This window comes from Myxocyprinus asiaticus, chromosome 14 (genome assembly GCF_019703515.2).
Source record: "Myxocyprinus asiaticus isolate MX2 ecotype Aquarium Trade chromosome 14, UBuf_Myxa_2, whole genome shotgun sequence".
Taxonomy (NCBI): Eukaryota; Metazoa; Chordata; class Actinopteri; order Cypriniformes; family Catostomidae; genus Myxocyprinus; species Myxocyprinus asiaticus.
This window is the reverse complement of record NC_059357.1, coordinates 39218394-39362572: the sequence shown is the minus strand read 5'-3', so window position 1 is coordinate 39362572 and position 144179 is coordinate 39218394. Positions and strand designations below refer to the sequence as shown.

Below are 144179 nucleotides of genomic sequence, written 5' to 3'. Positions count from 1 at the left end.
AATGCTTTAAATAATTATTCTTTTTTTCACATAAATCTACACTCCATACCCCATAATGACAAAGCAAAAACCAGATTTTTAATAACTTTACAAATTTATTAAAAAGAAAAAACTTAAATATCACACTGACATAAGAATTCAGACCCTTTGCTATGACACTTGAAATTTAGCTCAGGTGCATCCTATTTATCTGGATCATCTGGAGTCCACCTGTGTAAAATTCCATTGACTGGACATGATTTGGAAAGGCACACACAGGTCTGTACAGTATAAGTAACCTGTCTTCACCTGTCTCACAGCTGAAAATGCATATCAGAGCAAAAACCAAGCCATAAGTTCAAAGGAACTGCCTGCAGAGCTCAAAGACAGGATTGTATTGAGGTACAGATCTGGGGAAGGCTACCAAAAAAAATTAAAAAAAAAAAAAAAAAAAAAAAAAAATCAGCTGCATTGAAGGTTCCCCAGAGCACAGTGGCCTCCATAATTCTTAAATGGAAGAAGTTTGGAACAACCAGGAGCTCTTCCTAGAGCTGGTCACTTGGCCAAACTGAGCAATCTGGGGAGAAGGGCCATGGTAAGAGAGTTGTCCAAGAACCTAATGGTCACTCTGGTTGAGCTGGGAGAAACTTGCAGAAGGACAACCATCGCTGCAACACTCCACCTATCTGGGCTTTATGTTAGAGAGGCCAGACAAAATCCTCTCCTCAGTGTGACAAAAAAAAAAAAAAAAAAAAAAAAGCACCTAAAGGACTCTCAGACTGTGAGAAACAAAATTCTTTGGTCTGATGAAATGAAAATTGAACAGTTTGGCCTCAATTCCAAGCGTCATGTCTGGAGGAAACCAGGCACCGCTCATCACCTGCACAATACAATCCCAACAGTGAAGCATGGTGGTGGTAGCATCATGCTGTGGTGGTATTTTTCAGCGGCAGGGACTAGGGGACTGGTCAGGGTTGAAGGAAAGCTGAACACAGCAAAATACAGAGATATCCTTAATGAAAACCTGGTCCAAAGTTCTCAGGACCTCAGACTGGCCGAAGGTTCACCTTCCAACAGGACAATGACACTAAGCACACAGCCAAGACAATGCAAGGTGGCTTAGGGACAACTCTGTGAATGTTCTTGAGTGGCCCAGCCAGAGCCTGGACTTGAACCCAATTGAACATCTCTGGAAAGACCTAAAAGTTAAATTGCTGTGGGCCTAAAAGTCCATTTTTTTATAATTCCAGTCATTTTAATTTATTGGACTAGTGTCATTTTTCATGTCTCCACAGCTGCACGTCAAACAACTTTGACAAAATAAGTTCTAAATCATCAGATTTTTTTTCTCTCCATACAATTAAGTTTTTCCTATTACATTTTCTCTATAACATGTATTCATTTGTGGTAATGTGTTATTTTAACACTGATAGCAGAGGTCTTTTATGTGCACGTTCACTTATTTTCTACCCTGTTATGCCATAATACTGTGAACTTTAATTGAAGATATATGTTATTAAATGACAGTAATAATTAATGACACTGGAGGTGAAATCAGCTATTCAGCTAAATTATTTAGAGCTAATTGAAATGCAAAACTTATTTTATTAGTGTTTATTAATGTTCTATTAATGTTGAAATGTTAATCATATGTGGTCAAGCATAATGTGTCCACTCTGTTATGGGAAGATTTAGGGAGAGTTAATGCAATATATAATAGTTAACCAATATATTAATGTTTTGTATACACTGTAAATACTAATAGTTATCTCAAATTGTTAAAAAAAATAAATAAATAGTTTACTCAACTTAAACTTAATTTTTTACTATTCTTACTAGTTTTAAGTTACCGTTACTCTCTAAATCCTTAAGTTGTCATTAATAATACAATTAAACGTACTTTGAATGTCAAATTATGGAATCATAACTCAAATATAAACGTTCTTTAAACTTTGGCATCAAGTACTACTAACTCAAAATTATCAAGTACAAAATTGCACCTGTGTTAAAAACCCATAAGCCCTTGCGCTTGAATTAATTATGTATGTTTGGTCAAAACAAGCTAACTTTTTTGGAAAAGTAATAATTGTTATTTAAAAATGTATATAGTTTTAAATCTTATGACTATTTTTGTTGTTTTGTTGTACCTGGTTGATATTTGTGATTTGTGTGTGTCACGTTTTTGTGTGTTTTTGTTCATGTCTTTTATTTTGAAAACTAAGTTCCTTGTTCCTGTCATGTGATTTCCTGTTCCTGGATGAATGATTACTCATTTTTAGTAAATCGTTGTCATGTAAACATACCCTGAATAGGAAAACAATTTAACTATACGCAGAAAAGCACATAATAATACTGCCACGCTTCCATCAGACACTCAGCCTCATTCCACTCTCTGCTCCCTCTCACCAGAGTTTTAATCACACGCACCTGGACACAATCATCTAGGCAATCACAGACTCCATATATACTCACCTGGGTAGGGTTGCACCAGCTGTGCGTAAGTTCTCACGTAAGTTAGGAGGTAAAGTTCACACTAAGGGCTTAGTTAGTTTGTAACTAAGTCAGAGCTTAATTTGGTTGCACCACGTGTTCTTAAGGCAAGACTTAACTAGTAGGTCGTAAGCTCTCCGTAAAGTGATGAGTAGTCGCATAACATGACGTTTATCTGTATTTATCCAATAAGCAGCCTTCAAATTTATACATAGAAGTGTTAAAAAGCCATGAACTTCAATTTGATCTTGTTAGGGTTGATGTTCAAACCTTGTTTGCTCACGTAACTGTTATCTGTAATAAATTATATTTGCATTGAAATATGATATGTAATAAAAGTAGATTTGATAAATAGTATATTTGCCCTGTGTAAATAACAATATTATAGGAACTGTATCTAAAATAAATGAGGGGTGATAAATAAATACTACTACAACAGGCTGGAAAAACAGACATTTATTCATTTTAATATCCTATATACAGTTGTGCTCAAAAGTTTGCATACCCTTGGAGAATTGGTAATATATATACCAATTTTTAAAGAAAACATGAGTGAGCAGGCAAAAAAATATTCCAGTCAACTGGACTCAAGATGGCCCCGGGTATAGCTGCTGCGTTGCGAGCTCCGACACAACATTGTAGTGTTTTGTTTTTTTTGTTTACAATTCTTATGTTTTTTGTCTTGGATGTTGTCTGCCTTATTGTCTACGACAGACAAACACTTTTGGACATTGGTTCTGCAATTACACACCGTAAACCGGACTTCAAATTCCTCAATGCCGACCCGCTGTTTACAAACACACCAACTGAGCCCTTTGTCTGGGTTGCCTGGCCACGGAAAAGCAAAAGGAAAAGGGGAAACAGAGCCGGCGTTCTCATCAGAGTAAGACGTCGTGCAAATCGACCCCCGCTACCCAGTATTCTACTGGCAAATGTTCAGTCTCTGGACAACAAGCTCTGCGAGCTGAGAGCGCGGATCTCTTTCCAATGAGAGATGAGGGACTGCTGCATTATCTGCCTTACAGAAACTTGGATGTCTGCGGAAATTCCAGACTCAGCCATTGAACCTGCGGGGTTCTCCGTGCACTGAGCGGACAGAGTGAAAGACCTCTCAGGTAAAAGCAGAGGTGGTGGTATATGTTTTATGATCAACAAATCCTGGTATGATCAGAGGAACGTACATTCTATCAAGTCTTTCTGCTCTCCTGATCTGGAATTTCTCATGCTTCTGTGTTGACCATTCTGGATACTGAAAGAATTCACAGCGGTCATTATCACTGCTGTGTACATCCCGCCACAAGCCGACACAGACCGGGCATTCAAGGAACTGTACGGGATTATAAGCAAGCAGGAAACCGCGCACCCTGAGGCCGCATTCATTGTGACCGAGGACTTTAATAAAGCCAGTTTCAAATCAGTCGCACCAAAATACCACCAACACATTAGTTTTAACACACGAGGGGACCGGGTTTTGGACCATTGCTACTCTCCCTTCCGGGATGGCTACAAATCCCTCCCCTGCCCACCCGCTTACAGCAGAAACTGAAACAGGAAGCACCCACCCTCAGAACGATCCAGTGCTGGTCGGACCAATCAGATTCTACGCTACAAGACTGTTTTAATCACACGGACTGGGAGATGTTCTGGTCCACCTCTGATGACGACATCGAGCTTTATGCTGATAGCGTAACGTGTTTCATCAGAAAGTGCGTAGAGGATGTTGTTCCGACCAGAACAATATGGATCTACCCTAACCAGAAACCTTGGATCAATAGCGATGTTCGCGCGGCACTTGATGTGTGGACCTCTGCTTTTAATTCCGGGAACGCGGAGGAGCATAAACAAGCCAGTTATGCTAGAACAGCAAAACGTCAGAACAGGAACAAGATTGAAGGACAGTTCAACACCACCAACTCTAGAAGCATGTGGCAGGGAATTAATATCATTACGGATTTTAAAGGGAATAAAAACTCCGCCATGAACACTGCTGCCTCTCTCCCGGATGAGCGAAATACTTTTTATTCTTGTTTTGAGGGAAATAACACCGGCGGAAGCTACAGAGGTTAGTTCACTCTCCGTCTCTGTAGCGGATGTTACACGATCCTTCCGACGGGTGAATATCCGCAAAGCCGTGTTTCCAGACGGCATTCCGGGCCACGTCATCAGAGTGTGCGCGAACAAACTGGCTGGTGTTTTTATGGACATTTTCAACCTTTCCCTCTCTTTGTCTGTAGTCCCCACATGCTTTAAAATGTCCACCATTGTGCCTGCTCCAAAGCAATCCAAAATCACTTGCTAAAATGACTGGCATCCTGTTGCTCTGACCCCCATCATCAGCAAATGTTTTGAGAGACTAATCAGAGATTACATCTGCTCTGTATTGCCACTCTCTCTTGACCCGCTGCAGTTTGCTTACTGCAACAACCTCTCCACTGATGATGCCATTGCATCTACAATACACACTGCTCTCTCCCACCTGGAAAAAAGGAACACTTATGTGAGAAAGCTGTTTGTAGACTACAGCTTAGCATTCAACACCATAGTGCCCTCCAAGCTAGATGAGAAACTCCGGGCTCTGGGCTTAAACAGCTCGCTGTGCAGCTGGATCCTGGACTTCCTGTCAAGCAGACGCCAGGTGGTTAGAATGGGCAGCAACATCTCCTCATCACTGACCCTCAACACTGGAGCTCTGCAGGGCTGTGTTCTCAGCCCACTCCTGTATTCCCTGTTCACACATGACTGTGTGGCAACACACAGCTCCAATGCCATCATTAAGTTTGCTGATGACACGACGGTGGTAGGTCTGATCACTGACAATGATGAAACAGCCTACAGAGAGGAGGTACACACTCTGACATACTGGTGTCAGGAGCACAACATCTCCCTCAACGTCAGTAAGACAAAGGAGCTTGTGGTGGACTTCAGGAGAAGAGACAGAGAACACAGTCCCATCACCATCAATGGAGCACCAGTGGAGAGAGTCAGCAGCTTCAAGTTCCTGGGTGTCCACATCACTGAGGAACTCACATGGTCCATCCACACTGAGGCCATTGTGAAGAAGGCTCATCAGCACCTCTTCTTCCTGAGATGGCTGAGGAAGTTTGGAATGAACCGCCACATCCTCACATGGTTCTACACTAGCACTGTAGAGAGCATCCTGACTGGCTGCATCTCCGCCTGGTATGGCAATAGCACCGCCCACAGCCGCAAAGCCCTGCAAAGGGTGGTGTGAACTGCCAGACACATCATCGGAGATGAGCTTCCCTCCCTCCAGGACATATATACCAGGCAGTGTGTGAAAAAGCTCGGAGGATCATCAGAGACTCCAGCCACCCGGGCCATGGGCTGTTCTCACTGCTACCATTAGGCAGGTGGTATCGCAGCATCAGGACCCGCACCAGCCGACTTCATGACAGCTTCTTTCCCCAAGCAATCAGACTTTTGAACTCTTGATCTCCCACGATCAAAATACATCAGCACTGCACTTTATTACTCTTATATCTCACACCGGACTGTAATAAATTATATTATTATTATATTATATTCTCTCTTAACAACACACTGGCAACTTACTATCAACCGACAGCCTGAATGTCAATACAGTACAATACAACCTACTGTACATTTTATATATACTATATATACTTTTTTTATTGTATAATGTGTATTCTATATTGTGTGTATTGTATACTGTACATTGTATGTTATTATTTGTATATTGTGTTATGTGTAATTATGTGTATATTAGATTTTAAATTGTCTTGTGTAAATCTGATGTTTATTGTAAATTGGTATATGTCTCATCACTGTCACGACTACTATGTTGCTCAGAACTGCACCCAAGAATTTCACACACTATTGCACGTGTATATGGTTGTGTGACAATAAAAGTGATTTGATTTGATTTTGACTTGATTCAACTGTAGGTTATAACAGAATAGCACAATCATAAAACAAAACATGGCAACAAAGAAAAAAATGAAATGACCCCTGTTCAAAAGTCTGTATACCCTTAGTTCTTAATACTGTGCATTGCCCCCTTTAACATCAATGACAGCGTGAAGTCTTTTGTAATAGTTGTCTATGAGGCCCCAAATTCTTGCAGGTGGTATAGCTGCCCATTCGTCATGGCAAAATGCCTCCAGGTCATGCAAAGTCTTTGATCGTCTTGCATGAACCACACGTTTGAGATCTCCCCAGAGTGGCTGGATGATATTAAGGTCAGGAGACTGTGATGGCCACTCCAGAACCTTCACCTATTTCTGCTGTAACCACTGGAGGGTCAGCTTGGCCTTGTGCTTAGGGTCATTGTCATGCTGGAAAGTCCAAGAGCATCCCATACGCAGCTTTCGTGCAGAAGAATGCAAATTGTCTGCCAGTATTTTCTGATAACATGCTGCATTCATCTTGCCATCAATTTTCACAAGATTTCCCGTGCCTTTAGAGCTCACACACACCCAAAACATCAGTGAGCCACCACCATGCTTCACAGTGGGGATGGTATTCTTTTCACTATAGGCCTTGTTGACCCCTCTCCAAACATAGCACTTATGGTTGTGACCATATAGCTCTATTTTGGTCTCGTCACTCCAAATTACAGTGTGTCAGAAGCTATGAGGCGTATCAAGATGTTGTCGGGCATATTGTACCCGGGCTTTTTTCTGGCATTGGCGCAGTAAAGACTTCTTTCTGGCAACTCGACCATGCAGCTCATTTTTGTTCAAGTATCGTCATATTGTGCTACTTGAAACAACCACACCGTCTTTTTCCAGAGCAGCCTGTATTTCTCCTGAGGTTATCTGTGGTTTTTCTTTGTATCCCGAACAATTCTTCTGGCAGTTGTGGATGAAATCTTTCTTGGTCTACCTGACCTTGGCTTGGTATCAAGAGATCCCCGAATTTTCCACTTCTTAATAAGTGATTGAACAGTACTAACTGGCATTTTCAAGGCTTTGGATATCTTTTTATATCCTTTTCCATCTTTATAAAGTTCCATTACCTTGTTACGCAGGTCTTTTGATAGTTCTTTTCTGCTCCCCATGGCACAGTATCTAGCCTGCTCAGTGCATCCACGTGAGAGCTAACAAACTGATTGACTATTTATACACAGACACTAATTGCAATTTAAAAAGTCACAGGTGTGGGAAATTAACCTTTAATTGTCATTTAAACCTGTGTGTGTCACCTTGTGTGTCTGTAACAAGGCCAAACATTCAAGGGTATGTAAACTTTTGATCAGGGCCATTTGGGTTATTTCTGTTATCATTATGATTTAAAAGGGAGCCAGACAACTATGTGATAATAAATGGCTTCATATGATCACTATCCTTAAATAAAAGACAGTTTTGTTGCATGATCAGTCATATTTTCAAAATCAATGCCAAGATTTCACCATTTCTGCCAGGGTATGCAAATTTTGAGCACAACTGTATATTTTTGATGTGTTGAAACTTGACATCGGGTGACACACCCTGAAAACTGCACCGTTAGATCAGTTTAATGCTGGAAAGCAACTTAAAAGTATGTTTTTTCCTCTCTCGTAAATGTAAATGAGTGTAAATGTCAACATCATGATGTATGTTGAAAGGTTTGTAGCCTGTCATGCAAAACATGAGCTCATTGATGTCATAAAATATCAGTCTGCTTTTTTATTCCAACCGTTATACCTGGTCGGAGTCTTCCATAAATATTTAGTTTATACGTAGGGTTACGTCCTACCTAAGATTAATGGTGCAACACTCAAATATTTAGTAGTGCGTAAATTGTGACTTTCAAATTTACGCCACAACTAGGCTAAGTTTGAACTTACGCACAGCTGGTGAACCAGCCCCTGGTGCTTACCTTCAGTGTCTAGTCTCAACAAGGACAGCAAAGACTGTGCTGCTCTTCTGCAGTGTTCTTTAGTCATCAGAGATTCTCAACTCAAGATCCTCTTCTAGTACGGTATTCTATTCCTCTGTGTGTTCGTTCATCCATTGTTATATTTTGCTCTACTTCTGTGTTGAAGATCGTCTATTACTGTTCCTTACTGATCTGTTCATCTGCTGTCACCTGCAAGTGTTCATTGTATTTTACTCACCCTTTGATCTTCTGCCATCCTCAATAAAATTCCCAGCATTTGGGTTCATTATATTCATCGGTGCATATGCATCCTGACAAGTACACAAATAACCATTCATTTATTTAGGCTATACTGTTATCGTGAACATTATTACACTCATATTAGCTAGCTTAACAGTTTATTGCATATTATGAATTCGTTTATTAAAGTAATTATAAAGTATTAACGATTTTCATAGTAGCCTAATAAAAGGAACATTAATGACACCTATTAATTGAAATACATATTTAACATAAAGTTAGTAGTGTCTTACTAAAGTAATATTGTAGTAGTAACCATGGTAATTGTGTGGTAACTATGTTTTAACTAAATACCATGGTTAAACTATAGTTACTGTAGTGAAACCATGGTTAATTTTTGTAAGGGTTAACAAAACAGAAGTCTAATAATTTTCTGTTTAGGCTCACAAATGTAAAAAAAAATAATAATAATAATGACTTATGACTAAAATTATATTCGAAATTACCCATTTTATCCAATGAAATCGCAAAAAATAAAAATAAAAATCTATTTAATAGAAGTATTGGTTTTGGTATCAACGGTATTGGACTTGAAATGATTGGTATCAGATTGAAAAGAAAATAAGTGGTATCGCCCATCCCTTGAAGTCACCATGAGGGTGGTTAGTGTTACCTCTGGTGAACTTGGAGCCTGTTCAATTTAAGCCGTTCTTCTCTACTCAATTGTACTTTACAAAAGTACAGCACTAAGAAGTACTGAGGAGAATCCAATGTGCCATGTGGCTAACTTACCGTCCAGTCATAATTTCCCTTATACTGTAAAATACGTGCTATAACTCAATTTAAATAATTAAATTAAAACAATTATACTTTAATCACAGATGTATTAGGTTAACTTGTAACTAGTTAAATTTACTTAAAAAATTAAGTTCAGTTTACTTCAGCCAAATAAGTACATGTACAATCTCCTGTACTAAATGATCCCATAATTCAAAAATATCCTCCAGGTATCTGCAATAAAAAGAAAATCAAAATGTGATGCTTTCAAAATGGTCTTAGAAGCACCATATTTACATAGCATGTGCAACCACATCAGTATGTAAATGTACTCGTACTCTGAAATATGACATGATGAAACCAATACCAAGTACGAGTAATTACCCCCCAGTATTGGCCTGATACAAGTACTACCAAGTAGTATTGGTGCATCTCTACAATAAACTAAATTCAAGGTATGTGCTTAGGAAAGGTAGCAAAGGTAGCGCAGTTGCATTAAATGTGAAAATGTTAATGGACCATTACCTGTTTCAAGAACTGTATACCATTACCTAATACAATTTGCTTTGGTTTATTACAGTTCTGTTAAAATCTAAAATTATCTCATAATTTTACAGGCTTCTGAGGACAGGGAATGCAAAAAGATGGTTTTCTAACTGTCAACTGTTTCTACCTCAAAGTTTCTAAAATAATCATTAATTAAATGTTTAAGAAACCACAATCATTAAGTGAAATATGAATCAGAATTGTTACATTTCTGATGTACTCTAACAATTTACTTGAATGTGTTATGCATGCTATCTTTGATTTCTAATGCTTCTGTGTCATTATATACAATCTAATGATAAATAATAAATTAATGTTAAAATTAAAATCCATCAAACTCAATTTTAGCAACATTTTTAATTATCCAAACATCACAACATTCCAAAGCTATTACATATTTTAATGGGACATAAATTGTTTTTGCATTAAGCAACAGAACATTCTAATTTATCCATTATCTAAATGAAAGCTTAAATTGCTTAAACATGAAAAGTTTTTAAGGTAATTCTTTAAAAGGTGACTACTGTTTTGCTCATATGGAGAGAGTTAGCCTGCTGTTTGAGGGAGCTGTGAGGTCATACAAGTTCGTCCAGCAAGCAGCTGTTAGTGATGACCTTGATCAATTTTAAAAACACAACAGACATCAATGTGTATCTTTATTGTTTAACCTTTAAATGCATGGGTGTTTCACTAAACATGACATACCTAATGATGTGTTTATATCCATACCGTATATCCGTCAATGGGGTCCAAAACTTTCAAGCTCAAAAAAGGACATAAAGGCAGGTTCTGTTTCTCCCAAACCCGATTGTATCACTTCGGAGGACATGGATTAAACCACTTGAGTCATTTGAATTACTTTTATGCTGCCTTTCTGTCCTTTTTGGAGCTTGAAAGTTTCAATTTAAGCTTTATTTATTCAGTAAAGAGTTTTAAGCCATGAACCAAACCAACCAGCTCCAAGATGAATCACAACATTACAACCTTTGATTCGAAACAAGTCATGAACAGTATATTAAAAAAAATATATATTAAAAAAATTACAAAAATGTACAAGACTGTGTACTTAACATCTTCTATAAGGCAAGGAACTACTGATTCCATTAAAGTATTGCAAATGATGAAATCAAATAAAAAATGTCCCTACAATAAAAAAAAAATGATAACTTACAGTCAAGTTTATTGCAAAATGTTTGCATATATACAAATGTAAATTGTTTCAATTACATCATTCACAAGGCTTAATGGGCATGGCCAGTCACTACTGAGCTCTTTTGCCATAATAAGTGACCTGCCTGATTGGTGGATATTTCTCTTCAGGATCATGGTAGTGTAGTTCTTAACTGACATTTCAGCAATTAAGCATGATTTAAAAATAAATAAATAAATAAATTTGATTGTGATGAATGTGATGGAATATAGCGTGATAGAAGGTCGCTTAAGTACTCTGGAGCTAGACCATTTAAAGCTTTGTAAGTAGTTATCAGAATTGTAAAATTAAGTGCAGTTACACTTTATATTAGGTGGCCTTAACTACTATGTACTAACATTAAATACATACAAGACTATGTATTTACTGTGTAACTATATGTTGTTCTGCAAAATTCCCACATTCCCACAATACGGTTAGGTTTATGAGTAAGGGTAGGGTTAGGGTTAGGATTAGGGGTTAGAGTTAGGTTTTGGGGTAAGGGTTAGGAGTAAAGTTAACAGTGTAACTACAAATGTAATTAAATGCAAGTACTTTAAATGTAGTTACAATGCAACAACATGTATGTACATAATAAGTACATTGTATCAAATGGTTAAGTACATAGTTGTTAAGGCAACCTAATATAAAGTGGGTCCATGTGTGCAAATACAAGTACAATTAAAGTTGCAAGCAGCCATGAACGGGCCCTCGCACCCTGTTGCATGTTGGGGCTGCTGTGCCAGGGGAACGGCATTCAATTTTTGTAGCACTTTTTATGTTATAATGAATTTCATTCTTCAGGTCATGTATTTGTATGTAATTTTGAGAGGACAGGATACTGACATATAGCCTGACAGAATCTTGCAACACGTTTTTCTCAGGCAGTTTAGTAGGCCTACTTCAGCTGCGTCTGACTGGAAAGTTCATTTTTCCTAAGGTAAGTGGTAAGTTTTTAGTGAAAACTCAAAAGCTTTGCAATTTAGCATTGCCAAGGCCTTTAGATTAGACTGACCGAATATGATGTCGATCCGATGAAATCTCTAGGAGGAGTTCGTTAAAGTACGAGGCCTGGAAATGGCAAAAACTGAGCAAAAATTGGAGAGAAAAATCAAAATGGCTGACTTCATGTTGAGTTTAGGGCATGGGTCCAAGAGACTTATTTGTAGGTCTTGGCATGTTACACATGTGTACCGGGTTCCGTACATGTTTCGAAACGTAGCGCGAGGCGCACAATGTTGAAACTTTGTAGGTGGTGCTATCGAGCCATTTTGCCACACCTTATTCTGAAACCCATATCAGATGTAAATTTTTGCCACTTCTGGCGCATGTCCAAAGTTTTGTGAGTTTTCGAATATGTTTAGGCCCTCAAAAATGTGATTCACAGAATAATAATAAACAAAGCAGATACAATAGGGTCAAAGATGAGACACAACAGAAAACTTTGAAACTCGGCTCAAGTTTTTCTGTTCTTATGCTGAACATTCTGTCCCCCTCACTTCTGAAATGATTGCTACGCCCCATTTTAAGTGTCACTCTCCATTGATATAACCACTAATTTTACAGAGAGTGAGAGAAAGAATTGCTGGAAATGGCAGCTCATAATATGCAGAATCACAACACCTAAGACATTTCATAGCAATGATGGGTATAAAAATAGCATATATTAAACCACTAGTCAATTCAATTGTTCAGCAAAACATGCTAAATGCTAGGCTTACAGAGTTGTGTGGCGCCATGTTCGGACGTGTGAACGGCGAGCTCTGCACACTTTGTTAGTTTTAATACTTTTTGTGTCATAAACCAGTGAGATTCCATACACCCTGATTCTTAATTGTTCTAGGAAGACAATATGTCAAAGAATTCAAAATTCTCGGGCTCGTGCTCAAGCTGAAGCCCCTGAGCAGCAGGCCATAAGACCAGTAGTCAATTTGGATGGTGAAGTGAAGGAAATTTGGCGTCAATTGATGAACGTGTCGGCAATGCTGAAGAAGGTCATTGCTGACTTGGAGGATCTTGCTGTAATACGTTGATCGATCACTGCCATGGAGACGAAATTCACTGAGATGGTTACAAGTGTGGCGGATGTTGAGAATTGTTGGAATTCCTGAGTACGAAGAAGGCCAAGACATGGTGAAATTCCTAGATGGGCTCTTCCTGTGTCTGCTCAACATAACTGGTCATAAGATAGAAATCGAGCAAGCTCACAGAGTTCCAGCTCAGAGATCCGTGGAGGGAGAAAGGCCCTGATCAATTCTGGCCAAATTTCTGAAATCATCTGATAAAGATCTTGTGTTACGCGAGGCGAGGAGTAAAGGAAGGCTTTCTTGGAAGAACTGCAGCGTTTTCTTGTTCCCAGACTTTGCAATTTCAAGAAATGCAAGAAACTCTTACATCAATGGAAGGTTGCTTTTGCACCAATGTTCCCGGCCAGATTGAGAATAGATATTAAGGATGGCCGCAAAATATCTACATGATATTTGGTCTTTTTTGTTCTGGGGGATGTTTGGGGTTTGATTGTTGCACTAATGTTGGAATGTGGTCGTTATAATTTTATATTTGACACACAATTTTTTTTTTCTAAAATGTCAAAATGTCAGATGTTAATATGAGCAGATTGTCTGTCCCCACGTGGAATGTGAATGGGTTGGGGCACCCCATAAAAAGAAGGAAGGTTATTTATTTTCTTAAATGTAAGAAATATGATATAGTGTTACTTAAAGAAACACATCTTTCCCTGCAGGAAGCTGAAAAATTTGGGAAGATATGGGGTGGACATGTTTTTTTAGTGCTGGATTAAGTAAGAGCATCTACAATTCAAATGTCTCAAACAGAGTAAAGATAAATTAGGAAGAGTCATTATTGTTTTAGCGGAAATTCAGGGGCAAAGGTTGATTTTGGCTGATATTTATGCACCTAATGCTGATGATAAGGGCATTTTTATAGATCTTGAAGGGATGTTGCAAGCCGCTGGCACCCCTCACGATATAATATTGGGAGAAGACTTACATTTTTCTATGGATTCAGTCCTTGATCATAGTGAAGCAAAAGTGTGTAAGCCTCCCAGAGCAACAGCGACACTTCACAGGATGTGTAAAACTCTTGGTTTTATAGATATTTGGAGACTTTTGAACCCATGATAAAGGCTGAAATCAGTGTGTATATGGAAACCAACTGGTCCTCAGTAACCTCTGTGGGCATGGCTTGGGAGGCACTTAAGGCAGTTCTTAAGGGTCGGATCATACAGTATGCCTCATTCATCAAAAAATCCAAAGCATGGGAACTTGTGGAGCTGGAAGGGAATATTAAAAGCACAGAATATCGTCTGATGGCCCAGAGAATTGACCCGATTGAAATACAGATAAAATACTATTTTGTTGCGGAAGGTGTTTTGGCTATTCAGGGCAATATTTTGAGTCAGGGGACAAAGCAGGGGAAGCTTTTGGCTAGATATATAAAGCAGAGAGAGACTTTTTCTACCATTCCCTCAGTGAAATCTGCTGGTGGTGAAATATTTATGTCAGCCATTGATATTAATAATGCTTTTAAAGAATTCTATCTTGAGATCTATAGTTCCACGTCTTCTTCTACTGATGAAGACATTAGAAACTTTGTGGAACTATTAGAACTCCCTAAACTGACGATTGAGCAAAAAAATTCTCTTGATTCTGAGATAACCTTGGAGGAACTTGGTGAGGTAATTAAGGCCTTGCCTACAGGCAAGTCTCCGGGGCCAGATGGCTTTGCCGCTGAATTGTTTTAGATCTTATGCTACAGAACTGGCTCCACTTTTGTTAGAAGTTTATACGGAATCATTAAATAATGGAAAGCTTCCGCCAACCATGACACAAGCATGGATCAGTCTGATTCTTAAAAAGGACAAAGATCCAAGTGAGTTTAAGTGTTACCGTCCAATTTCCCTGATCCAGCTAGACATAAAAATATTGTCAAAAATTCTGGCAAACCAATTAAGTAAAGTTATGACATCTCTTATACAAATAGATCAGGTGACGTTTATTCAGGGCCACAGCTCTTCTGATAACATTAGGCATTTCAGCAATATTATGTGGTCAGTTGTGAATGCTCACACTCCGGTCGCTGCCATCTCACTTGACACCGAACAGGCGTTTGATATGGTAGAATGGGACTATCTTTTTAGGATTTTGGAAATATACGGGTTCGGGAATACTTATATTGGATGGATTAAGTTACTTTATAGACTGAATGTGAATAGGGGTACCCGGCAGGGTTGTCCTCTTTCCCCATTATTGTTCTGCCTTGCCCTAGAACCATTAGCAGCCGCGATAAGAAGGGAAGATGATTTTCCAGGGGTGGTGGTGGGAGGTGTGGCGCATAAGCTTTTGCTTTACGCAGATAATATTTTATTATTTGTCTCTGACCCCATTAGATCTATGCCTTGCCTCCATAGAATTATTAATTCCTTTTCTATGTTCTCAGGATACAGTCAGTTGATCTAAATCCGAAGCTTTGGCTCTGACAGCGTACTGCCCAGTAATGGCTTTCCAGCCGGGTGCCATCCAGTGGCCCAAACAGGGCATTAAGTATTTGTGCATTTTATTCCTAGCAAATTTGTCTGATTTAGTTAGAGTAAATTTGGCCCCTTTATAAAAAGGTTTTTGAGCAATGTGGGCAGGTGGGCTACATTACATTTATCTGTGATTGGGAAGGTTAATGTTATTAAAATGAATTGTATTCCAAAATGTATCTACCTGCTACGGTCTCTTCCTGTAGATGTCCCCCTCTCTTATTTTAAGCAATTTGATAGCATAGCAATTGCCTTCATTTGGAATGGTAAGCATCCTAGATTACATTTTAATAAGTTACATAGGCCGATTGACAAAGGTGGGCTAGGCCTACCCAAGATTTTGTTTTAGTATTATGCATTCGGTCTCAGACATTTGGCTCATTGGTCGCTTCCACCTGCAAGAGCCCTCCCTGGTTTTGTATTGAACAGGAAGTTCTTGCCCCTATTTTGCCATTACAAAGCCTTTCTATCAAACTAATCGGAGAAGTTAAGTTACACCCCGTTAAAGTTAATCGGTTAAGAACATCAAACAATGTCTAAAATATCCTATATTTATTTCAATTTCGGTTAAAAAGAGCCCTCGTTCTCCCCCGTCTCACCTGCACTTACACACGCTCACACACACACCCATAGAGACTCGAGTCGTGACCAACAAACAGAGCCGCACCCCCACGACTTGATCAATACAACAGTTTCTATTATCCAAAATAAATTGTAATATGTGTAACTTTTAATGTTTCAATGTATTTCACCCTAATCAGCCTCACATAGCTATTGTGAAAAGCATCGTTGCGCAACCCCTCCCCCTCTCTTTCGCTCTCACACAATCTCTCTCGGGAGCAAAGTCTGTGCACCCCCGTGACTCAGTGGGATTGTAAACAAATGTTTAGCAATGGAAAAGCTTTACAAGAATGGTGACACTTGCTGCTGCTGCTAAGAAGTATACTTAAACTTACACTTTGGCAATTTGAAGTGATGTTATTCCTGACAAGAGCCACTTTAAACACAGGTAATTCCAAACACATCTCTCTCAGTTTCTCTCTTTCTCTCGCTCACACACACACACACACACACACACACACACACGCATGCACGCACGCACGCACGCACGCACTACCTTGTTACTCCAATGCTGAAAAGCAGCGCATCCTCCATTGCTAGTTCTAAAGTGATGAACTAGCAACGAAGGCTTGAGCTATATCAAAGCTAGATACACTTCATCAATACAAAAGTTCCTATTTTATCTGAAATATCTGTGGGAAGCACCCTAGCAGCCCCTCACACACACACTCATACACGTGGACACACATACATTATAAGCTTTACGCACACACTTACTCATGAGTGCATCTCAGTGGGGTTGAAAACAGTTGTTAAGGTTTACAACAGAAATATGCCTACACTCGCTGCTGCTGAGAAGTGCTGAAACTTGCATCTTGGCTATTTTTAAGTGATGTTTCTTCTGACGAGAGCTGCAACAAATAAAGTTAATCCCAGAGGCAATCTCTCTCAGTGATTTTTTCGAACAAGCAATGAAGGCTCGGACTGTATTAAAGCGAGACGCTGAATCTGTGGCGGAAGAAAATAGTTCCACTCACAAGTGTGTTTTAGGGACAAAACCAGAAGATAGATAGACAGACAGACAGACAGACAGACAGACAGACAGATAGATAGATATTTTTTTCAGCTGATGAACATTTCTTTATCCAGTGTTAACGTAATGAAATGAGCGTGCATCCAATCAACAGCATCAAAACACCAGGTAGCCCCGCAATTGCTGCGATTCCCTGTGAATGCCCCCTTTTTTCACTCAAGCGAGTGCGCATCCACAGGAAAAATGATGCTATTCTTGTCAGAAGATATGTGGCCTGTAGAGGGCATATAATTTTATAGATGATTCTGCTGATGCGCTACACAGTTTCCTTTTGATGTGTCCAGGGAGTGCAGAGTTGTCAAAACCTTTATCTCCATGTAATTTGGTTGTTTATGTTTGTGGGAGAGGTAACTGCAAAACTAAGTTTACAATAATGAAAACATCCTCGTGATTAAGGCGATATGTTTTTGAAAGGTCAATGTCAACATTATAATATTTATAATATTATAATATTATATTATTTAAATACATCGACTAAGCTGTAATTCAGGCAATAACTCTTTAAAAGGTCTAAGTCATAATAATATTCTAATATATTGAATTGAATGTGAATTGATGACAGCAGCCACGCTTCGAATCGTTTGTGGGTCACTCTTAGGGATTAAGAAGTCCTCAGGACGACTTCTAAGTTGTCGTTGGTTTATGAGCTACTTTTAGCGTTAAAATGCTTCATGAATTACTCTTAGATGAACATTTTCTCCTAAAGTCCTAAAATTAGGAGTGGCATGCCCCTAATTTTTAAGAATTGCTCCTGAAGGAACACCACCTGCAACATAACCCAGCCAAGACTGAACTCCTTGTCTTTCCAGCCAACGCTGCTGTTGAACACAACATCACAATGCAGCTGGGTGCGACTACAGTAACGCCTTCCAAAACACTTAGAAATCTAGGGGTAACTATCGATAACAAACTAAATTTCACAGACCACATCTCAAAGACCATAAGATCATGTAGATTTACACTCTACAATATCAGGAAGATAAGACCCTTCCTCTCTGAACATGCCACACAAGTTCTTGTTCAGTCACTTGTCATAACTAGACTGGACTACTGTAACACTCTCATTGCAGGCCTCCCTGCATGTGCAATTAGACCTCTGCAAATGATCCAGAATGCAGCAGCATGTTACACCACTCCTTGTCTCTCTCTTCACTGGCTGCCAGTTGATCCACATATCAAATTCAAGGCTCTGATGCTGGCATACAGAACAGTCACTGGGTCTGCTCCAGCATACCTAAAATCATTTATGCAGAGCTACACACCCACTAGAAGTCTCCTTGTTGTTCCAACACAAAGAGGCACCAAAACACTTTCCTAGACTTTCAGCTTCATCATACCACGTTGGTGGAATGACCTTCCCAACTCCATCCGTGAAGCTGATTCACTTTCTCTCTTCAAAAAGCGGCTAAAAACATATTTTCCATAAGCACTTAACCAGTCAAAAAAAAAAAAAAAGAATAAAAAAAAAAAAAGAGTGTGGATGTATAATGAAACTGCTGGTCTAAAGTCTGTTTAAGGCATGCATTCTTCCCAATCATCTCAAATCCCTCTCATACAACATGTAATCTTGTTCAGTTTCTCACCTAATAAATTAATAATGCATGGCTTAAGAGATTTAGTGCTGTTCTAAAGAAATATAACTCTCTTTCATGCATGATAACTGAAGGTCATTATCTTTGCTAGGAAGCAGATTTTTGGAAATGCAGTGAAAGATGCAGGTGCTGCTGGAACAGAGAGAGTGCTGCTTTCCATTCAAATCATAAAGTCTTTCCTACTTGGAAAAGTGCAATAGGATGCCATTTGAAATTGGATTTCCAACTTGGAAGCTTGTGCTGAAATCTAGAACTCTTGCTGAGATGGGTGCTGAAAAGTACTGCAATGATCCGGGCCAACCTCTCTTACAATAACAACAACATCTCCAAAGTCTCAAAATATAAAATATTTATAATAATGTTGAAGCGTTAAAGAGTTAGTTCACCAAAAAATTCGAATTATGTCATCATTTACTCACCCTCATGTCATTTTGACACTGTATGTGTTTCTTCTGTGAAACACAAAACTTAATGTTTAGCAGATTGTAAAGGCTGATCTTTTCCATACAATAGAAGTGAATGGAAACTACGTAGGGCAATCAGGCACCAAAAATGTCAAAAAATAAAAAAGTATAGTTGAAGTGATCCATTTGACTCATACACTATATTCTATATTATTTTCCTCTAAAGCCATACGATAGCTTTGTGTAAGCTGTCTCATTCACTTTTACTTACATTCAAATATGGCACACGAGTTGTATGAACCATTTTATTATGCTTTTATGCTGCTTTTTTGTAAATTTGCTTGGGTTCTAAAATGCAGGATTATTTATTATTACAGAAAATAATCCTTTTCTTTGAAATATCAGTGGTAAAATTATTCAGTGCATGCCATGGCACCATTATTATGACTGATGACAAGATTGGTCTGCCAAGCCAAAGACACACATTTCACACTGTTTTTCTTCTGTCTCCTGAGGCTGTCATGGGAGGAGCGAAGACACCATTCTAATGCAATGAATCTTCTGTTGACTTACATGAGATGTTTTACACAGAACCCAAGAAAACTGACATGACAAAAATTGTTTGCCATGTCAAATTATTAAATTACACCAGAGGCCTAAAATGTATTATGTGCTGCTAGCTCTCTGTTTTCTCTGTTCCCTAATAACCAGGACATGACACTTATTTAATGCCTTTAATATGTTCACATGTGAGGATATATTAATGTATAATGGCTGGCTAAAGCCAAAGGGTATGCTTAATTTTTCTGCAGCCTAAACTCATAACAAATATGTGACTGTGAAAACATTTTTGCAAAATGACATTACACAATTTATTATACGTATTGCGGCAGTTCTGAGGTAAAATGTCCACTGTGTGGCACTAAAAGCGAGTTAAATGTTCTCCCAAACAGATGAGGTTTTTAAGGTTAATGCTCTATGAAGTTTTAAATCAACAAAACATACTTCCCTAACCTAAACTTAACCCATAGTGTCATAAAAGCAAATGTGAGATAAAAACACAATTGCTAAAGCAACAATGCCCTTTTGTGGTGCTTCAACAACACTTTCAGGTCACATGCTCTTCAGGACTCGTACCTTGATCCTTTGCATAGCAAGTGCAACACTCTATCAGTTGAGCTACCGCACAACTTGCTCACACTTTTAAATGTGAGCTTGTAAATATATTTAATTTTGTTATGCAAACATTTAATTGTATCGACTTACAAGTCAAGCGCTATAGTAAACATGTTTTGATATTATAAGATAGCATTGTGTAAGAAACAGATTTTAGATTTGTTTATGAACTGATAATTTGCCATTGTGCTCATGATTTGTTTGAAAGTGAATTAAAGTTATTGTAGCATCTCAAGTGTGTAGTTCACCAGGAAACTGCCGCAATATGTACCTCATTGAACCACATTGTTTTGACCGTAAACCTGTATAGATGCATTTAACGCATGCACACTACTACTACTACTTATAGGTAAACTTTAGTACTGTCAACATCTGCAGATGACAGGTACAGCCCTCTACTGGAGCCAGACTTGGAAGAGGAGCTCGTAGGCGAGCAACTGGTGGCCGGGCTTTGACCCATGGGGCCCAGCAAAATGCGGCCATCTCCTTGTGGGCCCAACACCTGCAAGGAGAGAAATAGGGGAGCGGTGCGATACCCAACGGGTGGCAAACAAAGGCGAACTGGACCTTGGTTACAGAAATTATCTTTTGGAACAAGGGATGTGGAGTTTAGCCCAGAAGACAAGAGGGTTGCATAAATGTGACTTCATGTTGCAGGGGAGAAGGCTTTGACTGTGATCTGTGCCTATGCCCCAAACTGCAGTTCAGAGTATTCTGCATTCTTGGAGACCTTGAGTGTGGTCCTAAAAGCATGCCATCTCGGGACTCCATAGTTATACTGGGCAACCTTAATGCCCATGTTGGCAACAGTGGAGAAATCTGTAGTGGAGTGATTGGGAGGAACGGACTGCGTGATCTGAACCTGAAAGGACCCTGTTTAATGCTTCCATCATGGAAGCGGCTGCCAGGAGCTGTGGCTGGAAGGTTGTTGGTGCCTGTCGGGGCAGCAACCCAAGAATGCACTGGTGAACATCAGCGTTGAAGGAAGCCTCCAGGCTTAAGAAGGAGGCCTTTCAGGGTTGGTTAGCATGATGGACTCCTGATTCAGCTGACAGCAACCGGCAAGACATAAGGACCGCAGCCGTGGTGGTTATGGAAGCAAAAACCTGGTTGTAGGATGAGTTTTTGGAGGCTTTAAAGAAGGACTTTTGGTCAGCCTCAAAGAGGTTCCTGAAAACCATAAGATGGCTCAGGCGTATGAAGCATAGTTTTGTGAAGGCTGTTTTTATCTGGGGTGGAGAACTGCTGACCTTGCCTAGTGAAATAGTCGAGCAGTGGAACGAACACTTTGAGGTACTTCTAAACCTGATTGAGGTGGTCAAGAAGCTCAGAAGTGGCAAGGCACCAGGTGTGGACGAGATTCGCCCTGAGATGCTGAAGGCCCTGGATGTTGTTGGGCTGTCATGGCTGGCAGGACTTTTCAGCATTGCATTTAGGTTGGGGACAGTACCTAGGGATTGGAAGACAGGTGTGGTGGTTCCCATTTTTACAAAGGAGAAGCGTAGAGTATGTTCCAATTATCGAGGGATCACACTTGCCTGGGAAAGCTTATACCAGGGTACTGGAAAGGAGACTTTAGCCAATTGTTGAACCTCAGATTGAGGAGAAATAATGCAGATTTCACCCCGGTTGTGGAACAGCGGATCAGCTATTTACCTTAGCGCAGGTCCTGGAGTAGGCATGGGAATATACCCATCCAGTCTACATGTGTTTTGTGGTCTTGGAGAAAGCTTATTACTGACAACCGAAATTAGCTTTCTTCGCAGACTAGCTGAGCTTACCCTAAGGAATAGTGTGCGAAGCTTGGACATCTGGGAAGGACTCAGAGTAGAGCAGTTGCTCCTCCGTGTTGAATGGAGCCAGTTGCGGTGTTTAGGGAATCTGATCAGGATGCCTCCGCTTCCTGTGTCTCCAAAGAAGTCCCCAAAGAAGATCTAAAACATGCTGGAGGGATTATATCTCTTGGCTAACCTGGGAACACCTTGAAATCCCCCAGTACAAGCTGGAAGATCTGGCCAGGGAAAAGGACGACTTGGCTGCTTTGCTTAGTCTGTTGTCACCGCGATCCTCACCTGGAATAACATCAGAAGATGGACAGATGGGCTGCACGCAGACCCTGCTGATCATGAAATGTATGTCACAAAGGACTGCCCCACACAGAGGAATTTGCATTTTGCAAAGTTCACAGAACTTAAAACAGAGACAAAATTTGCGTAGGGAAATTTGTTTGCCACCAGTCCATTGAGCCAAATTGCTCAATGAGCGATTCCCATTGAAATGACTGTATTTCACCTGTGAAATTTCACCATGCAAGGGCTTTCTAATGATGAAAACTATCAAAAAATGCCAAGACAGACCAAGACAGGGAGAACAGAAGAGCTATTAACATACATGGAACTAATAAGTCACTTGGATACAATCAGGGAAGGATAAATGATCACAGACAAGACAAGAACAGAATAAATAAGAACTTTATAATAAAAGCCAAACAAAAACAGAAAACATTAGAGAATTAAAAGATCCAAAAACACTAGGGGCAGCTCCCGACACTTACACAAACAACTAACACTGTGTCCTAGCCAGACCCAAAGCAATAAGATTCCAGAAATAAGCAATTTCTCTCCACACTTCAGAACATTCAGAACATTCAGGCGGAACAGTCTGTTTATTGAATTTAAATCCTTTTCTCACTTAAAGGAATAGTTTACAGAAGAAAGAAACTCAGATACATCTTGGATGGCCTGAGGGTGAGTAAATTATCAACAAATTTTCATTTTTGTGTGAACTATTTCTTTAAGCTGTGTTTGGACATATGCTTTCTGCAGTAATCCCCGAAGGTATAAATACGCAATAATACATATTCAGAGAGTAAAATTACTTAATTCAGTCTATTTAAGTTGTTTATGTTCACGTGGTACTTCTGTTGTCATTTTGGTGAGCCTCACGTGACAGGAAATCGGAGAATGTAGGAGGCAGTCGGTATGTCTGTCACCTCTCCTCTATTCTGAATCAGTGTGTGTGTGTATGTGACAACTTCCAACTGAAGAGAGTAAGATCTCTGCAAAACAGTCAGTAGGTGTGACATCCTTAGCCAAAATGTCATTATTTTTAACTAGATTATACTGGCTTTAATACTGTTATGGGAAGGATTTTAGACCAATGAGAGTTCACAGCAGACGGGGCTGTCCGGTACAACACCACATAAATAGAAACCTTTATTAAACCTGAAATTAAAACTTTGTCTCTCTGTCTTTTACATAATAACATTTACTTGTGTTTTTTGTCTTGAAACTACCAAAAAGAGATAGAACACATTGATTTATTGATATTATTTATGTTTATTTTTTCATTTGTGTGCCCTGCATGTCATTCCCAAATATCTCAATAATACATTTTTCATTTAAATATTTAAAAAAATTTCATGTTTGTAATATTAGAATTCAAGAAACATTTGATCAGTTATTGCATATTTAATATCTCCAGGCAACCTGTAAAGACATAATAGTTACATATAAATAACAGCCAGCTTTCATCTTTTGTATATGTTATTGAGAATGACAGGGTTGATACATAAGCCCAGTCGTCTATGTATGACCTTTATTAGAGAGTTTAGACATGGCCAGTGGCAACACTGTGTCTGTTTCTGAGGAACAGAGAGGGGCAGCTATTCTGAAGCATGTGTGCTGTTCTCCTTGCAGTCCATTCAACAGCACAGCCAGCAGCACAGCACAGAACACCCTGCTGTGTAAGGTAGAGAAAGAGGCAGCTTTCAGTAATGTTTGACACAATATATATTTAAAATCTTTTCTTCCATAAAAATTGTAATTACAAAAGTAATTATTAAATTATTTATTAAATAAAATGTTATTAAAATAATCATTTGTAACTGTGTTTATTGATAAACATTATTAAACAGCTTATTAACAGGAGCAATGCATGTATTATGATGAATTTATTAAACAAGTTATTGCAAATTATATGTTTTGTTTCTTTTCTTTTTGTAACATTCATAATAATCATGAAGAAAATTGTAAAAGAGGTAGTGAGGCAGGAGATGAGGAATGTTAGAAAATCAAGACCAGTTATGAATAAAATATTTTGTGTGAGTTAATTTGTTCATTACGTATGGCAATGTGACACTAACTTCTGATTGGATGAGCTGTGGAATGTCTAAAATCCCATAAACTGTGGTGAGTGGCTTATTGCTTTTATAAAATCGTGGCAACAATAGGATAAATTATTCCATTCTATTCTATTCTATTCTATTAAGATTGAAGGGGGGGCATACATGAAAATGTCGAGAATTTCAGTTATAGCCCTGATAAAAATATATTCATTTTTGTATCAGAACACCATTAAACTATTTACTGTCTAAATTATATTTATTTTGTGCTTTCCTGACAGAGGTTTCAAGCTCCATTTGCTCTTGTTTGACTTTGGAAATTGTTTGAGTGTCAAAAAAAATTGTAAGTATCTTCATTAACAAAGTTGTTAGAAATGCAGTGATATCAGCCGGTATAGCAGCTGCTTCTTTAGTTTCTAACTATCCATATGTTTTCACTTACCAACCATTTGTAGATGGTAACTCAAGTGATACTCAAGTGACCATTTAAGGTCTCCATTATGACTGTGGTGTGTTTTTTTCCACCATAACATATCTTATTTCAGGTAACCCTAAACAACGTTGGTTTTTGCAAGTTTTTGTATTACATTGATTTATTTTGAGTGTAGGACAGCAAATAGAGAGGTTAAAAATGTAGTTTAGTTGTTGTTGTTTTTTATCCAACATTCATCATGAGCATTTTTGTAAGCAAAGTTTTGAGGCAGTTCAGGGTAACATACAGTAACAACTTAGTGCATTAATACAGAATGTGTGATCACAGGGTAAGATTATCTCCATTTTACAACAGCTTCGAATGCGGTTTATCCAAAGAGCATTTTGAATTGAACTATGTGTTTTATAATAGCCACCTGTGAGCACACACCATTTAATTTATTTTTTTTTTTTTTGTGGATTTTTCCCCTTTTTTTCTCCCAAATTGGAATGGCCAATTCCCAATGTGCTTTTAAGTCCTCGTAGTCACGTTGTGATTCACCTCAATCCGGGTGGCAGAGGACGAATCCCAGTTGCCTCTGTGTCTGAGATCGTCAACCCGCGCATCTTATCACATGGCTTGTTGAGCGCGTTGCCACAGAGACAAAGCGCGTGTGGAGGCTTCACGCCACCCACCGTGGTATCCACGCTCAACTCACCATGCACCCCACAGAGAACGAACCACATTATAGCGACCACGAGGAGGTTACCCCATGTGACTCTACCCTCCCGACCTGGCTGGAGTCACTCAGCACGCCCTGGGATTCGAACTAGCGAACTCCAGGGGTGGTAGCCAGCGTCTTTACCACTGAGCTACTACACCATTTATATTTTATATAAATGCACCAAGTTGCTATGTTGCTTTTCAACCATTAATATTAACAAAAAAAAATAAAATACAATTATATTCAGTCAGAAAGCAGCAAGAAAGAGTGGAAAAAAACAAAATACCGTCACTCACCATACACTGCCAATAGCAGCTGGTTCTTTATTTTTCAGTAATTCATATGTTTTTATTTATTTCTAATTTGTGCATGGTAACTAAAGTGATACTCAAGTGACAATTTGGTCTCCACTACCATGTTTTTCTCACCACTGATACACATTTTATTACAGGAAGCCCTAAACAATGTTATTTAAAATAAATAAATAAATAAATAAGTTGTTTTACTGTGTATTACATTGCTCTATATATTTCTAGTATGAGATAAAGGACAACAAATAATGAGGTTAAAAGTGTACACAGTGGATATTACACTCACTTAATCTTTTTAAATGTCTGAAATAATATCAAGAGAGCAATCACTGTTTTTCCAAATGCCTAATTCCCTCACGACATGTGTCTGCTAATGTGATTCTCTGTTGACTATCTCATTTATCCCTCTCATGACAGTTTTGTTATCGATAAGTAAGATCTCTTGCAGTGTGAAGCACTCGTTTAATCTAAATCTTTTTTTTTTTTTTTTTTTTCAGAAAAGAGAATAAATGGAGAACAATTGTATGTGCTTAAACTGGAGAAACTGGAGAGCAAAACTCTGTTTAGCTCTGTTCAAAAAACCTTGTAAGCTTGCCTACATACACAGCATTTAAATGTGCACTCAGTAACTTTTGTCTTTGTGTCATCTTGGACTTACACTGACACCTAGTGTCTTGGATGCAGCATCATTTCAAATCAATAGTTTTCAGTTTCAGATGCCATTGTAGAAATGTAGTATTCACAGTCAGCATGATTATTTTAATCAATGAGTGAAAGTGTCAAATAACAGGATGGTTACTGAGATTCAGCGAATAGTATTCAGCTGGTCATGTGATTCTAACATGGCAGCCCCCATGTGCGGACCCTCTCCATGTAGACTAAAACAGCTTTTATAAAGTTACTGATATGACTGGAGTCTTCAGTTTAATGTGAGTGCTCATGATTTCCTACATATATTGCAAAATTACAACTCATGTCTTTAGGAGTTAAACTTTTTTCATGAGGAAACATTTACTGAGTTCACCTTTAGAAGTGCACATGATGACATGAAGTTCACCAGCAGTGGCTCTTCCAAGAGCAATCACCAATAGACATGTAGAGACAGCGCTCAGTGTCACTCACACAAACACTAAACACCATCAGGGTAATACATGTGAAATTAAAATAATGCAATAAACATTAACCAAATTACATAATATATAACACAGAACACCCCAATGTACATAACTGATATTAAAAATAAGAAGAAACATAACTATTCCCATAAAATATATTGAAATGTAATGGGTCATGCAGGGAATTCTGGGAATGCTGATTACTATTTTTTTTACTGTTATTTTAACAATAATTTCCTTAAAAAATACTCTCTTATTAAACATATTATAAATGTAACCGTTAATTATATAGGAAAATCATACTTTTTACATCTAAAAATGTTTTACATTTTACAGCATTTTACTGTAAAATTACATGTATTGTCTTTTTAAATATATTAAAAAATGTTAACGTCTATTTTACGGTAACTACTCGTTAACCAATTTATGCATTTTTTACAGTCTTTTACCGTTAAAATTATGGAAATTTTATACAGTGTACATTATGACAGGTATGGTCTTATTGAGCACTATTCATTTGTACATGTTATTCCAAATAACAAAAGTAAAAAGTCTTTGTAGTCTCATCAAAATATAATAACTTGCAGTGCTTCCCACATACACCCTGTCTATATTGAATGTGAGCAACGCGTCGCATCAAAAGCCTAACACGATGCATTTTTGATGGAAAAAATCAAGTCCCGCCCTACATTATTCTCACTGAATTTAATTTAGTTCCATTTCCTAAAACAACCTACACTTGCAGATTACCTTAAGCAGGCATAAGTGGCCTGTGGTGGGCTTCGGAAATGAAACCCTCCTCCTCCCCAGTACCACATGTCCAGTACTGCTTCAATTGCATTGTATGTATGTTTACTTGTGCAGCTGCATGTTTTATATGCTCAATAAAGAATGTCTTATGTATGTCTTATTGTGCAGAACCATTTCAGCATGTATTTCAGGGCTACTCAGTCTGGCAGACTCCGGTCCGGATCCAGACCGAAGGACATTTCAATCCAGCCTGAGCTTTAGTCTTTGTGCTAGTTATCTCACACCTGGCTAAGTGATTGCGTAAGCATACGTGTATACGTGCGCTTTATTCCCGCTCTGCGCACGTTGCCTCTCTCCCCGTTATAGACATGAGGTGCCGCATAAAACCTAATTTACTGTACGTACGAGTTGCAGGTGTGGTTATTTTAACATAAAAAACATTAACATCAAAAAGGTTAACGTGACGCCTTTAGACTATAAAGTTTTTTTCCCTGTCTAAATTTAGATTTATTAATCAGCATGTTACGAGCCTTTCATAATAAACATACAGATTTTTTGTTCTAATTTTGTGAAAATTAGATGTCATCATGGATGGAAAAGAAAGCCTATTTTTACTTATTATGCAAACAGTATTTTAATTCTTCACTGTTGTTATGTAAATTGTTTGTTTGTTATTAATATATTCTCACTTTAAAGAAAATATAAAAATGGTCCATTCAGACTTTTACATTTTTATAAATGTTCTCTCAGGGGATATCCCTGAACCCCCATACAGTGTTTTTATCTGTCAAAAGGCCTCCTGTGTCCTGAACATACACTACCGGTCAAAAGTTTTGAAACACTTGACTGAAATGTTTCTCATGATCTTAAAAATCTTTTGATCTGAAGGTACAGTATATGCTTAAATGTTTGAAATTAGTTTTGTAGACTAAAATATAATTGTGCCAACATATTAATTTCTTTCATTATAAAATTAAAATGTAATAAAAATAAAACGTTTTTGAAATTGATGACTTGGACCAAATAATAAAGAAAAGCAGCCAGTAAGTGCCCAACATAGATGGGAACTCCTTCAATTCTGTTTAAAAAGCATCCCAGGGTGATACCTCAAGAAGTTGGTTGAGAAAATGTCGAGTACATTTTGGTGACTACTTTGAAGATGCTAAAATATAACACAGTTTTGATTTATTTTGGATTTTGTTTAGTCACAACATAATTCCCATAGTTCCATTTATGTTATTCCATAGTTTTGATGACTTTACTATTATTCTAAAATGTGAAAAAAATGATAATAAAGAATGAGTAAGTGTTTCAAAACTTTTGACCGGTAGTGTTTATAAATATTTAAACATAAAAACTGTACTGCTGTCATTCAGCTTCAAAATGAACTGTTGATCTTATATTTTAATATTCATATCCAAGTGCCCTCGACTGATAAAGTCTTAATGAAACAGTTTAATCTTTTGGTAGAAAAGATCTATCAGACCCCACTACTTTGGCTGTCTCCGGGCCCCCAATGTATATATATGTGTGTGGGGGGGGCAGGTTTAAGTGGTTTACGAGGACTTTTTTTTTAGGTTACAAACTGGTAATTACAAGGGTATTATGCTATAAATGTGGTTTATGAGGACATCTCTAGTGTCCCCATAATTCAAATCACTTAAAAAACATACTAAATTATGTTTTTTTGAAAATGTAAAAATGCAGAAAGTGTTTTCTGTAAGGGTTAGGTTTAGGGGTAGGGTTAGGTTTAGGGGATAGAATCTATAGTTCATACAGTATAAAAATCATTATGTCTGTGGAGAGTCCTCATAATGATAGCTGCACCAACGTGTGTGTGTGTGTGTGTGTGTGTGTGTGTTGGGCGCTTCGTTCAGGAGCGGGTTTGGTTATTAGCAATTATTAATCATTATCAAAGATAATTATTAATTATTAAAATCAATAGAACATTGTTTAGAATCAATGTCAGCTTTTTAAATATTCAATTATCAAATTCAATAGAATAGTAATTATTATCAAAGAAAACCATCAATTATCAAATTCAATAGAATATTAATTATTAAAATCAATAGACCATTGATTAGAATTAACACTAGCTTATTGATACTTCAGATCAACAATCATCAAAGATAACTATCAACTATCAAAATCAACAGAATATTAATAAAGATTAATATCGCCGTGGCACCACCCAGGAATCAGGGAATAATAATCAGACAGTATAGCAGTCTCAATATAGGATTGTTCTCTTAGAAAGTCGACGTCCGGAGAACATCGACATTCAAAAGGAAAACAATGAAGGTTTGAATCTGAGCACTGACATCCCCTGCCAGCCCTTGACACAAGTGCATGCAGAACAATACCAAAACACTTCTCTTTAAAGTATAACAAAGTTTATTAATGTAGTAATATCAATTAATAATCAATACAATGCAGTCTATAAACTTCCGACTTCCAACTACAAACTAAACAGTAACATGATTAGGTATGGTAACAAATAAGCCTATAATACAGGTGCATCTCAATAAATTAGAATGTCGTGGAAAACGTCATTTATTTCAGTAATTCAACTCAAATTGTGAAACTCGTGTATTAAATAAATTCAATGCACACAGACTGAAGTAGTTTAGTCTTTGGTTCTTTTAATTGTGATGATTTTAGCTCACATTTAACAAAAACCCACCAATTCACTATCTCAAAAAATTACAATATGGTGACATGCCAATCAGCTAATCAACTCAAAACACCTGCAAAAGTTTCCTGAGCCTTCAAAATGGTCTCTCAGTTTGGTTCACTAGGCTACACAATCATGGGGAAGACTGCTGATCTGACAGTTGTCCAGAAGACAATCATTGACACCCTTCACAAGGAGGGTAAGCCACAAACATCCATTGCCAAAGAAGCTGGCTGTTCACAGAGTGCTGTATCCAAGCATGTTAACAGAAAGTTGAGTGGAAGGAAAAAGTGTGGAAGAAAAAGATGCACAACCAACCGAGAGAACCGCAGCCTTATGAGGATTGTCAAGCAAAATCGATTCAAGAATTTGGGTGAACTTCACAAGGAATGGACTTAGGCTGGGGTCAAGGCATCAAGAGCCACCACACACAGACGTGTCAAGGAATTTGGCTACAGTTGTCGTATTCCTCTTGTTAAGCCACTCCTGAACCACAAACAACATCAGAGGCGTCTTACCTGGGCTAAGGAGAAGAAGAACTGGACTGTTGCCCAGTGGTCCTAAGTCCTCTTTTCAGATGAGAGCAAGTTTTGTATTTCATTTGGAAACCAAGGTCCTAGAGTCTGGAGGAAGGGTGGAGAAGCTCATAGCCCAAGTTGCTTGAAGTCCAGTGTTAAGTTTCCACAGTCTGTGATGATTTGGGGTGCAATGTCATCTGCTGGTGTTGGTCCATTGTGTTTTTTGAAAACCAAAGTCACTGCACCCGTTTACCAAGAAATTTTGGAGCACTTCATGCTTCCTTCTGCTGACCAGCTTTTTAAAGATGCTGATTTCATTTTCCAGCAGGATTTGGCACCTGCCCACACTGCCAAAAGCACCAAAAGTTGGTTAAATGACCATGGTGTTGGTGTGCTTAACTGGCCAGCAAACTCACCAGACTTGAACCCCATAGAGAATCTATGGGGTATTGTCAAGAGGAAAATGAGAAACAAGAGACCAAAAAATGCAGATGAGCTGAAGGCCACTGTCAAAGAAACCTGGGCTTCCATACCACCTCGGCAGTGCCACAAACTGATCACCTCCATGCCACGCCAAATTGAGGCAGTAATTAAAGCAAAAGGAGCCCCTACCAAGTATTGAGTACATATACAGTAAATGAACATACTTTCCAGAAGGCCAACAATTCACTAAAAATGTTTTTTTTTATTGGTCTTATGATGTATTCTAATTTTTTGAGATAGTGAATTGGTGGGTTTTTGTTAAATGTGAGCCAAAATTATCACAATTAAAAGAACCAAAGACATAAACTACTTCAGTCTGTGTGCATTGAATTTATTTAATACACGAGTTTCACAATTTGAGTTGAATTACTGAAATAAATGAACTTTTCCACGACATTCTAATTTATTGAGATGCACCTGTACATGAGAGGAAGGTATGTACGTGTGTGTGTGTGTGTGTGTGTGTGTGTGTGTGTGTAAGGAGGGAAGGAGGACATAACATGGTGGATGTGGCTCTTCTGGAGAGTATGTCATGCGAATGTGGGCGGAGAGACTGGTTAATGGCATCTGCCCGTTTAACGCGTGTCTCTGCTGGTCATTAACTTGGGGACAAAGCTGAGCTCTATCGCCAAGTTATCTACTCGCCAAATGTGTGTGCGGGTATGTTTGTGAGGGGTTGTGTGTGTGTGCGGTTAGTATGAGAGAGAGAACAACTGTCCAACAGCTTGAAACAACCACACCGTCTTTTTCCAGAGCAGCCTGTATTTCTCCTGAGGTTGCCTGTGGGTTTTTCTTTGTATCCCGAACAATTCTTCTGGCAGTTGTGGCTGAAATCTTTCTTGGTCTACCTGACCTTGGCTTGGTATCAAGAGATCCCCGAATTTTCCACTTCTTAATAAGTGATTGAACAGTACTGACTGGCATTTTCAAGGCTTTGGATATCTTTTTATATCCTTTTCCATCTTTATAAAGTTCCATTACCTTGTTACGCAGGTCTTTTGACAGTTCTTTTCTGCTCCCCATGGCTCAGTATCTAGCCTGCTCAGTGCATCCACGTGAGAGCTAACAAACTCATTTACTATTTATATACAGACACTAATTGCAATTTAAAAAGCCACAGGTGTGGGAAATTAACCTTTAATTGCCATTTAAACCTGTGTGTGTCACCTTGTGTGTCTGTAACAAGACCAAACATTCAAGAGTATGTAAACTTTTGATCAGGGCCATTTGGGTGATTTCTGTTATCATTATGATTTCAAAAGGAGCCAAACAACTATGTGATAATAAATGGCTTCATATGATCACTATCCTTAAGTAAAAGACAAATTGGCATGATCAGTCCTATTTTCAAAATCAATGCCAAAATTTCACAATTTCTGCCAGTGTATGCAAACTTTTGAGCACAACTGTATATATATATATATATATATATAACATACAACATTAAAACCACTGACAGGTGAAGTGAATAACATTTATTATCTCATTACAATGGCACCTGTCAAAGGGTGGGATATATTAAGCAGCAAGTGAACAGTCAGTTCTTGAATTTCATGTGTTGGAAGCAGGGAAAATGGGCAAGCGTAAAGATCTGAGCGACTTTAACAAGGGTCAAATTGTGATGGCTAGACAACTGGGTAAGAGGATTTCTAGAATGGCAGGTCTTGTGGGGTGTTCCTGGTATGCAGTGGTTGGTACCTAACAAAAGTGGTCCAAGGAAGAACAACCAGTGGACTGGCAACAGGGTCATGGGCGCCCAAGGCTCACTGATGCACGTGGGGAGCGAAGGCTAACCCATCAGGTCCGTTCTATCAGAAGAGCTACTGTAGCACAAATTGCTGAAAAACGTAATGCTGGCCATGATAAGGGGGCCTGGGTAGCTCTGTGGTAAAATACGCTGGCTACCACCCCTGGAGTTCGCTAGTTCGAATCCCAGGGCATGCTGAGTGACTCCAGCCAGGTCTCCTAAGCAACCAAATTGGCCCGGTTGCTAGGGAGGGTAGAGTCACATGGGGTAACCTCCTCGTGGTCGCTATAATGTGGTTTGTTCTCGGTGGGGCGCGTGGTGAATTGAGCGTGGTTGCCGAGGTGGATGGAGTGAAGCCTCCACACGCACTATGTCTCCGTGGCAACGCGCTCAACAAGCCACGTGATAAGATGCGCGGGTTGACTGTCTCAGACGTGGAGGCAACTGGGATTCGTCCTCCACCACCTGGACTGAAGCGAATCACTATGCGACCACGAGGACTTAGAGCGCATTGGGAATTGGGCATTCCAAATTGGGAGAAAAAGGGGAAAAATTCCAAAAAAATAAAAATGCTGGCCATGATAGAAAGGTGTCAGAACACACAGTGCATCGCAGCTTGCTGCATATGTGGCTGCGTAGCCGCAGATGATAAGACTGCCCATGCTGACCCGTCCACCGCCGAAAGCGCCTACAATGGGCACGTGAGCGTCAGAACTGGACCATGGAGAAATGGAAGAAGGTGGCCTGGTCTGATGAATCACATTTTCTTTTAGATCATGTGGAAGAAGGCAGGCCAGCGGAGGCAGTGTGATGCTCTGGGCAATGTTCTGCTGGGAAACCTTGGGTCCTGGCATTCATGTGGATGTTACTTTGACACATACCACCTACTTAAAGATTGTTACAGACTACATACACCCCTTCATGGCAACAGAATTCCGTGATGGCAGTGGCCTCTTTCAGCAGGATAATGCGCCCTGCCACACAGCAAAAAATGTTCAGGAATGGATTGAGGAACTTGACAAAGTGTTCAAGGTGTTGACTTGGCCACCAAATTCCCCAGGTCTCAATCTGATTGAGTATCTATGGGATGTGCTGGACCAACAAGTCCGATCCATGGAGGCCCCACCTCACAACTTGCAGGACTTAAAGGATCTGCTGCTAACATCTTGGTGCCAGATACCATAGGACACCTTCAGAGGTCTTGTGGAGTCCATGCCTCGATGGGTCAGAGCTGTTTTGGCGGCACGAGTGGGACCTACATGATATTAAGCAGGTGGTTTTAATGTTGTGACTCATCGGTGTATATATATTTACAAAGTACTATTTCTGCTAACATGGCAAGTTATAAAAACTATTTTAAAAAGATACATAATTTCCTAGCAATATAACTACTGACACCATGTAAGCTACATATTATTATCCAGACCTTTGCTGGGAAGGAAATGTAGAGACTGGACCTCTTGGAACTTTAATTGAATAACTCTGATGTATTTCATGCACAATACTGCATGTCTGTGTATGTTCGTAGCAGTAGCAAGTCTTCATACTTGCTCTGCAGTGGCAACAGTGAAAGCAAATCTTGTTCACCAAGACCAAATCTAGTAACTTGTCATATCCATTATAATGCTTTGTCCAGAGAATTGTCATGACTGCACAATTATTATTTATAATCACCTTTTCGGACCATTGTCAAATCTTCAGTAAACACTGCAAGTGTAGTTATGGTCACAGGGACAGAGGTGTACATCTAATTTAACAGAGCTGAGTGATTGCTATAATTGGCGATCTCACAATTCATTTTGGATTTCAAATCAAGTGATTTTGTGTGTAAATTTCAAGTTCATTTCAATTTGAATGTAATTGTAAGAGTTGCGCAAACTGCCGGCATCTGAAACTTTATCCACTGGTAACTTTTTATTGCTTAACATACTATTTGATCTCATATTTCATAATATCCATTTTGTTTAATTGCTATACTGTCGAATATATTCTCAACCCAATTTTTTCCCCCCTCTTAGGGCAAACCTTCCCAGGCATACTGTATACTGTTAAGATGTGTTTTGAGAAGATGGGTGGTGGTCCAGACTTAAATCTTGGATAGATGCCCTGATGTCCGTGCCCTAATGGAATCTGTCTTACCTTGCTCAGGCACAATAAAACTTAAAAAGATTAAAGAGACCTCTGTAAAGCATCAACCCAAATCTGGCTGAAATAGATAAGCCAGTGTCTTTATCCAACTTCAAATATAACTTTTTAACAATCAAAAAAAGGAAAATTTTATGGAGTGCAGAGCATGCAAGGACTTTTTATTCCTATTTGTGAACTGCATCACATGAAAAAGCATCACATTCTCATGAAACATGAATAGAACAATTGTTTTTTGCTTATATAATTTAATTCATTATGTGATTTATGAGAATTGAATGTAACAATTTATTTTAAAAAATGGTTTTACGAAGGATTACGCAGATTTTTTTTTAATTGGGCTCATTGACTAAACTATTCTCTCTGATGAAATGGCTGGACAGGAGATAGCACAAGAACAAATGTCTGACCAAACCTTTTAAGCTGTCATTTATCAGAACAATTTGTCAGATCGCTTCGTTTAGGAATTATTTGGTTTTGTCTAACCAGAGTGAATATAAATATCATTTGTTGAAGAGTATTGTTCATGGAAATGTGAAGTGTGTGAATTAATAATGAAAAGGACACACAGCAAAGATCACTACTGCCCTCTCTTGCTGGTAAAGCCTCTTTACTGGATGAGACTTAGGGTTGCCACCTTGGCCTTGTAAAATTCCTGGACACCTAATCAGTGAACGAAAAACTTACTGCTGGCCATCATACAAGAAAAAAAAACATATTATTTATGATTATTTACTTCTTGTTTGATATGGAAATGACTGCATTAATAGCAGATAATTTAATCAAACAATAACTGAAAAAAATGATAGCCCATTTTTAAGATACGCATTTCAATTTCTTAACAAAATTCCATCAAAATGAATTGTGTAATTTTTAACAAAATTAAATAAAACTTAAAATATTTACATATTTTTTTTATTATTTTGTAAAATATTATTCAATTCAATTTGATGGAATTTTGTTAAGCAATTGAAATGTGTAGACAAAATTGTGTGCGTGTGTGTGTGTGTGCGCGCGGGTTTGGGTGGTTTACGAGGACATTTTTTAGGTTACAAACTGGTAATTACAAGGGTATTATGCTATAAATGTGGTTTATGAGGACATTTCTAGTGTCCCCATAATTAAAATCACTTAAAAAACATAGTAAACTAAGTTTTTTTGAAAATGTAAAAAGTTTTTTGTGAGGGTTAGGGTTAGGGGATAGAATCTATAGTTCGTGCTGTATAAAAATCATTATGTCTATGGAGAGTCCTCATAATGATAGCTGCACCAACATGTGTGTGTGTGTGTGTGTGTGTGTGTGTGTGTGTGTGTGTGTGTGTGTGTGTTTGTACAGGTTTAACATACTGTTTAATTATTCTGGCCCTTCACAGTTGTCTTGAGTTTATGGTTCACACTGAAAACGTAAATATTTTAAAATGTATAAATATGTATGTATAAAGTATAAAGTTATGGATAAAGTTTAAAAAAACAACAACAACAACAAAAAAAAAAACATTTGTACATCAAACCAAAGGAAATCAAATAAATGTACATAAACCTTTGCTCAAAAATTTATTTCTAGATTTACGCATTTCAATTTCATAACAAATTTCCATCAAATTGAACTGAGTAATCTTTAACAAAATTAAGTAAAAACAATATTTAAATTTTTACTAATTTAATTTTGTTAAAGATCTCAAAATTCAATGGACATTTGTTATGAAATTTAAATGCGTAAATATTAAACATAACTTTGGACATGTTTTCAATAATTATAGTAAGTAGACTAAAGTTTAAAAGACTTCACACAAGAGTGAAAAATCTCAATCTCAAACCAGTTCACTAAAATTAATCAGACTTTCTTATGATTCATATGAGAATGAGTTTAATTCTCCTCCTTGCAAAGGAAAATATTGAAATTCTGGGACATTTTGCATCCCAGAATGGAATTTAATTTTTCCAGGACAGATGGCCAAAAACCAGGACGATCCTGGAAAATCCTGGACAGGTGGCAACTCTAATGGAACTATTCTGTTCAGATTGATCTTGCAATTTTTTTGGTTGCTTAAAATCAGTTACACTGTTAAAAATATACTATACATGATTAATGTACAGCTGCAGGTTTCTTGCAAGCAAGTGTATGTGCTTTGAGCCTATTCAGAGAAAAACATCAAAAATACATTACACTGTCATTGAAAAATAGGTTGGCTTACAGTAGACTGTTTAATGAGTATCTGAAGGGTAAAATAAGTAATATTAATGACTAAGCATTAAAAGATTACAGAGAATGCTTGAAATGAGGATAATATAAAAGAAACATCAGCAAAGCAACTTTAACCTAATTAATGAAGAGGTTAACCAAGAACATTGTGGGTTGCATAAGCATTACATTACAATACGTATTTGGTCTTTAAATGTATACATTTTAATGCAACAATTGTGTCTTCCTGTGCTAAAATGTACAAGTGAATACACTCACTGATCACTTTATAAAGAACACTATGGTCCTAATAAAGTGCACGACGTGGTCTTCTGCTGTTGTAGCCCATCCGTCTCTAGGTTCGATATGTTGTGCATTCTGAAATGCTATTCTGCTCACTACAATTGTACAGAGGGGTTATCTGAGTTACCGTAGCCTTTCTGTCAGCACGAACCAGTCTGGCCATTCTCCGTTGACCTGTCTCATCAACAAGATGTTTCAATCTGCAGAACTGCCGCTCACTGGATGTTTTTTTGTTCTGAGTAAACTCTAGAGACTGTTGTGCGTGAAAATCCCAGGAGATCAACAGTTACAGAAATACTCAAACCAGCCCGTCTGGCACCAACAATCATGCCACGCTAGAAATCACTGAGATCACATTTTTTTACCCATTCTGATGGTTGATGTGAACATTAACTGAAGCTCTTGACCCGTATATGCATGATTTTATGCACTGCACTGCTGCTACAAGATTGGCTGATTAGATAATCGCATGAATAAGTAGGTGTATGGGTGTTCCTAATAAGGTGAGTGTATATATCAGTGAAGACAGAGATAATAACAATTTAGTAACCATGGAATTTAACTGCATAATGTTAAATAAAACCAAAATACACCTGCATGTACACTATGTTCAAATTGTGTGTTGCACACTGTTTATAGTACCATGCCTTCTTTTAGTACCAAAAAAGAAGATCGAGACAGAAAGAGTAAGAGCGATGGGAGGCTGCTAAAGGGAGAGTTTCTTTGCAAAGCTGGATTCAAATCACCAGCAAGCAATCAGGCAAATCAGGATGAAAATATATAGCAAAAGAAATTCATTTTTCCTCAAAATAATTTGCCATAGGAGGAAGTAAAGTATAACTTTGTGTTTGAAAGTAAAGCATATTTTAAGTAAAACTAATTAATATTAGTTTACAGAATAAAATATATATATATTTATATAATTATTAATACATATATATATATATATATATATATATATATATATATATATATATATATATATATATATATATATATACAGTACATTATTCAAAGTGAGTTATATATTTAGCATAATATATAAAATACTATTCTATTTAACAAGTGAAAAAAAATATTCTTCAATTTTAGATGATGCATAACCACAAGGCTCCAGGTCCAAGTGATGAGAGGGAGTCTTCTGAGCATCAGGAGCAGGTACTGGTGAGAGGATTTTCTAAAGGAACATAATACTAAGAGTTTGATAAGGAGGATAAGGAGTAAGATAGACATGGAAATCATTGAATGGAACACTAGTTATATGCAGCAACAACAACAGTAGTAGCATTAGCATGAAGTCTAACTATTAACAATATGACATTGAAAAGTTTTTAAATGATTCTCTGTAACTGTATTTAGGGGGTGGAAAAAGCAGACATGCAAGGCACACATTGACTCACTGTATGACATAACAGCCAAAGAGGGTTAGAGACTGACCTGAGGGCCCCCGAGCCAGTGGTACAAAATCAGGACCAGTCCCAAGGTGCAAATCATCCCCCACACCGAGTTTTGGAGCATGCACGGGAGAGTCGGGGGAGACATGTTGTGCGCACCTCACCAAACCAGTTTATTGTCTCACTGACTTCATACACAGTATTCACTGTCCTGAAAAAGAGACAGAAAATAGCTTTTTATAAGAGCAATTACACAGTTTCAGTTTTACAGTGTTGAAGGCACAACAAATGTCATAATAGTTGCCTCTTCCCATTAAAAAAAAAATGCATCCATGCTATTCAAAATGATCCACAGCTATCTTAAGCACACTCTGAAAAGTGGTAGCCTTGAGCTATTTTTGCTTGATCTAACTCTTATAATTAGTTTTGTTGGAATAATCTATTGTATTCAGGTTGTTTCTGTGATGTTAAATAACAGTTTTGAGTTGATTAAAACCACATGAATCAGATTTTTAGGTTAACATTTTTTGTCTGTGCATAAGTTCTAAATCAACACTCATAATGAGCTTTAACCAAGATAACACCCATCAAAACAGCTTTGATCCTGTGAGGACAGAGGAATCTAAAAAACACATGTTATTAATTCACCATCAGGGACCCGGTCCAGAAAGCATCTCTCCAAGATCCTCCCTCTTATCAACAATTCTAATTCCTCCATGCCTCATGATGTTTATAAAGGGGACTCCACAATTTGACCCACATCTTCACAGCTAGAAACGTCCAGCCGGTAAGAAGTGTGCTTGTCCTTGTGTTTTCTGTCTTATAATCATGTAATGAAAATGTATAGCCCTACTTACTGCAGTGCATGCTTTTTTTAATGTGTGTTTTTTGTGGGTGCCACTGGCTTTTTACGTAAAATTTTTATATGAAAAACATCCAGGATGATCTTACAATTATTTCATGGTGTCGAGAGTGTTTAGAGGATGTTTAATTACAATAAATGAACTATAAATGATTATAGTACAATTGCTGTTAACGATTGACAGACTTTTGCTTTGGGAACTCTCTGATTGAAGTTAAAACTTTTAAACTTGAAAGTTGTCATATGATAGTACTATGCCTTCATCACTATTATTAATGACTATTCTATTAATAAGATTTGTTGCAAATTGTTACAAAATAGTACTATTTAGACAATTAAATTAATACAATTGTTTTTACACTCTCAAAATAGACTTACTGTAATTGTTCCATTTAACATTCCCTTGATAAATTTGAAAGCTTAATTTAATAAGAGTTGAGATCTATTAAAAAATTGCTAGTATGTCAGAGTTATGAAAAATCCTCTGTGCTCACTAAAGTAATTTGAATCTGTATTCTACACCTCTAACATGGTCAATTACAGCAGACTTTTCCATTGACTGACACACGTTATCAAATCAAGTGTCCATTGGTCACATTTACCTGGTTGAATTCCCCAGAGCTGAAGGAGAAAAACACAATTGATTAACAGTGTTAATTCCAGGTGGCCTTCTTATCTTTAGCATTCAAACACCCACTGGAGAGGCTTTAGCCTGAAGGCAGAAAGAGAGAGAGAGAGCAGGTTAGGGACACGCTGAAGGGCCACAAGAGCCCTGCTGAGGCCCTCTGGAGCAATAGTACAGTCAACAACACGACAAGAACACATAAAGCTTACTTTCCCTGCAGACTTCACAGGGCGGTGCTTCCCATAAGATCTGCTATAAAGAAGACAGATGAAGCACAGCAGTTCTTCAGTCCTTCTTACTCTATGTTTGAAGTGCAGTAACTTAAAACATTTGCAGTTTTGACTGCAATTTAGATAAATTCAGTGTTATAAACTCTAAATTCTGACTGGACGAGCCACGTTTAAAGCATTGTAAAATGCAGATTAATTTGCTTCATTGCTTGGCAGACATCAAAGTTTCATGTATTATTTCTAATTCATTGGGCAAAATATATCAGCCATAAATTTAAACTATGCAGCAAAAGATGACCTTTCTGCAAATACATTTTCATGTAAGACATTTTTTTTAATAGTATTGCTACAAGTGCAATTGACCCGCATAGTGAAGCCTGCACTTATATATCTATGCTGAGGAAACAGGGCAGGTCTTATGTCTATTTGTACAGACCCTGATGGAAGTCCCTCTTGACAGGTGTTTCTGCACAGATGTGACTCTGTGTACTGTGTTTGTGTAGTGGGTGCACTCACTAACAGGTAAACATCCTCAGGGGGGAAACCTTTTACCTGTTTTTCGTAGCTGATGTATTGTTAGATCACTACATGTGACATGATCCACAAATTGTCCTCAGCTTGGAAAATTGTATAGCTCAAAGTTTGCTCTTTAATAGCATGTGAGACTTAATGGAGTTCTCAGTTATGTGTCGTTTAACCCTCCTATGGTATTGAAAAATGGCAACTCCCTTTGGTATTTGGATTAATTTTTGACCGGAAGGGTCAGATGTGTAACCCTTTTTTTTTTTGATGATGATGATGATAATGATACAATTTCTTCTTCGCTGAAATTATGTATTTCTTTTTATCTTATTTTACCATTAATTTGCATATACAAATAAGCTAATTTTTGAAAATAAAAAATAAATAAAAATCAGAACCTACACTTCTATAAGTTGAATCATGACGAAAATATGAGAATCTAACATAAATTGGAGGCAGATTGCTGCCATCTGGTAAACAAAATATAAATAAGAAGACTTGAAAACCATGTAACTGCCAGTAAATGGCTGTAGCCACCTACTCTGTGGTCTGATGGCATGTTGTAACCTAATTTTATTTTTTAGCACAAGATATGCATTTGGATAGATATTTAGACATGATCAAACTATTATTTGTCAAAGTTTAGCATTTTAAATTGGCTTGAAGTGTCAGTTTTTGCAGTTAATGCCATTATGCTTGCAATCAAACCTGACCATGGCATTACAAAGGGAAGACACAAAATAAGCATTTTTCTACCAATTATTTATTTCAAACATAAAAATGTAATAACTCAAAGTAAATGCATAATAATATCAAGAAAAGGAACATCAAGAAACAGAGCCCTGGTTCTGTGCGTGCGTGCATGCGTGAGTGTGTGTGTGCATGAGTGGGCGGGTTTGGGTGGTTTACGAGGAAATGTTTAGGTTACAAACTGGTAATTACAAGGGTATTATACTATAAATGTGGTTTATGAGGACATTTCTAGTGTCCCCGTAATTCAAATCGCTTAAAAAACATACTACACGATGTGAAAAGGATGTTTGAAAATGTAAAAATGCAGAAAGTGTTTTTTGTAAGGGTTAGGTTTAGGGGTAGGGATAGGGTTAGGGGATAGAATCTATAGTTCGTCCAGTATAAAAATCATTATGTCTATGGAGAGTCCTCATAAGGATAGCCGCACCAACATGTGTGTGTGTGTGTGTGTGTGTGTGTGTGTGTGTGTGTTCTGCATTGTGAGTGTGTTCTGCATTGTGAGTGTGTTATCATCTCACCCCTTCATTTCTGAGTGTGTGTGTATTTAGTATTAGACATTTTTTTTTTTTTTTTAACAAATGTAAAAAAAGGTTTCTGTGTTATTGTCTCACCAGTTCATGTTTGTGTGTGTGTGTAAGTGTGTTTGTGTGTGAGTGGGTGTATATGTATTTTACTGAGGTTGTTTTAGAGTCACCCTGTAATTTCTGTCAGTTTTTTTCTGCATTGATGGTATTTGACAGATCAAATAAAATTGCTCTGTTTTTTGGTCTTTCCCATTCATTTTCCTTCAGAACCATGTAAGACTATGAGACTGATCTCATGAAAATTACGTGACTGTGGTGATTTTTTATTTTTTTATTTTTTTATTTTTTATGATTAGCACTTTTTATTGATTCACACATTTGAAACAGAAAAGCAAAACATATATTCATAGAATCATCTATAACCCCCATTATTACCTTTGCCCCCTCCCAATCCCACCACGACCCTCAACAAATATCCCTGTGGGGTATATATATATATATATATATATATATATACAGTATATGTATGTGAATGCATAGCAATAAAACAAAATCTTGGGTAGGCCTAGCCTACCTATGTCAGTCAGCCAAAGTAACTTACTGAAGTGTAATCTGGGATGTTTACCATTCCAAATGAAAGACTTCGCTATGCTATCAAATTGCTTGAAATAAGAGAGGGGGACATCTATACGGAGAGATTGTAGCAGGTAGTTGAATTTTGGAATACAATTCATTTTAATAACATTAAATGTAATGAAGCCCACCTGCTCACATCGCTCGAAAATCTTTTTATTAAATGGTCAAAATTAAATCTAACTAAATCACACACATTTTTTGGGAATAAAATACCCAAATACTTAATACCCTGTTTGGGCCACTGGAAGGCGCCTGGCTGAAAAGCCGTTACTGGGTAGTACACTGTCAGAGACAAAGCTTTGGATTTAGACCAATTGACTCTGTATCCTGAGAACTTAGGAAAGGAATTAATAATTCTGTGGAGGCAAGGCACAGATCTAGTAGGGTCGGAGACAAATTATAAAATATAATCTGCGTAAAGCAAAAGTTTATGCGCCACAACTCCTGCCACCACCCCTGGAAAATCATCCTCCTTTCTTTGAACCGCCGCTACCGGGTGTCTATAAAGTAACTTAATCCACCCAATAAAAGTATTCCCGAACCCATACATTTCCAAAATCCTAAAAAGATGATCCGATTCTACCATATCAAATGCCTTTTCGGCATCAAGCAAGATGGCAGCGACCAGAGTCTGATCGTTCGCCACTGACCACATGACATTAATGAAACACCTAATGTTATCAGAAGAGTTACAGCCCTGAATAAACCCCACCTGATCAATATGTATGAGAGATGTCATAACTTTACTTCATCGGTTAGCCAAAATTTTTGACAATATTTGAACATCTAGTTGGATCAGGGAAATTGGATGGTAACTCTTACACTCGCTTGGATCTTTGTCCTTTTTAAGAATCAGACTGATTCTTGTGTCATGGTTGTGTCATGGTTGGCGGAAGCTTTCCATTCTTTAATGATTCCATATAAACTTCTAGCAAAAGTGGAGCCAGTTTTGTAGCATAAGATCTAAAAAATTCAGTGGCAAAGCCGTCTGGCCCCGTAGGCAAGGCCTTAATTACCTCGCCAAGCTCCTCCAAGGTTATCTCAGAATCAAGAGAATTTTTTCACCAGTTTAGGAAGTTCTAATGGTTCCATAAAGTTTCTAATATCCTCTTCAGTAGATGAAGATGTGGAGCTATAAAGATCAAGATAGTATTCTTTAAAAGCATTGTAAATATCAATGGCCGAAGTAAATATTTCTCAACCAGCAGATTTCACTAAGGGAATGGTAGAAAAAGACTCTCTCTGTTTTATATATCTAGGCAGAAGCTACCCTGCTTTGTCCCCCGACTCAAAGTATGACTGTCTTGCCCTGAATAGCCAAAACTCTACCTTCCATGACAAAATAGTATTATATCTGTATTTCAATTGAGTCAATTCTCTGAGGCCATTAGACGACATTCGGTGCTTCAGCTCTGCCTCGGCACTTTTAATATTCCAATTCCACAAGTTCTTGTGCTTTGGATTTTTTGAATGCAACATACTGTATGATCCGGCCCCTAAGAATGGCCTTAAGTGCCTCCCAAGCCACGCCCACAGAGGATACTGAGGACCAGTTGGTCTCCATATAGACATTGATTTCAGCCTTTAGCATTTGCTGGAATTCAGGATTTTGCAAAAGGGATACATTAAAGCACCAACTATTTGATTTCCTTTTCTCCATATGTGGCAACACCTCTAAACACACCAGGGCGTGATCTGATCCACAACAAAATGAAATGAGGGACTTATATATATATATATATATATAATCTATTCAAGAATAAATCTTATAGACTGATGAAAAAAATGTATAGTCCCTACCAGATGGGTTCAAAAGTCTCCAAATTTCTGTAAGACCAAGATTTTTACACATCCTGTGAAGCATCAGTGTTGCTCTAGGGGGCTTGCACACTTTTGCTTCACTATGATCACAGACTGAGTCCATCAAAAGATTAAAGTCTACTCCCAATATTATATCATGAGGGGTGCCAGTGGCTTGCAACATCCCTTCAAGATCTATAAAAAAGCCCTGATCATCAACATTAGGTGCATAAATATTAGCCAAAATAAGACTTTGTCCCTGAATTTCAGCTAAAACAATAATGACTCTTCCTAATTTATCTTTACTCTGTTTGAGACATTTGAATTGTACATGTTTACTTATCAGTGTAATGACTCCCCTGCTCTTACTCAAGACAGCACTATAAAAAAAAATGCCCACCCCATAACTTTCCAAATTGTTCAGCTTCCTGCAGAGAAAGGTGCATTTCTTGAAAAAGCACTATATCATATTTCTTACACTTAAGAAGAGAAATAACCTTCCTTCTTTTTATGGGGTGCCCCAGCCCATTCACTTTCCACGTGGAGAGAGACAATCCACTCATATTAACATTTTGACATATAAGAATTAATAGATTGTGTCAAAAACGAAATTATAAAGACCACATTCCAACATTAGTGCAAACATTAGAACCCACAAACAGAAAAAAGAAAAATGTGCACATTAAACCTGTGCACGACAGTGCCAACTGGCACCCATCCCTCCAAACTCAAACAGTGCATGTATGCCTACGAGAGCCCCCATGACAACTTTGCCATCGGATTACTCAAGTCCGGTGTTTTTATAAAAATTTTGTGAGACAGAATTGCTCGGCAAAAGATAATCTATAATACAAACTCCAGCCAATAGGCGGAATAAACACAAAGAGCATGTAGATTCATCCATAAAACTGTCCTGAAGGTGTGTTACTCTACAAAATAAACTCCAACCGCTAGGCAGAAAAAGCACACAAAAAAGCGCTCAGTTCCCTCAAACACTCAAGCGAATGTTCAGTGAGCCAATCCACTCAGCTGCAATGTGGGTACCACAAGATGACTTACTCACTCCATTGACTTTATGAGGCACATCGCTTGCTGTGGGCAGGTGAATGTTTTACGGCCATCCTTAGCATCTATTCTCAATTTGACCAGGAATATCAGTGCAAAAGCGACCTTCCATTGATGTAAAAGTTTCTTGCATTCCTTGAATCGATCACGTTTCTTTCTTGTCGAATTCGCAAAGTCTGGGAATAAGAAATGCTGTGGTTCCTCCAAGAATGCCTTCCTTTACTCCTCGCCTCACGTAACACAAGATCTTTATCGGAAGATCTCAGAAATTTGGCCAGAATTGATTGGGGCCTGCCTCCCTCCGCAGATCACCGAACAGGAACCCTGTGAGCTCGCTCGATTTCCAGCTTATGGCCTGCTATGTCGAGCAGATTCGGAAAGAGCCCTGTCCAGGAATTTCACCATATTCTGTCCCTTTTCGCCCTCTGGAATTCCAACGATATGGATGTTATTCTGCCGGCTACGGTTTTTATGTCCTCCAACTTCTCCCAGATATGCTCCAAATCCACCTTGGTCGCTAGCGGATTACCAGATAATTCCCTCTCCGATGACTCCAGGTAATCAATCCATTTCTCGATATCCCCCACTCTTGTAACCACATCAGTAAACTTTGCCTCCATGGCAGTGAACGATCGACGTATCACAGCAAGATCCTCTAAGTCAGCAATGACCTTCGTCAGCATTGCCGACATGTTCAACATCTCTCGCCGCATTTCTCACACTTGGGTGTCAGCTTGAGCACGTAAGTGTCTTTTAATGTCTCCAGAACCCGAGGATTTTGATTTCTTGACATATTGTCCTCCTAGAACAGTTATGGAAAAGAGTGTATCGAATCTCACTGGTTTATATCATTAAAAGTGTTAAAACTAGCAAAGTGCGCAGAGCTTGCCATTCACACGTCCGATCCTCGCATGGCATCACGTGACCTGTGGTGACATTTTTGAAAAAATTATATTTATTTGGCTTCCTACATGTAAAATTTTAGTTACATTTTCTCCAAAACAGATGAGGTTTTTAAGGTTAATTTAAGGTTAGTTATTAAAGATAGTGTCGTAAAAAGCAAATGTGAGCTGAAAAACACATCTGCTGAAGCAACCACATAATTTTGTGGTGCCCATTTTGACACTTTCTGCTCATGTGTCAACTTGTGTGCTCTTCAGGACTTGTACCCCAGTCCTTTACATTGCAAGTGCAATGTTCTATCAGTTGAGCTACCACACAATTTGATCACATGTGAAGAAGCTTGTAAATGTAGTTGGTTATGTAATGCAAATGTTAAAATGTATTGCCCAGAGCATGTATTGCCTATAGTAAAAGTGTTTTAATGTCATAAGATAGCATTGTGTGAGGAGCGGGCGAAAAGTAAATGTTTGTGAACTCATGATCTGCCCTTTTACTTGTGTTTTGTGTGAAAGTGAATAAAAGCCATTGTTGTTATTGCAGCTCTAGTGTTCATTTCACCAGGAAAGTGCTGCGATACGTACAACAAGCCACGTCAAAATGATTTTGCAAAAATATAGGTATAGTAACTAGGCCTGTTAATTTAACACATTAATTCAGTGTGATGAATTATATAAAAAATAACACTTTAAAACAATTGGCACAATTTTCAAGTCCTGGAGAGTTGTAAGGAATATGTCTACCATCGGAGCAATTCAACTTTTCACCAGGGGGCAGTCAGCAAAACTCCAGCTGTTCAGACAACAAACCATACTGAGGCTTGCTTGGCACTAGTGACAGCAAAACATGATGATACCATCTTGCGTTCAAAAACAGCAAGGATCTCGAGACGTGTTTTTTTAAGTTTCAAACTACAGTACGTTTAACTTGACACAATGACCTAAACACATTGTGTTTATGACACGACGCAACCAAAGTGAGAGGATACAAAAGCGTCTGTCTGACTCAGGTGTACATTGACATGTCCCTTATAATAAATCTCGGACAGGTTAATGAATTCAGTTGCAAAATGGATTGCTATGAACTGTATGCCAATGATAGGCTTAAGTTCAATAATATGGAAAAAAAACAATATATTGCCTTCTAAAGCTAATTTTTGTATTGTCTTTTCTACAGTATGCTTGACTCGTCTGCCACAATAATGTAGTGCATTTTAATTATTTGAATTATATTTGTAATATAAAGTATATTATATTTATACATATTTAAATATAATAATTTAATCTTTATTTATTGAATTATTGTTCTTTAGGAGGCTTTTGATTAATTAATTGGCATGTCATGTAATTACTTCAATTAAAAATTTTTATCTGTTGACAGCAATAATAGTAACATGACTCTATGAGAGACCAGGTTGGAAAAACAACTTTATATATCCTGTCAGAGCGATACACGCTGCAAGGATCCTGTTAATGTTAAAAGCTTCAAATCAATATTGTATGAGTCCTTTGCTCCCAACCCAACAGTGTTCACCCTAAAAATAAAACCTACGATATTTGCATGTTAATAGTTTGAAGTAACCTGTCATTTTCACTGTCTCCTCTAGAATCTCATTCACTGGTTTCATCATGGAGAACCGACTACGCTATGACCCAAGATTTAGCTACATCCTCAGAAGCAGCCTGCCCTCCTCTAACCTCACAACCAACTCGGTCAATGCCACACACACCATTAGTGTGTTTGATGGGTGTGAAGAAATGGTGAGCGGTATCATATTCGACTTTACTATGCAATCTTTCAATGTGATCATAGGAATACCAGCCAACATTCTGGTCATTGCAAACCTAATAAATACCAGGAATGATCCTTTAACTTCTGACATCTTCTTGGGCTGCCTGGCCTTCATGGATGCCTACTTTGGCTTTATGACGATCATAGCGTTCCTCAATCTCTACCACTGGAGAAGTGCACTGGGTTGGATGGCTCTGAAGTTCTCTTATGGTGTGAAGGACACCAGTGGGCCGCTCTTTCTCTCTTGCGTCTGTCTGGATCGCTTCATAGCTGTTCTCTGCCCCATCGCATTTGGGCAGTTGAAGGACAGAAAATACAGGGTCGGCCTCTCCATTGTGGTTTTTCTGCTTACCTTTGCCTATGCTTCAGCCAAAACCGTCGGTGGCCTCCGCAACTTTGAGAAGGTTTTCACCGGCGAGGTCTTGTTCGCTTTCACCTGGATGGTGGTGTGTAACGCTGCCATTCTCTGGGCCCTGAAACGCTCCAGAGGCTCTGGAACAGATGAGATGCATCCTATGAAAAGAAAGGCGTTCAAGATGGTTCTGTCTATTCTGGTCATAATCGTGTCTAACTATCTGCCTCCAGTTGCTCTGTTCCCCTTTGAGGACCATTATCCGCATAAGGTATTCACCTGCTATGTGCAACCAGTGGGATTTGCCTTTGTAAACATCAGCAGTACTATCCAGCCCTTAGCTTACTTGAGTCGCCTAGAGAAAGTTCCTTTCTTGCCTGAATCTTATATCGAGAAGTTATGCTGCAAAAAGAAAGACAAGCCCTCAAACAAATGATGATGAAATTATTAGGCTACATCCATCTGTGTCTGAGATATACTATTAAAAATATTAAACAAACTATTTAAAAATGTGGTAACGTAATTTCCATAGTTCCTCAATTTTCAAAATATCCCTGTAAATATAGATGCTTAAATCTATGAATTGAACTTGGGTCATTCCCAGTTCGGTTACTTTCCGGCTTTGAAATTATTTAAACATGAAATACAATTTTATGATTACAGAATCTTTATGTTTCATATTTAAGGGGACATGTTAAAGACTTTATAAGTCACACAAGTCAAGCTAAATGACTTATAAATTTCAGATCTCCATCTGTTAAATGAGCAGGGTCAGGGTAATAACTGAGTGGCCATTCAGAGGGTAACATTAGCCACTACATAGTCTGTGAATGATATCTAGCTTACTTATTGATCAAATTATACTGTTGATTTTATTTCTGTAAAGTATATTGACAATTAAAAAAAAAAAAAAAGAAGTAGAAGAAGAATTTTTTCAAAATCTTTCCATATCAGAGTGGATATGTTAGTCAAAAATGTCACAAAATAAAGGGAAAACTTTTTTGCTGAATGGCTGATGTCACCTTCAGTGTGTGTGATGTCATTTAATAACATATATCTTCCATTACAGGTCACAGTATCATGACATAACAGGGTGGATAATAAATCAAGTGACATAGAAAAAACCTCCACTATCAGTTTTAAAATTATACATTTACCACAAATGAATTTAAATGTCTTTAATCTTTTTAGCAAGCCTATTTTAATTGTAATAACTGAAATTAAGCCTTATATATCCCATAAATTGTACTGGGGACTTAAAAGTCACCGAATTACAGGAATGACCCACTTGTTTGATATTTGTAATAAATACTGTAATTATTGTAGGCCTACTAAAGTTTTAAGACTTTCCAGTTGTGCATTTTGATGAATAGGCCTATACATTGTTTAGTATTGTCCTAGCATTAATATGTGACTGAATGATATATGAGAATATGGCAAATATGAATTAAATCTTTTGAGAATTCTGTTAAGCAAATAAAACGTGCATTCACTTGAAGAGTTGTAGCGTCACTGTGTGTTACTGACAAAAATGGCAATAATCACAATGGGAAGTTGAACTATTTGTGAAGGACCCAAAAAAAATGTATCTGTTTATTAAATATACTTTGAAACATTTGTCATTTATTCAAAAATTAAAAATAATACAATTTAATATAATTTAATAAAAAACGATAAAATCTCATTATACATTTCACATCAACTTTGTAAATGTTAGAAGCTTTTTGAACAGGTGCACGAGATAACGGCTGAATTAGGAATCTCATACAACCGTACTACTCTTACTTCTGTTGTTTATATTGCAAAAGTTGTAATTATGCGATTCTGAATTTATTCATCTTTCTTACTGTCGCCAAACAAGAAGTACACATAGAGAAGCGCGCACAGAGAGAGCCTGATAGGATGTTTTCTGAGGTAAATGGGACACTTTAACTTCACCACAAATTGTAACTTCTAAATTTTTGATATTTTTTAAATAACATATGCAAGTAAAATCATTAAAAACATTTAGATATAAGTTACAAACAGGCAAGATGGAATTAAATGAAATTGCGATATTTTGAAAATCTTGCCATTGCAATTTGAATTGCAATATGATTAACATAAAAAATACAAATAAAAAACTACTAAGTGAATTACTACTGCTAATAGAAAAACTGTTCAAGAAAGGGTGTTCACATTGTCACAGTGTTATCATCTTCACATTTAATCTTTTCACTGTGTTTTTGTCCACTCTGTAATTGGGTCTCAGGCTCTCAGCCCACGTTTCATCATTATTTTTTGGAACCCAGTAATAAGTTAAGTTAAAAACAACAACAATAATAATCATTATTATTATTATTATGATTATGAAATAAAACAAGACCATATTTATGTAATATTTTCTTAACCTGCATGCAGCATAGCTATGCAGGCCTTTATTTTGGCAGAAGCTTTTACTTAGGCAGAACACTGAAGGAAGACATTTCTGTTTTTGGTTGAGGTGGCATGGCCTTGTAATGCAGAGAAATGCCCTTATTATGAGGTTACTTTAGATTTGTGTAGTTACTTTTAGTGGCTAAGCATATTTAGAACTTCAAAAATGTGCAATTAGTGAAACTTAAGCACTGTAAATATAACATGCTCAGCTCATTAGCCTTGCACATGCTGTGCACAAACAGTTACCGCAGTGAGCAGTACGAACAGACTATTCGTTTATTTGATTAAACTGCAGCCCTTGCGGGTTGATAATCACACTTCTTCATTTTGCCCATGACATAATTTAAATTCTAACCATTTTCTAATTAAAATGTTATCTATATTGCTTATCAAAACTTCAGTTCTTCTGCAAGTATATTAGTTACTACAAAACATGTCAACGGTAATGTGCGAAGGACTGTGGAACTGTAGTTTATCTGTCTCCTTTATAGCAGATCTTATGGGAAGCACCGCCCTATGAAGTCTGCAGGGAAAGTAAGCTTTATGTGTTCTTGTCGTGTTGTTGACTGTACTATTGCTCCAGAGGGCCTCAGCAGGGCTCTTGTGGCCCTTCAGCGTGTCCCTAACCTGCTCTCTCTCTCTCTTTCTGCCTTCAGGCTAAAGCCTCTCCAGTGGGTGTTTGAATGCTAAAGATAAGAAGGCCACCTGGAATTGACACTGTTAATCAATTGTGTTTTTCTCCTTCAGCTCTGGGGAATTCAACCAGGTAAATGTGACCAATGGACACTTGATTTGATAAAGTGTGTCAAGTGTGAGAAGTCTGCTGTGATTAACCTTGTTAATGATGTATAATTTAGATTCAAATAGCTTTGATAAGCAAAAATGAAAACCAACAGTATCTATGAAAATCTCTAGTCAGTTTTCATGAATCTGATTTTGATCTTTAGGGTGGGCAACTGGTTGTCTGTTCATTGGGGTAGGGGAGTGAGAAGTTTGTAGGGCAGGGCACAAGGAAAATCTAGGAGGGACATGCCCCCTATTAAACCCAACCATTGGTTCTGGTCTGTTATGTAGGCAGAGTGTGAGCAGAAATATTCCCAGACGAAACATGAAGCGCTATATATTCTATATATACACTGATCAGCCACAACATTAAAACCACTGACAGGTGAAGTGAATAACATTTATTATCTCGTTACAATAGCACTTGTCAAGGGGTGGAATATATTAGGCAGCAAGTGAACAGTCAGTTCTTGAATTTGTTGGAAGCAGGGAAAATGGGCAAGCATAAGGATCTGAGCGACTTTAACAAGGGTCAAATTGTGATGGCAAGACAACTGGGTCAGAACATCTGCAAAATGGCAGGTCTTGTGGGGTGTTCCCGGTATGCAGTGGTTAGTACCTACCAAAAATGGTCCAAGGAAGAACAACCAGTGAACCGGTGACAGGGTCATGGGCACCCAAGGCTCATTTATGCACGTGGGGAGCGAAGGCTAGCCCAACTGGTCCGATCCCACAGAAGAGCTACTGTAGCACAAATTGCTGAAAAACTTAATGCTGGCCATGATAGAAAGGTGTCAGAACACACAATGCATCGCAGCTTGCTGCGTATGAGGCTGCGTAACCGCAGACCAGTCAGAGTGCCCATGCTGACCCCTGTCCAATGCTGAAAGTGCCTGCAATGGGCACGTGAGTGTCAGAACTGGACCATGGAGCAATGGAAGAAGGTGGCCTGATCTGATGAATCACGTTTCTTTTAGATCATGTGGACGGCCGGGTGCGTGTGTATCATTTACATGGGGAAAAGATGGCAGCAGGATGCACTGTGGGAAGAAGGCAGGCCGGCAGAGGCAGTGTGATACTCTGGGCAATGTTCTTTTCGGAAACCTTGGGTCCTGGCATTCATGTGGGTTACTTTGACACGTACCACCTACTTAATGATTGTTGCAGACTACATACACCCCTTCATGGCAACGGTATTCCCTGATGGCAGTGGCCTCATTCAGCAGAATAATGCACCCTGCCACACAGCAAAAAATGTTCAGGAATGGTTTGAGGAACATGACAAAGTGTTCAAGGTGTTGACTTGACCTCCAGATTCCCCAGGTCTCAGTCTGATTGAGCATCTATGGGATGTGCTGGACCAACAAGTCCGATCCATGGAGGCCCCACCTCGCAACTTACAGGACTTAAAGGATCTGCTGCTAACGTCTTGGTGCCAAATGCCACAGGAAACCTTCAGAGGTCTTGTGGAGTCCATGCCTCGACGGGTCAGAGCTGTTTTGAGGGCACGAGGGGGACCTACATGATATTAGGCAGGTGGTTTTAATGTAGTGGCTGATCGGTGTATAGAAACAGGTCAAAGTAGACGAGATCACAACATCATTCAGCTGTGAACCCACAAAGTGATAATTTAACAGTAACATTGTTGTCATTTAATCACTGATGTCAATGAAATATGCCAGGAACTCAACATATGTTAAGAAGTACAGATTTCATAAAACAAAGAGTTTTTTTACCAGTGTATTGAAATTGAGTTCATTATTTGAAGCTCTTCTTTATGCTGCATGTTACTTCCATCTGGTGGTCAGAAAGATGAAGCATGCCTACAAAGAAGTTTTCTTCAATTTCAGCAGTAGGTTTAATGTCTGGTTTTACAAAGTATGCTTTGACAAACTGCTTTGAAAATGGTTTCATACTGATTGTATATATTGGAATGACAAAGAATCATTAAGACAGAATAAAGGCAGTACAAATCAGAGCACATACATTTTAAGAAGCATAAGCTTATTTCAGTGCATTACAGAACTCAACATTGTAAGACAAGGTCATGGTCGTAATAAGATGGAGACAGTCTTTACAGACACAAATTAAGAGACTTTCGCAGCTACTTTGCACTGACAACACCTTCGGAACCCCCTGAATGACATTTTATTTAATAGTCCTATTAACAAGTTAAATGCATTGCATTACCCTAATGGATATTTCACAGACTGTAATAAACAAGCCCATACATAATCTGCACCTTAAAAATAAAGTTAGATTCAATTCTGGCCAGTATGCAATTTCCAATTTTAAATTATTACTTCCGGTAAAGCATAATTTAGTGTGTAATTTAACAGCAACCTTCTTAAATGAAATTATTTTCATAAACATAAACCCTCCTCATTAACGGATACCAACACAGGCTTGGATAAGATTCTTAAAGGATGTTTACTTTGTGTGTAGAAATACGGTAACAACTTCTCTGTAAAGGTGTGATTGAAAGTGTATAAAATCTCTTGACATGCTGGGTTTGAGAAAATCACCTCCCCTTCATCCCAGTTCAGCTGGACTTTGACTCTCTGCAGTTTTCCATTCTCGTTAAGAGCTGTCGGGGGTGATGCCATGGCCCTGTATTTCCCATCACGTAGACAGATGGTCCAGAAGCCATTCTCTGGTCTCGCAGACACTTCCTGATCTCTCTTCACATTCTCGCTGGCCAAGCCCAGGATCCAGTCCTCATTTTCACCAACCTCGATCTCCCAGCAGTGGCTTGCTGCACTAAAGGCAGTGAATCCCAGAACCTCAGCACTCAAGTGGAAACGTTCAGGGTTGTCAGGGAGACCTTGGTTTGGGAAGCTATAGTGGAGACTGGTGAGGTCATCGGAGAGTGTTAGACAAGGGTGAGCTGTGTTTGGGTCCAGAATTATAGGATCTGAGAATGGGGGGGGGGGGGTAGAGAAGAAAGAACTTAAAATATGTGTATGTGTAGCATTTATGTAATTGGCTAAAACATTTCTAAAAGATGTAGAGACCTTTTAGGCCATGCGTTTTTCACTAAATAAGCAAGACGCAGTGCAACGGTCCACCTGAGCAGAACGCAGGTGTCTCAAAACTGGTTTTTAACAGCATCTAAAAATGTGGCCTGTGAAAGATGCTAAAGACACAGCAAAACATGGCACAGTAGTCAACAACATCCATCTAGCGCATGTTTACATAGGCAAACAATTACAGCATGGGTGGATGCAAAAACATTTTTGATGCTGACGGCCCTTATTCACATGGCACAGCACTAGTTGAAGTTTCTCAAAGTTACCTCTCAAAAAAGTAGCTTAGTCTTTTGCTTCAATTGATTGTAGGTAAATATCCACTTCGTCACTGTTTGTTCTCTATGTTCTTAAGTATCCCGCCACTGTTGTACTGAGTGAGAAACCGTTCAAATGATTCAGTGAATGTCTGAACGAACTGGACTGAATCGAACTGTGGTGCATTTCCCGTACAACTATGTAACTCACCGCTTAACCACCTAGTACGATGCATCGGTGGAAAAATTAACTAGCTAGTCATGACTGTTTCCCGAATCCGTAGTAACTATTTTGCAAATCCATTATTAGAACCACGTTGGTTCAACAATGAAGAGCTGTCGTTAATGATGTTATGCATGGGGTGGAGTAATAACTTCTGAGGATATCAAATTATAATAGCTCATTAACACGTACACCAGAAAGCTGTTTAATGCACGAAAGTTTCTGAAGACACAAAATGTCGAGCACTGTGTAATGCAACAGATACATTGTGCTGCAATAGTGGGGTTTTGCTTTACATCAGACTCCAGGGTTCCCATGACGCACTTGGGCACATATGCACATGCACACTCTTCAAAAACATATAAGAACATCACTTACCGGTATGCGTTAACATTAGCTGTGTTCTTTGACAGAAACCTCGTGTTATAAGCGCTTTGCCTTAACAGCCTTTAATCCCTTAAATGGCTGCATCCATGACTATGTGGCATTTAAGAATGCTGCTTTCTGCAAAACCCCGAAGTAAGTCGTTTTCTTAAGTGCATGTTGTCAAAGTCTTGACAGAAAGATCTGGCTGAATTCCTTTTAATGGTCTTTAAGAAGTCTATTAATAAGGGTGTTTTGCCACCCTCAATGACACAAGGCCTAATAACTTTAATTCCAAATCCTGACAAAGACCCATTATTAATCAATACCTGCTCATCAATAATGATGGTAAGATTATTGCATCCGTATTTTCAGAAAGGCTGAAAACAGGATTAGATTCAGTTATTGATGAATTAGAGTTGGGGTTTATAAAAGGAAGACATATTTGCAATAACATTCGACTTATATTAGATCTTAAAGATTATAGTGAAGCTATTAATGAAAATAGTTTTATCTTATTTATCGATTTTTACAAGGTCTTTGACACAACTGAACATGATTTTATTTTTAAGACCCTTGAATTTTTGGGATTTGGGGACTATTTTCAAAAAGTTTTTAAAATCTAACATAATAACTGTAAAATTGGCTAATGGAACTACCCATAGATTTGAAATTAAAAGAGGAATTCGGCAGGGCTGTCCAATTAGTTCATTACTATTTTTGCTGGTTTCACAAGTATTTTGCTGGTTTCATTTGAAAAAAGAAAGAAAAAATTCTTGGCTGTTAAGAGATATCTCACTTAATGGTCGTGTGTTGTTAGTTAATGCTGAGGGCTTATCTGGATTGGTCTACACTGCACAAGTGCTGGATGTACCACCTACTGTACACTCTTTAAGATGATTTTCTCCAAACTTTTTTAATTTATCTGGAAGAACAAACCACATTATATTAAAAAAGAGATTATTTGTAGGTCAAAGACTGAAGGAGGACTGAACGTTTTGGATTTTAAGACTTCAAATATGATATTTAAATTAAAATGGTTGCAAAATTATACAAAAATAAAATAAAATAAAAAATACATGGTATATAGTACCAAATCTGATATTTCAAAAAGTGGTATAGAGTTTTTATTGATATGTGATTTTGATATTAACAAGATACTTAAAAAAAAACTTGCAAGTTTCCAAAAACAGGTATTACTTTCATGGCCACTTGTGTACAATAATAATTTCTCTCCCCATAAATATACAAATTGGAACAATAAATATACAATAAATATTTTTTTTAATGAAAATGTATTTAAAAGGGAATTATTTGAGTTAAGCAGTTGATTAAAAATGAGGGTGTTTTATATAGTTATCAATATTTATAATTTCTCAGTTGAACCCAGTCAATACTTAATGGTGTTGCATGCCATTCCCAGGGAAATTTTAAGGCTTTTACAATGTGGTAATAATTTTTCATTAGAAACAGCTGAAGAGTTTACTTCCTGCATTAGGTTACACGGCAAGGATTTTTCAAGTTATGGCTGTAATACTATTTTTTTTTTTATGTTACCTTATGCAAACAAAAGATATTCTTGCTGTTACAGCTAAATATAATTTTCTGTTTAAAAAAACAGTTTGTTTGGAGTAAAATATGGATGACCCCTTACAAGTATTGTATTACAAATAAGGTGAAGGATGTTTCATAAGATTGTACATCGAGTATACCCAGTTAAGACACTGGTGGTACAGCACTTTAAAGTTAATGTGGAAGATAATTGTTTTTGGTAAAAGTGCCCCTGAGTCTATTAATCATTTATTTATTTTTACATGTAATGTCTCATATAAACCCCTGTCATGTATTGTTATATGTACTCTTGTTTGTACAATTTGCATTGTTCTAATAAAAAAAATGTCTGTAGCCTAGAAAAAGGCCCCTCAACTTGGTGGCCACCATGTTGAAATCACATGACCACCTGAATTCTTCTCGCTTTCTCGGTAACCCCCATATTATCAGACACTTTTGATTTTGGCTTTTTCTTTGTCATTTACAATTAACTAGATTGGAAGTAGTTTGGTAATTTCCCTTATATTTAAAACTTATTGAGCTTTAATGATAATTCAGTTAGAACAAAGAGTGTTAATGATTTTCCTTAAAAGAATAGTTCACCCAAAAATGAATATTCTCTCATCACCTTCAGGCCATCCCAGATGTGTATGACTTTCTTTCTCCTGCAGAACACAAATGAAGATTTTTAGAAGAATATCTCAGCTCTGTAGGTCCATACAATCCAAGTGAATGGGTGCCGATTTTGATGCTCCAAAAATCACATAAAGGCAGCATAAAAGTAATCCATAAGACTCCAGTGGTTAAATACATGTCTAGTGATATGACAGGTGTGGGTGAGGTGTGGGTTTTGCTAGAAATTCTCCTCCCTGCCCAGCAGGGGGCGTAGGCATGAAGAATGTGAATCACCAAAAACAAAAGAAGAAGAATGTGAAAGTTAAAGTGGAGATTGATTGAGCAGGAAGGAGAATTCAAAGTAAAGATTGACTAAAATATTGATCTGTTTCTCATCCACACCTATTAAATCGCTCCTGAAGACATTGACTTAACCAGGGCTGGCCCATCCTACAGGTGATACAGGCGACCGCCTAGGGCCCCGACGTGCCTGGGGGTGCCCCGTGAATACGTGCAAAATAAATGAACAAGTCATAAGATTAAGAAACATTGATGAATTTTATTTTTAATTTCTCCCCACTCCAATGGCTGATCATTTAACATTCAAATCACAATGATTGTGAAAACTAAAAACAACGTATTAAGTACAAAATAAGCTCTGAATAATCACAAAAAGACAAATAACTTACATTTACAAGTAAAATAACAACAGTGTATCAAAATCAGCAACAAGTAAAGCTAAGCAGTACACACTAATCTGCATAATTTATTCATAAAGCAAAGCATTGCTGGAAACTGGAGCGCGGCTTCTTTTCACAGTATTGTTAGACACAGTTCACACACCTTGCTGAATAATGCGCACGCTTGACAGAAACACAGGAAATAAGTTATGAAAAATATTGCTTTGTGACTATTTGAGACTTTGAGGCTTATTTTGTGTAAAGGATAGCAGAAACAGCATTTGTCAAATCATTAGGGCTCTTCACGTTTTCTTAAGAATAATCTGCTGGGGAAGGAATTAAAACACTGCCTATATAAAGGCGCAAAAATATGAGCAATTCATCTGGAAAATAAAGATCTCTGCTCTCTAAGAGGTGTGTTTATTCTTTACATTTGTTTACAAATATATATTTCGAGGTGTTGTGTTTAATTTTATTTATACATAATTATACATTATACATTGCTGTAGTTACCTGATTTTCACTGATGTTTGAACTTTTATTCACTTTTGCACACATTCTGGATAACTTTTTGTTTTCATTGATTTTGTTGCTCTAAATAAACATTTACACATGGTTACATGGGTTGAAATGGAATTTCAAGCATTGTCAGCTGTGTCCTACACTATCAAAAATCTCTCAAACTATTTTAAACAGCATTTTCTTATTTTGTGTTACTTGAATGGGTAACACTTACACTTGTATTTGTTAACATTAGTTAATTAACATGAACTAACAATGACCAGTACTTAATATTCTTGGTTAATGTTCATTTCTAAATATAATAGTCCATTTTTAACATAAACAATTGTATAAGTTAACATTAGTTAATACAATATGAACTAACATGAACAAACAATAAACAGTTGTACTTTTATAAATTGACATTAGACTAGATTAATAAATGCTGGAAATCTTTATTATAAATTGTTAATGATACCTAATGCAAACATAATTATAAAATGTAACCAATAATTATCATACTTGCAGTTTCCATTACCTTATATTAATTGAGACATTGGTTTATTTGTACTTCAAGAAACAAGTTGAAAGGTGATCAAAATAAGATGATAAAATGATGACTTGTCACAGCACCTAAAATACACATATTCCTTTATGCATCTTCATGATGGGAAAAAAAGCTATTGGACATGTGGTCACACATTATATTAGGTGGCCTTCACTACTATGTAATAACATTAAATACATACAAGACTATGTATTTACTGTGTAACTACATATTGTTCCGCAGAATTCCCACATTTGCTGCTACTGAGGTTGAGGTACGGGTAGGTTTAGGATTAGGGGTTAGAGTTAGGTTTTGGGGTAAGGGTTGGGTTAGGGGTAAAGTTAACAGTGTAACTACAAATGTAATTAAATGCAAGTACTTTAAATGTAATTACAGTGCAACAACATGTATGTACATAATAAGTACATTGTATCAAATGTCTAAGTACATAGTACCTAATATAAAGTGGGTCCGGACATGTTATTTGTCATCTGACCGAGCTATACAGTATAGTGCTTCTTTTTTAGTGCTTTCTATAAAAAAAAAAAATCTGCTCATCACATTTGCAGTTGATCTGTGGATGTTTTAAAGTTATGACAGTTTTCACACCAGGGGGTGATTTCACCTAGGGCCCCACAAACCCACGGGCCGGCCCTGAATTTTACCCCTGCAGTCATATGGATTACTTTTATGTTGACCTATGTGATTTCTAGAGCATCAACATTTTTGCACCCATTCACTTGCATTGTATGGACAAAAAGAGCTGAGAATTTCTTCTAAAAATCTTCATTTGTGTCCTGCAGAAAAAAGGAAGTCATACATATCTGGGATGGCTTGAGGGCGAGTAAAAGATGAGAGACTTTTCATTTTTGGGTGAACTATTCCTTTAAATTATTCTCACTTTAATCATGTAATTGCTATTAAAAATGTCTTTCTTGGGCAAAGTTTCATTATCATTTACTTGGATTTTGTCCGAGTATTGAAATCACTCATGTGGCCATATCCACGCAAAGTTTGGGCTATTCCAGTTCTGACAAGTCTTCATAGGGCTTCTAAAGATTACATCTCTACAGTTGTACATACATAAAAAGGGTTTTGTAATGTGGAGTCTAAAAGGAGCAGCAGGGTGAAGATCTAAGTGCAGCTTTTATTGAAGAAAGGAGAAATACAAAGTAAAAGACTCCAGAAGACATAAACAAGAACTCAACCCAGACTACCACAAACAGACTAACAAAGGACAAGTACCAACACAGAAACAGAGAACATTAGGACATTATATACACAGCTAAAGACCAACCAGGAAGGGAAACAAGAAAAGAGACAAGACAAGAACCAGAACTTCAAAATAAAAGTCACAACCACGTAGCGACATTTAATGGCTGCTCGTGGAAAGTCCATTAGCAGATTAAAAAAATGGCATACCTAGTCTAAAACAGTTATTTTCTAGACTACTTACTCAAAAGCATAATTTTTTTGATGAGTAAAATTAACCCGTCAACATGGTCCGGTGAAAGACGGGACTTGACTCACCTGAGGCCATTATCCTGCGCTTGAAAAAGCCTGCTCAGTGGAAAAATAACGTACAAGCATGCACAGATTTAAAGAAGACTCAAATGTGAAAACATCCATAAGGACTTACAAACGTTTGGAAAGCCGATTCCCGCACCACCGAAGTGATTTCATAACTACTTTGCTGAGTTTGCTTGTGAGAGGACATTTTTCCTGCGCGTGCAGCGAGTGAGAGAGGGAAGAAGCACGCGCAGCCTAAGGTGAAATTAAACTCTGTATCTGCTCCAGATATCCTCTTTTTAAAATAATATTTGTATTATTAATTCTATTTAAAATATGTAACATTAATATGACAGTAATTTAAGTGCAGCCTCTGTAAAAATATAAAGCCAAACGTAAATGTGCAACTGGCCCCTGATGTATTTATTTAATTTTAATTTATTATTTATTAGTCATATCAGTGCAAAATCGGCCACATAGTCACAAAATCGGTCTGTTTTCATTCCAGCTCAAAAATTAGCTATATCGGTCACCATATTGGTAATCAGTGAATTTTCCCTCTCTAAAATCGGTATCGGTCTCAAAAATCACATATCGGGTAGCTCAGTGGTAAAAGAAGCTGGCAACCACCCCTGGAGTTCGCTAGTTCGCAAGTTCAAATCCCAGGGTGTGCTGAGTGATTCAAGCCAGGTCTCCTAAGCAGCCAAATTGGCCCGGTTGCTATAGGGTGGGTAGAGTCACATGGGGTAACCTCCTTGTGATCGCTATAATGTGGTTCGTTCTCGGTGGGGCGCGTGGTGAGTTGAGCGCAGATGCCGCGGTGGATGGCGTGAAGCCTCCACACGTGCTATGTCTCCGTGGCAACGTGCTCAACAAGCCACGTGATAAGATATGCGGGTTGATGGTCTCAGACGCGGAGGCAACTGGGATTCATCCTCCGCCACCCGGATTGAAGCGAATCACTACGTCACCACGAGGACCTAAAAGCGCACTGGGAATTGGGCATTCCAAATTGGGTGAAAAAGGGGAAGAAAAAAAAATCCCATATCGGTCGGGCTCTAATGTCTACCCAAACACATGAAAATGTACTTGTACAATTTGCATTCAAACACCTATGAATTTGATTGGGTTATTATTATTTCTTCATTTTTAGTTTCTATATGGAACATCAGCGTCCCTCTGCACATTAAAGACGTTCTTACTGTAAGGTGCAACTTCCTGCATCTTCTCCCAGACCTTGTACTTCAGGTTGCCAAGATACTTGGGCTCATCCAATAAAAATCGAGACAAACATTCTGGATCCTCCAATGTGCTCCATGTTCTGTGGAGAGAAAAAAAAAAATCAAGTTCTATTTAGAATGAACAGGCTTCTTGAAAAGAAAAACAACAAAGAAAGCAAAGGAAATAAAATAATGAAGGGTAAGTCATAAATTTACATACCCATCTACGGTAGCTTTGAAGTTCTGTAAAAGATGAACACAATAAATGAATTAACAAAGTATCAAATTAATGTTATTCCGACAGATCACAATATTCTTACCTGCAACAAAGTCAAATCATCAGCGTTTATTCTTCGCTCAGTTGTGCCGAGCATGTCTGTAAGAGATGATATCCTCCGTGCAATATCATCATCTCTGTTCTTCATGGCCTCCACTCTACGCTCTACCTCCTCCTTGAGGGCTGATAACCTGCACTCTTCCTCCTCATACAGAAACTGGTGGAGCTTGAGAAACTCCTCCTTCATTTGTCTCTCAACTCGCTGGGCCTGAATCTAAAAAACATAATTAATAATAAAGAAACATATTGGTGCTTATAACAATAGTCACATCTATTGTTGTGATTAAATATAATATTTACCTTTATGTGCTCCAAAGTTAAGGCTGACGACCGTCTTGCTTTACTGAATACTTCCAGCTTATGTTGCAATACTTTCATGGCAGCAGAGAGTTTATCCTGCAAGGAAAATATCTTTCTTAAAAGTAAAACCAAGGAACTATTGTTTGGTTTTGCTTCAAGATTTTGTCCCATGACAAGTTGTAATGATTAGTAAGAGATGGCGAAATCGTTGTACAAAAATGTATGAATCTTACTTCCATAGAGAAAAATAAACTAACAATGTTTTTCAGATTTTTCCAAAGTCTTCTTTTTTAAAGCTACACTGCAGAAGTTTTTGGTTAAAAATTAACAAAAGGTGAGCAAGTTTTTGAGTGAGTACATAAAAAAATCTGTGTTCAAAAATGTGTTCTTGCCTTGACGCATTTTACTAAGGTAAGCCTACAATAATTTTACGATTTACAGTATATTTTGAGCTGTCGGATTGGATTTGGCGGGAAATTGCAGGCTTACGCCATTCATCCTTGTGTGATTACGTCATGTCTGTAAGCACAACTGACATAAGAAACAAGTCAGTGTTCCTCCGCAAGTTATTTGCAATGTTAGGTTTCATCCACAGATTTTGATAGAGAGCCCAAAAGTTTCGTAGTCCAGCTTTAAAGGTGCATTAAGTACGTTTTGTTTTTTTTGTTGTTTTTTTTATCTCCTTTTCTCCCAATTTGGAATGCCCATTTCCCACTACTTACTAGGTCCTCGTGGTGGTGCGGTTACTCACCTCAATCTGGGTGGCGGAGGACAAGTCTCAGTTGCCTCCGCTTCTGAGACAGTCAATCCGAGCATCTTATCACGTGGCTCATTGTGCATGACACCGCGGAGACTCACAGCATGTGGAGGCTCATGCTATTCTCTGCGATCCACGCACAACTTACCACGTGCCCCATTGAGAGCGAGAACCACTAATCGCAACCACGAGGAGGTTACCCCATGTAGCTCTACCCTCCCTAGCAACTGGGCCAATTTGGTTGCTAAGGAGACCTGGCTGGAGTCACTCAGCACACCCTGGATTCGAACTAGCGACTCCAGGGGTGGTAGTCAGCGTCAATATTCGCTGAGCTACCCAGGCCCCCCCACTAAGTACATTTTTGTTTATTAAAAAAGTTTTACACATAAACACCTGAATATAATTTTTTAGAAATATGTTTAAAATTATGTACACTCATGAGATGAAGATTAATGTCCTCATGGCGCCGATAATGGATAAACAGTGCAACATCAAACGGCAATCGCAAGTAGCCTACACGTGTCAAAGTTCATTGGATTAAATCCAAGAATTTCCATAATAAGGATGTGTGTAGTATGAGATGGGGAAAAAACACAGAAAAGTAATAACAGAGGATAAAAAAAAAAAAAACTTCCACTATCCAGGTCGATGGGGGTCAGTATAGAGTCTAAAACAACAAGTAATACTGGGACCGCTGGGATGAGTAAGAGCCAGCCAAAATCTTACTGTGTGCACCTTTAAAATAAAGTGTTGAATAGGAGACTAGGTAAAATCTGATGCCTGTATTGTATCGATTTGGAATGTATTGTTGATTGGATGGTCTCTGTGAGAATGAAAGTCAGATACGATATCAGATTTCACCATCTCGTACGAATTATGAGTTGTCATGAAATTACTGAATATTGGGCGACCCAACATAGTACCAGTTTTTTTTACTGTCTAAAAATACATTTACATTGTGGTTTTCATGCACTACTAGGACATGTCACGCAACCTGTCTATGTTGGTAGGATGGATTGGAGGAATTCGCACCAAAATAACGAAGAGTTTGATTGGACACATGACCTTTGATGTAAACAACAAAAAACATAGGAAGTGTTTTTGCCTCGTTTTAAAAAGTTGATTAATTTAGCATATTTATTTTGCCATACTAACCTAGTATGATCAAACAGTTAGTTGCATGTAATTATTTGCATTTAGTATTGTTTTTTAGCAACAGTCATGACCCACCAGTTCAGAACCAATGAAGCGCTATAAACTGTTGAAGCCTCTCTTTTCCAATATAAACTTCCCTGTCCAGCTTACTTCACACTCTCTCTCTCTACCCTAATCTAACCATGTCAGTACCTTCAGAAGAGTTTTGGATCAAACTGAATACATTTTCCCAGAAAACAATGGGACACATATGCCACACTGGGAGCTTGAATAAGAAGAATGCAGAAGGTGTTGTTTGAAAGCCTGCCATGATCTTTTGGCTGAACAGACTGAGATAATGTCAAAGCAGACTTGATAAACTGCATTGTTATGCCTTGCTGCTGTAAATCTTCTCAAAGCCTGAGAACAGCAGAAAGTATTGAGAGCAAACACAATGTATCACAGATTCAAAAACACAATGTGGCATTGTCAACTCTACCTTACAATCCAGAGCCGCCTCTTCTATGGGAGAGCAGTTGTGACCCTTGTGTATTTTTGAGGCATGGCATACAACACAGATTGGTTCTTGATCTACCAAACAGAAAAGTTTTAGCTTTTCAGCATGTCTCCAGCACAACGTGTTCGATCCAGATGCATTGCCCTGGCCTCTTCCCAGCAAGAAAGCTTCACACAGGTTTTTGAGGGCCCGGTTGGAGGGAAGGCTTTTCTTGGAGGCTCTTCTCCTGCAGACGGGGCAGGTGCGAGAACCTGCGCTATCCCAGAAGTGCTCCAGACAGCTCCTGCAAAAACTGTGGCTGCATGGCAGAAGAACTGGATCCTTGAAAATTTCACAGCACACAGGACAGGAGAGGTCCTCTTCTGGGAGATTTGCAGACATATCCTCGAGCAGGTACGTCTTTTCTCAGGTTCTCAGGAGGAAGTTTGTTCTCTATTAGACATCTCTTTGGGATGTCAGCTGAACCTCTTGTTTAGTTTACAGGTGTTCTCACTCAGCTGGTTTCATGGAGCACAGAGTTGATAATGTGTCTGTCTTGACATGTAACAGTAGAGTAGGAGGAGTCTAAGCACACTGAACAAGTCAAACTAGAAGTGAAATGCTCTGAATGATGTAGAGACTAATTGGTCAGCATCCTTCAGGACGATCCTGAAGCCTGATTGTAAAAGTCAATACTCTACAGAAATATTTAGTAATGTTATTATATGTATATATTACCCAAAATTCTAAAGAAATAAGAAATTCGATTTTACATAAAGAAAATTAAGCCTATTAGGACCACTTAGATTTTTTGAATGACAATATTTTTGTGACAATTAAACACATATCCTCCCACAATTAAAATTATTACTGTACTAAAAAGAACAAACAAACAATTTTATTTACAAATTTATAAAAATTATGATATATTATTTAAATTGCAAATAGTTTATTAATTATGGTAGTATTTGATGTACTGTCTTTAATTTATGCTGATTGCATGCTGATTGCTGACCCATGCTGAGTTTTACAAGAAAATTGAAAATAATGGGATTTACAAAAAAACATCTGGATGCATTACAGTAATGTGAATTCGCTGGGGATATGTGCTTAATTAGCATGAAGATAATGCCAAAATATATAGCTAACACACCCAAAGTTTAATGTTTACTGTTCATGCACTGCTTGTTTAAAATTTTGTTTTTTGCACTTTGTCATCCAAAGTGAGTTTGGACAGCAAAGCATATGCTTTTATTATTATGTTATTAATGTATTATTATAACAAGGGTCAGAAATTATCCAAGGCTCAGGGCAAATATGCCTCATATTAAAATAGTGGGAGCGAAAATGCACTTTTAGTGAATACTTTTGATATATTATAATATTCTAATATAGGTCTGTCTAGTGGGTTTAGCATGGATTTAGTGCATCTGCAGACACTGTAACCATGTGATCTTGCAATATTTACTTTCTTAAAGGCAAGTGTTGGTAGCTAACTAATATAGTGATATAAAATTGTATCTGATTAACAACCATAATAGTTTTGAAGAATGTATTAAATTAATTTTTTAAATTTATGTAAGTATTTGACCGAAATGAATGAGACCCTGTGTGGTTTTATATGGTTAGATAAAATATGGCCTCATAAAGATAAAAAAAGGCCCTGAAAATCATTTCTAGGATGGAAAAAAAAATGTCAACTTGTATAGCAAAAAAAAAAAAAGTTAAAGGGATAGTTCACCCAAAAATCATTCTCTTATCATTTACTCACCCTCGTGCCATCCCAGATGTGTATAACTTTCTTTCTTCTGTTGAACACAGATGAAGATTTTTAGAAGAATATTTCAGCTCTGTAGGTCCATACAATGCAAGTGAATGGTGACCAAAATGTTTAAACTCCAAAAAGCACATAAAGGAAACATAAAAATAATCCATAAAACTCCAGTGGTTAAATCCATGTCTTCATAAGTGATATGATAGGTGTGGGTGAGAAACAGATCAATATTTATGTCCTTTTTTACTATAAATCTCCACTTTCACATTGACATTCTTCTTTTGTTTTTGGCGATTCGCATTCTTTGTGCATATCGCCACCTACTGGGCAGGGGGAAGAATGTATTGTAAAAAAAAATACTTAAATATTGATCTGCTTCTCATCCACACCTATCATATCAATTCTGAAGACATGGATTTAACCACTGAAGTCGGATTAATTAAGTTTATATTGCGTTAATGTGATTTGGTACCCAATCACTTGCATTGTATGGACCTACAGAGCTGAAATATTCTTCTAAAAATTTTTGTTTGTGTTCAGCTGAAGAAAGAAAGTCGTACACATCTGGGATGGCATGAGGGTGAGTAAATAATGAGTGAATTTTAATTTTTGGTTGAACTATCCCTTTAAATGTCTGACAATTGCTGGAACAGAACTAGTTCTGCTATTTTTAAAGGCTACTTTGAATTTGAATGTCCAAATTTTACTATTTTGTTATAGTTTAAGAAAAAGTTCCTTGTCAGATTAAGAACTACATTCAGCAGATGTTTTTGAGACATTTTATAATTTAGAGTTATGTGAAAGTGATCTTTTTAAGACATTTATTAGCTGTTTGTGCATTAATTATAATGTTATGCTTTCCAGATGATGTAGTCTTTCACAGACATCTTGAAGACACATTCGTGCTCCATTCCTTTGGTGGTTATAGTTACTTCTAAGAATATCACTGTACTACTATGGTACATGTCCAAAAAAAAAACCATTGTAGTACTAGTACCATACTTTTTGGTAGCCTACTTTGTTATTGAAAGATGTGTTCCAAAACTCTTTAGGAGAATCCATCTCAGTTCCTTGATGCAATATTTTTCAGATATGTCTTTAATTGCAATTGGTCCTCAGAGAGTCGCCTATCATATCTGTCCAAATCACCCAAGTAGGTATAACTGCAGGCCGGAGACCTCCAAATGGGGGCGGAATCGCTAAAAGAGGGTGGGGATACTCCAAAACGGGTGGGCTTACTCCAAAAGGGGGTTGTGCCAACTCCAAAAGGGGGCATCACTTCCACTCACGATTAAGGTTAGGGAAAGAGTAGGGTAAGAGGCTCCGTATATTTACAATGGTGATTTGGAGCTCATGTCCCTTTTTGGAGCAATGCCTGCAGCTATAGCCTTCTTAAATCACAAAGCATCTTGTGAAAGTGCTTTAATGAATGAAAACCTGTCTTTTTGTACAAAATTAGTTAACACAGTTAATGTCACAAATTTGCTTCTTTGATTACTGATCACGAAATTGTGTGGAATCTTTTTTTTTTTTTTTTTTACCCAATTTGGAATGCTCAATTCCCAATGCGCTTTTAAGTCCTTGTGGTCGCGTAGTGATTTGCCTCAATCCGGGTGGTGGAGGAAGAATCCCAGCTGCCTCTGCGTCTGAGACCGTCAATCCGCGCATCTTATCACGTGGCTTGTCGAGCGCGTTGCCACAGAGACATAGCGCGTGTGGAGGCTTCACGCCATCCACTGCTGCATCCACGCTCAACTTACCAATGCGCCCCACCGAGAACGAACCACATTATAGGGACCACAAGGAGGTTACCCAATGTAACTCTACCCTCCCTAGCAACCGGGCCAATTTGGATGCTTAGGAGACCTGGCTGGAGTCACTCAGCACACCCTGGGATTTGAACTAGTGAACTCCAGGGGTGGTAGCCAGCGTATTTTACCCAGGCCCCCATTGCATGGAATCTAAAATATTTATTATATTATGTCATTGTAAGCATGTAATCACTAGCACGTAAGCAACAGCGAGAGAGGAGCAGGCTGTTTTAATTATATGACGTTTTTCGTACCTGCATTCCAATCTACATCTTGATGTAATCTTTCCTCATGATCACGCAGCACGTTTTCATCAGCTGAATGGGAGGCTAAACACTATTAAAGTGTGACGAGACTCTCGCTGCGCATGCAAGCCATTCACGCATTACAAGCCGATCAACTATTCAGCCCTTTTCAGTAAATCGCACCTGCAAAATCTTAACTTTATTTCTAGGTTTAATTTATATTTTGAATAGACTTTTTGAACCATACGATGTGGGTTTATTTTTTCTCTTTTAGTGTGACCATGGTTTAAGGAGGGTGCACCTGTATGCTGGGTTGGAAATCTCAAGGATTAATAGTGGTGTTTTCCTTATTACATCACATGTTGTTCTGAAAGCAAAAAGAAACAAATGAAACATGGAATGTAGGCTGCCATCTGCAGCCTGACCAAAGCAAAAGCAAAGCGGGAGCATTTACTCACACGATTAACCGAACGTGAAGCGCTGCCGGCTCGTGATGCATGAATGGCTTGCACGTGCTGCATGAGTCTGTTGGGTATAATGCAGTCTCGTCATATTTTAACTTTTTGTTTAGCCTCCCATTAAGTTCATGAAAACACGCTGTGTGATCATGAGGAAGGATTACATCAAGATTGGAATGCAGGTGCAGAATTTATATAAATAAAATAGTCTACTCCTCTCTCGCCTTTGCTGGTGTGCCAGTGATTACCCCTCTGCATGCCGATGCTGGAAACTATAATCTAAATAACTATATATAGTTTACAGTTGTTATATATATATATATATATATATATATATAAAACTATAAGTATAAAACTACTGTTTGAATGATGCAGCATCCAGGCCACTAGGTGTCAGTGTAAGCCAGTGTAAGCCAATGTAACCCACTTCGACATACTTCAAAATGTGTACAAAGAGTGCACTTTTAAATTCATGAAAAAATTTTAGTTCAGCTTTTTACTTGAATTGTTTTTCTGATAATGTAATTTGTAATTAATAGTGTGATTTTTCCCAATTTAAGCAAGCAGACTTTGGGACTCCACTGTATCTTCACAGAAATTTGCAAGCGTCAGAGTCATACACTGGTTAGTACAACCCATCTGTCCTTGTTTATAGGTGGGAAGTATGTTCCCCATGCCATCTTGGTGGATCTGGAGCCTGGCACAATGGATTCAGTTCACTCTGGACCCTTTGGACAGATATTTAGACCTGATAAGTTTGTGTTTAGTAAGCAAATTATCAATATTTTGTACATTATTTTCATCCTAAACTGGTACAAAATTGTTTTGCTTTGAAATTAGTGTAATTCATATATATATATAAAAATAAATTATATTGCATTTATATTGGTATTTTGGTAGGTCAGAGTGGTGCTGGAAACAACTGGATCTGATGGATTCCGTACTGGATGTTGTTCGCAAGGAAGCAGAAAGCTGCAACTGCCTGCAGGGCTTCCAGCTCACTCACTCCCTGTGTGGAGGAACCGGATCAGTCATGGGCACTCTCCTCATCAGCACGATCTGTAAAGAGTACCCTGACCGTATCATGAACACCATCAGCATGGTGCCCTCACCCAAGGTGTCCGACACTGTGGTGGAGCCCTACAATGCCACCCTGTCCGTCCACCAGCTAGTGGAGAACACAGACGAAACCTAATGCATCGACAACGAGGCTCTCTACAATATCTGCTTCCGCACACTCAAACTCACCACACCTACTTACGGCGGCCTCAACCATCTCGTCTCAGCCACCATGAGCACCATGACCACCTGCCTCCGCTTCCCCAGCCATCTCAACGCTGACCTCCACAAACTGGCTGTGAACATGTTGCCTTTCCCCCATCTGCACTTCTTCATACCAGGCTTCGCTCCACTCACCAGCAGGGGCAGCCAGCAGTACCGTTCCGTGCCTGAGCTCACACAGCAGATATTTGATGCCAAGAACATGATGGCGGCCTGCGACCCCCTTCACGGCCATTATCTAACCATGGCTGCCATGTTCTGTGGACGAATGTCCATGAAGGAAGTGGATGAGCAGATGCTCAACATCCAGAACAAGAACAGTAGCTACTTTGTCGAGTGGATCCCCAACAACGTCAAGACTGCCATTTGCGACATTCCACCCCGCAGGCTCAAAATGGCCGCCACCTTCATCGGCAACAGCACCACCATCCAGGAGCTGTTCAAACGCATCTCCGAGCAGTTCACCGCCATGTTCCGCCACAAAGCTTTTCTGCACTGGTACACCGGAGAAGGTATGGATAAGATGGAGTTCACCGAAGCCGAAAGCAACATGAAAGACCTGGTGTCGGAGTGCCAGCAGTTCCAGGACACCACTGCCAAAGAGGGCGAGTTTGAAGAGGAGGGCGAGGAGGAGGTCGCATAAATCACACCAACCTGCCGAAAAAGTGATCCACTCCAATTGCTCCCCACATTTCATCCTTCTCATCAGCAAACCAATGCTTTACAGAACAGATAAATGGTTTTTCACATTCTCAGTATCCATTATCAACAATCATGCTCCCTGCAAATTTTTTATTTTTTTTACTTTTGTGTTTCTGAATGTTGTGATTGCATGCATCAAATCCCCCTCACGTCCAAGTGAAATGCAAGTGATTTAACTGTGAAGCCTTCAGATTTCAGAACGATGTATCTAATGTCAATACCAATCTGAATAAAGGCAAATTCTACATCTGACATGCTTTCTTGATTTTATTTTTCAATACTTAGAAGTCACGTGTATTTGCATAAGTTTCATTTACTTTATTGTAAAATTAAGTGTTTTTGATCTTACTTTGTATAAAATTGAGCGTGTTTACATGCATGTTCTTACACGATTATGTTTAATAGGCAACAACGAGCCCGTATACATGCACACCAATACAGTGATAACTACCAAAAATGATCTTATTCGAAAAGACGAAAGCGCATTTACGTGAAAACTGCGTTTATGTGAGACTTTAAATCAACTGATTATTCTCAGCGTTTGACGTCAGACTTTGCACAACACTTGTATAAATTGGATAAACCGGTCGGAATACCAGTAAAGGTGTTTACATGCAACGCGAAATCGGAGTAATGAGTAAAAGTCTATCTGTGTTGATCGGTTTATGACCTTACACTGATAAAGAAAAGCTGTTTAATGCATTTAGTGACCACAAATGTTGTCGGCTTATAAAGCATAATCTGTGTAAGAACGTTCATGTAAATGCGCTCGTAATTTTGCCTGTGTGTTCTCAGAAACATTTTAACATAAACCGATCAACTCAGGTAGATTTTTGGCCATTGACCTGATTTCACGTAGCATGTAAACACCTTTACCAGCATTCTAACCAAGTACGTATTCTTATCCAATGTGCTCATGACTGTTTAAGTTTTGACATCAACAGCAGATAATAATCCGATGATTTCAAGTCTCATATAAACACTGTTTTCTTGCGTTGTCTGATTTTTTGAATAAGATCATTTTTGGTAGTTATCAGCAAAGGCATAACCACTATTTTTAAGTAACCTGCTTTCGTCAGGTAACTGTTTATTTAGCAGAGACTTGCCACTTCTATTAAAATGAATGGGAGAACTGGAACGTCAACGGGTGTAGAAAATGAACTCTCGCCTACAGGTAAAAGAGCCAATCACCTTAGATACAGACATAGCCTGTCAAACCACTCCAGAATGCGCATGTGCATTAGCTGAACTAGACAAATTGCAAATATATATATATATATATATATATATATATATATATATATATATATATATATATATATATATATTTATTTTTTTATTTTATTTTTGAGTAATCTGAGGTAAAGAAGCACAATTAATGACACCAGTGTTGTCAGATTTTACTGCTGATTTGAAATATGTTCTTAGATCGTAATCTTGACCAACCGCTTTGGAGATTTCGGTCTTTCCTCATTCAAGTAGATAGGAGCTGCACTTGTATTCAGCTTGTTTACATAGAAAATAGCTGCCCAGCCTGCCTGAGAACATTCCAAAGATGGCTGTTGAGTGGACTGACTTGCTAAAAAGACTTTGCAGGTAGCATTGTTCTCTTGTGCATCCAGACGCACACTCTACTTGCTCCACACCTCGTGCTCCTTTCCAGTTAAATCATAAAAATAGATGTGTTCCCCAGTTATGACATACATCCACTGATCTATTTACGCATTCTTCATTTATTAAGTTATATATGGATGGATTGGAACCCAGAACTCCTTAAACAACGAGACCAATCAGTCTGGATAAGATTTCACTGATCCTTATATTTATCCTCTGACTCTCAAAATCCCAGTACTAACAGCGTTAGTTTACATATCAAATTATCACATTCATCTGAAATATTGTTTTGGGATCTCTTAAACTGGTACCGGGAAACTATCCCCACCACTTTTTTAAAACAAAGTGTCGCCCCTGGTTATCAGCATAGTGGTGTGCATGTAGACGCACTCACTGAACTTCCTGAAAGACTAAGCTACCAGTAGAGAGCACTGTCATTGAAAAGGTATGTTGCTAAGATCTAGTCCTAGTAATAAGGCCTTGCATTGTTCGTGCCAAGCAATATTGTGAGACACAGCCTCAAGCAATACTGTGTAATTGCTATGCTTTCCAGAACACCACTCCTGCAGACCCAGTTTTACAAGTGTCAACCATCATAGAACATTTTGACGACATCAAGCACAGGACATTTATGTAATTTAAATTAGGCCAGGTTGATTAAATCGCCTGATTTTGGACTATTTTGAGATTTTGAGATTGTCTGCACCAGCCGTCAGCTTTGCCCACTTGGCTGATTAACAGAAGTGGTTCTGCCCAGAGTCAGTTCCAAGATTCGCCAGCAGCCTGGTCAATGGATAGTGCACATTTTCTGTTTTCCAATACTTTTAGGTGATTTTGAGTATATATTGGTAAAATAAATAGCAATTTTATTGTACATCACATTTGCTATTATTAGATTGTATTACACACTACAGGCCCATATATCGACATATTAGCCACTGGCCACCTTGCTGTTAAGATGTTTGTTTACCAGTCATATATAAACCTGAATCACTCAACCACTAATTGCAGTGTAAAATTTCCAAGCACATCTTTCCAGTTGCAATTTCAGAGATCTTCAAACAGATGCCTTTTTTGAAATAATTTCTTTGTATTTTTAGTACATAAATATGAACTGCACTACATATACAATATGATTATGTTTACAGTAGTGTCAAGTGACATTCTGTCCTCAGACACAACGGTAAAAATTAGATGCAGGCACTCAAACTGAATAGATTGCATGAAATTATTTGGGTGTAAACATTCTTATGATAAAACAATCAAAAATGATTCCAAGTACAATTCATTGTTACACTGATCACATTTCTGAAAATGTAGTATCAGATTAATTACATTTCGATAAATATAACTAAGGCAAATCATGCCAAATTCAGCTTCTGAAATAATCTGTGTGGTTCAACAAGATATCCTAATCTGTCAACAACTGGATCAGTATTCAGTATTTAATCAGTATTTAAAGGTTAAGTATGTCATTTCTGCACCACTAGCAGAACCAAACAGAATTGCATTCCTATAAAAAAAAGTTTGGACTTGTTCGGACAAATAAGAAGTCCAGCCGCAAACTCACATCATTGGTTGAGCCAAAGCAGTTATGTCCAACCCAGTCGGCCCACTCAAACAAACAGATTGCAATTCCCTTTGGTGTCACCGGCGGCAAATAAAGTACACACTTCACTTTACAAATAGAAACACTGATATTTGTATAATATGTTATTGATATTTTTTTTAAAGCAACCAATAAAACGGAATACAACAAATGCAGCATTCAGGGAATAGCTTACAATTTAAAATAAGAATGAAATGTCAATGCTAAAGAAGAAAGAACAGTATGAGCAGATCTGTCAACAAAAGTATTCATCCTGCAAATGGCGTCTGCTAGTCTGGTGTAAATCACTCCACATATTTGACTGCTAAAATGTACATGTGATTCTACCATGCTGGTGTGGTGTTTCTATGTTTAAAGGAACAGTTCAGTCTAGTTCAGAAATTAACATTCTGTCAAAATTTACTAACCCTCATGTCATTCTTAACACATATAACTTATTTATGTGTAAAACAAAAGGAGACATTTTAGAGAAAATTCTGGTCCATGTTTTTAATATAATGGCAGTAAATGAGCGCTATGAGAGAAAAGCTAAAACAACATTCTCGGATGAACACACAAGCCACTGTTAAGTCGCATGGACTACTTTTATGATACTTTTAGGTGCTTTTTAAAGCTTTAAAGTGAGGCACAATCAACTGCCATTGTATTGACAAGATGGACCAAAATATTAGGTCTTTTCCCACTGCAGGAACTAAAGCCCATTTTAGGTACTTTTACTTGGTACTTTACGTCGTTTTCTATAGTTCAACTATACTTCCTCTTAGCCGTTTAGAGAGAATGTTCTCTGTTGAGTTCTGAGTTCTGCATGAGCTGTGTGGTGAGTGCCTCATCTCTCCTCTCACTGTGGTTACTTTTGCATGTGCGAATGCAAGAGGGAAAAGTCATTTTGGGTGTGCCGTTCCTCTAAGTAGTTCTCATTTTGAAAGTTCAAGGGGGGAGTACCAGAACAGTATGTGTGAAAGGGGCTATTCATTAAAATGTCTCCTTTTGTGTCCCACATAAAAAGTCAAATGGGTATGGGACAACATCAGTGTGAGTAAATCATGACAAAATGTTCATTTTTGGGTGAACCTTTATTGCAATGGTTTCTTCTGTTAAATATTTGTTTCACTAATACGCCCAGTGAAATATGTTGCCTTTACAGAGTGGATCGGGATTCCTTCAAGTTTCATCCAAGTAGTCAGACTCGCTTTGTTTAGCCAAAATATTTGGCTAAATTTGTGCCTTGCCCCTTCAGAAAACGTGCTTTGTTAATGTTTATCTGTTTGACCATTTTGAGTCATTATCATGTGCTTCAGGCTAATCATAAACCCAAATGCGTCAAATCAGTCTCTCCTCCTTGGGTAGTTTGAGGGCGTCTGGAGTCTCAACGCTGCTTGTTCCTGTCTGCTCCTCTGCACTGGGTCGATACGTCCCCTCCGTCTGTCTCTTCTTTTTGACAACGCAGAACAGAAATACCAGAACTGCCGTCAAAATAGCCAACAGTCCCAGGACAACAGTTGGTACTACAATGGCCACAATATTGGGGCCCTGGACAAAGAAAAGTAGAAACGTTAATCAACAAAACCACTGGCTTGATCTAGATCAGATATTTCCAAAACTGGCACACAGGTGACATGTTTTCATTCTAAGGCATGCAGTGAAATTTTGATGCAAATATTTTGCATCTTAAATTAGCACTTAACACTGGCCAGATTAGAGAGATATTGGCCAAAAGTCGATAACATACAGTTGGGTCCAAAAGTCTAAGACCACAATTGATAAATTTGAAAGTGAGAAATCAGATTTGGAATTTTTCTTTACAATAAAATGTATGCAATATAATGTACATGAATTTCAGACTTTAAGTATTTAGTATGTTCCACTTTTGCTTTAATGACAGCATGCACTCGAGTTAACATGATCAATGTCACAAATTTGCTTCCATTTGATTAATAACGTAAAAAAGCACAGAATCTTAAATACTTCTTAATTTCCTGTCATAACTTTTCTTTATTTGAAATTTTTCAAAATCATTTTTATTGCCAGATTTAAATGAAAAAATCCATATGTGGTCTCAGACTTTTCGACCCCACTTTATTTATAACATAAATAAATAGATATTAATCTATAGGCAGTATCCCTTCATGCCAATACAGAGAAAAGAAAAACCCTACAACACATAATGAAAATCTCTACTTACTTGACTTGGAGTTGTAGTTGTAGTGTTGCTAGACATTGTGGTGGTCTCTGCAAAAAAGAAACCATTATGATGAGATAAAAACCAACAGATTATAAGAATATATACATTGGCGGCCAATAGTTTGGAATAATGTACATATTTTGCTCTTATGGAAAGAAATTGGTACTTTTATTAACCAAAGTGGCATTCAACTGATCACAATGTATAGTCAGGACATTAATAACATGAAAAAATTACTATTACAATTTGAAAAAAATGTTCAGAACTTCTTAAACTTCTTCAAAGAGTTCTCATCAAAAAATCTCCACGTGCAGCAATGACAGCTTTGCAGATCCTTGACATTCTAGCTGTCAGTTTATACAGATACTCAGGTGACATTTCACCCCACGCTAACGGAAGCACTTGCCATAGATGTGGCTGTCTTGTCGGGCACTTCTCACGCACCTTACAGTCTAGCTGATCCCACAAAAGTTCAATGGGGTTAAGATCCATAACACTCTTTTCCAATTATCTGTTGTCCAGTGTCTGTGTTACTTTGCCCACTCTAACCTTTTCTTTTTGTTTTTCTGTTTCAAAAGAGGCTTTTTCTTTGCAATTCTTCCCATAAGGCCTGCACCCCTGAGTCTTCTCTTTACTGTTGTACATGAAACTGGTGTTGAGCGGGTAGAATTCAATGAAGCTGTCAGCTGAGGACATGTGAGGCGTCTATTTCTCAAACTAGAGACTCTGATGTACAGATGAGTTTCTAGAGAAAGCTGTTTCTTTTTAGCCATTTTTGACCTAATATTGACCTCAAGACATGCCAGTCTATTGCATACTGTGGCAACTCAAAAACAAACACAAAGACAATGTTAAGCTACATTTAACGAACCAAATAACTTTCAGCTGTGTTTGATTTAATGGCAAGTGATTTTCTAGAACCAAATTAGCAATTTATCATGATTACTCAAGGATAAGGTGTTGGAGTGATGGCTGTTGGAAATGGGGCCTGTCTAGATTTGATCAAAAATGACTTTTTTCAAATAGTGATGGTGCTGTTTTTTATATCAGTAATGTCCTGACTGTACTTTGTGATCAGTTGAATGTCACTTTGGTGAATTAAAGTACCAATTTCCTGTACATTATTCCAAACATTTGGCCACCAGTGTATATTATAGATTACATGAGCTTTGGGCAACCAGGCCTGGTATAAACACGTTACTATACCTAAATGTTTGCAAAATGATTTTTACATGGCTCGTTGTACATGTCGCAGCAGTTTCCTGGTGAAATGAACACTAGAGGGGCAACAACAACAATGACTTTTATTCACTTTCACACAAATCACGAGTAAAATGTCAGATTATCAGTTTGTAAACACTTACTTTTGCTCTGTTCCTCACACAATACTATCTTATGACAACAAAACACCTTCTCTATAGTGCATGACTATAAGGCGATACATTTTAACGGTTGCATTACATAACCAGTTGCATTTACAAGCTTGTTTGATTGTAATCAAATTGTGTGGTACCTCAACTGATACAGTGTTGCACTTTCGATGTCCTGTCCTGAAGAGACCGCGAGTCGACACGTGAGCTGAAAGTGTCATGGAAGCAGCACAAAATTACATGGCTGCTTCATCAATTGTGTTTTTCATCTCAGATGAGCTTTTCATGACACTATTGTTTAGGTTTAAGGTTCAGGGTAGGAAGGTCGGTTTTGTTGATTTAATACATGATAGTAAGTGCCACACAGAGGGCATTTCACCTCGGAACTGCCGCGATACGTGAAAGGCGCCATGTGATGTCATTTTGCAAAAATGTCACCACAGTCATGTGATTTTTATGAGATCGGGCTGGCTTTGGTACACAACTCAATTCCTGTGCAGCTCTTTTATTATATTGTTGCAGTTAAAGTAGCACTTTTTCTTTAGGCCCATTTCATATTTCATTGAAAGCAATGCATATTTATTTATTTTGGTGCCCAGATTACAGTATTTGCACTGCCTGCCTAAGCAGAGCGCTGTTGTGTAGCAGAAACGTATGTGCAAGTTTCTGCGCTAAGCCCACGTTTGACCGCATGTGGTGCACTGAACTCAGCAGAAAACATCTTGAAAATGCACTGTAAACCTATTTACTAATATAATCAATATAATCTTGGAATACAGGCTATTATGAAGCAATATTAAATAGTGGAGTGAAACAATTGTTTGAAAACAACATCTGTTGGGTTTGATACAAGTTCCACTTAAAGTGACATGCACACAAACACACCTTCTGTTCAGTAAATCTGACTGAATCCAGATGTTTTAAGCAGTTCTGTTTCATGCAGATGAATTATCATTTGTATTTAAAGGAACAGCTGACAAAATGTAAATTCTCTCATTTACTCACCCTCATGGCATCCCAGAAAGTATGACTTTCTTTGTTCCGTTAAGACAAATGAAGATATCTAGAGGAATATCTCAGCTCTGTAGGTCCATACAATTCAAGTGAATGGTGACCAGAAATGTGAAGGTCCAAAAAGCACATAAAGGCAGCATAAAAGTAATCCACAAAACTCCAGTGGTTAAATCCATGTCTTCAGAAGCAATGTGATAGGTGTGGGTGAGAAACAGAAGTCCTTTTTATTGTAAATCTCCACTTTCACTTTCAGATTATTTTTCTTGTGTTTTTGGCGATTCACATTCTTTGTGAATATCGCCACCTACTGGGCAGGGAGGAGAATTTATATTAAAAAATATTGAGCTGTTACTCACCCACACCTACCATATCGCTTCAGAAGATATAGATTTAACCACTTCAGTCTTATAGATTACTTTTATGCTGCTTTTATGTGCTTTTTGGAACTTCAAAGTTCTGGCCTCATTCACTTGCATTGTGAGGACCAACAGAGCTGAAATATTCTTCTAAATATCTTCATCTGTGTTCAGCAGAAGAAAGAAAGTTATACACATCTTATGAAGGTGAGTAAATGATGAGAGAATTTTCATTTTTGGGTGAACTATCCCTTTAAATGTGATCAACATCATCTTTTCACTGTCAGGTTTGTAAGAATTTTGTAATAAGTTACTATTTACATTTTCCCAAAGATAACCATTTTATGGCTATAATTAAAGAAAATACTTAAAATACTAACTGTATAAAGCTGTATTGTTACACAGCAGAAACGCTGTCAGTGTGAAAGCTCAACACAAGCCTGCTGTTTTGCAGAAACAGGTCTTATTATTCTTTAACATTTCATATGAGGGATGGCGGTCGTAATAACAGCTGTCAATATCATTGCAAGTCACATCACTATGACGTGCAGGTTCTGTACGTCATAATAAGGTACTCAGAATTAAGGCTAAATTTACAGTAGTTTACACACAGGTGAGAAAAGGAAGCAAATGTGTACTGAACATTCATAAAAGAAAGGGAACTTGGGTTTTGTTCCACATCAAATGGTGTGTTAAAGGGTATATGCTTTGCTGTGGCGCAATCTCACAATTTAAAAGTGACATCATGAAACAAAACACCTTAACATTCAGTGCATTTTTAAAATGTGGACCTTGCAAACAGATTGTGTTGGAGCTTACTGTGTAACTGCTCATTAGCACACAAAAGAGATGTCTGCAAGCTTTAAAGCCATCAATATTCTCATGCTCCTGACAAAATAAACTTTTAGCAGATATACGCACACACTTAAAATTCACCATCTTTATTTACCAGAAGTATTGATAGCTCATCTTGCGCTCAGGGACAATTGAGCTGGATGATGCATCAAATCTTCATAATATATTTGCACTGATTTTGCTAGAGATATAAAATAAACCAACAATGTAAACGTCACAATGATTTTAATGTGCTTTTTATTTGGCCATAAATTTTCCAAAAAAATAGTGTCACTTTACTAATTTTTCTAGTCCTGACTCGCACGTGAGAGCACTGTAATATTCAGTGTTGGGTAAGTTACTTAAAAATAGTAAAAAATAGTAAAAAACAAATTACAAATTATTTCTCTAAAATTTTAATTAAATTACTTATTACTTCATTGAAAGGTAATCACATTACTAATTACTTTATTTTTAAGTTATTTTCTAAAACACTTTTCTGCTCAACAAATTCAAAATAATGTCTATATTTCTTCCTTGTTCACTGTTACACACAAGTCATACATTCAGCACCTCAAATTTCTACATTAATAATATATTAGAAATAAGCATAACCCTATAATGTACTTAAAAGTAATTAAATTAATTGAAAGTCAGTAACTGTAATCTGATTACAAGATTTTAAAATGTAATGCATACACTATTTCTTTTTCAAATGAAAAGTAATTAGATTACAGTAACTATTTACTTTGTAAGGGATTACACCCTGCACTGGTAATGGTAAATGCCATTGGAGTTCGTATAAGTTTGATTTAATTTGCTTCAATACGTTCAAATTGTCTGTTTTAATAAATTGATAAAAACATTTTTTATGTACAGCATTAACCCCAATATTTACCTACATTTATTTTACTACAAAATGTTCTGTCTGTTGAATAATACTGTCATTCTTCCTTGTGTTTATGTAGTGAAAAACAGTGGAAAACATAAGCTGACGATTTTTTAACTAGATGTTAACTGTGTTTTTATTAATTAAACATTTAGAATCTAATTGGCTACAGATATTGTAAATAATTGAAATAAGGTTTTGTGAGCAGCAAAGCATTAATTAGTGCCTCACACTTAGCCTAAATTCTGTAAGCAACAACAATCCCTAATACCCCAAATCATCTAAAAGTTTGCCAACTTTGTTAAATCTCAAGTTTTGATACACATGATCACTGCACTTTGACAAGCCATAGTGTGCATAGTGTTCTTGTGAAATGGTCAGAGCACAAGCAATGGTACAAACTGTTGACTTAGCTTAAGACGAAATATTACACTTGCACAGTCATCATTAAAAGTAATGTTTACACCTCTACAAAGCTATCACAGCACAAAACACACACAAAAAAGAGAGAAAGAGAGACTGGGAGGATCCAAATGAAAAAGCAAAAATGTTAATTATTTACAGGAGAGTAAATAATCCCTCAAGGACGAAAGTGCGAGGAGACTTTTAAAGAGGAAAATAACTTGTTACAGGACTCATAATGAAATATGAGAGGAAAAGTAATAATAATTTTAGAAAAGCCTATAGGGCCATATGCAAAGTATACTGAAAAAAGGAAAAGCAACTTTACTGAAAATACTAAACCAATTCACTTGAAATCAACTTAATATATTTATGTTTGAGATGAGAACATAATTATGTTGCATTAAGTCCAAGGTACACTGCCGTTCAAAAGTTCTGAAACACTTGACTGAAATGTTTCTCATGATCTTAAAAATCTTTTGATCTGAAGGCGTATGCTTAAATGTTTGAAATTAGTTTTGTAGACAAAAATATAATTGTGCCACCATATTAATTTATTTCATTATAAAACTAAAATTTTATTTAAAAAAAAAGTTTTTGAAATTGATGACTTGGACCAAATAATAAAGAAAAGCAGCCAATAAGTGCCCAACATAGATGGGAACTCCTTCAATACTCTTTAAAAAGCATCCCAGGGTGATACCTCAAGAAGTTGGTTGAGAAAATGTCAGGAGTACATTTTGGTGACTACTTTGAAGATGCTAAAATATAACACAGTTTTGATTTATTTTGGATTTTGTTTAGTCACAACATGATTCCCATAATTCCATTTATGTTATTCCATAGTTTTGATGACTTTATTATTATTCTAAAATGTGAAAAAATAATAAAGAAGAATGAGTAAGTGACCCTAAACTTTTGAACGGCAGAGTACATTTAACACAGTCATCAAAAAGTGATATGATCACATTGCTATGAAATGTACAAATGGATTCAGACTTCTAACGGATGGTGTTCACTCCACATGATTTTTACCGTTTGCTCAATAACTTATTTAAAATGAGTTAATGGAACACAATTCTGTAGCGTTTGGTCTCAACTTAATTTCATGGTGTACAATCCACCTATATTCACTTAATATAATTGTTTTGGGACTATGTGAATAATATTAGTTGCATCAATGCATTGCTGAAACAGGCCAGGGGATTTCCAGTTCCCAGCATGCTTTGAATGGGACTGGATTGGGAGAATAAATTTTAAAATTAAATGTTATTTGAATGTATTTTAACATTTAGGAGACTTCTTAGTGTTTAATGTTCTGTTATGTTGGGATTTAGAGGGGTTTCGTCATGTTTTTTTGTAATTAACATTTTTTATTGAGTCAAAGAAAAAACATAACAGAGAAAAACACAACACATACACACCGAATCAACATTTAACTTTTAACCCTCACTAATATCCCTCCCAAAACACCAACCCCACCCTAACCCCAATGAACACCCCCGTGGTCACATAAAAATAATACACAACCAAACAACCCCTAAAACATTATAAAAAAAATTAAATATATAATAAACATACATAAACTAAACTTCTCTCTCCCCATTCCTTCCCCGAGAGTCCTCCAAAACTACCAAATACCTACCCCACTTCCTGAAAAACAAGTCCCCAAACCCCAGCCTTCTACCAGCCATCTCCTCAAAAGCTGCCACCCTCCCCATCTCCACACACCACTCCGGAAATGGTGGCACTCCATCCGACTTCCAACCCCTTAAAATAATCTGTCTGCCAATCATAATACTAGTCAGAATCCAATTTTTTATATATTTGTCCTCCAAATTTATGACTGCTCCATCGCCCAAAATACAAAGTCTGGGGCAAAGTAAAATTTGAGTGCCCAAAACGTCACACAAATAATTCTGAACCTTCATCCAAAAATCTTGGATCTGGTTTCTGTCATGTTTAATATTTTTTATTACCACTGTAGAGAAGAGTGGAGCTAATGTTTAGGGGTTGAGTACATTACTATTAAAGAATCTGTTGATATTCTTATGAAGCAAATACTGGAGGATCATCAGTATAATGACTGATTGAGGATCTGTTAATTCTCAGCAGCACCTTACTTGTTATACAGTACAAACATATATATGATATACTAATGTGATTCTTACTAGCCAGCAGGGCTGAAACGATTAGTCGACATTACCAACAAAGTCAACAATAAAAAAATGTCGACAAAGATTTTCATTGTCGAATAGTTGTTTGATGTCATTTAACGTAACATGAGATCACATTAAACTCTAATGATGATGTGCGAGAGCAGCACTGCAGTTTGCACCTGACTGAGGAGAGGAAGAATTACACAGCTCACAGTCCAGACGCACTCCAAACTTTCCAAACAGTTTCAGGTGATGTAGATCGCAATGTATGAGGGAATTATAATGCAAAAATACAAAATAAGTAAATACAGAAGCACTCTCGTTGCAGAATAAGTGGAGCTGGAGCTCTTTAAAGGAAACAACCTGGTGTTATATCTTAAATGCAGTTATATTTAATGCGTTATAGCTTTATTAAAGGTCAGATAATACAGAAGCAGATCATGTAAACAACTACAAACTCCGAAACTGGCATTTCTCTGTGCGGGCAGCACCTCTTCTATGAGTTGTGCCAATGTCCTGTTCTAAGGGGGAGAGATTAAAACTGCATCCGGCTGAGGCGCACTCTGTCACAAGGATGCTCGTCCCTCGAGCTTAATGCAGCTAGATTATAACGTGATGGCTCGCGACTTATTATATCATAATATGTCACTGTGCATTTCTTATTGTGAAGAAAATTGGAAATACGCAGCTTTATTAATAAGAGAGAGTTTGTTTTTTTGAACAGAAAGGTGAGAGAGGGTAGTCTTCACCCAATTTTACACTGCAACAAAATACATTTTTGATTTGTTTTTGTTTTGGCTTGTTTTCCAATATAAATATCTAAAACTCCTTTAAAACAACGTACATTATCTTTAGCAGCTATACTGCAGAAGAAAATGTTTTATCTGAGAATGTTGAATATAATATTAAAAATCCTTTTAAAAAAGATGCATTCACCTGAGAATAGATCTTGAATATAAGTATATTTTGTCTTTACTGCACTCACAGAAGTATAAAAAAGTGAAAAAATACACTTGTATACAAAATACACTTATATTTAAGATACATTCTCTTAAAGCAAGTCTAAATATCTTATATGTTGCTTCAAGTAAATGTATCTTTAAGGATTTTTAGACAATTTTAAATGGAAAACAAGACAAAAACACTTGATAACAGTAGGATTTTTTGTAGTGAATTTCTTTACTGAATTAAACTTCATAAAAAGTTTTTTTTTTTTCCCTTAATTCAGTGAATATCATTAAGAGGTATTTTTAAAAGATGATTTTGTCCTCTTTATTGTTAGTAAGCACGTTTAATACAACCTTTTAAGTCGGGGCACAAGCTGAATAATTGGTTAAGAGCTAATGATTAATCGGTGCAATAATCGCTGAATAGTCGAATAATCGTTCTAATAATCGTTAGATTAATCGATCATCAAAATAATAATTAGTTGTAGTGTTACTAGCTAGCAACATGTTGCAAAGTTCATTAGAGTTATTTGAAAGTTGGGTTACCTTAATTAATTTAGGTTTTCACTACACAAAGTATTTGAGTAGATCCTACATTTTAATTTCATATCAAAGAATCTCATTTTCATTATGTGGAACCAATGTCCACAACTGAATTAAGTTAAAACAATTAAAAAAAAGGAAATTTTGTTTTTCAGTGTATTTTGCCACATGTCAAAATTTAAATTAGATCATCAAATTTGCAGCAGAATAAATAAGATGACATTTAGAAGAATAGAAGAATTATTAGAATCTTGTAGCTTTAACCAAATAATAAAAAAAAAATACATGCAACTTCACTCATATACAATAATAAAATTCTTTTTTAACATTTTCTTCAGCATAAATTACTAGTACAAGTACTACCATGGGGTATAAATGCTTTATATAGCTTTTTTTTTTTTCGCATTACAGAGTGTGTGAAAGTACTGATTAGTAATGAGACCAGGAGTGCGGGGGGGGGTTATGCTTAATTGTCATGAAAATAATGTCACAATTATGCCTGTCGCGATTATTAAATAACTGTCTAACCGCAGTCATTTGATCTAAACATGATTATTGTGAACTTTAAATTCCAATCACATTTTAATGCCCAAATAAGGGAATTTTAATCACATTTTAATGCCCAAATAAGGGAATTTTAATCACATTTTAATGCCCAAATAAGGGAATTTTAATCACATTTTAATGCCCAAATAAGGGAATAATTTTAAGCGAATATACAGTATAAATGCCATGAACAGCACGTTTGTTTGTCATTTAGTTGAACTCTGGATGAGCGTCACTGAGCAGCACCACGGAGGTCAACAAGCTCCTGTCCGGAAGAGCTCCTGATGCATGCGCTGTATAAACGAACAAGTATACATTTTGATAGTGAACGCAAAGCACTCCATTTCACTTTAAAACGATCGTGCAATGGCAAACGTTCCTGGTTCATACACGCTGTGTTAATGGTACGCAGTGACACAGAGGAGACGCAAGCTTACTCTTTTTCTGTGGAGTGATATAATGATGAAATTAAATCTCAAAGGTTCTGCTTCATGACAAATAAGAGCTTGTGGGTTTAATCAAAGAGCAAAGAAATTAGAACTGAAATAGATTACTATTGCATAATATAATATGATATAATATAATTTGTATTATATTTTTACAATTTGTATATATATATATATATATATATATATATATATATATATATATATATATATATATATATATGTAAACTAAAAATGTAAACTAAGCTAAAGGCATATTTAAAGTATTAAGAAATATTTTAATATTTAAAACATTATTTTACATGTCATTCTTAAGTTTTTAAAGCGTTAAAATGAAATAATTTTTTTTATCATCTATTTTTGTTTTATCAAATCATCTATTTTATTTTTTTTATTTATATATTTGAAGTTAAATATGTAAAAATGACTTCTTAAGGTGTAAGAAGCACACATACTGTACACCTTAAGAAATATGACAATTTGTATGACAATTAATCGTGAAAGCCCTAAAACAGTTAATTAATCGTCATAATCGCAATTACTTGTTGACACTTAATCATCAACCAAATAATGATCCTTCATTTTTTTAAGCAAAATATAACTACTTATTTCTTCCTTTTGATTTTGAGGTGAAACATGACCTGGACATGTTCATACCAGGTTCCATGCGGTTCGCCCATACAAAGTCTATGATTAAATCTTTTCAGGTTAAATGGGTGTTATGTATTCATTTTATGGCCTTCCAACAATACCTTGAATGTTTCTGCAGAAAACTGGCATGACTGAGCTTGTCTAAAGTGTTCCAGACACAATCTGGCAACTAAAAGGTTTTAATGTTTAATAAAAGGTTTGTTACTCAGCTCTTGTGTTGTGTGAGCTGTTTGAATGCAGTGATTAATAATCCGGATACTCTCTTCTCGAATACAAAGTTCAGTTTCGGACATGGCAGTATAGAGGTGGAGCGAGTGACTCACCATTAGCCAACGCATTCCTGAGAAGCAGAGGCAGAATACTCCCTGCCAATAGCCCAACCTGCTGTATCATCCCCGAGACGGAGTCAGTCTGCACCCCTACCCTCATCCAGAAGGGACTGATGCTCTGGGTAGGGTGGATCAGAAGTGATCAATAAATCATTTTATTCCAGATCAAAGGAATAAAAATAGTCTGTCTCTGGCAAGCTGCATAAAAGGAGAAGAAAAGTTGCTTTGCAGATTTGATTGCTTTGACTGTTTATAACAGACAAACCTGTGACTATATACAGTAATACTGGTTAGTAATTTAGTATAGCGAGCCCCATTATTTTACTCACAAATTGAGTTCAAACAACCGTCTGTGCTTGCCTTAGCTGATTTAAATTGCTGAAAAATAGCATACAAGTAAAAAAAGAAGGTTTACATTTTGTGCACCCAATTGTTCCAAAATAGCCTTTGCTTAAGGTTAATTTCTTATGCATCAACCTGCTTTTAAGAATAAGTCACCATGTGTATAGGCTATATATTATGCAAATATTTTAAGAGCTTCAGGATGTTTTGAGTGAATTTAATTCTTAGAAACTCACTGACTGATCAAGTAACAAATGTTTTATTATTTTTATATTTTAAACGTTTACTCTTCATTCAATACACATTCATTGGTAACACTTTACAATAAGGTTCCATTTGTTAACTTTAGTAAACAACATTAGTTAACATGAACTAACAATGAATAATACTTGTACAGCATTTATTCATCTTTGTTAATGTTACTTATTAAAACTACAGTTGTTCATTGTTAGTTCATAGTGCATTAACTAATGTTTACTAATACAACCTTTGATTTTAAATATGTATTAGTATATGTTGACAGTAACATTAACTAAGATTAATAAATGCTTCATAAGTATTGTTCATTGTTAACTAACGTTAACAAATGGAACCTTATTGTAAAGTGTTACAGCATTTATTATGTCTTATAACTTGGTTAATGTTAATTTCAACATATAGTAATACATTGAAAAAATCAAAAGTTGTTAACAGTCAATGCACTATGAACTAACATGAACTACCCATGAACTAACAATTGTATTTTTATTAACTAACATTAACAAAGATTAATAAATGCTGTAAAGAAAATGATACCTAATGCATTAACTAATAATAAGAAATGGATTCCACTCCTTCCACCTTATTTGCGTTGTGTTGTTCAGGAAACATTAATAGCCTACGATACACAAAAACTTAATATAGGTAATAAAAGATAAATATAGATAAAACACACACACACACACACACACACACCTGTATGCCCACTTTCGTAATCTGAACAGGTTTCCTGTATATATGTTCGCTTTATATCCAATTTACTTGATCACAGGTCGCTTCCGCCTCACCTTACCGGAGAAACGCAGTTTTTAAACCGAAACTACCGCGACACTCCAGTTTCTTATTGATAGTCTGCTCATAATAACACATTATCCTTCAAGATCCGTCCCCGCTTTCAATGGTGACCTTGTGCATTTGGTATTGTGTGTTGAGTGATCGCTGGTCTGTTGAAGGCTTTTTCGTCTTTCTAAATTCCCATCGCTGATCACATGGTTGAGTGTCGTGTTACAACACCTGAGTCCGGCCACTACCTGTGGCGCGAGACAGACGCGCTATTGTGCGCAAAAATCCACCTGCGCACTGGAGCGATGCGCAGACTCTTGTCCTCTCTCAGCTCTGGACAATGAATAGTTACTTACCTATCACTGTTTTAAGCCTTGTACTCTTGTCAGTTTGAATATTATGAGGATGTTAAATGCTTTGCCTCTGTATCTGATTACTTTGATGATTTAAAGAGCTAGTTTTATTGATAAGGTTATTATAGAGATTCATAACACACTATTGACTTAAAGCTATATCTTTCTCGCCGTCATATTTAGTTATCAGTAACTTTAGCTTGAAGTGTTTTCAAACGGTCCGTGTTGCGACCTCGTGTGGTGGCTGATGGACCGTTAATCTTAAAAAGAATGTACAACATTTTTGGAATGCCACAATTCTGTTAATGCCTTTCAACAGCCTTTCCTTCTCTGAACAAAACTTATTAACCACCTCGTGACTGTCACCTCGCCCGCGCGCGCGCACACACACACACACACACACGGAAATGCCTAAAGTAGCCTAAAACTGGCCCACGAATGAGATAATCTAGATAAATTAAAAAAGAAAGCAACAACCACAATAATAGCCTATATATATATATATATATATATATATAGGCTATTATTGTGGTTGTTGTATATATATATATATATATATATATATATATATATATATATATATATATATATATATATATATATATATATATATATATTATTCTATTGCACCTTTCATACATGCAGCTTCCCAGCTAATAATTTTGTGTTGCCACAGAATGGACATTCTAATGTTCTCTTTGATTAGCCAGGAAAGTTTGTTTACTAAAAACATTCCTTGTAGGGTTAGAGAATGTTCCCCTAACACTCTTCTAATGTTCCCCTAACACTCTCTATCCGATATTCCTTCTGAAACCCTGTTGTACATCAATAATACATCTGCAACCCAAGTTCTGAACAATTATTTAATTAAATAAGTTAAAACATAATCGCACATAATATGGAGGATTACATTAATATGCAAGATGAAATTTTTCCATTAATAGGTTATGTAAGATTTGCTGAGACAAATTTTATTTTATTAATTTTTTTTTCTATCATACCGTACTGAAAATTGAGCCTTGATTTTGCATTTCCTAAAAACACATACATCAGCAGCGGACATTAATATTCAGATACCGAAGTAAATTATTCCAAATAACCAGTGACTTCATCACAGTCTAGATTTTTTGTTTTTTTAATCAGAAATTAATTGATAGATATTACATTTTGAATAAACATGCAATTAACCATAACATTAAAACATAAAATTAAACATTAGAGAATGTTATCTACAAGTTATTTTTAGGTTGTCACAAAAACCTCCCTGCAGCATACTAGGAGGGTTAGTTTATGGTTACAGAAAAATGTAACCTAAATAGAATGTACCTAGAACATTAGGTATTGGTTCCCTTAAAAATACAAATAAAAAATAACCAAACAGATACCATATGCTAATGCTAGGGGTATGTGTTTTGTTTTCTGGGTCATGCTTTGATCTTGTCTAACCAGTATTGGTAAAAAGTTTTGGATAATATGGTACAACATGTTAAAGGACACCACGGGGTAAAAGGCTCCTTTGATTTTATTTACTCCTAAAACACTAAAAAGCAACAAAAAACACCACAGCACCTAAACACCTGTTCGTCACTATGCGCAGCAAAATTTTCCTGATCTATGAGATCTTTGCATGTGGTGTCTATAAAGTTTGATTCTGAGGCAATTTTTTATAATTTTTATTAAAGGTGCTGTAAGCTATTTTTTTATGGATTAATATGCAGAAAATGTTCCTTCTCTCTGAAAGATATCACTGAAATAGGTGTCGTGAGATATCTCACCAGTCCCTGTTACAGCACTGTGTAAACAGCAAACAATAATGTGACACTTTCTGCCTGTCAGTCATTTTGCGAATTCTCATAGCATTGTCCTTGCAGAGAATTATTGAGGCTTAATGCCATTTTTATGCCATGATGCTCATAACAGTTATCAGTTGGGGGCGCTATTTTGCTGCTAAATTTATATAGCTAATGAAAATACCTGAAACGTTCATATTTATTTTGAGGAAAAATACTTATTTATCATTTTCAGTTTTGTTCAAAGTCATTAAATCTAAGTTTGTTTGTTTTTTTTTTAAGTGAAAGGATAGTATTTCGGGTACAAACACTAAATTTTAATCAAAACAGCCTTCTGTTATTATTTCTTTTCATACAAATTTTGTTGCTCCATCAATATTCAATAAAAAGAAATAATTTTTTTTGACCTTGATACATTTTATGACCAAAAAAAATAAAAAAGCAAATTTTCCTTAAAGGAATGTTCCGGGTTCAATACAAGTTAACCTCAATCGACAGCATTTGTGACATAATGTTGACTACCACAAAAATATAATATAATTTCGACTCATTCCTCCTTTTCTTTAAAAAAAAAAACAAAAAAAAAAAAAAAATCGAGGCTCCAGTGAGGCACTTGGAAATGAATGAGGCCAATTTTTTAATGTTAAAATACTCACCGTTTCAAAAGTTTAGACACAAGACATAAAGGATATGCGTGTAAACATGATTTTAGTGTGATAAAATCACTTAAATAACCTTTTCTGTATAAAGTTATAGCCAATTTTACAACTTTGTATCCATGACGATGTAATGTCAACAAACCATAAACCCCTAAAAGGACTGCAAAAATGACAATTTAAACAACTTTACAGCTCAAATAATACATTAGTTTTAACAGAAGAATTAATGTAAGTGCTTTTTATAAAATTATAAGCTTCACATTTCTGTGTTTAAACCCTCCAAAAAATTGGCCCCATTCACTTCCATTGTAAGTGTCTCACTGTAACCTTCTTTTTTGCTTTTTTTCAAGAAAAGGAGGAAAGAGACGAAATTAATTTTTGTGGTAGTCAACATTATGCCACAAATGCTGTCGATTGAGCTTAACTTGTATTGAACCCGGAACATTCCTTTAAGGTGTGCCTTTAGCCCCGTTGAACCCAAGCTTATAGCGGTCAATTAGGGCCTCCGAGCCACCAGGGGGCGCCGCAAACAAGGTCAGTTTTTTTATTTGTATTTTTATTAAAAACAATTTTTTTATATAGTTATTATTTATTGTTATTTATAGACATTTATTATTAATTTGTATAGTTATTTATTAGTAGTTTAATTTTATATATTGTTGTTGTTGTTGGTTTTTTTTTTTTTTTTTTTTTTGTTTAATTAATATATTACAATTTTAAGTTAAAATATTCAAATTGGTTGAAGACTGTATTGCGTGGGGTGGGGGTAAATTTGCTTGGGGCCAAGTAGGAATTTGCTTATGTCCCCCATATGCTTCAAAACGGCTGTGGGTTCATCATCGACTCTTGTTACTCATCTTGGGATAGAATTAAAGATTACGGTATTTCTTGATAAAGACACAATGCCTAGAATTAATGCATCCTGCATCACTGATCCTGCTGGAATGATTCCCATTCTTTTACAACTCACATGATACATGACTATTTTAGTTTAAAAGGGCACTGGTCTACAAAAATCTGAGGAATTGCTCGTTTAAGGAGTGTGTAAGAAAGAGCAGTGTGAAATAATTATGTGTGTGTGTGTGTGTGTGTGTGTGTGTGTATATATATATATATACACACACACACACACACACACACACACACACACACTTATACATGCACAATTATTTGCCATATATTTGCTGGCTCGTAGACTTTGTTATTTCTAATGATCTAATTAAAAGTTTGCACCTTCAGTTTTTAATAAATATATAGCCCAGGTTCTGCTGCTCATGACCACCCAAGATGATGGACAAATCCAGTGAATTTCTTGTCCTTTTTTAATACTGTCATTATCGTCCAATCAGCGTTTGCGAAACCCGGGACTTTTGGGTTGTTGACCAATCAGCGCGAAGACTGTCTGAAAACTCTGGCGGGAGAGAGCGTCGCTGCTCGCAGGTTGTATTGTCTGACTGTCAGTGTAGGATACAGCTGCTCGAAATAACCTTTATTTAACATTTACACGTTTCTCCAGGTATTTATGTGCTTTATTTTATCTTTTAAATTGGGAGGAGAGACAACCAAGTCAATGAAATAGCTCGCAAGCTAATAGAAGCAAGCGAAAATAATTCGTCGAGTGTTTTTTTTAACGTTCGTTGGGTGTTCAGAATTCATCGCGGTTGATCTGTTTTCTCTTATTGAGATAGTAGAGCTATGGCAAAAGTGCAAGTGCTAAATGTAGCTGTACTGGACAACCCAAGTCCATTTGGAAACCCGTTTCAGTTCGAGATAACTTTTGAGTGCATGGATGATCTTCCGGAGGGTGAGTATTGAAGTTTTACATTTTAATAGTTTCGTGTATGTGTTTCCAGTGTACTTTATTGGCTAGCTTGCTAACTCGCTAACTCCCCCATATGACGTCAGAATGGCGGGTAATTGAAGCGTGCGATGAAGTTGTAATATGCGCCAAAGTTATATTACTTTAACTTTATAATTTATTCTCCAAAATAAAACTGTCGAACTAATGCTGCACTCTCTTGCCCTGTTCATAGCAGCGGTACATGAATCTAATCTGATACAAGGAGTATCTGAAATACATACAAATCATAATTGTTGCTTATGCATAAATACAATGATAGTACTATAAACACATTTGATAATGTAAATGTAGCCACTATACTCCAAATGAAGAATTGCAATACTGCAGATCCATTGTGGTACAGAATTGACAAATGGCACCATAGCTATTCTTTTAAATTGTGATTCAGATTTACCATATGAAAACCTTCATATTTTCTCTGTTTACTGCAAAAGCATGCTAGACTAAGTTGATTGATGAACAATAGTATGCCATGTAGGAAAACAGCATATTAGCCTGTTGCTTTCTTTAAATACTGCATTTGTAATTCCAATGCATTATCATTAATAATGCAGTATGCTGTAGCCAGAAAATCTACACTTTGCCTAAACATGTTCTTGTGTTTCTGTGTTATAGATCTGGAATGGAAGATTATTTATGTGGGCTCAGCAGAAAGTGAGGAGTATGATCAAACTCTTGACTCTGTCCTTGTTGGCCCAGTTCCTGCAGGGCGACACATGTTTGTGTTTCAGGTTGAGATTATGAAATTAACTTTATTTAGACTATTATTGGGCCACATTATCTTTTAATTTAACTGACACTTTTTAATAACTCAGAGAAGTGGGCCTGGGTAGCTCAGCGAGTAAAGACGCTGACTACCACCCCTGGAATCGTGAGTTCAAATCCAGGGTGTGCTGAGTGACTCCAGCCAGGTCTCCTAAGCAACTAAATTGGCCGGTTGCTAGGGAGGGTAGAGTCACATGGGGTAACCTCCTTGTGGTCGCTATAATGTGGTTCTCGCTCTCAGTGGGGCGCGTGGTGAGTTGTGCGTGGATGCCGCGGAGAATAGCGTGAAGCCTCCACATGTCCTATGTCTCTGCTGTAAAGCGCTCAACAAGCCATGTGATAAGATGTGCGGATTGACAGTCTCAGACATGGAGGCAACTGAGATTCGTCCTCCGCCACCCGGATTGAGGCAAGTCACTACGCCACCACGAGGACTTAGAGTGCATTGGGAATTGGGCATTCCAAATTGAGGAAAAAATCCCAAAAAAATAAATTTACTCAGAGAAGACTCAAGTTCATTGCTTAAAAAATAGCACCAGACTGCTTTACATTTTATTTAAATGCAGTTTTCTAAATAGTAATGTTAATAAATAAGGGTCTTTCAGCTTTTGCCATTTTCAAAGAGTTGTGTGTCTGTTTAATCTACACACTTCATTGCATTGGTATTTAAAATAAGGAATATGAATAAGATATTTTGGATTGTTATTATTATGCTTGTTCACTTTAGCTTCTTTCATAGATCTACCTGTGCATTTGGAGAATTTACTACTGTTATTCAGAGTGAGATATCTCCGCACTTATACAGCAACATAACATATACAGTTGTGCTCAAAATTTTGCATACCCTGGCAGAAATTGTGACATTTTGGCATTGATTTTGAAAATATGACTGATCATGCAAAAAAACTGTCTTTTATTTAAGCATAGTGATCATATGAAGCCATTTATTATCACATAGTTGTTTGGCTCCTTTTTAATTCATAATGGTAACAGAAATCACCCAAATGGCCCTGATCAAAATTTTACATACCCTTGAATGTTTGGCCTTGTTACAGACACACAAGGTGACACACACAGGTTTAAATGACAATTAAAGGTTAATTTCCCACTAAATTGCACTTAGTGTCTGTGTATAAATAGTCAATGAGTTTGTTAGCTCTCACGTGGATGCACTGAGCAGGCTAGATACTGAGCCATGGGGAGCAGAAAAGAACTGTCAAAAGACCTGCGTAACAAAGTAATGGAACTTTATAAAGATGGAAAAGGATATAAAAAGATATCCAAAGCCTTGAAAATGCCAGTTAGTACTGTTCAATCACTTATTAAGAAGTGGAAAATTCAGGGATCTCTTGATACCAAGCCAAGGTCAGGTAGACCAAGAAAGATTTCAGCCACAACTGCCAGAAGAATTGTTCGGGATACAAAGAAAAACCCACAGGTAACCTCAGGAGAAATACAGGCTGCTCTGGAAAAAGATGGTGTGGTTGTGAATTATTTGCACTAATTAGTGGGTTCACAAATTTGCAACAATCACATTTGAGTCGTTGCTGTCACGAAGAAGTGCTACACCAGGGGTTCTCAACTGGGGCATTCAAAGGATGCCAGGGGGCGCTGAGAGCAAATTAGTAGAGAGGGGGCATTAGGTTACATATGAGGGGCTTTTATCAGTCATAATAATCAAATCTATCGTCAAGTTTTTGCATTAAAACGTTTATCTAGAATTAGAGTATATCAGTTGGTTCTCAATTATATGGGATGGTACGCATTTGATTTGCGGTTCATCTGATTTTGAAGTCTAACGACGCATCTGAAGTATCTGGTTTAGCAGCGTCAAATACACAGGCAGAGGCACAACCTCTGCTAATGCACCTGTAGGGCTCTGTAGATGGATACGCTCAATGGACAGAGCAGTGCGAGGCAAAGAAGGTGCGTTTTTACTTGCAGACCGGTCTGGAGCTCTTAAACGCGCAGCTCTGCATTGGAAACCATTTAAATTCGGCACAGAATTCTACATCACCATCCTTGAATTTACTACAGTAACACTAACTGTACTTTAGGCAGAAATAAATTGATAATAAATATTAACATATTACTCCAACTCTATTAAATTTGTCATAGGCTACATTAGGGGAGTGAGGGAATATTATACATAACTTATAAATATTTATATTTTGTATTTATTGTTTTTACATGTGTTTAGAGTAAGTCTGCTGTTTATAATTAATCAACAAAAGGTTGAGAACCACTGTGTTAGAGGATGTATATGCAGCTGAACAACAGGAGATAAAGGTAAAAACAACAGTGGATGTGCACGTCAAGAGCGTGTGTGTGGGGCAGTCAGGAGATACCTGCATTTGTATGAAGGAATTTAAAGACATATTTATGGGTCAAAACTCTTGAAGATAAATAGTCCAGTCTCTCATAGCAGTCATAGCACGCATGTACCAACGCCTGTGTATGTGCGCACAGTCAAATGAAGTATACTTTGAAATGCTAACATTCGACTGTACTCAGACGCTAAGTGTTGCATCAAAACCGAAGTATAATTTGGGCTTTATACTCTGTACCATACAACAAAAGCATACAGTGAACATGGGCTGTCAAGTAGCAGAAAGGACTAAAAAAAGCATCATAAAAGTAGTCCATACAACTTGTGTGCAATATTTTAAGTCTTCTGAAGCCATACAATATATATATATATATATATATATATATATATATATATATATATATATATTTTGTTTTTGTGAGGAACAGACCAAAATTTAAGGCGTTATTATTCAATGATAATCTCCCCCTTTGCTGCAGCTCTCAAATCTATTTGCGTCATATTCAAATGGCATGTCCAGACGCATCGCACTACGTTTGACATAATTTATGTCCAACAGCTTTGGTTTTCATGAGTGATCAAGTTTGAATATGTGAAGTGAGAATAAGATTTGAGAGCTATGGTGGAATGAAAGGTTTTCTTTGAATATCAACTTAAAGGGATAGTTCACCCAAAAACAAAAATTGTCTCATTATTTACTCACCCTTATGCTATCCTAGATGTGTATGACTTTCTTTCTTCTGCAGAACACAGACAAAGATTTTTAGAAGAATATTTCAGCTCTGTAGGTCCATACAATGGAAGTGAATGGTGACCAGACCTTTCAAGCTCCAAAAAGCACATAAAGGCCACATAAAAGTAACCCATACGACTCCAATGGTGGTTAAATATATATCTTCTAAAGTGATACGATAGGTCTTGGTGAGAAACAGATCAATATTTAAGTCCTTTTTTACTATAAATCTCCACTTTCACTTTTATTTTCACTACTTTCACTTTAGCATTCTGAAAGTAAAAGTGGAGATTTATAATAAAAAAAAAGGTTTAAAATATTGATGTGTTTCTTACCCAAAGTGATTGCATCGCTTCAGAAGACAAATACTAAACCACTGGAGTCTTATGGATTATTTTTATGCTGCCTTTATGTGATTTTTGGACCTTCAAAGTTCTGGCCACCATTCACTTGCATTGTATAGACCTACAGAACTGAAATATTCTTCTAAAAATCTACGTTTGTGTAAACTATCTCTTTTACAGAAAACCTATCTTTAAATTTCAGTCTGTGCCTCACACAAAGCTATCGTATGACTTTTTAAAGACTTGAAATATAGTGCATACGTAGTCATAGACTTTTTATAGCACTTCTTGGATAGTCTACAGTCACTATTTATTTTTATTCTATGGGAAAGAGCAGTATGAAGAATGTCTTACGGGTTTGAAATGATATTAGCGTGAGTACAATTATATCTGAATTTTCTAAACTAATCTCTTAATGTTATTTTGTATTGAATTTACATATGCAAAGGACAATTATTGCACTTAACCGGCAGTTACACCCAGTAAGAGTCAGTAACTGAAAGCTGTGTCATTGTATTTTTGTCTGTCATGCAAAAGGCAGAAGCTCCAAACACCACCCTAATACCTGAGAGTGATGCTGTGGGCGTTACTGTTGTTTTAATCACATGTACATACAGAGGACAAGAGTTCATACGCATCGGCTACTATGTTAACAATGAGTACACAGACACTGAGCTTCGTGAGGACCCACCCCTTAAACCTGACTATGGACAGGTAAGTGAATGCATTTCTTAATATTTAAGACTTGACATTTCAAAGCACACTTTGTTTTTAAGTAGTTTTATTTATTTGGACCTTGTATACATCAATATTTGTGAAATAAAATTTGGCATAATATGCTAAATAGAGCTAGGTTTCATTTGAGTCTTGTACTGTATGTATGATCGCAATCAGAATTTGCAGACTACTTTGCATTTTCTGCAAAGAAATCTATGGTATTCTGTGGAATGGATATAGATTTGGTAAATTTAGCCAAAATATGTAATAATTAGCCAAAATAACTATCTATTGGTGAATTCAAAGACATTTTATGTGCTTTGTCTCAGCTCCAGAGGAACATCCTGGCTTCAAACCCACGTGTAACCAGATTTCACATCAACTGGGAGGGATATGCTGAGAAGATGGAGGATTCAGAGAACGTAGACCCCGCACCGAACACCATGCTGCCCCCATCCTGCACCCCGGGCAAAGCACCTCCACTGGGACTGATGCCAGACAACTCCATGGACTGTTTGTAGTGACGCAGGCTCCTGTGAATAATCCTTACATCTCAAGGCCCACCCATGAACTCAGGTCAATCTGGACACTGTGGAGGAGAGGCGAGATTATTCAAACACACCAGTCACTGAAAAAAAAAAGTGTATCTAATTTTGTCACAGGTGTCACACCTATTTGAAATGAATCAGTGGTGTGCACATTCAGGCAGCTCTTTTCTCCGATATGCAATTAAAATATTTTCTTTTCAGTTTGAAATTTAAATGGAGAGCTGGTGAGTCATGAGTCTAAGACATGATTAGGATGTGTTCTGCATCTAATGCTGTCTCTCTCATGGCACATTAACCTTTTGATCAAAAACTGATCATTTCTCAAACCGAAGAGGGTGGGAGATCAAATAAGTTTTCAAATGAATAATGCAAAAAAATAAGCTACAAATGGTTGCAGCTTCTCTTGCCAATATTTTTTGTAGTTGGGACTGTATTGTATTGTGTGTGTGTGTGTGTGTATATATATATATATATATATATATATATATATATATATATATATATATATATATATAATGTCTCTTTGTGTGCCAGTTCTCATTGAAATAAATGTTTTGTTACATGATAAAAATGTTCATTGAAGTTGTACTATGATTTGTGGTGTATATTTGTGATCTGCAGCTGTGCAGTATTTTCATTCATAAAAAGTGTGTTGCATTATGCAGTAGTTCACCTTCTGCACCATGTTTGGAGTGACAGAAGCCGCTTGCTTGTTGTTGCTAGGCAACCTGGACTATTGCTGCATCTGTGATAATTCATCACATTTCACTTGATAAGACATCATTAAGTCAGTGTCCAGTTTTAATCAAATAATATCCCCTAATGGGTTTTACACGAATTTGTATTTTAGTGCAAAATATTCCTGCCTTAAAATGCAGTTGGGATGCACAGTAAAGCATGCAACATGTGCATCCCAAAATTCTCCATTAAATGCATTTGTTTTGCATTAAATGCATCTCGCGCACGACAAATTCGTTCATTGCAAACGAAGCGCTCGATTTAGTTGTCGAAAGCAATGCATATACCCGCGCATATGACCTCAGTGTGGTTGTTTTGCAGAAGACTGATAGCGTTTTAATATTGCATATACGTAGGGTGTCCGCGTGCATCAAATTCTGACCAACTTTCTAAAAATAGACCGTCTTGACGTCAGACAGCCTATCACGGATTAGTGTGGCGGGAGGGGTCTGCGCGCGCGGCCATTTCGCTAACAAACACACCACAGAGGATCATCAAAGGATTATGAATGAAACCGATTCTGTATTGGGAAACCAAAATACCGTGCCCGCTTACACAGACAGAAAGAGAACGCAGAAACCTGTGTTAATGAAATGAAAACAGATGACGTTATTTGTCAGTTTGCGGGGGTAGGATAAAGTACTAGTGAGAGAAAGCGTTAGGCCAATCACCACTCTGCGTTCTCTGGACTGCTGACAGCTCGTCCAATCAGAGTCGGATACTGATGGAGCGTCACAAACCTACCGACCAATAGGAGCCGCACAGAGGCGGGTCACACTGAAGCAGGAGTTCCCTCTAGCTGTGCATAGAGGATTAATGGAGGGGGTCTAACTTGTCGAATTATGCGAACTACATAGTGCACAAGACCGAATCGTTTTATCAACACAAACAAGTAAACGGTCAGGGTGCCGAAAAGGTACGGGAAAATCTCCGTCCTGCGGCGGAAATCACGCACGGACGGTGAGAATACGGGCTTGTGTCGCTCAGGAGGAAAGTCGAGGGCCTCGCTGAGGGTTAGCAAAGCGAAGAAGAGCAGAAGGAGAAGAAGACGGGCTCTGAGTGCTGTTTCAACGGATTAGATACGACCCAACAGAGCTGAGAGACGATACCGAACCAGAAGCGTTGCCATCAGACAGCCACTGTTAGCTAGCTGGCTAACCAACTGACCAGCTGCTATCAACCTCCAGACTTTATTTCCAGCAGCGGATCTTTGGGAAACTATCTGTGATCTGACAGCAAGCAGCGATCCAGCGAGTTATGATCAGAGAGAGCTAGTGCAACAGCCTCAGAAATCGTATGATCAGAAAGGGGACGAGGTCTGAAAGCAGTGGGCATCAAGAAAAGTCGACTTAAAGGATCTGTTGTTATACCTGGCCTGCAATCATGGGCAACGCGCCCACCGCTAAGAACAAGGGCAATGAGATGGAGAGCGGTAAGTGTTTGTGTGTTTACCTCAATCATAAGGCTGTTTCAAAACCGTGGTGAATAACACGCATTCATATCCAAAATGCTGTCTAGGTGTGCCATGTTTTGAGACACGGCATTATTGAACGAGTTAGTGACTTGGTTTGATATCATGGTACAGTATGTATCCGTGGTTATCTAATAAAGGCCTCATGATGCCCAGTGCCATCTCTTTTATCAGTTTCACTGACAGCTATGAGATATAGCAGTTGACTGTGAACGTCAAACCTTGGGTGTCCTTGATTTGTTATCCCGGAAATCAAACTAAATCACTAAACACTGTATTTTTCACATTCAGATTGGGCGCTTCCTTGCAACTAGTCATAACCATTAAATAACCTCCTATCAGACAGGTTTTGTAGTTATATACTGTAGTTATTTGTGCTTTAAAGCACTATACATTTAGTGCAAGGTAATAAGAAAGGGGCTTAATTTCAAAATGGGTCTCCATAAGAAATGGCTGCTTTTTGGGAAGTGTTTTCAAGGAGTAAACACTTGAGGATTGTCAGGAAGTTCTGGTGAATCTCCAGCCTCTGATGGTGTTGGACGAGCCAAAAACCTTTTTAGAGTGCGTTTGTTGGTTGTCAAATGTATTATAATATGTGTATATCAAATTAAAACCTGATCAAATGTGGGCTTGTCACTTAAAGGACTAGTTCACCTGGTATTGAAAGCTCTCGCATACACACCCACATGCTTTTCTAAACCTGCTTTTTGATTTTCTTTCTTCCGTGGAACACAAAAGGAGGCATTTTGCAGAATGTCCTGGATGCTTTTTTATTTTTATTTTTTTATACAATGAAAATAAATGGGGACTGGAGCCATTAAGCACCATAAACATTGCTCAAAGGTCTTCTGAAATCATACGATAGCTTTGAAGAACAGAAATTAAAGTCAATATTTGCTGAAAACTTCAAAATATGCCACCTGACACCAATGCGTTGTACCAAGTCAACATGCACACCAATATGCTGATAACTCCCAAAAATCTGCTTATTTTAAAAATCCGACAAAGCAAGAAAACCGTGTTTACATAAGATTTTAAATAGTCGAGTTATTCTCTGCTTTTGACGTCAAAACGTGAAGAGTCATGCACACAACACTTGCATATACTAGATAAGCCGGTAAGAACGGCGGTAACAGTGTTTACATGCAACACGAAATCGGGGTAATAGGCAAATTTTTCTTTCGATCGGTTTATTCTTACGACGTTTATGACCTTACACCGATAAAGGAAAGCCGTTTAATGCATTTACATAACCACATAGGTTGTTGGCTTATTACAAATAATCAGTGTAGGAACATGCATGAAAATACGCACATTGGCGTCAAACTCAATTGATTCTTGCGATGCAACAAGCTTGAATATCCAAAAGTATGAATGAGATTGGAGAATGAATCTAGTGCATGAGTTGTATGAACTATTATGGCAATTAATTAATTTATTAAATTTGTATTTTTAAATTTGTTTTGGTGCTTGGCAGTGAAAATCACTGTCCACTTTCATTGTATTCAATGAAACATTCGTCTACAAATGTCTTTTCATGTTCAAAGAAAAAGTCGAATGAGTAAATGATCACAGAATTTTCATTTTTGGGTAAACTTAGCAAGAAGAAAGTAATCTTTTGTTGGACATTTTGTCTTTTGCAAAGAGGGAATACAAGGACATGATGATTGTTATTGTTTACATTTCAATTATATGCTTACCATGTATAAAAATGTATAGGAAGAGTGAGTACTATGTGTCTGTTACTTTGAACTTGGCATTTGTTCTTCTGTAAGTTCATTGGGCAGTTGAAACTGTGAACAGCAATTAAACTATGGTAAGGTGACTGGCAGCCTTCATCTCATAGGTGCTGTTCTCTTCTTTGATATCAGTTGAATCCATCGCTCAATAAATCAAATTTATCTCCAAGTGAACAGCCTGATGTCCCTGCCCATTTTAACGATGACTGCATATCATAAACATGAACAGCTGAGAAAAAGGGACCCTATTTCAGGAGCGGCAGTTGGTTTCATGAGAAAGAAATCTCTGACCCAGAGGGTCAAACCACCAAGCTTGGGCCTAATTGTATTTACGATGTGGATGTGAGCTCCGAGGAGCAGAAACATAAACACAGGCCTGCCATGAGTCTTCAGAGAGCACTTTGGAGCGATTGCGAGGAGGAGGCGGGGTCATATGATGCAGCCTGTGTGATCCGACCAGCCTGGAGTGTTGACGCTAAGCAGTCTCTTGAACATCATGTGATGACTGCTGTTATGAACAAGACCACTTTGTGTGTGGCCTCCCGTCTGCATCTTCAGGCGATGGTATCTCTTCACCTTGTTCCCTCTTTTCCTGTTTGAAAAGTTTGCTTTGCTTCTGCTGCCTTGATTCTGCTATCATTATAGGTTTGTGCCTGCCATTCCTAAACACTGAAAAATCTGAAGCTCTAACTATTCAGAAACTTAAAGCAGCATTATTGGTTAGCTGACATGCTTTACTTAATCTATAAATGTTTTATAAAACTGATATTTTCAGCTCTAAATTCTAATTACATGAGCAATGCTAGAAGCCATTTTATAATGAAAACTTTCATGTGCCAAGATGCTTTGTAACCGCAAACAGCCTACAATTAGGCTAATGAACTGTATTAATTGAACGGAAGAAGTGTTTATTTCGATTATTGATGTTAAATTTTGGCCTAACTGTTTTTGAACATGGGTGGGTTATTTGTGTCAGTAACCAGAGGTTCTGGGCTCAATTTTGTTTTTGATTATTTTTTTACCATTGAAAGAAATATAAGATGATGATGAATACTACAATATTAAATGCCATGGATCATTATTTACTGAGTAATCAATTATTTTGTAGAGGTTGGTCAAAATGGCTATTTTCACCTGTGATTTTTGGGAGCAAAACTACAGGTTAATAAAGCTATAGAAATCATTATTATTTTATTTTTGCAAAGAGATAGGTAGGTTTATTACTAAAATTGGTTGACCGCAGCACCCCTTTTTCTATTATATGCCAATGGTGTGAGTATAAAAATTGAAAAAAATAAAATAAATAAACTTTGTTTTTCCAAAGTTGGAATGCCTATAACCAGGGTTTGAAATTAACACCAACCAAATGCAGGTATTTCATGCAAAGTGGTGGGTACTTTTGCTCATCTACCCACCACTGTGGCGGGTGACCTTTAAAACATATTGGAGTAGGGTTGCCACCCCATATTCAAAGATTAAATGATGTGTCCTGTATTGAATTAATATGGGACGTGATTTTTCCAGTATTTAAGCTGGTCCAATGCCGTCACGGCGAAATCGTGTAAGATCGTTAATTTAACATTCGGTGGGTAAGGGACCATCTGAAAAGTCAACACATTGTGCTAAAACGTGGTAAAACTGTGGAGGGTATGGTAAGGGACATAAGCATACATACACGATCAGCCACAACATTAAAATCACCTGCCTAATATTGTGTAGGTCCCCCTCATGCCACCAAAACAGCGCCAACTTGCATCTCAGAATAGCATTCTGAGATGATATTCTTCTCACCACAATTGTACAGAGCGGTTATCTGAGTTACCGTAGACTTTGTCAGTTTGAACCAGTCTGGCCATTCTCCGTTGACCTCTCTCATCAACAAGGCATTTCCATCCACTGAACTGCCCCTCACAGGATGTTTTTTGTTTTGGGCACCATTCCGAGTAAATTCTGGAGACTGTTGTGCGTGTTAATCCCAGGAGATCAGCAGTTACAGAAATACTCAAACCAGCCCATCTGGCATCAACAATCATGCCATGTCCAAATCACTGAGATCAGATTTTTTTCCCCCATTCTGATGGTTGATGTGAACATTAATTGAAGCTCCTGACCCGTATTTTATGCACTGCACTGCTGCCACACGATTTGCTGATTAGATAATTGCATGGATGATTGCTGGTGCCAGACAGGCTGGTTTGAGTATTTCTGTAACTGCAGATCTCCTGGGATTTTCACACACAACAGTCTCTAGAGTTTACTCCGAATGGTGCCAAAAACAAAAAACATCCAGTGAGCGGCAGTTCTGTGGATGGAAATGCCTTGTTGATGAGAGAGGTCAACAGAGAATGGCCAGACTGGTTCAAACTGACAAAATCTACAGTAACTCAGATAACTCCTCTGTACAATTGTGATGAGAAGAATATCATCTCAGAATGCTATTCTTAGATGCGGGTTGGCGTGGTTTTGGCTGCACGAAGGGGACCTACACAATATTAGGCAGGTGTTTTTAATGTTGTGGCTGATCAGTGTAAAGTTCTCATTCTTCTCTCAGTCATCTGAAAACAGTTTGCAGGAATAGTGTCATCTCTGAGAACACTGCAAATGATCTTAGACCATTTTAGGAGGTGCTCTGGGTTTAGTTAGCTTTTTCCACCGAGCAGTTTGCGTTTTACATACATTGTGAATGCTTAGTTCCAAATATTTGTGGCTGTATACGTTACTATACATAGCAAATGACATGCAACGACATTAGGTAAATTGACGTGTCATCAGTACAGCCTCAGAGAAAAGGTGCTTGAACAAGAAGTTCCTCTTTTCTACTTTTTAGCCTCCATTTGTATGTCGCAAAACTATCATTATGATATTTTATATATATATATATATATATATATATATATAATTTAATATTAGAGTTGAAGTCAGAAGTTTACACAAACTTAGGTTGAAGTCATTAAAACAAATTTTTTAACCACTCCACAGATTTCATATTAGCAATCTATAGTTTTGGCAAGTCGTTTAGGATATCTACTTTGTTATTTTTCCAACAATTGTTTACAGAAAGATTGTTTCACTTTTAATTGACTATATCACAATTCCAGTGGGTCAGAAGTTTACATTCACTAATTTAACTGTGCCTTTAAGCAGCTTGGAAAATTCCAGAAAATGACGTCAAGCCTTTAGACAATTAGCCAATTAGCTTCTGATAGGAGGTGTACTGAATTGGAGGTGTACCTGTGGATGTATTTTAAGGCCTACCTTCAAACTCCATGCCTCTTTGCTTAACATCATGGGAAAATCAAAATAAATCATCCAAGACCTCAGAAAAAAAAATTGTAGACCTCCACAAGTCTGGTTCATCCTTGGGAGCAATTTCCAAATGCCTGAAGGTACCACGTTCATCTGCACAAACAATAGTACGCAAGTATAAACACCATGGGACCACGCAGCCGTCATACCGCTCAGGAAGGAGACGCATTCTGTCTCCAAGAGATGAATGTAGTTTAGTGTGAAAAGTGCAAATCAATCCCAGAACAACACCAAAGGACCTTGTGAAGATGTTGGAGGAAACAGGTAGAAAAATATCTATATCCACAGTAAAACAAAACCGCTATTAAAAAAAAAGCCAGACTAAAGTTTGCAAGTACATATGGGGACAAAGATCTTACTACTTTTTAGAGAAATGTCCTCTAGTCTGATGAAACAAAAATGGAACTGTTTGGCCATAATGACCATCATTAAATTTGGAGGAAAAAGGGTGAGGCTTGCAAGCCGAAGAACACCATCCCTACTGCGAAGCATGGGGGTGGCAGCATCATGTTGTGGGGGTGCTTTGTTGCAGGAGGGACTGGTGCACTTCACAAGATAGATGGAATCATGAAGAATGAAAATGAGGTGGATATATTGAAGCAACATATCAAGACATCAGCCAGGAAGTTAAAGCATGGTCGCAAATGGGACTTACAAATGGATAATGACCCCAAGCATACCTACAAAATTGTGGCAAAATGGCTTAAGGACAACAACGTCAAGGTATTTGAGTGGCCATCACAAAGCCCTGACCTCAATCCGATAGCAAATTTGTGGGCAGAACTGAAAAAGCATGTGTGAGCAAGGAGGCCTACAAACCTGACTCAGTTAAACCAGTTCTGTCACGAGGAATGGGCCAAACTTCCAGCAACTTATTGTGAGAAGCTTGTGGAAGGCTACCCAATACCCGATCTGAGCCTGACAGTACCCTACAAATCGTCGAGTTTTATGCCAGGTTCGGGATAGTTTTTCAAGTATAGGGCGAGTTAGAGGCTATTTACATGTGTTTTTGCATGCGTCTGCACTGTTTTTCAATTGTTTTACAATGTAAACATGGGTTGGACGAACGTCTTTGTGCCGCATCTCTTTTTTTCAGCATCTTGAGCTAGACTAGCGCATTGCTTAAACATTGTTTAAAGTTAAAAAGAAGTTTAATATTTATAAACGCATCACAAGACATCTGCGTTCTGTTCCACCATTCATTGCGCTCCATCTAGCTTTTTTAGCGCAGATGTAAAAGAGCTGATGTTCTAAAGAAGCTCAAGTTTGAAAAGGACTAGAAAAATGACTATTACTACATGATTCCAGATTTTTTTCTTTCACCTGGCAAAGTTTCAGTGCTTGATAACCTGTAAGCCAATTTTTTTTACCTTTTGCTGTGGTGTGCAGACAACAATTTCACAAGTTAAATGCGAAACCATTTAAAAGTCAAAGCATCACGAAGAGGTTAATAAACGGTAGTAGTGTAACTCCACGTTCACAACAATACTCGCGTTTGCTGCGTTGTGGAAATGTGAACCTGCCCAGGCAGAGCACATTTCAGGTTTAGCCACTGATATACTGTATAATATAGAACTGGATTGCTGATGACGTCATAACAGTGAAGCCACTAACCTGCCATATTGCTATGATTAAACATTCCATTGTGCCTATTGACTAAATAGAAAATCATCTAATTTCAGTGAATAATCATAGGCCATTTAATCACAGATTTTTATGTAATTAATTATTTATTTTAAAATCGGGAATTGTTTCTTGAAAGCCAGAGCGAGTTATGTATATCTACATCAAACACTGTGGGGGCCTGGGTAGCTCAGTGGTAAAATACGCTGGCTACCACTCCTGGAGTTCGCTAGTTTGAATCCCAGGGTGTGCTGAGTGACTCCAGCCAGGTCTCCTAAGCAACCAAATTGGCCCGGTTGCTAGGGAGGGTAGAGTCACATGGGGTAACCTCCTCGTGGTCGCCATTATGTGGTTCGTTCTCAGTGGGGCGCGTGGTGAGTTGAGCGTGGTTGCCGCGGTGGATGGCATGAAGCCTCCACACGCGCTGTCTCTGTGGCAACACGCTCAACAAGACACGTGATAAGATGTGCGGGTTGACTCAGACGCGGAGGAAACTGGGATTCATCCTCTGCCACCAGGACTGAAGCGAATCACTACGCGACCACGAGGACTTAGAGAGCATTGGGAATTGGGCATTCCAAATTGGGAGAGAAAGGGGGAAAAATCCAAAAAAAAAACTGAACAGATCAGCTGAATGTAAATAAGTTCAATGAAACTGAGGTAAGATTAGGGCTGGGCAGTATATCGAATATTCACAATATTATCACGATAATTTGGCTGGCGATATAAAATTAAGCAATATCATGATGATTTTAATGTGCTTTTTATTTTGCCATTTAAGTTTGATAAAGCGCATCAGTAGGCTAATTTCACTATTCTTCTGGGCAGCATAAATAATCAAAATAACACAAATGGCAATATGGTCATGTGATTATAAAATTGCAATGGGCTGCAATAAAAGACAGAAACACGGTCTGTGTGCGCTTCAGAATGGGTGACAGGCTGTTCTGTGCACGTGCGGGACTCATGCGTGTTTTTACCGCTTTTAGAGCAGATCACATTCATTGTGAAAGAAATAAATAAAGTTCTGAATGTTCAAATATTGGTGCAATTCCAAACTTTAGAAACCATTACCAATTATTATACAAATCTACAAAGACGGCACAGTACAACAGAAAAGGAGTGGACAACAGCGCTTCACCAGATGCGGAGCATTGTAAATTACGCTGCACTTTCAGTGACAAAATAAAAGCTCCATGTAGTGTCAAAAGCTCCAGGTGAAGGTGAAATAAATAGGAAAGAAATATATTACTTTAAAATAAAACAAACCTAATCCTCAAAATAATAATGATAATTCAGTATTATAATAAGAAACTTGACTGGGTCCCACAGTAGTAATTTAGTATCATGCAATATTCAACCGGATTTTCAAAAAATAAGTCGAGTAGATTTTGCACACCTTGTTACAAAAAATGTTTTAGTAAAATATATATAAAGATAAATAATGCTTTTTTTTTTTTTTTTTTTTTTTTTAAAGCTACTGTGTATCATTGTATATAAAATCTAAATATAAAAGTGCATATCAATGACAATTATTAGATCTCATTCTCCCTTGTGTTCATTTAGTGTAAAACTGGAGGGAAACATGCCTTTTATTTTAAAATAGATTTTTATTTAATGCCTTTAAAATATTGAATCTACTTGGCTACAATGGCTGTTTGCATGAAATGATGGTTCCTGATGGTTCTGATAAAACAATTTTTTTTAGCCATTTCAGAGCAAATACATAGTTATTGAGATAAATATCGAATATAGTCAATAGGCTGAAAAATATAGAGATTGAAGTTTTGAAGCTATATCGCCCAGCCCTAGGTAAGATGCAAGCAGACATTTTCAGAGATATTTATTTACAACATTGAAGTGTTTGTTCAGAGTTACTTGTTTCACATTCGGTAAATGTTTTCATTAAAAAGTGAATTTTTCTCGCAGTCACTTGCCTGAGAGCGCACATTCTCTCTATCACACGTGCAGCGGGCACACAGACAATGAGGGAGACAAGCAAATCAAATATGAATTAAATGATACGCTAGGTTTAATAAGTTGAATGCTCTGACATCTCTCTGGTAACAGATATTATACATAATGAGCAAATTAAACATTAATCATGATTGTCACTAGAGGGTGAAATGCAACTGTCGTATCCGGAGGTCGGAGACGGCGAAACAGCGGCATTATCGGCTGTCAGTCATTGGCTGTGTCTAATACTTTATTTTAATTATATATTAATATAATTATACATATTATATACTCTGCACCCATCTACTGAGGTACTTCAACTTGGGAATTAACATTACTTGCGTTTGAACATCATATTTACGGGCAAATTTCCTTTGAAGCAAAGAATTGTGGGTTGTGAATGCCCACGAAGGATACACCTCATGCATCCTCCGAATTCCCGTGAAAGAAGGTCGCATTCGAAGGCTGCATTCGAAGCGTCCTACTCGCTTTTCTGAAACGAGACAGCCTCTGCTGTATGCGGCCGACAAATGCGACCTCCGGAGGACGCATCCTTCCAAACGAGACACAGCCATTGAGGCTCTATGAAAGTTGGGGCACACCAAGATGGCCGCTCAAACACTTCCGATGGCTTCACCTCCTGCTGACAGTTTACCGTTGCGTCAGCAATCCAGTTATATCTGTGGGTTTAGCACTTAAATTGCGTATTTTCTGTTTGTTAGGAATCCTATGTTGCAGGCAGTTGACAGTTTGATTATTTATGTTTGACTTAAGTGTGAGTGATTTTAGCTCACTGTACTTTATTCCACGCTGTTTGGGTTAGTGTTTTGACACATATCCATTGGAATAAACTTTATTTCTACATCTTGACTCCTGACAAATAACCAAATAACCGTTTGTGAACCCTCACGGTTAACCGAATATTACAAACGGTTACTGTGCACATCCTTGGTCTGAAGTACAAATGATGTTGAAACAAGAAATGTACCTTTTATTTATTCACATAAAAACAATGTTCAAATCTAAATTTTCGAGAGTCAGAATTTTTTTTGCTTATTAAGAATAAGTGACACATGTGGCTCTTCAGTTAATGCAATACAAACTAGGGCTGGAAAGGTTTCTGATTTGTCATGAAATAACACAGGTTTTTTTATTATATTGCGGTTGCAAGCATTTTATAAAGGGAACAAGGTGGCATGTTACAGTGATTTTCACCATGATTAACGGTCCTGACCTGTGGTAAAAAGAAATTGCTGTAAAGTATGTGGTAAAAAATTGCTGTAACAGTTGTGCTCGGGTAGCTTATAGCTTTAATAAATATGCAATTTTTATGACATTAGAAGTTACGACACATTTTTATCTTTAAAAATTTGCATGTAAACTGCAAAAAGATGATTAGAATGGTGAAGAACTAACAAATAAATGGTTACAATTTAAATATCAATATAGGCTAAAATGTATATGAATAAGGTAAAGTCTTGATGTTGAAAGTTCATGTCCATGTTTGTTTTTTTTTTCAACTAGCCAATATACAAGTTCTCTACCGTACAGTTTGTGAACATCTTCATCTAAAGTCAAGAAGCAGGTCCCTCTCAAGCTTGAATCAGGCATAGCTGGTGTCGGTGAAACAGATATGTGTGAAATGGATCTCAGTGGCATGCTGCTGCTAGAATCTATGTGTGAAGAGTGGATTTCTATTTGCTTGTGACTGCATGTCATTTGAATATGCCTGATACATTCAGTCGCAAAAATGGAGTGCCTTTTTTCTGCTGTGGTCTTTAGTGCTCCCTCCCCTGGTGGGTACGAGGAACTTTGTTCATGGCATGCTTCACATCCCTATCTGCTCCATCGCACGTGGACATCTCTGATCCCCCGAGACAGGTGCAGGCTTCCATCAGGGGCCATGGGCCGGGGAGGGTCATTTTTGACCGCCTGCACATACAAGAGAGGACGACATGGCAGCCGCCTCTGTGGTTCAAATCTAGGTACGACAGTAAGAGTTAAAGCTGAAGTGTCCTGTGGAAGAAACAGAAGTGTCTGAGTGCTCAAGGACGCCCAAAGGAGGAAACTGCGTGTGCGAGTCCAGCACAGGAAGGCAAGGAAACAGAGAAGGTCCAGCCCTGCCCGCCCCAAATCTCAGAGAGTGGTCAAGAAAGAAGAGTCTTGCTCAAGAAGTGAGCCTAACTTCTGTGTTGTAGATAGGACTTGAAAACAACTCCGTGCCAAGTTGGTTGCCTCTACACCACTTGATTTCTCAGCTGTCTACGTACTCTACCATGTCAGTGCTGCAAAGGTTGGCAGAGAGGCTGTTCCTGCGGGCCAGTCCCTGTCTCGGAGACCCTAGCAGTGGGGAAGGCAGCTACTACCAATCCCAGGATGAGTCAGGGGCCTCTTCTTGGAGTGAGTGACTGAGCTGAGGCATGATGTAGGTTAGGCTGCTGGCGCAGTAAATGTTTGGACATAACTGTAGAAAGCAGAGCTTGTCAAAGGGGCGGAGAAAAGTTTGATCTATAGCAGTGCTGGCAGTGCTTTGAATTTGACCAAACTCTCAAATGTGTGTGCTCAACGTTCCGATTTCCATTTGTAATTATTTTATTTTTTTACTTTGGATTTACTTTTGATTATGGATTGTTATAGGCTGATATATCTAGGGCTGGGTATCCAATTTTGATATAATGTGATTTTTAATTCTGGATAATTTGGGTATATTTAATTTATAATGCCTATTTTGCTTACAAATGAAATAATTTCTCTCTTCTAACTTGGTACATTACAAAAATATACCAAAACGACAAAAACTTAATTAAACTGCTAAAATAAAAGATCGATCTTGGGATTTTAAGAATCGATATTTGGATCGTTCAAATGAAGATCACGATTTAATCTGAAAATGTATATTTTTACCAAGCCCTAGATATTTCAGACAATATTTGAGATTTTACAAATGCTTGGAAACTAAAGTTATAGGTGATTGGCACCTCGTGGTGGGCTAAGGCCCTGATATACTTCAGGAGAAGTTCTTCTTTATTCTTCGTTCAGAGGTAAAAAGATGTTCTAAATGACCAAGCAACGGTATACCATTTGCAAACATTCAGACACCGGCTATACCGTGGGGAGGTGTTTAGAAGTACATTTAAATTTGAGGATGCTACATGTAAAACCATAATGCGTTATCAATGATTTTTTGCCTCATTCTTTAAGTAGAATTGAAATGAGGTGATTAGAAGATGCTGTTTTAACCACTCTGATGATAATTTAAAGTGATATATATGCAGTAGAACATTTTTAATTTGTCTTGTTTACATTGTGAATTCATGAGGCTAATGCGCTAACACGCTATACGCAGCCATAGTATGCGCTGATTAAACTCTGTTATCGTAATTTATGATGATACTACTGTAGAGATGGGTGTTAATATTCAAAATATAGACAAAAGAATGGTGAGAGATGCATACCGTACTTTGGGCAGATGTGTGAATGTCTTTCGCTGCAGATGGCTTATGAGTGAATGGGCACTTGAGAGTATTTGAGTAGATTTGATTTATTTTTGTAGACCAATTAAACAAAAATAATCGCATGGCATGGTCTTTCTCGCTGGTGCGTTGTTTACAATGTAAACAAAGTAGTAGGCGGAGTTTCAGGTCGCACCTACCGATGATGTGGACCAATGGCAGTAAGCAGCTACTTCGCAGCAGGTTAGAAGTTTTCTTAAAAGTTCGCCCAGGCGAGCTGTTACGAACCATCGAAATGAACCACCTTCTTTTTGGACAGATTTTGTTCTAAATTACATCATACCTGTTCGTTCTTCGATGTCATATGAAGTTTATCGGGGCCTTTAGTGGATTTAAGTGGTACTGACAACACACACACATTCTACATACAAAGCCCTTTTTATTAATCTCCTAATGTTTGTGCTGTTGCCTGGCGTTTGGCTACGTCATACTGGAGTTCCAGGGAAGCTGGCTGTTTGTCTCCCGGGAGACCTGTCAGTGTGTCCTGCTTTGTTGGGGTCCCAGTGTTCTGCTGTTCCTGCCAGTCTGAATTCCACACTAATGCTTAAGGTTTCACCCACTCTTACGGTGTTTATCCACTTCAATAACTGTTGTCAGATTTCAGACTTAAGTTTGCTGATTGCACTACAAGAATTTGGTTTTTGATTTGATGTGTTGTAAAAGTGGAGTTTCCATAGCATCTGTTAACACCTTTTAAAGAGAGAGTTATAAATAACTAAAAATTGTTGTCTAAGGTTATACATTTGGCACATCAAGAGACTTCAATGACACCAAACGCCATTGGTTCTCGTGTGTCTCGTTACCAAGCACTACCAAGTTTGCAATATGCTAAAGTATACAAGAGATATGAGAGCTATGGTGGAGGGCAAGATTTTCAACCAACAACAACGGCAACATGCACATTTCTTCAAAAGCATGAAAATTTGTACTTTTGGGTTCCACGGAAGAAAAGTTCCATTGGGCTCACAAAATGGGTTTGGAATGACATTAGGGTACTGAACCCTTTGGAGCAGTTTATCCCAAACCTGGTCCATTAGTACCCCCAACACTGCACATTTTGGATGTCCATTAGACCCTATTTTACACACCCAAAACTGAAATTTGCATTCCCTTGTTCAAAACACCATGGGTAATTTGTGGTACTAATAGCCAACCATTTTTTTTTAACCATGACTGCCTAAAACAACATGACAAAACAAAATTTAACCATGGTTTCAGTTTTTCATTGTAAAATTGCTGCAACCAGGACTGTAGTATCCATAAAAACTGTGAATTTAAACCATGGTACCACAAATTTACCACGTTAAACTGTAATAACCTTTTTTTGTTGAGCTGAATGTTTATTTTTATTAACATAGTTTTGGTTTTACTATGGTTTTACTACAAATATAATCAGTAAAATGTTGTTAAAACAATTTTAAATGATGTGGTTAGTGTGGTTTTACTACATATACCAAATACCAAAGATTAACTTTAGTTACTGTAGTAAAACCATGGTTAATTTTGTAAGGCAAAATTTTGTAAGGTAAAGCAAAATTGAGGAAGCCCCAAATATTTGACAATGCAATGCAAAACTTATTGTATTGGAATACAAAACAATTTCAGAAAAAAAATCCCCTGTCTGTCCTCTAAGGGGTTTAATTTACTCTAAGGGGAGTAAATGATGACAAAATGTAAATTTTTGGGTGAACAAACCTTTTTTATTTTATTTTTATTTTTTTTATTTGGTAGACTCCCCAGCATTTTTTTTTCCTTGCCTCAGTCAACAATTCCCTTTTTTTCAGGTCACTGCTTTTAGAATCTCATCCGACCAGGGCATCTGGATGTTGACTTTAAATTGCTCCTACCTTTACAAACTCTGTGTCCACAGAGTCAGCTCGTGAGAGCATGCTAAGTATCCGTGAGCTGAAAAGAGATTATATGTGGACTTGAGCAGTGCCTGAAGTCTTGAGGAAATGAGGTCAGGGAGAAGGGTGAGAGACTTACCAAAATTGTCACTGTCCCTTGAGTCTCCACCTGGCCAGGGTAGCTGGATCTGGCTCAGTCTTTAAATCCATCTGTTCCTGACTCTTCCTATGGCTCTGCATCACTCTCGCTATGCCACAGCATTTCTTCCAAAGAGGCTGAAATGTCAGGCCTGGGGCTGCATGTTCTGCAAATGAGTGCTGCTCTCGGACATGTGTGTGCTTTGGCGGACCGGTGGGCTCTTGAGTGAGCCTGCAGTCGATGCGCCCCTATCCGACCCTCTTTGGCTTGCGTCAGAGCGAGCCAAAGCAGCCGAGGGGCATGCCAATTGATCTGGCTAATCAATTGTGGACTCTGTCCACAGCAGGACAATGCCAGCACTGAATTTGAGGGACCAAAGGGACACTCTTTATGTCCTAACCTCAACACGTTACATCTCATTTAAATTGACACGAGTATTTTTGACCATCCACAAATCTTTCTCCAGTCCGTTGGCTACCCAGAAGTATCATCGGTTTATTGATCATGTGTCTCATTGGACATGACATTGCTGTTATAGGTTTGCCCCTCTCCTTAGCAACCAGACCCCTGTTTGGATCAATCGAGTGCGTGTGTTTGTGTATGTGCTTGTGTTTTTTTTTTTTTTTTTTTTTGCCCGTGTTCCACTTGAGGGTGAGTGGAATGGCACTGTGTACAGAATAAATATTGATACAAGCGGAGCATGAGGTCGATTGATTTGCCAGGGCGATATCTGCACAGTGGAGTTGCAGCTGCAGAAAGCAAGGGCTTTAGTTCAGCGCTCCACATTTGGTGAAGAGCAGGAACGGCAGATTACATCAGCAGCCAGACTCTGATTCAAAGCAGCGTGAACACGCACCTGGATCTTTGGGTTAAAGTGGATGAAAGGATTAGTCGAGTTTGGACCTCTTGGGGTGAGGTGCAGGGCTATGAGCCGGATGCTGTGAGGAGTAGGAGGAAAGAAGAACTGTCTCGAAAGGGCCGATGTGTGACCGAAAAAGCTCAAGGAGGCATGGTGGGAAGCGGGAGTCTCGTTCATCAGGAGGAGCAGTGGAGGGAGGAGGAGGAGGAGTGGAGGCTCCCACGGTCCTGGTAGTGCACGACGGTAAGGGTAGTAATGGCACCCATTTGGCAGGGAAGCCAGCACAAATGCAAGGACTACTCGTATCTTCAGCTATTTATGAAAACGAAATTAAATCCTGAGCAGTTTTTTTCTTTTGAGTTGTTGTCAGTGCGTAGCTTTGAGGCCTTCCCTTTTGTTTTGGATCCATTTCGAGCACCTCTTGTTGTGGCACTTTCTGTAGCTGTTGGATCACTGTGAAGTTAAGGTGAACTTTGTATACTGTCCTCTATCTCTCACCGTAGTTCCTCTACTGATTATCTAAACGGAGTAGAAATATGACACTATAGTGTGCAGTGCAGTCTCGTCAACCACTGCATGTGAGAGAGAGGCACACTTGAAGTGCTCTCAGTTATATGGCAGGAGAATTGACGGGAAGTTGTGGGGTAAGGCTTGCTCTCTCTCTGGATCTGCCCAGAGCCTGTGGATCAGAGATAATTGCAGTAGATATGAGTGTGACTGACCTCGGTCTATGCTGTCTGCCTCTTTCACCACTGATAGAGATGGTTTAATGCCCCTACTTCGGGTTTAAAAGCATTCCACTTTGGGAATGCTTCATGTGGGTGTGTCGTGCGTTAGAGTCCTCTATGCATGTGTTTCCCAATCCTGGTCCGCAAGATGCCCGACACAATATATTTTGGATGTCTCTCTAATCTTAACACACCTGATTCAACTGATCAGCTCATTAGTAGAGTGCACCAGGCCTTGAATTCGTGAGCTGCGTCTAAATTTGCGTACCATCAGTGCATTTACTGCGTTTAATGAAGAATGTACTTTCTCAGCAGTTAAAAAAAGTATGTTCTTCATTAATGCAGGTCAGTAGTATGAATACATTCCCGGATATACTTAATCGGGAACAGGCTTTGTCCCGTGACCTGAATATATGATGTAACGACAACCACAAAAATAATCTCATCTCATTGCTAAACTAATACAATTCAACAGCAAGGAACAGCTTTTTGGTGTGTGTATATATATATATATATATACACACACCAAAAAGCACTTTTGAACTGTAAGTGCTATATATATATATATATATATAGCACTTACAGTTCAAAAGTGCTGCCCCATAATTTAGTGTTTTGAATATGTTGTCTGCTCCGCTCCAGTGGCATTATGTCATAGTAAAGTGTCCAGTGGATGTATTAGATCATCCAGGAACTAGGGCTGCAATTAATGATTATTTTGATAATCGATTAATCTAATGATTAATAGAACAATTATTCAACTATTCTGCGATTATTGCACCGATTAATCATTAGCTCTTAACCGATTATTCAGCTTGTGCCCCGACTTAAAAGGTTGTATTAAACGTGCTTACTAACAATAAAGAGGACAAAATCATCTTTTAAAAATACCTCTTAATGACATTCACTGAATTAAATTGAAAAAAAACTTGTTTAATTCAGTAAAGAAAAAATCCTGTTGTTATCAAGTGTTTTTGTCTTGTTTTCCATTTAAAATTGTCTAAAAATCCTTAGATTGAATCCTTAGAAACTTGAAGCAACATATAAGATATTTAGAGTTGCTTTAAGAGAATGTATTTTGTATATAAGTGTATTTTTTCACTTGGTTATGCAAGTGCAGTAAGACAAAATATACTTTAATTCAAGATCTATTCTCAAAAAGCAAGTCTAAATATCTTATATGCTGCTTCTCAGGTGAATGCATCTTTTAAAGGATTTTTAGATATTTTAAAATTTTTGTATTTTTAATATTATATTCAACATTCTCAGATAAAACATTTTCTTCTGCAGTATAGCTCTTAAAGTAATTGTACGTTGTTTTAAAGGCGTTTTAGATATTTATATTGGAAAACGAGCCAAAACAAATCAAAAACGTATTTTGTTGCAGTGTAAAATGGGGCGAAGACTACCCTCTCTCACCTTTCTGTTCACGAGCGTCCCTGCGGCAGAGTGTGTCTCAGCTGGGTTGCAGTTTCAGTCTCTCCCCCTTTGATCGGGACATTTGTGCAACTCATAGAAGAGGTGCTGACCACACAGAGAAATGCCAGTTTCAGATTTTGTAGTTATTTACATGATCTGCTTCCCTATTATTTGAACTTTGATAAAGCTATAATGCGTTAAATGTAACTGCATTTCAGATTGGTGTTTTCTTTAAAGACGCTCAACACAAGTTTTGCTCCTGCTTCACTTATTCTGCAACGAGAGTGCTTCTGTATTTACTTATTTTGTATTTTTGTATTATAATTCCCTCATACATTGCGATCTACATCACCTGAAACTGTTTGGAAAGTTTGGAGTGCGTCTGGACTGTGAGCTGTGTAATTCTTCCTCTCCTCAGTCAGGCACAAACTGCAGTGCTGCTCTCGCACATCATCATTAGAGTTTAATGTGATCTCATGTTATGTCAAATTAGATCAAACGACTATTTGACAATTAAAATTTGTGCCAATTTTCTTTATTGTCGACTTTGTCGATAACGTTGACTAATCGTTTCAGCCCTACCGGGTGCTTCCCGGCTACTGTTTTATGAATAGTGAGGAATCGGGATACCCGAGTCCATTGCAAGACTCCTTTTTGTCATGCTATATAGTAGGGTATTTTGAATATTTGAACACAGCCGTTGAGTAAGGGAAACATCCAAATTAAGCAGTGTTGGGTAGGGTTGTCAGCAGGCTGAGAAACTAAATTGGAATTAATTAACTATTACCAAAATTTGGATTATATTAGAAGTTTAAAGATATTATTTCAGTTAGTTGAAAAAAGCTACAAGACAATTAGTGATCACCAGATTTTTACATCGACATTGTCTCCTAAGTCAACGAGAGGGTACAAAAGCATCGTGTTATATTGTTATTGCAACAAATTAGTGTGAACGTGGCCTTAGTTGGGGGAACTCCACGACCAGGACCAGGAAACACTGTTCTACGCCAACAATAATACTCCAATTATTTGGACATCTCCTCTGAGTGCAGCAGTGACAACAGTTGGATTTTCTCAGATGCTGTGACAGTGCGCCTATCCCCAGAGTGAACGCTGGTAGTCTGGAATGAGGAAGATCCAACAATCTGAATGTTCCCACACAAGCACTTTAAAGGGTAGAGAAAACGTACTATTGCATGTGTTGCCAAAGAGCGGTCGCTCGCAGGGTGTGTGTATTAGTCTTTGTGTGCTTACCTGATTTCTGTCTCAGTTCGTTCTCACAGTTGCTGAAACACAGAATTATGATGTGATCTTTCTAACATACTTGCATAGCGAGAGAGAGTCAGTAGATATTGATTTGGGTCTGGGCTCTTTTTCTGTCATGGACTCAGAAAGTATTAGATAACATGAGCTCATTCGATGTGGTTTTAACAACAATGGAAATTAGAGCAGGCCTAACCACGAATAGACCATGAGAGAAATTGCCACAGGCTCTGAACACACAACAAACATGATGAAAAGGGGAAGTGGCCCAATACTGTGGGATCTAGTAATGTTTTACTGCCTTTTAAAGGAATAGTTCACCCAAAAATGAAAAATATTATTTTCTCACCTCCATGTTGTTCCAAACCTGTATGACCGACCTTTTTCTTTGGAATGCTAAAGGAGATGTTAGGCAGAATATTGGGCACTGGCATCCTCAGTCCCCATTCACTTTCATTAAAAAAAAGAGCAGCATTAACATTTTTCAACATTTCTCTTGTTCCACGGAAGAAAGTCATATAGGTTTGAAATTACATGAGAATAAGTAAATGAAGACAAAATTTTCATTTTGGGGTGAACCAAAAGTCTAATTTGGGTAATTCTCACAAAACCTGTCAAGAAAATGTCCTAGTCCTATTTTACTAAAAAAATCAAAACTGAGATAAATAAAAAATAACAAATTGTATTTTACATACACCAATCAGCCACAACATTAAAACCACCTGCCTAATATCATGTAGGTCCCCTTCGAGTTGCTAAAACAGCTTTGGCCCGTCGAGGCATGGACTCCACAAGACCTCTGAAGTTGTCCTGTGGTATCTGGCACCAAGACGTTAGCATCAGATCCTTTAAGTCCTGTGTGATGAGAAGGAGGGCCGGGCAGTTAGGATGGATGCCTGGCACCGAGTTACCGCAATCAGCTGGGAGAGGGATAAAGAGGAGCTGGAGATGCAGGTTCGAGAGAGAGAGGGAGGTGCACACAGCCGCTAAACGTGCGCATTCTGCCTGTTGGAATGAAAAGTCATCAGAATGAGAGAGCACATGGAGCTGTGTGTATGCTGAAAAGCAGTTTTATGTTGTGTTGAATCAAAAGACTTTTGGTTGTAAACCTGGTTCCCGCTTCCTCCTTTACGATGAGCATGAGACCTGTCTGCCACAGTGGTGCCGAAACCCAGTATTGGAAGAAGACACGTCGTCAAAGAGCCCTTGCAGCTGATGGAGGATCGCGACACAGAGGAGACGATTGATCCGGTGGTACTGGAGCAGTTCATCAGCAAGCTAACGGAAGGGATGACTGAGGGTTCATGTGCCATTGCCCGACGACGCTGAGGACCGCTGTGCAGCTGGCTGAGGTCTGAATGGCGGCGTGGTCGGGAATTTGAGTTTTTAATTTTTTTTCACTCTCTCTCCGGCTCTCCCGCTCTCTTTCCATCTCCCCTCTCCCCCCTCTCATCCTACTCATGTTCCCAGGAGGCAGGGAAGACCAGCCGGCGGAAGGACGGCTGAAAGGTCAACACCTCCCCTCCAGGAAGGGGGGGGGAGTAAGTCAGGCCGGTTGGTTCCCCGACCTGAATCGGGCATTGCTGGTATATGACGAGGAGGACGGCGGGGCCGGGCCATTAGGATGGACGCCTGGTGCTGAGTTACCGCAATCAGCTGGGAGAGGGATAAAGAGGAGCTGGAGACGCTAGTTCGAGAGAAAGGGAGGTGCACATAGCCGCTAAACATGTGCATTCTGCCTGTTGGACTGCATAGTCATCAGAATGAGAGAGCACACGGAGCTGTGTTTGCGTTATGATTTTGTTATGCTGAAAAGCAGTTTTATGTTGTGTTGAATTAAAAGTCTTATTGTTGTAAACCCGGTTCCCGCTTCCTCCTTTACAATGAGCAAGAGACCTGTCTGCCACATCCTGTAAGTTGCGAGGTGGGGCCTCCATGGATCGGACTTGTTGGTCCAGCACATCCCACAGACGCTCAATCAGATTGAATTTGGAAACCAGGGCAACACCTCGAACTCTTTGTCATGTTCCTCAAACCATTCCTGAACAATTTTTGCAATGTGCATTATCCTGCTGAAAGAGGCCACTGCCATCAGGGAATACCGTTGCCATGAAGGGGTGTACGTGGTCTGCAACAATATTTAGGTAGGTGGTACATGTCAAAGTAACATCTACATGAATTCCAGGACCCAAGTTTTCATAGCAGAACATTTCCTAGAGCATCACACTGCCTGCGCCAGCCTACCTTCTTCCCATGGTGCATCCTGCTGCATCACTTCCCCAGGTAAACGAAGCACATGCACCCGGCCGTCCACATGATCTAAAAGAAAACGTGATTCATCAGACCAGGCCACCTTCTTCCTTGGCTCCATGGTTCAGTTCTGATGCTCACATGCCCATTGTAGGCGCTTTCGGCGGTGGACAGGGGTCAGCATGGGCACTCTGACTGTTGCTTGGGAGGGTAGAGTCACATGGGGTAAACTCCTCGTGGTTGCTGTAATGTGGTTCGTTGACGGTGGGGTGTGTGGTGAGTTGAGCGTGGTTGCCGCGGTGGATGGCGTGAAGCATCCACATGCACTATGTCTCCGTGGCAATGCGCTCAACAAGCCACGTGATAAGATGCATAGGTTGATGGTCTCGGACGTGGAGGCAACTGGGATTCATCCTCCGCCACCCGGACCGAGGCAAATCTCTACGCGACCACGAGGACTTAAAAAGCACATTGGGAATTGGGCATTCCAAATTGGGAGAAAAAGGGGAAAAAAAAAAAAAAAAAACTTTGCCAACACCCCTTAGACTCATCACGCCATTTCGCACTCTCTGATTCCCTATGAATCAGATACTAAATAAATACTACATACTAAATAAAAGGTGATAAACATTTAATGTTGTAATGAACAAGACAGCTATAACATTCACACCGGAGAGAAAGTATGGCAGAGGAATCGGGTCGCCGGATTGAACGGCAGCTAGGTGTGCACCATCACATGAGGTAGGATGGTTCTTCTGGTAACTAGTAAGCGTAACAATAGATTTTCCGAGTATCTTACGAATTTATCTGGAGCTCGACAGTAATGAGCTATCTTGTGTGGTGATACCTTGAATGTCGCTTACCTTTTGAGAAGACACTTGAAAAATACATCGTCTCCATCGAACTTCAAAAATTCCCTCAAAGTCCTCCACCTTTTACATTCGATACCAATGTTCACTCTGGTTTTACTCCGTTCTCTGTCTCTGTCTTTTAGCAAGTCTTTGAATTTTGGTGAAGCTAAATTTATTTTCCACTGAGTCTGTACACGTCTGCCATGGATGTTCATTACTAAAAGTAGCCACGCCCCAAACTTGCACTATAGGTTTAACTAGAAAGGGATGAGTGGAGCTGAGCGGGCCACTCAAAATTTAAACATTAGTGTGTTGATAGTGCCAGGGAGGCTCAGTGTTTATATTTTGGGGAAAGAAAACCCACAAATGGCTTACTTATAGTTGTCAGTGGACAATAAACTGGAATAGAAGAATGTATTTTGACATCTCAAAAGTTACATCACCTTTAAGTGTCCTGAAACTAATGTCACAGTTAGGGTTGCAAATGTTAAAGAATTTTCTTAATCAACAAACGTTAATGAGTGAAAATTGATTAATCATTAACAATAATAATAAACTGTAAGTGGTGTACAGCTTAGACGCATAGTTTTCTTCCTACATTTGGGCTTCCTTCTCTTTATGTAAAATATTATTTCATATATGTGTGTGTGTGTGTGTGTGTGTATTGATTTGGGGTTAAATAGGGCAGGACATTTTCTTTACAGATCTCATGAGATTCATCCATTTATGCTGTTTAAATAAAATAAAAAATGCATTGTATTTATCTTTTAACTCTATTGACTTTCCAAGGTGTTTTTAGTGTATTACAGTAATGAGAATCACGATTGAGAATAATAATTACAAAAAGCATTGTGAATGTAGAAGGTAGTTTTCCCAGGCATTGCAACAGCTTTGTTATACACAGAAGCACAGTTATAAATGAGGACCGACCTGCAGTTCTATATTTGATATGTTCTAGAGCAGGGATTGGCAACCTTTTTGACATGGAGTGCCATTTTTTTATTTTCCTAGTCAATGGCTGTGCTGAAGCACAACATTTTTTGTAAAACCCAATGATGATGATAATCATGATCCTGCATGTGAATTTTCACAGAGCATCTTGTGAAAGTGCTTTAATGAATGAAAAGCTGTGCTTTTGTACAAAATGAGTGAACACAGTTAATGTCACAAATTTGCTTATTTGTTTTCTGATAACGAAATTGTGTGGAATTTTAAATATTTCTTCTATTATGTCATTGTAATCATGTAATCACTAGCACGCAAGCAACAGCGAGAGAGGAGCAGACTATTTTATTTATATGAAGGTTTTCACACATGCATTCCAGTCTACATCTTGATGTAATCTTTCCTCATGATCACGCAGTGTGTTTTCATCAGATGAATGGGAGACTAAACACTATTAAAGTGTGACGAAACGCGCTGCACGTGCAAGCCATTCACGCATCACAAGCCGATCAATTATTTGGCCCTTTTCGGCAAATCGCACCTCCAGAATCCTAAAACTTTATTTCCAGGTTTAATTTATATTTTGAATAGACTCCGATTTTTGAACCCCACGATGTGGGTTTATGTTTTCTCTTTTAATCGTTTAATATAATTTTGTGTGTGACCATGGTTTAAGGAGGGTGTACCTGTATGCTGGGTTGGAAATCTCAAGGATTAATAGTGGTGTTTTCCTTATTACATCACGTGTTGTTCTGAAAGTAAAAAGAAACAAATGAAACCAGGAATGTAGGCTGCCATCCGCAGCCTGACCGAATTAAAGTGGGCACGTTTACTCACGCGATTAACCAAAAGTGAAGCTCTGCCGGCTCGTGATGCGCGAATGGCTTGCACGCACTGCACGAGACTGTTGGGTATACTGCAGTCACGTCACATTTTTACTTTTTGTTTAGCCTCCCATTCAGCTCATGAAAACACGCTGTGTGATCATGAGGAAGGATTACATCAAGATGTAGATTGGAATGCAGGTGCGGAATTTATACAAATAAAATTGTCTACCCCTCTCTCGCCATAGGTTGCTGACCCCTGATATAGAGGCTGTAAAAAGGTTGCTGTTGACTGCTTAAGTCACTTCTGCAGACTCCTTGAGTTGACATTTGAACAGATATTTTTGTCAAGTCCATCAATCCCCTTCAGACATTTCTTAGCGTGCTACCATTTCTCGAATAAGTGCTACCTGGTACACATTTGGTCTGTTGTGCAAATAATTACATGGTTTATCCTGCTTTTCTCTTTTACAGTTAAGGAGTTTCTCGCTAAAGCCAAAGAAGATTTCCTAAAGAAATGGGAGAACCCAGCACAGGTTATTAAAGTCCATTTTCTGCACTGCACACACACAATCACTTTGTCACAAGTCATCAAGCTAATATCAGTTGGTGAACGCTCCCTTCTGGCCACAGTGTAAACTGGCTTGCTGTTGTTTTTTTTTGTAGTGGACTAAGTACACAAATTCATTGCTTGAGTTATGGTACAGATTCCCTGATGAAATATTACTTGAGTAGAATTAAAAGTACTTTTCTCAACTGTGTAAAAATACAGAAGTACTTACTTTTTGAATGTACTTAAATATCAAAAGTAAAACTATTGATCTGTTAGTAGGACTATAGTTTATTATTTGCATTTGATATGCTCCATCCTCCTCAAAATAGATAAAACATGTATGGAGGATTCTTGATCTTTTCAAACTTTGTAGTTTTATATTTTAAAACTGTGCTGCAAAAAGTTGGTCATCATGTTAATAATTAGTGTGGTACAGAAATGTCCATCTTCTGTTCAGATATTGTGTGCTAATTCATCCTGTTTACCTTTTTATGTGTCTGTATTTACAGAACACTGCATCTCTGGACCACTTTGAGAGGTTGAAGACTTTGGGCACCGGCTCGTTCGGTCGAGTTATGCTAGTCAAGCACAAAGAATCAGGACAGCATTTTGCTATGAAGATCCTCGACAAACAGAAAGTAAGCGGAGTTGGAGGTGAAAGATGTGTGTTTGTGTGTGTGTGTGTGTTGGAGCTCAATCTCTTGTGTCTTTCAGGTGGTGAAACTGAAACAGATAGAACACACACTGAATGAGAAACGCATCCTACAGGCTGTCAGCTTCCCGTTCCTGGTGCGATTGGAGCACTCTTTCAAGGTATCAGCTACTCATGTGTGAGAGTGTGATTTAGGGCTGGGCAATATAGTTAAAAATGATATCTTAATATTTAAGTATTTGCATTCAATTTGATTTGTATAGCGCATTTTACAAAAAATATTGTTACAAAGCAGTTTTACAAAAAATAGAAAAATAGTGCCTTACAAACCCTACAGTGAGCAAGCTAAAGGCAAAAGTGGCAAGGATAACCCAAAATGTATTATATAGATGAGGAGTAAAACCTTCTTTCGGTCAAAGGAACCACCATTTCAACCAAACTAAGCCATTGTTTCCCGTTAGATTTGAAAGGTTTAATGTAAAAATAAAAACAATCCACACTTTTTTCACTAATCAAAGGGAAACATTTAATCATTTTACATTTATATGCACCAATATAAGAAAACAGTAATGAACAGCAATTTTTATTTTTGGCAAAAACTTTTAATACATAGAAATATGCCACACTGGGACTTCCGTGAACATTTTTGAGTGATGACGCAAATGAATTGTTCAATCAGAATTGACTGGTTTGAACTTGTTCAAAAGTTAAACCCACCAACTTAAATGCCATTTTTGCTACTAAGGTTTAAATCAGAGACGTTATTAAAATATCTTTGTTGAAACTCTCTTGTACTCATGAAACTAGTCTAATGACACAAACTTTTAAGGGAGAGTTAATGGTGAAATAAAAAGCATTAAAATCTTCACAATATTCGGAAAGCTTTGTTTTATATTGGCAGCAAAATCATTCCACATACAGTACTGTGCCAAAGTTTTAGGCACTTGTGAAAAATGTTGCATAGTGAGGATGTCTTCAAAAATAATGCCATAAATAGTTTTAATTTATCAATTAATGTCATACAAAGTCCAGTAAACATTAAAAAATCTAAATCAATATTTACTGTGGCCACCTTTGCCTTCAAAACAACACCAATTCTCCTAGGTACACCTGGACACAGTTTTTCTTGATTGTTGGCAGACAGGATGTTCCAAGCCTTTTGGAGAATTCGCCACAGTTCTTCTATCTATTTAGGCTGTCTCATAGGGTTGCCACGGTGTACAGTGTTACCGGTTTTACTTGGTACGTGGGACAATAAAAATTATACCGGGTAAAAGGTATATTGCATTATGCATGGAACTTCCAATATCAATACAATAGCTTAACGAATAAAATAGCCTCAAATAAAGAATAGTTGCCTAATGAGGTGTTTGCAACCCATGATAAATGAACCTAAATAACACATAGAAATCCAGATGTTCTTTACCAACGTATCAAATTGCACAGGCAGCAAAGTATGCGCACTGACAGAGGATTCATTTAAGGCAGCGAATATAATGTGCATGGTGGGTAACTGGTAAGACATCTCGGATTCAGAATGACACAAGAAATGCTGTTAGACACACACGTGCTTTTTAAGAACAGATGACAGAAAAGCCGTCTACGCGCATGTCTGACACGCTGCTTGTTCGGAGGCATGCAGTCTCGTGGAACACGCATATGTAAAGGGTTCTCACTCTTTCTTTGTTTCAGTCTTCTGAAAATGTTTTGCAAGAATAATATCGTCTATGAGAATGCTGCAAATGACCTCAGAAATCTCAGCTCAGGAGGTGCTCTGAGTTCAGTTCACTTTATTTCCTCAGAGCAGTTAGTTGTGAGTGCAACTCTGCTGGGTCACTTTATATATAGCCTATACATCTGTGATTAAATCATAAAATAATACAAAAACACGTTCACCTCAAACCTTGATTTATATTTCAGTGATTATTATCATCATTATAATTATTTATAATTAGGACACGTCTCTGTTGCCTCTGCTTCTGAGACAGTCAATCTGCGCATCTTATCACATGGCTCGTTGTGTATGACTCAGCGAAGACTCACAGCACGGGAGGCTCATGCTACTCTCCGCGATCCACGCACAATTTAACACGTGCCCCATTGAGAGCGAGAACCCCTAATCACGACCACGAGGAAGTTACCCCATGTGACTCTACCCTCCCTAGCAACCGGGCCAATTTGGGAGTCAACAGTAAACAAAGTTTAATGGTAAAACTCAACTTAAAACAACATAAACATGAACATAGACACAAACAACGCGGCTGCGTGCGTCTCTCTCTCTCGAACTGGCGCCTCCGGCTCATCTTTATCCCCCTCCTGGCTGATTAGCCCAATTCAGGGCCGGCCGTGTGCCCTCATGAGGGGAGGTAAAGAGCGAGGCGGAGCAAGAGAGAGAGAAAAACTTCTTCGCTGGTTCCCGGACACGCTGTTGCCCAGTCCTCAACCGCTCCTCTGCCCTCTGGTGGACAACAGCTCACTCCTCCCCTGGTGGACTGCAGCGGTTCCTCCGGCTCTTGGCAGCCGGCAGCGACCCCTCCGTCCCCAGGCAGATGGCCGTGGCTGCTCCCCTGGCGGATGGCAGCGGCGAGGACTCCGCGACAGCGCATCCCTCCTCCCTCTCGGGTTTCAGCACCACTGTAACAGTTAAAGGATGGGCAAGGAGGAGGCGGGAATCGGCTGAACAGTAAACAAAGTTTAATGGTAAAACTCAACTTAAAACAACATAAAACAAACATGAGCACAGACACACACACAACACAGCCACATGTGTCTTTCTCTCGAACTGGCACCCTCTTTATCCCCCTCCCGGCTGATTAGCCCAATTCGGAGCCGGCTGTGTGTCCTAACGGCCTGGCCCCGCACTCCTCCTCATCACACACATTAAAGACAAATGTTTTTGTGAAACATCTTACAACACCTTTAAGCGATTTTAGCCATTCTACTTCCACGAGACTGAGCCGTTGGATTAGCCACACCCCCTCTTTCCAAAACCCCCTACTATAAATATTCCAAATGAGCTTTGAGACTGACATCGTGCAGAAACGGATGTTAAAATAGCGCCCTCAACTGACAACTGTTATGAACAAGATGGCTGAAAAATTGCAGTAAGTCTCAATAATTTGCTGCAACTACAACACAATAGATCGTGCAAAATGATTGACCGTTCGGAACCGTCATTGTCCACGGATACATTTTTGTTTGCTGTTTACAGAGTCTAGCGCTGTCACAGAGGCAGATGAGATATCTTACAACACATTTCATTAATATCTCTGAGGGAGTAGGAACATTTTTTGCATACCTTTCCATGAAAAAAATCACTTACAGCACCTTTAAGTGCCTAAGACATTTGCACAGTACTGTATATCATGAATATTCAGTATTTCGATCCACCCTGTGTGTGATGGCATATTTAAGTGTGTAAAAGTTCATGTGTGCATCAGAGGAATATCTGAAGTGAGTTTTATTCCTTTTTTAATTTGTGTTCACTCCTCAGGATAATACTAACCTGTATATGGTAATGGAGTATGTTCCTGGAGGAGAGATGTTTTCTCACTTACGTAGAATCGGGCGGTTCAGGTGAGACTTTGTGGGCTGTGTATTCTAGCTGCTAAACTCGCACCATCTCAGGGTTATTAGAGTTTGATTACAATGCAGATACTATTTAAGTAAACTGAAGAAAAAAAAAAGCTCAAATGTGAATTAAAAATTGTGAATTACTTGATTGGTGTGACTCGTTTCCCTTATGCATTCAATTTAAATTAAAAAATTCGCTGGTAGTTTTTGTTAATTGTAATTACTGAGTCCATCCCACTATATCACAATTATCTCTTTTGAAAATTATATTTGTCTCTGAGCCTGAATGATATCTAGTGAGTTAAATGGCTTGCCTTTTTCAATCTTCACCATTTACCTTCTCTGTGTCTTTCTCTGTGGTGCAGTGAGCCTCATGCCCGATTCTACGCTGCCCAGATAGTTCTGACCTTTGAATACCTTCACTCGCTTGATCTTATCTACCGAGATCTGAAGCCTGAAAACCTGCTCATAGACCAGCAGGGCTACATACAGGTAAATGCACTCATAAATCAGCTGTACAGGGTTTAAAGTCGGATAGCAAGAAACACTTGACTGAAATGATTCTCATGATCTTAAAAATCTTTTGATCTGAAGGTGTATGCTTAAATGTTTGAAATTAGTTTTGTAGACAAAAATATAATTGTGCCACCATATTAATTTATTTCATTATAAAACTAAAATGTAATAAAAAAAAAAAAAAAAAGTTTTTGAAATTGATGACTTGGACCAAATAATAAAGAAAAGCAGCCAATAAGTGCCCAACATAGATGTGAACTCCTTCAATACTGTTTAAAAAGCATCCCAGGGTGATACCTCAAGAAGTTGGTTGAGAAAATGTCAAGAGTACATGTCTGCAAATTCTAGGCACAGGGTGACTACTCTGAAGATTTAAGATTTATTTTGGATTTTGTTTAGTCACAACATAATTCCCATAGTTCCATTTATGTCATTCCATAGTTTTAATGACTTTACTATTATTCTAAAATGTGAAATAAATTATAATAAAGAATGAATAAGTGTTTCAAAACTTTTGACCGGTAGTGTAATATATATATATATATATATATATATATATATATATATATATATATATATATATATATATATACACACACCTCAGTGATGCCGGGCGATGGCACTGGACCCCCCAGCCATCCCTTGCTTCAGCGCCACCGATTCGTGATCCTCCGTCAGCGGCCATCCCTCCATCCTTACGGCCCGGCCACACCCTCCTCCTCGTCACAAATACCAAACAAATGAGACCAAAAAAAAGGCTCTTTGATTTTTTTGAAGAGTTATTAGCCTTTAATTTTGGGCATGCACCTGAAAACACCTTCAGAGATTAAATGGTTAAGCAACTGGATTTATGGGCAATTAATGAGCGAAGAGAGACCCAAGACCCACAACCCTAATATCGCTCTGCCGAGTTTAGATACAATTATACTGTAATATTGTGGCCCTGCACTGAGTGTTTTAAGACCACATAGACTGGATCTCTGACTCATGGGTTTATTACGTTATTCTAGGATTCATTATATTTGGTATTTTTGAGTTCTATATATAAAATTTTATCTGCATTATTATCCCTCATCTCTCAGGTAACAGATTTTGGATTTGCTAAACGTGTAAAGGGCAGGACCTGGACACTGTGTGGCACACCTGAGTACCTAGCACCAGAAATCATCCTCAGTAAAGTGAGTACCAAAGCTGCTGCTGTTTACAAGCTAGTTCACCCAAAAATGAAAATTCTGTCATCGTTTACTCACCCTCATATTGCTCTAAACCCGTAAGACTTTCTTTCCTCCGTGGAACACAAAATGATTTGTTAGGCAGTAAGTTTGTGACTGACAGCCTCAGTTACCATTCACATGCGTACCAGTTCAAGCTTTGCCATCTTTGACCTGCAAATACAGCAAAAATGCGTTTGACATTTTAATCATCCAAACCAGTTCACAGGTCTGTTCTGAAAGAGTAATGGAGAGCAAGGGGGAAATGCTTAATGCAAATTATAAATTGCATCTAATTATATGACTATGCATTGTTAAGATAAAAAGATAAATAGATTCTCAACTTTTCAAAGGGAGAAGATTCTTTCCATTTTTTTTTTTTTATGACGTCAAAAAACCATCTCACTTTGTAAAAGCTAGAAAATAGGCAGATGCCAACATGGACCGGTTATGCAACATGCCCTCATCCTCAAACCATGAATAAAACTATGCAAAGTAAATAAAAATACATGACTACATGAAACACGTGTTCACTTGTAACAACAATAAAACATGGTTTGTGTTGACCACAATGTGTTGTATACAGTGAATAAATTCAAGAAAACAAAACTGACCATTTTTTTTTATTCAGCCTGTCATGTTAAAAAAAAAAAATTATATTGTTGAGCCTATGCAGTTTATGGTTATGTTAATACATTCCAATGTCTGATTTTTAAGACATTTTTGTTCACTTTATATGTGTAATGAACAATTTTGGCACTGTGTTGGGTCGCCACTTGACTTTTTTCATGTCCAATGAAAAATCTGGGTCCAAAAGCAAAGCCAGTTAAGAATCATTGATCTAAACATCACATCAATACAAAGAAAATGAACTTTAAAGCTGCACTGTTTGCAGTGTTGAGGGAAATGGAGTAGGTTATTGCTGCACAATTAATGAATCATGAAATGTGTCAATCATATCAGTCCATGTAGATGTGCTCCTGTCGGTCAAAATTTTCTAATTAATTTTCTATTTAACGTTTATTTTTGCAGCGGTTGATTATTATAACCAATCAGAGACATGTCCATTGCTCACATCTGTGTAGAATTTGTTCAAAATTTGCTTTTGGTTTTTTATGCTTCATAGAGGGCCAATGTGAAATTGATCATTTAGACAAGAATTCTTGATTAACAGCTGTATAGAATAGCAATAAGGTAATTCAGGAACACAGTTCTTGGCTTGTTTTGGATGTGTAGCTGACATAATACAGCATGCAGTTGATTCACCCAAAATAAGTAGTGTAATTAGTTCTGTCATTCGATTAAAATAGTTAATCCCGATTAATCACATTATTTTTTTTTCATAGTTAATCGCGATTAATTGCGATTTTGAAAGTGCTGAAAATGTACTCTATTTCCATTTATATGGGTTTCCGTTAGCCAGTAAATACAGTTTTTTGACAGTTAAACATCCCAGTGTCCGACAAATTCAAAAATTGTCAGACACAATGTCTGGCGAAAATATTAACACGAAGCATCAAAACCCCTTTAGTTGATGCCACAAATGTACAGAGTGATGCCATACCAATGATGACAACGCTTCGCTGCCACGGAGGTTTAAACTTTCCCGACAGCTTGCGAAGTCCTATTCCGCAAATACAGCAAAAGAAAGAAATTACATAACCTAACAATTTTTGTTATTTTAATAAATCTTTGTGATCAAAAATACATGTTGCAAATTGCAGTTTAGCTTTTTGCTTTGCCCTCTTTTTTTATTTATTTTTTTAGATGCTAAATCCATGGCTGCCTTTTTTTTATTTTTTTTATTGTATTTATTTTTTTATGGAAAAGCAGCTATAATGAACAAACTTTTATTGTTCACTGGACTTGATTGTGTCGTTATTATATAGCATATTATGCGTAGTCCATCATGATACAGCACAAAATAAACACCGAAATGAGATGACTGGATTTTTTTTCCAATTTGTCCGGTAAATTTTATAATTCCAGTTGGCCGGCACCAAAATGTCTTAGTAGAAACTCTGCTCTATATATTCCTCTTTTCCTATCAAAATACATTAAGTTCCTTCTTAGGAAAGAAAAGAAAACAATTTGTAACACTGTTTTATTAACATTTTCCAAACAAAGCCTTCCACAGTATAAAGATAGAAATGCACTAAAATAGCACCAGTTCAAGTAATATTAAACGTTTCCCAAAGTCTAAGTGAGATGTTGACTAATTGAAAGAACTAGTCCCCATAGATTTTGCATATTCATTGTGATTAAATCCCTTAAAAAATCATCCTCCACAATATGAATGAGCTGGCAGGCTGCTGTGGTTATCAACTTGCTATCCAGTGTCAAGCAGTGCTTTGAAATTTGAAATCCACATGAAAAGCACTGAATGGCAGAAATAGTACAAGTACTGTACTATGGCAGTATGCCATTCCGAACATGGCCAATGTCTTGTTCCGCTTTTAGCGCTGGCACTGCAAATGTAACGATACTTCATCCGAATTGTCCGTTAATCATTAGCTGATGCTTCGAAATGAGTTTAAAGCCAAGCTAGCCGTCCGCAGCCGTCCCTCATAAGTGCTTTGTATGGCGAGTTTTTGTTTGAGAGTTTAGACTTGAGGTGCTTCTGTGGTAATTGAATTGCACCTTACAAAGGCTACAAAGTACTTGATTTTTGTCAAGTTCCATCTGGGTTTGTTTTGTAAGAAGTCTTTTCTCCATCACTTGATCATTGACACGGAATACCTGTTGTGTGTTTCTGGTGTGTACATCCCCTCTGGACACATTGCAAAGGTTCTGCCCCATTCCAAACAGTGTTCAGAACTCACATGGAGCTGAATTAAATGTCAGAATCTAATGTGAAAATTGATAAATGTGCTGATAAATAAATATTCTGTTCTAAATATGTCAAAATAATCTTTTCACATATGGCCTGTTCAACCTGTTCTTAACTTCCAGCTATCCTTGCCTCCTCTTGATCTCTGTCTCTCTCTCTTAGGGTTATAATAAAGCAGTGGACTGGTGGGCTCTGGGAGTGCTCATCTATGAAATGGCTGCTGGTTACCCTCCTTTCTTTGCTGACCAGCCCATCCAGATCTACGAGAAGATCGTCTCGGGAAAGGTGAGCACTGAAATGCAATATCAGGATGCAGTGATTATTTGGCCTTGTGTATTCTACTGGTCTGACTTTGTCAATCTTCCTCCAGGTCCGCTTCCCCTCCCATTTTAGCTCTGACCTGAAGGATCTGCTGAGGAACCTATTGCAGGTTGATCTGACAAAGCGCTTTGGGAACCTCAAGAACGGCGTCAATGACATCAAGGGCCACAAGTGGTTTGCAACCACCGACTGGATTGCAATCTACCAGAAGAAGGTTAGAGTCTACCTGAATTATTCTGGACTTTCATAATGGTCTCAAGGTTAATGGTGTGTAATTTTCAATTTCTGGCACAACCAATAGCGTGAGTTTGTGGTGGGACAAGGGCTGTCAAGTCAATATGAAACTTCTGAATAAATGTAATGTGAGTGTAACAGTTCTTTCTACAAGTAAAAATGTGTGTGTGTGTATATATATATATATATATATATGTACTAGGGCTGTTGATTTAAAGTTGCTGTAAGTGATTATAGCCAATCTGGAACTTCCACGAGACTGAGCCGTTAAATTAGACGCTCCATCTTTTCAAAACAATTTATAGTTAATAGGTATATAACTATTTCGAATTATTTCATTATTGTTATCTGAGGGCTTTTCTCAGCAATAATTTATATATGCGATTAATTGTGATGAATTCATCTGCATGTTACGAAGCCCCTTAGAGGACAGGGCGGGAATTTTTTTTTTTAAATTGTTTTGCGTGCCCTTGCAATAGTAAATTTACAATGATTTTACTACAGTAACCATATTTTAACCATGATATTCATAGTAAAACCATAGTGATAATACAGGAAAACGAAAACTATGGTAATAAAAATCATAATTTTGTGGGTTTCATGGTTTTACTATGCAAATACCATAGTTTAACCATGGTTTTACTCTACTTATATTGTGGTAGCCTAACATTTAAAAAAAAAAAAAAAGGTTTCATTTGTTAACATGAACTAACAATGAATAATACTTGTACAGCATTTATTAATCTTGGTTAATGATAATTTCAGTTAATGTTTATTTCAACAAATGATTTTTAAAATCAGAACGTGTTAACATTAGTTAATGCACTATGAACTAACATAAACTAACAATGTTATTTTTATTAACTAACATTAACAAATTTTAATAAATACTGTAAAAATATATTGTTGATTGTTAGTTAATGATATAATGCATTTACTAATGTTAACAAATGTAACCTTATAATAAAGTGCTACCAATATTGTAGTAACCATTTTTGGCGTAAAACATGTTTTTTTTCTATTGTAGGCCTAATATTGTGGTAACAATGATTGTTTTAGGCCAACCTCTTTTTAATTCTTATTTTATTTTATTTATTTATTCATTGACGGAATTTACTATAGTAATATTTTACTAACTATGAAAAGTAACCATGTTTTTTTGTTTTTTGAAACCATGGTTTAATACAGTATACTGTTTCCATATAGTAACTATGGTTTCACTATAGATTAACCATGATTAATCTTGTGGTTACTATAGTTTTACTACAAATACCATTGGATGCATGCAAAACATATAGCGAGGGAACGCAAAACATATAGCGAGGAAACACAAAACATATAGCGAGGGAACGCAAAACTTGTTGCAAGGGAACGCAAAAGATATTGTGAGGGAACACAGAACTTGTTGCGAGGACACGCAAAACTTATTGCGAGAGAAAGCAAGCTATTAGGAGGGAACGCAAAACTTATTGTGAAGGAACGCAAAACTATTGCGAGAGCACACATATCATATTACTAGGGAACGAAAAACATTGCTTGGGAACGCAAAACTTATTGGGAGGGAACGCAAGCTATTAGGAGGGAACGCAAAACTTGTTGCGAGGGAAAGCAAAATATATTGCGAGGGAACACAAAACTTATTGCGAGGAAATGCAAGCTATTAGGAGGGAACACAAAACTTATTGTGAAGGAATGCAAAACATATTGCGAGGGAATGCAAAACATATTGCGAGGGAACGCAAAACTTGTTGCAAGGGAACGCAAAAGATATTGTGAGGGAACACAGAACTTGTTGCGAGGACACGCAAAACTTATTGCGAGGGAAAGCAAGCTATTAGGAGGGAACGCAAAACTTATTGTGAAGGAACGCAAAACTATTGCGAGGGCACACACATCATATTACTAGGGAACGAAAAACATTGCTTGGGAACGCAAAACATATAGCGAGGGAACGCAAGCTATTAGGAGGGAATGCAAAACTTGTTGCGAGGGAACGCAAAACTTATTGTGAAGGAATGCAAAACTTGTTGCGAGGGAATGCAAAACTTGTTGCGAGGGAATGCAAAACATATTGCTAGGGAAAGGAAGCTATTAGGAGGGCACGCAAAACATATTGCGACTGCACACAGAACTATTTCAGAAAAAAATTATTCCCTTCCTGTTGTCTAAGGGGCTCCATAGCATGTCGTAAATAATTATAATAAAAAAAAATATATTAATTGACAGCCCTAATATTTACATATTATGATAGAACATTACAAATTTCTTATCAAATAGCTCACATAAAGCACAGGTTTTTTTTTTTTTTGTATACCAGGTAAAAAGGAGGCTATTTTGCACTTTTAAATCATTTTTGTGCTTCTGTTTTTGCACTTTTAAACAGTAGATCTTACATTTTACATATTATGGTAGAACATTACAATTACATTTTCCAGATTTCATTTATTTTGGTAGGTATTTCTTTATTTTACACAAAAAAAATTATAAACTTTATACAACGCAGTAAATTTTCATTAAAGAAAAGATCGTTGTTTTAACATCAGCATTTTCATGCTTGTGACTGATATGCCGACGGTCTTAATTTGGTCAACGGTTGGCTGATAAATATCAATTGCCGATACATCGGTGCATCCCTAATTTTAACTTCAAATAAATTACATGAACTTTCAGCAAATCTGATCTGTGTGTATTTGTGCATGACTCTGTTTTCAGGTGGAGGCTCCCTTCATCCCTAAGTGCAAAGGCCCCGGGGACACCAGCAACTTTGACGACTACGAGGAAGAAGAAATCCGGGTCTCTTTCTCAGAGAAATGTGGAAAGGAGTTTTCTGAATTCTAGAAGCAGCAGCAGCAGTGGAGGAGAGAGAGGGATGGAGCAAATTAGATGTGGGGCAACAAAGAAAGAGTGAAGCAAATGTTTTCCAGGGAGAGATGATAGACTGAACTAAGCCTGTATCCGGTAAAAACAACACCCCTCACACACGGATGGAGGGATAAGAAGAACCAGAGAGTCCTAAGAGAGCGCCAGCAGTGTTGCCTTTTCAGATTCTTTGTCACTTATTAATTGTCCATTTTCATGTTTTCCCTCTCGTTTGGTAGCCAGGGTCCACTGGGCAAAGATTCATGTCTCTGTGACTGGCTGGCATAGGGGTATGTGACCTTTTGTTGTTTTTTCAGCGATGTTACATTCTGGTACAGAATTTTGGCTACTCCAGAGAAAATTACCCCTGTATTTATTTTTATTTTTTTTAGCAAAGGTGCCCTTGCTTGATAGATCTCTACCGTGTCATATTTTGTTTACTTCCTGCGCACCTACCCATATACAATACCAAGTCAAAACAACTTGCACTGTTAAAGAGTTCTCGCCCATTTCTCATTTGTATTTCAAGCATAACACCATCATTTTATAATTTTAACATGGCATATTAATTTTGTACATTTTCATACAGTGCTCTAAGTTCAGGCAGAATCAACTGCTTAGTTTAAAGACTGTTCATTGTGACGGTCATTCATCGTTTTCTAGATTCGATTAGGTTCAAACTGTTTACGGGACATAATAGGTCTAGATCAAATCATTCATTTTTTTGTAGCTACAAATTAAAAAAAAAAAAAATGTCATTATAAATGTCCTTCAATGGCATTTCCCTCACAGCAGTAAACTTGTCAAGAGGAAATAAGGTGTGTTTGCTTGAAAGAGACCATAAATGAGATCATAGCACTACAATCTGTAGCACATACAAGTACACTTGATGCTTGAAATGATTTTTCCACCTTTCCCAGATAGCTTTAATTTCAAGTTTTCCTGAAATAAATCAAGATTTTGTTTGCCAGAAAGAAAAGTGAAGGAATCTTGAAGTGAAAGGCTTGTACATCTGGTTGGAAAAAGCCTTGTTATTTTTAGAATAACGCTTTTAATGAAAAATGTTAAGGCAAGACATTGTTTCTGTGGTAACATGGGCTTCCTGGTGGGCATTTCTTTTTCTGCCGTATTTAAATGTGATTCTGAGAAATAAATAGTCCGATTTAGTTTTTTTTTGTTTTTTTTTATCCATACAGATGAAGTGAATAACCATCACCAGACAATTTTAGCCAATGTCCAAAACGAAGCAGCCATTCAACATGTTTAAGGCTTACTTGCTGAATCTGTCAATTTCTGCTTCAAATACGCTTGTTATTCATCAGAGTTCTGTTGTAGACTTGAAGCTCCATTAATCGACCTGTTAAAAGATCATCCAACGAATTAATCAAAATTTGTTTTACTCGGTGCAACGAAAATGCTTTCTATCTTGCGCTTTAACTTTGTAGGATGCAAGACAATCTTAACGCATATTTCCTTTCCCAGAAGTGTGCAACAATGCAAAGTCGGTTGCAATGATTTTATTTGGTTACGCTTGCATCAATTAATATTTATTGCAAACATGTTAAAGGTGAAGTGTGTAATTTTAGCACCACAAGTGGCACCAAACTGAATTGCAGTCTAAGTGGGCTGGACAGAACGACATTGGCTCAACCAATGCCTTGAATTTGGGAAGGAACTACCTGTTTTTCTGACCATTTGCAGACGTGTTTAAAACTTTGAAAACTGTCTTTTTTTTTTTTCTAGAGGCAAAGAAATTTCGCATTTTAAATGTAAATGTAAAATGCCAAATAACGCTTCTAGCTCGGTACTCGAGTTTTTTGCAATTAGGTTATGTGCTCTAAATTTAAATGATCACTATTTTTTTTTTTTATTATTATTATTTTTTATGAAGACTACTGTAGCTCCATTTTACCGAATGCTTGCAAACGACAGACTGGTGCCAACTTTCAATAACCGAAGTAACTATTGGACACCGAATGGCTGTTTATTGTAGAGGATGCCATTTTAAATTGTAGTATGGATAAAAATAATGTTTGTTTACATTTTCCTCTCAGGAAATGTTGGCACTTAAACCTGCCGGGTGCACAGCCAAAACAGATCGTATTGTGTCGCAGGCTCTGATTGTTTGGGGTGATGAAGAAAGCGAAACAACCACAAGGCAGATGTTTATATTTCACAAAACTTTAACTGAGGTATAGATTTAGGTCTTTTCTCCCCTAGCTGTTGCAGGGACCTTTGCTCACCTGATTTCTGGAGGCGTCACAAGGGGCCATAAAATGTGTGTGCAAACTGGAGAAACAGCTCCACCTTTTGGTTTTGAATAGCTGAAAAACAAAACAATCAGTGTTTAAGGAACGCTTCAGTAATCATCTACTGCTCATCTGTGGTGGTTTTTGATGCTAGAAGCCAAGCAAGACTATTCTCAACTGGTGCACTGAGTGAGATAATGTACAGGTTGAGCTTTTACTTGATTTTGAGAACTGCAAATTTGAGCTTGATCGTGATATGTAAAGGTTATATTCTAAGCAGCAGTGATTCTAACAGCATTCAAAATAAATGAAGATGCTGAGAGATGAGAAATGCTCAGATGCACCTTTCATTACACATCTTTTTGTCAGAGCATGGAAATATGTGATGATCTTAAGTTAAAGGTATTCGGATGTTGAAGTCACCCCTCTATGTCCGTCTGGTTCTCTGGGCCCTGTTCGTCCCCCTTTGAGATACATGGGTGTCACACATCCTCCAGTTTTCTTTTACATTGTCAGTCATCTTTTTTTGTGTGTGTGTGCATCAGTTCATGATACAGTTTGCCTTTGTACACATCCAGTTTCCTACACTCTTCTATTTGCTTTTTAAAAAGAAAAAAAAATCATGAAGAAAACATTTGATTTACTTTTGCATATTTTCTAAGTGTATTTTCAATAACAGGAGTCTCTTTCCTCCCGACATAGGTATGGTGATGGTGTAGTCTATTGTACCTTTTTGGGAAACAATACTGTATATTCTCTGCCTTTAACAGTCTTAATTATTTTACCTTCTGGAGAAGTTGATGGATACCCGTAGGACAGATCGAGTATGTTTAAAAAGAAAAATACACCGAATAATATTTTGCAACATGTATCATTCCAATAAAGTTTTAATTGTTAAAGTTACAATAATGTGGTGCCGTCAAATGTTATCCTTTTTCTGAAATTCATTCAGAATTTGTTTAACTATATTCAAGTTGCTTTGCGACATGCCTTGGTCAGCAGAGATTTGTTCTGTTTGGAATGGCAACCATACTTCTCACTATTTCGCAGTACATGCACAGTTTCAGTTTCTGGATTTTTAACATCTCTTTCTTGACTCATTATTTGATCTGACTGCCAAAAGATTTGACATTGTTACACAAAATTGACTAAAAAATGCAAAATAACTCTTCAGAGATTATAACCAGACAACGCTCTCTGAATTAATAATCAAAATAATAATAAACGTTATTTTTATATAGCACCTTCAAAGGTATCTTCTCAAGGTGCTTTACAAATTTTTTTTTATAATAAATATATATATATATATATATAAAAGAATAAAAAGGATAAAGACAAATAAAATAAGCATGCATATCAGTATAAAGAGTACAAAATAAAACAGAATATAAAAATAGATTAATCAGTAAAAGCTTTCCTGAAATATGTTTTAAGATAAGATAATTGAGTACCTAGTTTATAAAAATAAAAAATAAATCACGGTTACAGAAAGATACTTACAATGTCAGATTTCTGAAAAGAATATGGACCAATCCATAAACGTTAAACTAAATGTTTAGAGATAAGATGTAAACTATAAGTATACACATTATTGCATAAATAAGGTTAGTAAGTGATTTTATTACATCTTATGGCTATACTTTTGAAATGGGGCCAGTCCTTAAATGTGAAAATACGCACTATTTACTTCCAGTGTAAGTGTCTTACTACAACTGATTTATTATTATTATTATTATTATTATTATTATTTTGAAATAAATGAGATACAAGTTGAAATTATTTTTTGTTGTAATCATCATGACACAAATGCTGTTGATTGAGATTAATTTATTAATCCCAGAAATTCCTATAAACATGCAACATAATGAGGTCTTTGACAACAATGTAGCATACTACTGTTTGAAAAGTTCATTGTAGCATAATGCAGACTGTTTCACACACTTAAAAAAAAATAAAATAAATAAAAATAAATGGTATGCAGTATTCAGACCACATCCACATTAAGTTTCCTAATGTTGTCGTTTTCCAAAATATGCAGTTAAATGTGCACTCAGTAACTTTTGTCTTTGTGTCATCTTGGACTTACACTGACACCTTGTGGTTTGGATGCAGCATCATTTATAATCAATAGTTCTCAGTTTCAGATGTCATTGTAGAAATGTAGTATTCACAGTCAGGCATGATTACTTTAATCAATGAGTGAAAGAGTCAAATAACAGGACGGTTACTGAGATTCAGTGAGTAGTATTCAGCTGGTCATGTGATTCTAACATGGCAGCCTCCATGTGTGGACCCTCTCCATGTAGAATAAAACAGCTTTTATAAGGTTACTGATATGACTGGAGTCTTCAGTGTAATGTGAGTGCTCATGAGTTTATACATATATTGCAAAATTACAATTCATGTATTTAGGAGTTCAACTTTTTTAATGAGGGAAAAAATTACTGAGTGCACCTTTAAGTGGAGAGTTTTTTAAATGTCTCTGTTTTTGATGCCAGAAAATGCAGTTTTAGTGTGGTTGAGAGGCGTAAACATAGCAAAATCGATGTGTTTTCAAACGAAAACGTATTAGTGTGGACGTGACCTCAGTGTATACTGTGCAGTAGCAGTATGCTAGTTTTCCAAAACAAAGTCGTTAGCTGTGTCCCAAATCACGCACTATGCACTTACAACATACACTATGCACTCAGCCACATAGTGTATGAATATTCAAAGTGTAGTATCATCCCAAATGAAACATTCAACGTTTTTTTACTACACTGAAGCATTCACCATTTAACAGCTGACATATGTGAAGTTGTAAACATGCGATGTGCTGCCACTAGCTTTATCTTGTTGGCCTACTTCAGTTCAACGCTTGTATCACAAACAATATAGATTTTTAATGTACATTGTAAAGCATTCAACACATATTTGTAAGGTGCTATCTTCACTGAAGTTTCACTAGTTCCACTACATACGGCTTTGACGGTTGAAGAAGTACATAGTGATACTCGTAGTACACTTCTTTTTGTTGCATTTTCAGTGTAAATATACCATACCACTTGCACTATTTACACAAAAAAAATTACATAGAATAGTGCAGAGGTGTGCGGTTTGGGACGCACCTCTTGACCTTATTCACAGCAGCGCCATCTTTGATTTTTGACAGGATTGACAACAAGGCTGTGAAGGATAGACTTATGCTGCGTCCGAAACCGCGTACTGTCACAGTATGTTCTGTATTTGATAAAGGGCACACTTATCTGCCGATAAAATAGTATGTTCTTTTGGGTGTGCATGCGAGTAGTATGAATAGATTTCGGACATACTTCATCCGGGGACGTTGGCATCGTCTCTTGACCCGAATATATGACGTAATAACCACATAAACTATCTGCTTTGGTTTTGTTGAAGAAGCACCATTTAAACACAAGGAAGAATTATCTTGGTATATATATCACATACAGTTGAGAAGAGGCATCCATCTCGCGGTTTACTGCGGTTCCTTTTAAATCCAGTGTTTTGAACATGAAGTCGCCTCAGCTCTTGAGGGATTATGGTATCGTTAAGTGTCCAGTCGATCTGCACTCCACAGTCTCGCTAGAAATAGTAGGTCATCCGTGTATTTCTCGCTTACTGCTTCATGAATACTGTGGATTTGGACATACTACTCCATTGGCATACTGCTTTTGGCATACTATATAGTAGGGAAGTATGGATATTTGGACACAGCGGTACAGTCTCTTCAATGGATTGTATAGTTGTTTAAAGAGCACCTATTATGGTTTTTCAAATATTAGCTTTCATGTAGTGTGTTATATAGCTGTTTGTGAATGTAAAAAAGTCTGCAAAGTTTCAAAAATCAAAGTGCACAACAAATGGAGTTATTGACTCTCAAAAGAAAGAACCGATTCTGAACACCTGAAACGAGTCGTTAGTAATTCCAGACTTACTTCCTGTACTAACCAGTGTAATTTGGTAACAAAAAACCCG

The 144179-nt window shown here is 37.6% G+C and overlaps 5 protein-coding genes and 1 pseudogene across 7 annotated transcripts; 4 read left to right on the top strand and 2 right to left on the bottom strand.

The window, feature by feature from the left end:
• The first annotated feature begins 40049 nt into the window (after positions 1-40049).
• On the top strand, positions 40050-49811 carry LOC127451648 (G-protein coupled receptor 183). The gene is made up of 2 exons (XM_051716494.1): positions 40050-40102; positions 48839-49811. Exon 2 carries the CDS (start codon positions 48861-48863, stop codon positions 49809-49811), a length of 951 nt encoding a protein of 316 aa, XP_051572454.1. The 5' UTR covers positions 40050-40102; positions 48839-48860.
• Positions 49812-54231: 4420 nt separating this feature from the next.
• On the bottom strand, positions 54232-66604 carry LOC127451638 (nuclear factor 7, brain-like). Its single transcript, XM_051716480.1, has 6 exons — positions 66096-66604; positions 63706-63801; positions 63389-63619; positions 63289-63311; positions 63051-63169; positions 54232-55490 (listed from the first exon to the last, which is right to left on the bottom strand). Exons 1-6 carry the CDS (start codon positions 66492-66494, stop codon positions 54940-54942), a joined length of 1419 nt encoding a protein of 472 aa, XP_051572440.1. The 5' UTR covers positions 66495-66604; the 3' UTR covers positions 54232-54939.
• On the top strand, positions 66358-72503 carry LOC127451643 (tubulin beta-4B chain-like; annotated as a pseudogene).
• A 2300-nt stretch (positions 72504-74803) lies between these two features.
• Positions 74804-89964, bottom strand: LOC127451659 (protein crumbs homolog 3-like). Of its 2 annotated transcripts, none has more exons than XM_051716511.1 (4): positions 89551-89964; positions 88249-88372; positions 77769-77815; positions 74804-77116 (listed from the first exon to the last, which is right to left on the bottom strand). In XM_051716511.1, the coding sequence occupies exons 2-4, from the start codon at positions 88352-88354 to the stop codon at positions 76907-76909; spliced, it is 363 nt and encodes a 120-aa protein (XP_051572471.1). In that variant the 5' UTR covers positions 88355-88372; positions 89551-89964; the 3' UTR covers positions 74804-76906. The 2 variants fall into 2 exon arrangements, with proteins under 2 accessions (XP_051572471.1, XP_051572470.1); XM_051716510.1 differs by having other exon boundaries at positions 74805-77116; positions 88249-88452; positions 89551-89958.
• A 3895-nt stretch (positions 89965-93859) lies between these two features.
• Positions 93860-100308, top strand: LOC127451654 (histone chaperone asf1b-A-like). The gene is made up of 4 exons (XM_051716505.1): positions 93860-94243; positions 94916-95031; positions 99009-99185; positions 99518-100308. The coding sequence occupies exons 1-4, from the start codon at positions 94135-94137 to the stop codon at positions 99707-99709; spliced, it is 594 nt and encodes a 197-aa protein (XP_051572465.1). The 5' UTR covers positions 93860-94134; the 3' UTR covers positions 99710-100308.
• A 673-nt stretch (positions 100309-100981) lies between these two features.
• LOC127451641 (cAMP-dependent protein kinase catalytic subunit alpha-like) lies at positions 100982-141113 on the top strand. Of its 2 annotated transcripts, none has more exons than XM_051716483.1 (10): positions 100982-101906; positions 125681-125742; positions 126269-126397; positions 126474-126572; positions 129905-129987; positions 130350-130476; positions 131583-131678; positions 134704-134826; positions 134912-135076; positions 137809-141113. In XM_051716483.1, the coding sequence occupies exons 1-10, from the start codon at positions 101858-101860 to the stop codon at positions 137932-137934; spliced, it is 1059 nt and encodes a 352-aa protein (XP_051572443.1). In that variant the 5' UTR covers positions 100982-101857; the 3' UTR covers positions 137935-141113. The 2 variants fall into 2 exon arrangements, with proteins under 2 accessions (XP_051572443.1, XP_051572442.1); XM_051716482.1 differs by lacking the exon at positions 100982-101906 and adding an exon at positions 116885-117169.
• Positions 141114-144179: the final 3066 nt, after the last annotated feature.

Excerpts from the sequence above, each read along its gene's own strand:
- LOC127451648 (XM_051716494.1), top strand. The coding sequence starts at position 48,861 with ATGGAGAACCGACTACGCTATGACCCAAGATTTAGCTACATCCTCAGA.
- LOC127451638 (XM_051716480.1), bottom strand. The coding sequence starts at position 66,494 with ATGTCTGCAAATCTCCCAGAAGAGGACCTCTCCTGTCCTGTGTGCTGT. Across the intron at positions 63,802-66,095 it reads AGGCGGCTCTGGATTGTAAG|GATAAACTCTCTGCTGCCAT; the intron begins GTAGAGTTGACA and ends TTTTCCTTGCAG. Across the intron at positions 63,312-63,388 it reads ATGATTTGACTTTGTTGCAG|AACTTCAAAGCTACCGTAGA; the intron begins GTAAGAATATTG and ends CATCTTTTACAG.
- LOC127451659 (XM_051716511.1), bottom strand. The coding sequence starts at position 88,354 with ATGAGGGTAGGGGTGCAGACTGACTCCGTCTCGGGGATGATACAGCAG. Across the intron at positions 77,816-88,248 it reads CAGGAATGCGTTGGCTAATG|AGACCACCACAATGTCTAGC; the intron begins GTGAGTCACTCG and ends TCTTTTTTGCAG. Across the intron at positions 77,117-77,768 it reads CAACTACAACTCCAAGTCAA|GGCCCCAATATTGTGGCCAT; the intron begins GTAAGTAGAGAT and ends TTCTTTGTCCAG.
- LOC127451654 (XM_051716505.1), top strand. The coding sequence starts at position 94,135 with ATGGCAAAAGTGCAAGTGCTAAATGTAGCTGTACTGGACAACCCAAGT. Across the intron at positions 95,032-99,008 it reads GACACATGTTTGTGTTTCAG|GCAGAAGCTCCAAACACCAC; the intron begins GTTGAGATTATG and ends GTCATGCAAAAG. Across the intron at positions 99,186-99,517 it reads TTAAACCTGACTATGGACAG|CTCCAGAGGAACATCCTGGC; the intron begins GTAAGTGAATGC and ends GCTTTGTCTCAG.
- LOC127451641 (XM_051716482.1), top strand. The coding sequence starts at position 117,049 with ATGTGTGACCGAAAAAGCTCAAGGAGGCATGGTGGGAAGCGGGAGTCT. Across the intron at positions 126,573-129,904 it reads GATTGGAGCACTCTTTCAAG|GATAATACTAACCTGTATAT; the intron begins GTATCAGCTACT and ends TTCACTCCTCAG. Across the intron at positions 134,827-134,911 it reads AGAAGATCGTCTCGGGAAAG|GTCCGCTTCCCCTCCCATTT; the intron begins GTGAGCACTGAA and ends ATCTTCCTCCAG.